This window comes from Malania oleifera, chromosome 3 (genome assembly GCF_029873635.1).
Source record: "Malania oleifera isolate guangnan ecotype guangnan chromosome 3, ASM2987363v1, whole genome shotgun sequence".
Classification (NCBI taxonomy): Eukaryota; Viridiplantae; Streptophyta; class Magnoliopsida; order Santalales; family Ximeniaceae; genus Malania; species Malania oleifera.
In genome coordinates, this window is record NC_080419.1 from 122,359,729 (window position 1) to 122,503,907 (window position 144,179).

The following is a 144,179-nucleotide window of genomic DNA, read 5'->3' on the forward strand; positions in this document are numbered from 1 at the left end:
ACTTTTCGAAAATTCAACTTTTAAAGTTAACGGGAAGTTTCCAAGATTGAGTTTTGAAAAAGTATTCATTATGAAAACTTGGAAAACACTCTAATTCACTTGGGGAACACCAAATTAACCTTTTTACATCTATATATACCCCATAAGACAAAGTTTTTGAACACACCAAGCAATACACAACAATCAAAGCTTTCTTGCTTACAATCCTTTCAAAGCTATTTTGCTCACATACTTGTTGAAGTTCTCTACTAAGTTTTGCTGTGAAATTCTCACAAATCTCTGAGCATATACTGAATTATTTCCATCAAGAAAGAAGCTCACGGTGATATACTTATAAAACTTCAAATTTTCTCTATTGTTATTTTGAATTGAAGTATATAGTCGTGCCTTGTTGTTTTACTAATCAGCTTTCGTAGAGAGTGTTTGAATTTGTTTATGTTTTTGTAGATGATTAAGGTTTTTGAATCGTTGTCGGACCGAGCATGGGGTATCGCTTGGAGAGGAGGACTCTATCCTATTGAATGAGGGATTGTAAAATGTTGCTTCTACTCGTAAATGAGTGGAATAGTGAATCCTTGGGAGTATTGCCTAAGGAGATGATGTAGGTGGGGTTAGCCGAACCTCGTAAAATATTGGTGTCACTCTCTTCCCTACTTTCTTTAATTTTATGCACATATATATGTACTGCGTGGTTGTGAATTTAATATTTTGCAAATCTATAAACTGTGTGTATTGGTTATTGCTAAAAATTAATTTGACGTTGGGATTGCGGAAACTGAATGAGAGTATGTTGGTTGATCAATCCATATTACGGAAACCGTCAGGGAGTACGCTGATTGGTTAACACCCAAGACTCATTAATTCATTAAATAACAAAACTTTTTAATATTAACAGTGATTTGTTTAAATTCTGAGTTTTGGAAGCTTGGTTGGATTTTCTATCTTGAATCATATTGAGTAATCAAGCTTATATTGTTGATTGGATTAACATACTTAAAAAGCTGAATCTTGGAAGCAATTGCTGAAATTGTTATATTGTTTCATATTGTGAAACTTATCTTGGCTAATTGAATCAAGTTAATTGAGTGTTGGTTTAAATTGCTGAAATAAGTATTCAAATTGGAATTCTCATTCATAAAGGTTTATAACTAAATTAATTTTTCGTTGAACTTGTGATTGTAAATCAACTTTGCACGTGTGATTGTTGAAACAAAGAAAAGTTGAGAAAGAACAAATTAAAGAGGGTATAAATTAAATTTTAAAAATCCTAATTCACCCCTCTTTTGGGAGTACACCTTCCTTTTCAGTTGCATTGTGCCACTAGTCTACTATTCAATTTGTTTTTGTTGTTATTGTGTAAAAACTTTGAAATATATATCGTTGTTTGAGGAAAAGGGAAAAAATAAACAAAAACAAAAAAAATCTATAAATGTGGAAAATATATGAAAATCATGACAAACACGAATAAGTAAATTCAGATTTTCAATCACAAACTCAAATGCTCATTTTCAAACTTAAGCTTCATTGTTGAACTCTATTATGAAAATTGTGACTCTAGCTATATTAGCACAAAGTTTGCTAGATAAGAAATGTTCCTCCAACCACAATACAATAAACATTCCTCCATCAAATCCTCAAACTTCGGTCTTACATTGTATTCCCACAATCGTCTAAATAGTCATTGAATGTCTGGTATATTGGAATGAGATATAATGAGGTTGAATGAAATAAAAGAAAATTTACATTCCACTTCGCAACAATGTACCAAACAAATTATTGAAGAAAACATAAGACTCTTGCAACTGTAAGCAACAACATATGTGAATCTTATAGTTCGAAGCTTAAAAGATTTTACTTGGTAGCACGATTACAATCTTTGACCCTCTTATTCGGTTCAAGATTAATGAATAGCATCATATGCAAGTGTTTTTGTAAATTTCTACATTTTATGCATGCATTAATTTCATATGAGTATGAAATATAGGTGCTCTTGAGTAATGAAAACATATTTGGAAAATGGTTCCATGTGTATCCATTCTCGTAATTTCAATAATTTCAATGACTCAAAAAATGGATGTTGTAGTAATTTTCTTCAATTACGTATTAAAGCTTAAATGTTGATTGAATATAACAAAAAAATTTATAATGTTGCTTCTTATTGGTATCTATAGCGTATGATTTCACAATCCCATGTCAAATGTGTACTATGGAGATCTTATACTTAGAATGATGGTCTAGGCTCTAGGTATGTACAATAATTTTTGTAAGACAAATTTGTGAGACCAGTAGACTAAAACAGACAATGCCTCGCAAGTGTTGAGCCTAAGATTGTTACGTTTGATATCAAAGCCACCATGGAGATACTATAATGTGGGTGGATCCTGCAGAGGTGTAAATCACTTTGACGAGAGCATCAGAGATTAAAATGGGGGAGCATGTGACATTACCACGTCATATGTGTACTAAAGAGGTCTTTGACTTATAATAATGGTTTGAACTCTAAACATGTGAAGTGTCTTTTATAAAACAAACCTATAAGGTCAGTGTATCGAAGCGGAGAATACTCACTGTTAGCGAGTCCAACACCGTTACATGTGCATTTTAGTATCATTATATCCTCAAAGTTGTATCATATGTGTGTGTGTGTGTGTGTGTATATATAGCCAAATTGTAGGAATGTGCAACCATTTGATACACGCTATAGCATATCGATTATCCACATCCAGTGCCATCTTTGAGCTCCAATGTTAGAATTGATGTTGATGCACTCATACCATTACTATTGTTACATTTACTGCTAAAACGTCAAACTTATACAAGCTAATGCTTTGTATGTATAATAACATGCATGCAATACATTGACATGATGCAGTGCATAAATATAAGTATTTATGAGGTAAACATAATACATTTTATATGAGGTTAGTCAATAAATGAGCGACCCACTATGGTACTAACTATTAGCGGATGATAAATTTGTAATGCAATAAATGTCAAGATGATATTGAGAACGAAGATAATTTAAACCCCGATTTAGAGTTTGGAAAATTCATTATGAAGCTATTGAGTCAAATTGAGACCATCATCAAGGGAGAAAGTGTTAGTTCTATTAGAGCAAATTCACATGCCATTAAGAGTTTAAACAAATAATTATAGCTGAAAACATATTAGACATGTCGAATCTCTGTATAGAGGTTATTAAATGCAAACAAGTAGTCTTTTAACCTCTTAGCTAGACACACTAACTAGGTATTTTATTTTTTTTATAAGACAAGAGTATTAGAGTGACATTATTTTCCATTGAGCACGTTAAGAGTCTAATATTTATCTAGATGTTATTAAGTGCAAACAAACGCCCTTAAGCTTTCCAGCCCACAAATAACATGGTTTTATCATTTATATGAAACAAATGGATGAAAGTGACGTCGTTTTTGCGGGGGCTTATTTTTGAAAATTTAATCCGCTGCGCGCATTACAGGCACTCCGCAAGTCCGCCCCAATCCGTTCTCTCCGAAGAGGGTCAGCAGCATAATTTTACAGGGAAGCTGTTATGAGTTCATGGCACTGACATTCTACAGTTCAGCCTTTCACAGCATTTGCTCTATGTGGAGGCGGCTTCGTTGCTTCGGTACTCACTTATCGATGACTCACTGGGCTGCGAGCAGCTTGGGTGTGCTACAGAAACCGAGCGTCGCATGTTCTTCTTCCATTTTTTCTAGAAAGGTAAGCTCAAAAGACATGTTGCACAAACACCAAAACCCAGTTCATTATTTCTCTAGAAGGGGCTAAAATTTCACATACAAGTGATTAAGTGAATGGGAAGCTAGAGTTCCAGCCCTAAAAAATTTGCCAGTCTTCCGTTGTTTATGTAGTTAATTATTTTGCTTCAGTAATTAAATCAGGCCTAGGATTATCTTTCTTGTACACTAGAGTGATGGGGATTTTACAGGTAGGTGTTAAGGAAAGATGTTGAAATTGGGACTGTCAGGGGTTGTTGATGAATTTGAGTACCATCTTGAATTGTCAGTGCCAAGAGTTTAGAAATCTTCATACGAGAAATTTGTTATTTTCCGGTTACCCGTTGAAGCACTTTTGCATTTTCTTTTACCCCTTTTCCCCGTATGTGCGTGCTCATAGAACTTTTAAAAGAAGCTAAGAAATGAAGGTGACCGCATCAAATTTTAAGTTGGCAAGAGTTCATCATAAGAAGCTTCCGAAGATTTGGTTGAGTCCAAACGAGCTCTTATGTAGAATAATTAAATATTGTGCCATTTATAGTATGCATTAGCAGCATTATCCAACTATTATATTGGGATGAATTCTACCTCTTGCCCCCTAATGAATTTCCTTTCTTCTCAGTTAATAGTTGACAAGCTTCATGATCAAGACCCCCTGGTTTAACTTGACATTTACAACAAAATAGGACATGAAAGATGTATTCCTTAATGGTTGCAAATTGATATACAACCTATGAAATTTATGCCTTTAATTCAGTTTTCATGCAGGTGTTGCAGTGATGATTAGAAATAATTTGGATGAAGAAAATGCGGTTATAAATAAAAAATGGGATGAATTATGCTGAACAATAAGTGCCCGTTTGGAACTCGAAAAATCTTTGGAAAAAGAAATGAAAATATGAAGGGATCCATTTTTTCATATTTGGTTATCAAGGAAAGTAAGAAAGAAAGCAAAAATTATGTCCAATTAATCAATAAAAATATGATTTTACACACCATTTACATTTTTTTTTTCTTAACTTTTAGCCATATTAAGACAAATTTTCATTTTTAGTAGTATTTGGTCTTGAGGGAAAATATAGTGGAAAATGAATTTCCTTCTTATTTTCCTTTCCTTTTCTTGTTCCAACTAAAATCCTTGATCCAAATAGGTCCAAAGGAAAATGAAATTTCTAGCATGGGATCTTAAACTGATAAATAAAAGAGTTAAGATTAGTATCTAATCTGCTGCATAAAATAGCAATATATTACACATGTTTTCTTGTGCATTTGAGAAGAAAGTGGTGCTTACAAGTGTTACAAAATAAAATAAGGTGTCATTTTTTTTGGGGGGTGCTTGATACTTGTAATAAGGTGTTTTTATTTATTTATTTATTAATTTTAATGTACTTCATTTATTTTTTATTTTTTTTTCAAAAACCTTTTCAATCAAACACATCTCGTTTAAATGTTAGAATATTTTTTTGATCATCAAGAAGTAAAATTCTCATTAGAAGACTCAAGAAGGGAGTTATCCATGTACACAAGGTGCATACAAAATAAAAACTCCTAAATTTACAAAAGAATTATGATCAATGTTGGAACCTTCCCTGGTGCATGAGTGCAAAGTACAAAACTATTTTTATTTCAACTTCTCATAATAAGTTTATGCTACTTTAAAAACAATAGTATTCTTCTATGTTCACATGACCTAGATCAATACCAAGGGATGGCATCCTACACCTTGTGTTTCCTGCTTTACAACAAACATCTCTCCACACACTTTATCTCCAAATATCTGTTTACAAAACAATTCTATCTCCTTATTAAACTCTCAATGGTTAATAGTTTGATACTCTCTCCTAAGTTGCCTCCTAAGCTAAACAAGGAAGCTAAACAAGGTGACTTTGGAAGGGCTCCTGCTCTTCTGGATTGCTAATGAGAATAAGAGCTACTTGCACTCCATTTACCATGAGGCAGTCCCTCATCAGATTGCTTGCCTTTACGAGCCAATTGGAAAAGCAAAGTGAACTGTACCTTTAGAGAGCAATTTTGCATTAAACGTCATGCCAGCACTCACCTACCACAACAAAATCTATTTATGACCTCCTTCATGCTCTCCTAATTTGGTTCGGTGATTGTACTGTGGAAGTTAGCTGTTTTGTCGAAGCCCACCTATGAGTGCTTCACAGCATACCCAGCTTCCATCATAACCCTTGAAAAATTTTCCTTGTAGAAAACCTCTAGATAAATTTCCCACACAACACTTTATTCAAAAGGCAGAAGCCTTTTTTAAATACAAACTGCCCCTTTGGAAAGTGTTGGGTAGCTTGATATACTATCAGCTTAAATTCTTGAGATACTTGGCAATCAAAATGGTATCGTAGCTCTCGTTCGAGGAGGTCCTAGGTTCAAATCTCCTTATCAATGTTTGTTCCTCTCTTATGGCTGTTAATTTGCATCATTTGTGCATTGGTGCATTTGTTCAAGTTCAACATGTTCACCATAGCGGTGCGTATGCATTGTTGGCCATGACTCCTAGCAACTTTAGCTGTTGTCATAATTGATGATCTAATTTCAAGTTTAATCTCATTGCATCTTCATGTGCAAGAGAGGGTCACATGTGAGGGGATTGTTGGATAATCTGATGTACATTTTTGGCCCACCACCTAATAGTTCAAGCCTTTGGGACTGAAGTGGTTTTCTAGCAGTATGCATGTCCAGTTGTTTTGGCCCATCGATATCATTATCATGTTTTTGCATGCGAATGCACACAAAAAATGGAATATAGACTGTAAAACATTCTGAATTTTTAAAGAAAGTAATTTTGTTTGTGATGAAATATAAGACTTAATGCTTGCATTGTTCTTGTAGATTGTAGTTATTTGTGAAAATTGAGAGTAAAATGACATAGGCGTGTGCTGCACAATATGGCAAATGCAAATGCAAGAAAGTTATCACCACTAGGCAAAATGGGAAATATCAATAAAGTATCAATAGAATTTTTCATGTGAAATTTTGCCTGTGTCTTCTCTGTGCAGAATGCATGCATGGGTTATCAATAGATTTCATTTTGACTGAATGGCATGCTTACCATTGATTGACAAATGTGGTTAACCTGTGCTGCTTTGGTAGGGCTACTGTAAGCAATCTAGAAGTTTGGATTCAGTATTGCTTGGAGTTTCTCATTCAACTTCTCATGGTAATGTTTTCCTTTCTTCTGAGACTGAACAAGCACTACGCCAAGAAACACCCTCTGTTTCAGTCAAATGGAAGCAAAAAGCAGTGAATCTTAATCATTCAGGCAGAGTGATGCTTATTGATGGCACATCAATCATTTATAGAGCTTACTTCAAGCTTCTATGTATGTTATATAGTCTGTTTTTTTTTGCTAATTAACAGTAATATTGTTTTGGGTGTGGTTGAAATCTTTGTTTCTTGTCTTCTTTGAGCTATATTTTTTGGTATTTTGCTATTCCTATTCTTTGATTTCAACATGTGAAGTTTTGGCATGTAAATAGTTTTATTTGTCTAAATAATATGTTAACAGGTCTAAGGAAAAAGTTTCTATTGCTTGATTGATAAGCATGGGATTTCCAATAGATAACTATGTAGTTTTATACTATAATAGCATAAATACATAATTTATTGTCCTATAGGGATGATATCTTAATGTGTGTTTGGTGGTCATTTAAATGAAGTTCTTACTTTTGTTAACATTCAATAAATTTTGGTGCTTTCACTTTGCAAAAGTTTCCTAAAAAAAAGTAGATTTCATCCACTTGAGAAATTACTAATATTATTTTTTTAGTTGAAAGAAAGATCCAGAGTTCCCTTAGATCATGCATGATTTGGTTGTTGTTGTGTTGGCTGTACTTGTAGTGCTGCAAATTAACAAAGCCACTCAAGAGCAGCTTGGGAGCTTGGTTTGATAAGAGCTCGTTCAAGTTCATTCATTATATAAAATGAACATTTCCCAAGTCCAATTTTGGGGCTCATTTATAAATGAGTCGAACCTGAACATGAATAGGCTTGGCTTGTTGCAGCTAGTGAGTGGCTCGGTTACAAGTTTGGTTGGGTTTGCTCCGAAGATTGGATTAGGATCATTATGGTCTTGTTTATTAAGGTTGTATTAGGCTTGATTGGCTTAATGGCCTTAAACGTAGTGCTTATTTGGGTAGGCTTGTGTAGCCCAAACTCCATAATCTAAATTTAGTGATAGGGCCATACCTCACACCTCTCGTCTAAGAACACCTTAAGAGCCTCTCACCTTTCATAGTGAGAGGGTCCAAAATAGCCAAACTATTTGTGAGCTTTAGTTTGGCTTAGTAAGGGCTTGTGAGCTCGTTAATTATATAATGAACAAGCTTGAGCAAAAATATTTAAGCTTGGTTTGAGCTTGAGCTTGATTAAAAATTTAAGAAACTAACTTGAGCATGGTGTGGCTCTGTTCAGCTTAGCTCTTTTGGAGCCCTAGTTGGCTGAAAGAAAAAGTGCTATTCTTAAGTACTTGATCATTCAATGTGTTTTTCCACATCATTTTTCTTTAGGTTGGTACGGGTATTCTATTATGAGCATGAAGGGTAGGCCTGGCTCCCAAGAATAGTGCTGCCCATAAAGTAAGTGAGCCTGGGCAAACGTATAAGATGCATGGTTTTGCCTAAGTACATTATGATACAGTAAATGATTTTCTATTATATATTTTATTTATGTGTTTTTAATATTTATATTATTATATTTAAAATTCTTTTATATATTTTAAAGTCTAAATGAGCGTGGTGAGATCTTTAGGCTTTGCCCGAACTTGGCCTGCCACAGCCCTTGTTAATCATCATATAATGTCAAGAGGGCACAACTAATGTATACTTGGGATAAACTAGCATAAATAAAAACACCTTCAAGGAGTATCTGCAAAATCCAGAAAGATTTAGGAATTAGAAACTGAAAAACATCACCATTTGTCAAAAAATATGAAGTCTTGAATATTCTGATCCAATCCCTGTTAAGCATGGACAGGGATATGGAACATGGGTATGACATAATATGAATACTTAGAAAGATCATTTTTAGGTTCAACATATGTTTAGACATATTTAATGATTTCCAAGTATCAGATGCTCGTTGAAAGTTTAAAATTTTATTTTTTAGTCTTGGATATGTATCTAGAAGTATCGGATGAACAAGATAATGATAAGTATATGATATGGGGATAGGGATGCCTTTCTAGAATGTCCATGCTACTCTATTTAAACTTCAAAAAGAATACTTTATCCCTTTAAATGCTCATTATATACCTTAAAATCTGCACTCTGCACAATGACATCTCTTCTTTCCCTGTTAGTGACATTTCCATACTAGAGAATAATATGGTACTCACTTGTTCTTCCTTGAGGTTGCTTTTCTAACTGATTGAGAATTGCTAAAAATCAGGGAACAGTAGTTAGTTCTCTTAATCAATTTACAATATATCCAATGTTAGTAAATGGCAGTAATACCTTTAGTAATGTGCTAACATGTAAGATTTCCCCTCAAGCTTGAGAATATATATCATATGCTCTTAGTTTGTTACCATAGAGCTTAACCCCCCAAGGACTTAGTAAAAAATTAAGCATTTGGTATTCACACTTCATGAGTGATCATGATGAACTTTTGCACAAGTTTTCTTGAACAAAAATAGCACTCAACTTCAATATGTTTCATCATCTCTTGAAAAATTGAAATTGAAGTAATATGAATAGGCATTTGATTCTCACATCAATTCCATAGGTTTGTGGATGCTGAAACCCAAGCTCTTCCAACATATTCTTTAGCAAAATTAGCTCACTAGCAATGCATGCCATGGCTCTATACTCAGTAGTTGCACTTGACCTTGCAGCAATGGTTTGCTTCATGTTCTTCCAGGACACCAAGGTGCCACCAACAATTGCTCAGTATAGAATTGTTGAAAAGTTCTTGCACCTTTAGTTTGCCAAAGATACTATATTTTTTCTTATTCTTGTTTTGAGACTCCATTTCTTCTTGTATTGTAAGAATCCATTTCTCAGCCTCTTTACTATCCATGGCCTCTCTAAAAGTCCTAGGCTCCACCTCAATTTCTGTTTCAGCAATAGAAAGAGCAAAAGCTGTCATATCAGCTTCCCCATACCTTTGAGGAGGCTATATGGATAAAAGGACCATGTCTAGAGTTAGGAATGTATAGTGGAACCGTCATAGTTTATAGTGACAATCAAAGCACTATTCATTTGGCTAGGAATCATGTTTATCATGATAGGTCCAAACATATAGATGTTAGGCTACATTTTGTGAGGGATATTATTTCTAGTGGTGAAATAGAAGTAAGGAAAATTCCAACAGAGGATAATCCTTCTGATATAATGACTAAGGCAGTACCAAAATCCAAGTTTGAACATTGTTCAAACTTGGTTAACTTGGGAAGTTGCTAGTGTTTGTTTTGCAGGAACAACCATAGGAGATGCAAGGAGGAGCAAGGGTCACAAGCTTGCCAAGGTGGAGAATTGTTGGAGTGTCAAGCTTGGTGGAAAGAAATCTAGATCGTCCATTTGCAGCAGAGATCCAACGGCTGCTGTTTTTAATTAAGGGCATTGATGTAATTTTAAATTTGGCTTGTATTTTATTTGTCAAAAGAACCAGCAGTGCAGGGGCGCGGAGAAAAAAAATCTAGAACCTTCAGTCGAGAGCCTTCAGCGGAAAGGATAGCCTTCAGTGCGAGAGAGAGCTTGCAGCCGATTAGAGAGAGCACGCAGCAAAGGGAAAAATTCAGATTTGGGGTTCTTGTGGCCAGTGCTGGTTCGAGCCTGGGTAAGCTGAAATAGGGAGGACAGATCTCAGGTTTTTTTGGGGGGGGGGGGGGGGTTGGTTTATTTCAGGAAAGTTAGGAAGATAGGAAGAAGCTTAGGGTTCTTTGCGAGTGCGAAGAGGGGTTTTCTTGGGTCGTTTTTGAGCTGATTTTGAAGGAGATCGGTAAGCCCTAGAAAGGTAGATCTGTGTATATGTATTCATTTCCACCATTATTAATAAAGCGTCTCCGAAGGTGAGTTCCTGCCATGGATGTAGGCCAATTTTTGGGCTGAACCACGTAAATGTGTTCTTGTGGTTTTGTGATTTTGCATGTTTATATTTTGTTGCAATTCTTGTGGCTCTGCTGATTGCTGATTGTTGATTGGTGAAGAAATAGTTTCTTGATCATGCTTGGCACACATGCACACGTTGAAATAAACAGGTTTTAGTTTAGGTGTTGTTGGGATTGCTGTAAAAGAAACAAGTAGAGTTGTTTTGTTTGTGGTTTATGAACACTGCCAAGAAGTTTTATATTTGTTTTAAAATTTGAGAACAAAATCAACAGTTAGGATTATAACACAACAAGTGGTATCAGAACCGATGATTCGTGACTCTGGGTGAGTGATATCATAAAAATTCGAGACGTGAAGCTAATTCTCTTGACGTGTTGACAGTTGGAGGACCAAGTGTGTGACCGAGGCCAATAAGGATCATCTAGGTCTGAGATGGATCCGAATAGGGTCAAGACGTGGGAGGTAGGATTGGTTCGGAGGCACGTGGAATGCAATCCGAGGCACGTAAGGCGCCAGTGGTAAGGCCCACTTGAGCAACTGTTGGGGAATTGGACTTACTACCATAAGGGAGATGGTTTCTGTTCAAGGGGGAGCGGTTGGAAATCACAAGTGAGGGGGAGATTGTTGAGAATTCTACTTGTGAGTTTGTCCCACATTGGAAAATTAGAGTGAATGATGGGTGCTTATATACATGGCTGGGCCCAAGACCTAATAGGCTTAGCTTTTGGGTCAAGTTGGTGTTCACCCATGTGTCTCAAGCCCACCCATAGGCTCCTCCGGTCCTAACAAAGATTAATATGAGAAAGAACGGTATTGTGGCTATCAATATGTCTGTTGAGAGTGTTAGGGAGCTATCTACGGAGGTGGGTGTGTAGTGTTTTGGATTGGCCGCTGTCCTATCTTGGGTTTCCTTTGCAGGGTAACCCTAGATCTGCTAGCTTTTGGGATCTTGTTGTGCAAATGCATATCCATGCCTGTCTTTATAGTACCCTTTTATTTTCTTTTCGAGTTTTAAGATTCCAGCAGGGGTTGCTAATAAGATTGAGAAGATAATGAGGGATTTCTTGTGGTTGAGGGTAGGAGGTATTAGGGATCACGTGGTAAGTTGGGGAGTGGTGGGTAGGTCTAAATAGTAGGGTGGTTTGGGTATTGGAATTTTGGTGTCTAAAAACACAGCTCCTTTGGCTAAATGGCTTTGGCAGTTTTTGCTAGAGAATTCCTTCATGTGGCATTTGGTTGTTAAAAGCAAGTACGGATTAGACGAGAATGGCCAAATGGGTGGGATATACTAATTTGAGATTTAGATGTTCTTTGGAGAGTTCGTGGAAAGCTATCTCTTAGGGTTACCCCCTTTTCATTCCCCATATTAAATTCCTGGTGGGAAGAGGTAGTAATATTCGTCTTTGGAAAGATCCTTGGTTGGGGAATGTAGCTTTGTCTACCTCTTTTCCACACCTTGTTTGCATGAGCTCAAGGCAAGACCAAGATGGGTCCATTTCTTCTTTTGTTGTTGATCTTGGTGGTCATTTGCCTTCTTAGGATTTCCACTTTCATAGATCGTTAAATGATAGGGAGATGGGTTGAGCTATCCTCTTTGTGAGTCTTGTTGAACAACTGTCATTTTTCTTTAGAGGAGAATAGGCGGTCTTGGTCTTTAGATCCTTTGGGGGTTTATTCATGCAAATCTTTTTGTGATTTTTTGAATAGGTCTAATTTATCTTTTCCTCTCTATAGTTCCATTTGGAAGGCCAAAGTCTCCTTTAAAATTAAGGCTTTTATCTAGTTGGCTGCGCTTGATAGAATTAATATCAATAGCTTGCTGCAGATTAGGAGACCTTTGAAGGCTATATTTCCAGACATATGCATTCTTTGCTTTGATTGTTAAGAATCATCGTCGCATTTCTTCATTCATTGTGACCATTCGTGGAGTTTTTGGAACACGTTATTTGGTATTTTAGGTGAATGTTTGGGTGAGTTCTGACACAGTGGAGGAATTTTTGGCAGTTTCTTTTGCTGGATTTGGCAGGAAAAAGGAAAGGGTAGCGCTTTGGTAATGTGCTTTTTTTTTGGCAGTCTTTTGGGGGTTGTGGATGGAGCATAATGCGCTCATTTTTCTAGGGAAGAAGTCGTCTCTGTTGCTGGTTTAGAAAAAGATACATTATTTGGCTTCCTTTTAGTGTGTGGGACAAGGGAATTTTAAGGGGGTGAGCTTTCCTAAATATTCAGCACGATTGGCATTATGTGTTGGAGTGTTAGTTCGTGCTGGTTTCTTTCTTTTGTTTTTTAGTCTAGGTTTTTTTCTTTGTGTTTTTTATCTGGATTTTTCAGACTTTGTTAAGGAGATGTCTTATTCTCCTAGCTGTATATTGTTAATCTATTATTGAATTCTTCTTTTATTATAAAAAAAAACTGTTTATGCTGGATACCTGACATAAATAATCACCAGAATCTTGAATATTGAATATACCTGTGACAATATGACAAATCAATCCCCGCTATATTGAATCAACCAAACCATGTTCTGGGATATTGCTTTTAAGCCATATGGAGCTTTATCAGACAACATACCACTCTGACTCCTTCTGAGTAATAGGTCAAGTGGTCGTTCCATATAAACCTCCTTTTGAAGATCACTGTGTATGAAGATATTCCCATCTTATTGGTGTAAAGGACAATGAAATGTAATGGTTAAAGAGATAAGAATACAAATGGAAGTGAGTTTGGCCATAAGAGAGAACATGTTTGAATAATCCAAGCCAGACACTCATGTATAACCTTTAGCTACTAATGTAGCCTTCAAGCTAGTAACAAAACCTTTTGGATTTACTTTTAGAGTAAGCACCTGATATCAACCTACCACTTCCCGTGAACTTGCACAAGTTCCTAAGTGTTATAGGCATTCAAATCATCCATTGCAATGCTCAACCTAGACACAACTTTGCTCACATACTTGAGAACTGGATGATAAAAGAAGCAATAAAACAGTGATTGGAGGGTGACGGTGAATCATTAGATACAAAATTAGAGGTAGGACGCTGGATACATGGATGTTTACCTTTCCGAACAGCAATAATAAGATCAATGTCTTGAGGCACATGATCAGTACACAAAGGAGCTGAAGGCAGAGCATTAGAATCTAGAAAGGTCTCACTTGCATTCTGTGCTGACATGCATATGTGTCACGGGCTAAGCTTGTTCAGGGCATTATGCTTGCCTATGACCGCTTATCTCGTGTGTTTGGGATGGGTTTCCATCATGTAAATACTAGTGTAGGGTTATTTTCTAAGTATTTCTTTCATTGTAAGCCAAATAAGGCAGTATGACTCCTCGGTCACTTTAATGTTTCCTAGTGCTAGAGTGAGAATGGCCTAGAAAGCTCTTTAGGGGAGGGTGAGTGTTCATCAATCATTGTAAAACTCACTAGAAATGGTCAACGTGCTTAGCCTACTTGCCTCCCTCGCTAAGTACAACATGTCAACGGAGGATTTGTTAATGAATTACGTTTGCTTCAATATTTACTGCTTGGTTACCATGGCTTTCATGAATTGATTATTATTTCCGCTGCTATCTGATTGAATGTTAATGAAAGTGCTTCGTGTATGAATGTTGGTAAACAAAAGGCTGGTTAGTTAAGCAAGAGTGCTTTAGCTAGCGCCGCACGGCCCTTCACAATGGTGTGAAAAAGGTGGACCGTGACATTTGGTATCAGAGACCAAGTCGGTGACACTTGGTGAGAGCCCAAGGTTGAGTTGCTACGTGAATTTGATTGCCTTCGTTGTTGGGTTTGGAAAGCTTTGGTAAGTGACCATGGCACCAAACAATGCTGAGAGGATCAGCGTGCTGGAAGCACAGGTTGAAGAGTCAACCAACACTATGGCCGCGGAGGTGGCCCAGATGAGAGAACTTGTTGATGAAGTGAGGGGATCACAAAAACATCAAGCAGGTTTGATAGGCGACATGTCAGAGGACTTTCGCCACACTGTGGAAACTTTGCAAGCCCGGATGGCAGATCTGGATGCAAAGGTAAATGTGATGTTCTTGCTATGGGGAACTCCAACACTCCGGGAGTAAGCAAAACCAAGGTGCCAGAACCGAGGACGTATGGGGGTGCCCGAGATGCCAAGGAGTTAGAGAACTTCTTGTTTGATGTGGAGCAGTACTTTCGCGTTGTGAGGATGGCCTCAGAACAGGCAAAGGTGGATACTGCGACCATGTACTTGGTTGGTGATGCCAAACTGTGGTGGCGTACCAAGTACAGAGAAATTGAAAATGGAAGCTGTGTGATTGATAGTTGGGCAGACTTGAGGAGAGAGCTCAAGGCCCAATTCTTTCCTGAGAACGTTGAGTATAATGCAAGGAGAAAACTGAGAGATCTCAAGCATACGGGGTCAATCAGTGAATATGTGAAACAATTTTCTGCTTTAATGTTGGATATTCGGGATATGTCGGAGAAGGACAAGTTGTTCTATTTTCTAGAGGGGATGAAACCGTGGGCAAGAACTGAACTTCATAGACAAAGGGTTCAAGACTTGTCAACTGCACAAGCGGCTGCAGAACGCTTGACAGACTACGCTGGTGATGAGACCACTTCGTCCAAACTGTTTGGCGGAGAGGGAAACGGTGGAAAGTCTTTCAAGAATGGCAAACCCAAGAGTGGGGGAGCCGACCCTAATTCATCAACCTTACAGGAAGCTTCGTCGTCTCGAGGGTTCAACACACCCAATGGAAAGGGGAAGAGTAAAATTGAGTGTTTCTTGTGTCGAGGTCCTCATAGAGTTTTTGAGTGCCCTCACAAAGCATCACTTAATGCCTTACAGGCTTCCATTGTAGAACAGGCAGTGGAAGACGATGGGGAAGAGGATGAAGCCCCGAGGGTGGGTTCAGTGCGGTTGGTGAACGCATTGGAAAAGCAGGCAAAAACACCGAAAGTTACACGAGCAAAAGGGTTAATGTTTGTGGACTTGAGGATAAATGGGAAGAGTACTCGCGCTATGGTGGATACGGGAGCTACTCATAATTTTGTTTCGCAGTTGGAAGCAGGAAGACTCAACTTATCCTTAGAGAAGGATACAGGACGCGTGAAAGCAGTTAACTCTGTAGCCCAGCCTACTCTGGGAGTAGCCAAGCAAGTGGTGATAAAGCTTGGATAGTGGGAAGGTCATGCGAATTTCACAGCGGTGCCATTGGATGACTATCCAGTCATTCTAGGAATGGAGTTCCTAATGGGGACGAGGGCAGTGCTGATGCCTTCGGCTGGTTCCCTGTGTCTGATGGGAGATCACTCGTGCATGGTGCAAGTCGTTGCAACGAAAGGAGACGAAGGGAAGTCCCTTTCAGCCATACAACTCAATGAAGGATTGGGTCAGGGTGAGCAGACACGTCTAGCCACGGTGGTGGTAGACAAAGAAGTAGGCCAAGTGCTGGAGCCTACGACCATCCAAGCGGTGTTGGATGAGGATAAGGAGGTGTTGCCGGATAAGCTGCCTCAAAATTTGCTTTCACGACGGACTGTGGAGCAAGAGATCAAGTTGTTATCAGGAGTGAAACCACCTGCTAAAAGGCCATGTTGGATTGCGCCTAGAGAGATAGTAGAGTTGGGGAAACAGCTTGATGAAGTGGAAGCGGGATGTGTTCGCCCTTCCAAAACACCGTTGGGAGCATCGGTGTCGTTTCAGAGGAAACATGAAGAGCATCTACAGAAGGTGTTCGACAGGCTGAAGGGAAACAGTCTGAATTTGAAGAAGGAGAATTTCTCTTTCGCTCGGCGGAGCAACAAATTCCTTGGTCAAGTCGTTGAACAAGGTCGTATCTGGAGGGGTATGGAGAAGGTAAGGAGGATTCAAGAACGGAAGATCCCCATAACAGTGAAGGAGTTGCGTTCCTTTCTTGGCCTTACTAGTTACTGCAGGAAGTTCGTTAAGGGGTATTCGCGGAGAATGACTCCAATGACAGGACTACTGGGAAGGTATTATTGGCCGCACACGCGGGATGATGTGGTTAATTATACCAAAACTTGTCTCATTTGCCAACAAGACAAGGGGGAGCGGAAGAAGTATGGTACTTTCATGGCCGCACCAAAGTACTGTTCGGCAGAGGAGATGACACAATTGTTCCTTGTGACTATTGTGAAACATTGGGGTTTTCCCCAAGTTATTATTTGTGACCAAGATTTAATGTTCACTGACAACTTCTTAACAGAGTTTTTCAGGATATTCAGGTCACATCTTGACATCTCTTCGAGTTATCATCAACAGACAAACGGACAGATGAAGAGATTCAGAGAGCTGCTAGATGAGTACTTGTGCCATTTTGTTAACGACAACCAGAAGAATGGCGTGCAACTACTTGATGTGGCTCCATTCTGTGGCAACGCCCAAAGGCGCTCAACTACCAACAAGAGCCCTATTGAGCTTGTTACAGACCAGCTGCCGCTGTTACCTCACACAGTGGGCGAGCCGTACAGACGAAAGAGTCCCAGGGCGTACATCTTCACCAGCGAAGGGAGAAAGAATGCAGAGTTTGCCCAAGCCTATCTGGAGAAAGCTTCTAAGCAGATGAAGAAGTGGGCAGATCAGGAGAGAAAACCGCAATTTCATGTCAATTGCCTCAAGCCATTTAACGCCAACACCAATGACCTGAGCAGAAGTCAGTCAAACAGCGTAGAGTTGAAGACAGTGCCACCTGACAGACATGATGTTGAAGAGATCCTTGCAAACAGAATGTTCCAGTCCTCAAGGAAGAAGCGGCAGAAGTTCCTAGTGAAGTGGAAATGCCTTGATGATACAGAAATCAGCTGGATTTCTGCGGAAGATTTGAAGTCATTCGTGGACAAATTTGAAGTGTACCTATCGCCAAAAGTCTACGAGGACGTCGACCGCATAAGTGGGGGAGAATGTCACGGGCTAAGCTTGTTCAAGGCATTATGCTTGCCTATGACCGCTTATCTCGTGTGTTTGGGATGGGTTTCCATCATGTAAATACTAGTGTAGGGTTATTTTCTAAGTATTTCTTTCATTGTAAGCCAAATAAGGCAGTATGACTCCTCGGTCACTTTAATGTTTCCTAGTGCTAGAGTGAGAATGGCCTAGAAAGCTCTTTAGGGGAGGGTGAGTGTTCATCAATCATTGTAAAACTCACTAGCAATGGTCAACGTGCTTAGCCTACTTGCCTCCCTCGCTAAGTACAACATGTCAACGGAGGATTTGTTAATGAATTACGTTTGCTTCAATATTTACTGCTTGGTTACCACGGCTTTCATGAATTGATTATTATTTCCGCTGCTATCTGATTGAATGTTAATGAAAGTGCTTCGTGGATGAATGTTGGTAAACAAAAGGCTGGTTAGTTAAGCAAGAGTGCTTTAGCTAGCGCCGCACGGCCCTTCACAATGGTGTGAAAAAGGCGGACCGTGACAATATGCCTGCATATTAGGATGACCCATAAAGCTAGAAGGACTTAAATGGAGATGAAGGTGCAAAGGACAAGGAAAAGGCGGAGACAAAAATCCATAGCAGGATGAGAAAGAAGAGTAGGTGATGGAAAGGAATCATCAAGACATTGCCTCAACTTCTTGTTCTGTCTAAGTTTTTTTTTTGTTTTGTTTTTTTCATCTAAACAATCACAAATGGAAAAAAACTGAAAGTAAATAAGGTTTTTTTATCTGATATTATATTATTATTATTATTATTATTATTATTATTATTATTCATTACTTTGTTTTAGGTTTTAGTTATGATACCAAAAAAATTAGGGAGAAAAGCAGAAAATATGGATTAAGTATTTTTTTTGGGGGCTATTGTTATTGTTATTGTTAAGATTGTTGTTGTTGTGTTTTGTTATTATTACAGACGTGTAATTTCTTTCGTACTAGTTTTTAGTTGAGACATTCGAAATGGCCAAAAATAAAAAAAAAATGAAAAAATGAATATAGAGTTTTTGTAGTTGTAGGGTTATTTTTATCATTGGTAATATTAGTATATTGATTTTAATTTTATTATAAAAATCTCAAAATTTCCAAAAGAAAGAGTGGCAAAAATTTCAAAAAATAAAGTGGTTGTAAGGTTTACTTTGCATTTTGGTAACTATGCATGTCTGTCTTAGTTTGTGCGTGTTTAAATTTAAAATTGCTAAAAGTCATAAAAATAAAAAATTCATTTGTCTTGAGTTTTTCATTTAATGGTGTATTGGGTTTAGAGTTTCTTAATTAGTAATTTGTGAATCTTCCAATTGTAAAATAGAATAGTTATAATGTGAATGTTTGTTTTCTTTCATGTCCAGAATAATGTTTCTATTTTGATTTAGTTGCTTCATTAAGTTTATTATCGTACTATCCCAATTAAATCAGTCTACTTGTTAACAAACAATATTGAGAATGAATAAGATGATGGATTCCCCAAATGGGCACAATATAGCTCTTCCAGGGATTCTTAAGGTGAAATGATCCTCATTACTTTAGTCAAAGAAGTTTGGGGATTCAATACTAATAAGAGGAAAGGTAAAATTTGGAGATTGAGTGTACCACTTGCCTATGATGGCATCTTGGTCCCAATTTACTTATTTCAAATTATTTTTCTTGTTGAATTGATTCATGTACTGATAAACAATGATATAAATGATTCTGGGCCTCCCAAACTAGTGGGAGGGCCTTGAGGGGAAGTCAATGATAAATGGAAAGATAAGATTAAATCTGTTAATGATCATACATGGTTCATGGTACCATTACAAACGGAGGTGATGGGGGCGCTAGTAGTATAGTACCTTCCCCATGTTTAACTATGCTAGCATGGGTTAATGATAGCAATTTTGATTGTGCTGGGGGGTTGTTGTTCGATGGGATTTAGGAACAATATGGGTGCATTTCTGTCGCGCCCCGAACCCGCAGATGGGTCCCAGGTGTGAAAACAGTAACCTAACCTGTCTCTGTATCAATTAAACATACATGATACAATATTGAAAGAGAGTCCCATGGGGTATGAAGAAACCCTATACACGTACCCATACACATAAATACTCATCAAGTACACAGCGGAAATCGTTCAGTCTATCCATATAACATACCATACTAGAGTTTATACAACACTAGGATACACGTTCCCATAATTACAAAACATACTTCGGGTGTCTACAAAAACTGTCACGACAACCCGGTTACAAAACTCATACCTATCCAAGCACTAACTGTAGCTAAATGACATCCCCGCTTCCGGATGCTAGAATGTCAGTTTCGGCTACCTGAAAGACCTGAAAACATTTGTATATACATTCGGGGTGAGACACTTCTCAGTAAGGAAGAAAGCAAGTTATATCAGTGTGTGACATACCAGTGTTATTTTACGCAAATCACAACACCATACAATACGATACAGTTTGAAACATTTCCATAGAGTTCCATACAGTTCCAATATTTTTGCAAATTCATTCCAGTACATACGATACCCAAACATACGGTCAGTGTCATCACACTAAGCACAACTACCCTGCAAAGACCGAAGCCTCACTACGATTATGTTGCCAAATACGCTGTAGCTCACACCCTTCGATGACCAGCCGGAACACACTGGTGATATTTCATACCCTCGGATATAGAGCCGGACACTCTCGCCCACGGTAATGAACCGGTACATGGCGTAGCGTACGGTAATTAGCCGCCACATAGCTGATTTCATAAAATCTGAAATCATTTTGGAACTCACGTTCCTATACTCATCAGCGTACGGTAATTATCCGCCACTAGCTGTTTTACAAAATACCTCGAACAATTACATACAACCATACATTCTGCACTTATTTGGTTTACGGTAAATCATATCATTTTCAGTTCAAGAATACAGTTTTATATAAATATGGATTACGATCATCTCAATAATACAATTTAAACATAATCAACGATTTTCCAACAAAGTAGAGATGATACTCGAAATCTCCAATTTTTCTCGAAAACTGTAACCCGAAAATCTCGCATTTTACCCGATAGTTTCCCTAAATAAGTTACCAAAACATACATACGATCGTAACCTACAGGTTTACCGATTCTAATTTAAAAAATAAACCGATATAAACTAAATCCCCTTACCTTAACCCAAAATCCAACTACGAACTCTACAGTCCTTGAAACTATGAACCGAGACTCCAAAACCTATACAACCAAGAACAATACTTCCTTACGATTTCTACTACTACACATATTCTGAAATAGAAACGAAAACTGAGCCTCACCTCGATTTTGGACCAAAACCCGAAATCGCTCGAAATGAGATTCTGATCCACTATTCACAAGGAGAATCTCGCCTTAATCTACGCGGTAACGTCGGATTTACGATTCAGGCGACGAACGGTGAAGAAAACTAGAGAGAGAGAGAGAGAGACCTTCAAGTTCTAGAGAGAGAGGGAGAGGATATTCTTGAGAAAATTTAATGATTAAGCAAAGGAAAGTGATATTTATAGCCCTTGACTTGGTCACCCTCGTCGACGAAACGGCGTCCTCGTCGACGAGTCGCTGAAGACACCTCGTCGACGAGCCGGAGATCCCCGGCTCCCCGAAATCTCTCGGCTTCTCCTAGTTGACGAGCCTTTGAATTTCGTCGCTGAGAACAGAAGGGACTTCGTCGACGAACCCTGGCCTCGTCGACGAACTCTGCTCAGTTTACCATTTACCGTTCTTTCACATATTTAATCCATATATCACGGTTCGGGTTCTTACAATTTCTGACTCCTGCGATGAGTTAGGGGATTTATCTTATGTTCACCCACCCCTATTGGAAAGTCTGGTGGGCGTTTCTGTATTTGATAATGATGGGTTGGCGAATCAGTTTTAGCGTGGGGTGGAATTTTGCCCACACTGGTGGAGGAAAGTTTGAAGGAGATAGAAGCTCAAATTCTTTTGGATAGAATGGATTTAAAGTTGAGCAATATTGGAGGAAATGTAGTAAGTTCGGATGGTGGCAACAGTTGAAGGTGAAGGGTCAAAGGGAATTAGAAAATTTGAAAATTTTAGTAAATTATGATGGACTTGGTTTGGAAAGTGGGTTTCTTGGTTAATTTCGTTTAGATTTTTTGGGATCGAGTGTGTGTGTGTTAGTGTTTTTTTTAAATTTTCTTTATTATTATTTTTTGTTTAGTAGACTCCTTGTCCCCACTTTGTACCTTCTATTCTTTCTAATATTCTTTCTTTTGTTATCAAAAGAAAAAAGGCTATGCTCCTAGACCAAACATAGTATCTTGGACCAAACCCTATTAGTCAAGTGACCTAGTTTTTATTTAGGATTTGATAAATGGTAGTTAATTAGGTGACCTAACCATACCTAGATTATATGGAAGGGTAGTAGTGACACTATTGAGCTTAAAGGGATAGGTAAACCCTAATTTCGTGTATATATTTATCTCTTCACCCAGCATTGGGTGTTCTGAACCACACACTTTGACATCCTTTTTTTAGAAAGCTGGAGTTTATTTAACTTTCGAGCTGGAGTTCAGAAGCTTCTTGCAAAATTGCTAATGGATGTGTTGTATTGCATTGTAATAAATTATTTTCAGAACCCCAAAATCTTGGAGGCAAATAGATATGGTAGCCTTCTGACACTTGAACATGTGTTGTTATCATAAAGATTTTCACTTCTAACTTTAGCATATGATTGTTGTTTTGGCAACATTTTTGAAACTCTACTTGATAATTGGTTCATTTATGCATGTGGCAGTGACAACTTTGTTTTGGTATTCTATCCAAAGTCAACTGAGACAAATGAGCTTTTCCTCCTTGTTTCTCACTTACCTATTTCCTTTAATAATAATATCACTGCTTTTTTTTTTGTTAGCAAAACTGCACCATGGGCAACTATCAAATGCTGATGGCAATGGAGATTGGGTGTTAACCATATTTACAGCTCTATCTCTTGTAAGTGGTGCTGATTTCTAGGTTTTAACCATATTTGCAACTCTCTCTCTTTTGAATCATGCTGATTCTAGGTTCACGAAATCTCCTATTCTTCATTTTTCATCCTCATATTCAAATTATTGTTTCAAGGCATGCAACTGAAATGTTATATTTTTGGCAATTTGTAGAAATCCCGAGTATCTTGGAGTAATTTAGGGAAGTATATATGTAAAGAATTGTATGTTCTTGAGAGAGATTCTTTTAGGAGATTATTTCCATGCTTAGATTTTCCGATTATATTATAAATATTGTGTATTGATTTGCACAAATTTATTCAAGAAATACAGAAATCATTCATTCTAATTTCATGATATCAAAGCTAGGAGATTAAACCTAGCTATCAATGGCGGAAACCGCTGGTCGAAGTAGAGGTTCGATGACCTTTGAATCTCACGGGGTCCTCCAACAGAGTTTCATGAGGTCCTCCAACAGGGTTTTAGTCTGCAATTTACCCTGTCTCTGCATCAGAGGGAAGAATTCTCGAGTTAGGTTTTCCTTTTTAGCTTCACAGGCGGAATCAACTATGTCGGCAGGGAAGATCATGCTAAGGAGCCCCAACGGCGAGACCTTTGAGGTCGACGAGATCATGGCTCTTGATTCTCAGATGATCAAGCACATGATCGAGGACGATTGTGCGGACAATGGAATACCCTTGCCCAACGTCACCAGCCGGATCTTGGCGAAGATCATTGAGTACTGCAAGAAGCACGTCGAGGCTCCCAAGTCCGAGAAGCGAGGCGGCGTCGATGAGGAGCTCAAGTCGTGGGACGCTGAGTTCGTCAAAGTTGACTAGGTGACCCTCTTCGATCTCATCCTGGCTGCAAACTATCTGAACATCAAGACCCTTCTGGACCTTACATGTCAGACTGTAGCAGACATGATCAAGGGAAAAACTCCAGAGGAGATACGCAAGACATTCAACATAAAGAATGACTTCACACCGGAGGAAGAGGAAGAGGAAAGAATGGAGCGAGACTTTGACGTTTTTGGTTCCGACAGAGAGATTGGGATTGATGAGAAAATGTTGAGGCAGGATCTATCTAGGTTGGCGGACTACACCTGGTTTTGTTATTATAGAGCTTTGTCTTCCACAAATATTTCTTCAGGTTCTTTAGCCCAAAGAGGTAATTTTTTGCAAGCCTTGAGCATAACCTCTGGATCCAAAACTCCTTGGATTATTGATTCTGGTGCTTTTCACCACATGACTCATGCCTATCATCTTTTCTCATCATATTCACCTTGTGTTGGAAATTTGAAAGTTAAAATTGCAGATGGATCACTCTCGTTTGTCGCAGGCAAAAGGAATATCTGACTCTCTGACTCCATCACACTAGAGTTCGTTCTACATGTTCCTAATTTATCTTGCAATTTACTATCCATTAGCCAGTTACTAAGGATTCCAGTTGTTCTGCTAAATTTCTTCCCTCTCATTGTGTTTTTCAGGATCTATCATCGGGAAAGACGATTGGCAGTGCTAAGGAGTGTGAGGGACTCTACTTCTCTGAGGAGGCTAATGTGAGTAAACAATGTTAAACTGGTACTTGTGATTCTGCATCTGTTTCTAAGAATAGTGAGATTTTGTTATGGCATTCTAGGATGGGTCATCCAAATTTTCAATACTTAAGATGTTTATTTCCTTCCATTTGTTCAAATAAGACGTCTTCTAATTTTCAGTGTGAGGTTTGTGAACTTGCAAAATACCATCGTAATTTATTTCCAAAATCCACATACAAACCATTTAAACCTTTTACTATGATTCACAGTGATTTATGGGGGTCCTCACGCTCTCTTAATCGCACTCACACGAAATGGTTTGTTACTTTTATTAATGACCACACTTGTATTTGTTGGGTTTACCCGTTGAAAGATAGAACTGAAGTCCGTTCTATTTTTATCAATTTCTTTTCCATGATTCAAACACAATTCCAAACTCACATTCAAATCTTGCGTACTGATAATGGTACAGAATATTTCAATACTATCTTGGAAAATTATCTTCAAGAAAATGGAGTTATTCATTGTAGTTCCTGTGTGGATACCCCTTAACAAAATGGGGTTGTTGAACGTAAAAATAGGCATATTCTTGAAGTAGCTCGGGCATTGATGTTCACTATAAATATGAAAAAATATTTTTGGGGTGATGCCATTTTAACAGCTACACATCTCATTAATCGAATGCCTAGTCGAGTTCTTTCTTTTGCCGCTCCTCTCCAGAAATTCCAAGAATGCTTTCCCAACTCTCGGTTCCACTCCAATCTCTCTCTAAAAATCTTTGGATGTACTGCATTTGTTCATGTTCATGCTCACAATCGGGATGAATTGGAACCTCGTGCCTTTAAGTGGGTTTTTATTGGTTATTCTTCTACTTAGAAAGGCTACAAATGTTATGATCCTGTTACAAAAAAATTGTTTGTTAGCCTTGATGTCACGTTCTTTGAAACCACTCCTTATTTCCAAAAGCCCTCTCTTCAGGGGGAGAAGTGGAGTGAAGTTCGGTTCTTTGATTTCTCTGTTGATGAGTCTGCCATTGCATCATTTTCTGACATGTCATGTGCAAAAGATCACTTAAACTCAGGGGAGATCTAGAAAAACAAAATAACAAGGAAATACTTGTTTTCTCAAGAGAGCTAAAAACAAAGAACAGGGAGAATCTCATACTTGAGACACCAAGAGAGTTGGAATTGGTGATAGCTCTGAGCAACCATGAGTCCACACCCAATCCCGATCAGGTAATAGATGGCCATGAGCTTCCTTCTGATAAGTCTGCACCTAATGACATCAATTTACCCGTTGCAGTCAGAAAACAAACTAGGTCATGTACTCTATATCCCTGGTCAAAATACATGTCTTATAAAACTTTGTCTATAGGGTATCGTGCTTTTACCTCTAACCTTGATAGGATAAAAATTTCAAAGAATATCCAGAAGCCCTGGAGATTCCTGAATGGAGAGAAGCTGTCATGGAGGAAATGTGGGCCCTGGGAAAAAATGAAACGTGAGATGTTATGAATTTGCCGAGAGGGAAGAAGCTTAGTAGGCTGCAAATGGGTCTTCACAGTAAAATATAGAATTGATGGGACAGTTGAACGGTATAAAGCTCGATTTGTTGCAAAAGGGTTTACACAGACCTATGGTATTGAGTACACGGAGACATTTGCACTAGTGGTAAAATTTAATACAGTTCGGGTCCTCCTGTCCTTGGCAGCTAACTTAGATTGGCCACTTCAGCAACTCGACATTAAGAATGCATTTCTAAATGGCGAGTTAGAAGAAGAAGTCTACATGACAATACCACCAGGTTTCAGTCAGAAAGGTGAAGAAAACAGAATATGTAAACTCAAGAAGTCCCTGTATGGACTCAAGCAATCTCCCAGAGCATGGTTCGAAAGGTGAAGAAAACAAAGTATGTAAACTCAAGAAGTCCCTGTATGGACTCAAGCAATCTCCCAGAGCATGGTTCGACAAATTTGCGAAGGTGATAAAGAACCAAGGATATCGACAAGGGCAATCAGATCACACTATGTTCTTCTAGCAGTCTGAAAGTGGTAAGAAAACAATCTTGATAGTGTATGTTGATGATATAATCCTAACTGGAGATGATACAGTGGAGATGGAAAGATTGAAGAAAGTCCCAGCTGTTGAGTTTGAAGTTAAAGATCTGGGACAAATGTAGTACTTCTTTGGAATGGAAGTTGTTAGATCAAAAAAGGGTATCAATGTCTCTTAGCGAAAGTATATCCTTGATCTCCTAACCGAAACTGGCATGCTTGGATGCAAACCTAGTGAACCCCCGATTGAAGCAGTAAAGAGGGTCGAAGACTGCAGAATACTAGTTGAAATGGAGAGGTATCAGAGATTGGTTGGTAAACTAATCTATCTATCACATACCAGACCCGACATTGCATTTGCGGTGAGTGTGGTAAGCCAACACATGCATTCACCGAAAAAGACTCACCTAGATGCTATGTACAAGATCCTTAGGTACCTCAAGGGCTCTCTGGGCAAAGGACTCTTCTTCAAGAAATGTGAAAGCTAGGAAGTAGAAATTTTCACAGATTCGGATTGGGCAGGATTGGTGGAAGATAGAAGGTCTACTACTAGATATTGCACCTTTGTATGGGGTAATTTGGTAACTTGGAGGAGCAAAAAACAAAATGTAGTGGCTCGAAGTAGTGTTGAAGCTGAATTCAGGACAGTTGCACAAGGGATATGTGAGGATTGTGGTTATGGAAACTCTTGGAAAAATTACAGATCCCGGTGAAATTCCCTATCAAACTCTATTATGACAATAAAGTAGCCATCGGTATCTCTCTTAATCTAGTTCAACATGACAGGACTAAGCATGTAGAAGTGGACCAAAATTTTATCAAAGAGAAGGTTGAAGAAGGAACCATCTGTATGACTTATATACCTACCGAGGAACAAACTGCGGACATCTTTACCAAAGGGTTAGCCCAATAGAGCTTTGATGATTTCATTTGCAAGTTGGATATGATCAATCTATGATCCAACTTGAGGGGGAGTGTAGAAAACCCGAGTATCTTGGAGTAATTTAGGGAAGTATATATGTAAAGAATTGTATATTATTGAGAGAGATTCTTTTAGGATATTATTTCCATATTTAGATTTTCCGATTGTATTATAAATATTGTGTATTGATTTGTACAAATTTATTCAAATAATACGGAAATCATTCATTCTGATTTCACAATTATGCAAATATTGGTTCCTTCATATTCTTTCAGTAATTTTTGGAATGGTAGGGGCTGCATGGTTTTCTACAGAAGACATCTATCTACAAAATAACATTATATATGCAATCGCAAATGCTTCATGTTTTTGAGACTTCATCACAAACATTTGAATTTGGTACATTGTAAATGAAAAACATAAAAATGGTGTAGGAATCATTGTAGACAGAGACTTTAAAGGTAGTGTTGTAGATGTGAAAAGAGTAGGGCATAGAATAATGAAAATCCAGATAGCCTTAGGTCAAGAGATAATAAATGTTGTTAGTGCTTATGCTCCTCAAATAGGCTTAGCAAAAAATGTAAGATGGAACCTGACTAAATGAACTTTGTAAATAATGTTGGACTTAGAAAAGACCCACTTTACTAGATCATGATAATGATGATTAATTAACATAGTTAATAACACTTATTGCATCTACCTAGGTAAAGTGTGGACTATCTTCTAGAAACTATTACTTGTCAAAAACAAATGATGAAAACCATGACTATCCATCCACATGTTCTCTAAATGAAGAGTGGGCCCGACTTCACCTTTCTAGACTCCAACCACATAGGAAAATGATCTAACACAGGTCTAGCTCTTTAAAAAAAAAAGAAAAAAAGGGCAGCCCGGTGCAATTAGGAAAGTCATCCTCCTATTCTTCACTAAAAAGAAAATGATCTAGTCTGCCATTCTGCAAAGGAATATCTCTCAGCTCCCTCAGCTTCCCCCACCCCCCCTGCGCACGGGGTGGTGTGTCTGCACTTTTTTTTTTCTTCTTCTGCCAGAAACCTAATAACACTAAAATCACTGCCAACCACTCACCTAGGAGAACATAATCCATAACGAACTCCCAAAACTAGGATCTAACGGTAAGGCTACTGGTGAAACTATTCTCGGTCAAATTTGAAGGATTTCTCGTGATTTCGTAAACGTCAAAGATATGAGTTTGATTCTTATCTTGCGAGGAACTCTCATGAAGATCATTCCAAACAGCCTTGCCCAGTCCTATGAAACATTACACTGGGAACAATTCTTGGTTCTACACTAATCCTGTGAACATTGAAGTAGCATACCGTCCTCCTTCATGCAGTCCTCATAATTTTTGGAGTCAGGAGATAGCAGAGAATGAAATGAGTATTTATACTTTTCTTTTCTCTCTAAATGCCATTGGGACAGCACCCAGAACAACACAAACAACATAAATTAAACTGAAGAAAAACAACTAGAAGCTACTATTCCCAAATGTGAACTTAGCTGGAAACAAATAAATATCAAACTAGTAGGATCAATGCCGGCCAGATCACTAAAACAAATAAACATTAAACACATCAGTTACAGGTCAAACCAGCACAGCACAGCACAGCACAAGCCAGCAGCCACAACAATTTGGGAGGAAGCACATTCATGAGGAAGATCACATCAGCTAGTCAGCAATCATCATATGTCAGTGGATAATGTATCACAAATTGCAATCAGTCTTCTAATAATAAGGAAGAACTGCCTTCATAGTATGATTATGCTGAAAACACCAATGCATCCAACACCGGATGTAGTCAACTGGACAGGAGGGGAAAAAGCACCCAAATGACTCTCAAGCCAGAGAATGGAAAAGAGGAAAAGAATAGGCTAAAGGGCAAGCAGATCAAATCATGTTTAATGTGTTTATTGTTTTGATACATATCGCAAATCGTAGAGACATAAGTTGATCTCGCTAATAAAAGTGAGCTACTAAGTACACGTGAATTTTGTCCTTGATTTTCTGCTTGGTGGAATGTTCACCAACTTCATGGATGAATCCTGCATTACTGGGTGATAGTATCTCCTCTTGTATTATTTATATCACACTATAAAACTTGTACTCTTCTTATGATTTATAAATATATATCTTGCTATGCTAAGAAGCCATTACTTTTAATGGTGTATTGGTTGTACAAAAACTTAACTATGCGATTTGTTTGGACAGCATTTGCATAGGTAGATAATTGATTGCCCTTTCTAACTAATTACTTATTTTATTTATATTATTTTATTTTTTTTCATACGTCTATGCCTGTTGCCCTAAATTTATCTCTTTTCATTCTCTCTAATGAGCAGGTAATTCTGATATCCATTTATCTTGCAGATAATTGATGTTCTGGAATTTATTCCTTCTCATGTGGCGGTATGGTTTTATTTCCATATAATAACATATGCACTTACAAATGTTTAGTCTTGGATTTATTTTTGTTCTCTGTAATATCTATCTTGATCACCCAATGACCAAACTCAAACCTAGGAACAAGTAACAACCACACTTGGAATTACATGTTCACACTTTTTATAAGCACACCATCTGGGATGAAAGGAATACTTTCCTTTTCCATGAAAATTGGACTTTTCTAATCCCCCTGGCTGTAATCCTTGGTTCTACTGTTGCTCTAGAGCTGGGTTCATCACTGAAATGCTAAGGTGTCTGACTTTATTCTTGATGGGAGGTGGAAGTGTTCAAATAGACACTACCAGAATTACTGACCTCATTACTAATATTGATTTTCAGCCCAAGCCTGATATAGAAGATTATATTCATTGGACTAAGCAAATTCTCTTCTATCATTACTTGGGTTCATTTTAGGAGCAAAGCTGATCCTGTGCATCCTTAACAGATTGGGGACCTTGGATAGAATTTCAAAATGGACTCATTCTGTCAACCCCTGTTGAGTTTTCTGCAGTGGTACTGTGGTACTTCTGAGAGCAGGAATCACCTCTTCTTCCATTGTCACTTTTCTTAAGAGTTTCAAAGATTGTTGGCTTCTTTTAACATTCATAGACTCTTCTTAGACTGGAATGCTGATCTGAGATGGGTTTCTGCTCCAACCAATTCACATCACTCTGCTATAAGCCTATCATCAAGCTGGTCTGAGCTGCTGCTATCTACCATCTTTGGAGAGCTAGGAACTCAGTAATTTTTGAGAATACTACTCCAAATTAGATTCTGTTCTGACTTGCATATTACAAGACATCAGATGCAGACATGGTCTGTCCTGAGTTGCTTTGGTTCTGTTATCTTCCTTTCTTGCTGGCTCTCTCTCCAGCCGTTTTGGCTGTTTAGTCTGTTTGTACTATATTCTTTCCCTGTGCTAATACAATCTATTACTTTCTTCTAAAAAAATTATATATCTATCTTTATGGATGATTGAGTGGAGGGACTGACTTCAACTTGAAGGTCACAATGTTTTGCAGTTTGTGGGTTAAACCCAAACACTTAAAACTACCTTAATTAGATAGCTTCAACGTTGTCAAATTATTGAAGTGATCAATATTGAAAGGAATTTGGTTGGACCATAATGCGTGGATTTTTTCCTGAAAGAAGTTGAATTCACATCTGCTGTGGAAAAATATTCAGTTCTTGACTTCTTATGGTGTATCGAGTTTGGAATTTTCAGAAAAGCTAGCTTCCAGGGTTGAAATAGGAATTGGAAGAATTGGTTGGAATGATTTTTTGTTTTTTGGTGTTTTAGTTTTTCTGGTTTGTTCCAGAATTTTTTCAGGAGATGCCTTTTTCTCCCCATTTGTGAATTCTCCTCCTATTAATGAATTTCTTTTGCTATAAGAAAATTAAATGGATCTTTAAGTAACATCTTATTTCAAGATTCTCTGGTTTGGACTCTGTATTTGCTTATAGTATTATTTATATGATATAATATCTAAATGATTATGGCATGGCAATGGCAAGGCTTGGGATGGGTTGTGCTCTCTCTGCCTGATTTTAGACAATCCAATTCACCCCCTCTTGGGTTGCCATCTAGGACAATAGAAGAAAAGTGGTCACCTAAACTTTAGTTATTAACAAAATTAATCTTATTTCCGAGAAAGAAGGCCCTAAAGGCACTTAGTCCAAACAGTTATGTAAATCTTCTAATAAGACATGTGCCCATCATTTTCTTTATTTTCAAAATGCAAAGAAGCTTTTGGTAAGTGTGGGTTTGTCCAGCTGCTGTTGGAGATCTTATGAAACTCAAGCATTGGGTTGGAATAAGCGGTCTGGTGACAATGGTTTCTATTCTTTAGGGATTGTGAAATGTTAGTTCCACCTTAGCTGCTAGAATTTATTGATGATAGTATTTCCAACAAGCCTTTATTTGATCATGTGGAACTTATGGTCTAACAGATGTTCTTTGTTTGTTTTTATGGCGTGGAATTTAAATTCTGAGTGATAGTCTCAACTTAATGATGATTTTTATTGATTTCTATGTTTGTCGTTGATTTGTGTAAAGTATCTACTATTTTTTTTAATGAACTCCCCACTTTACTCGAATGAGTCCCCAGCATGACACCTAGTGCCTCAAGCAATAGAAGTCTTGGCTAAGGGTGCCTTGAGGTTTTGACACACTGATGTGAATTACCAAAAGCATGGATGGTCATAAAGAGCAGAATGATGATAATTTAAGACCAGTTGATTCATTCCTTACCAAAATGTTGGTGTGTTTGCTCATACTTACATAAAGTCGTCATTTTGGTTTTTGTCATTTTTTCCTTTTGTCTTAATGTACCATGCCATAAAAATTAATTCTCATATATTTGTTACTTCAGCTGTTGAATTTTTACTTCTTCTAGACACCTGCTTCTTTCTTCTTCTTAATGTCCTTCTTTTAAGTTGAATATATTGTGTTGATTAAAAGAATTTTTTTTTTTCATGCAGGTGGTATTTGATCATGATGGTAAGCTGCATAATTTGGTAAAGTTTTCTATTTTTTTATTATTGTCATTCTTATCTTTTTTTGTTGCTGATATTTTTAGCTCATTCACGTACGTTGTTTAGTTGTAAATTTGTAATCAATTAAGGGGCTGATTGGCATTACTGTAAAAAGTTGTGAACATGAAAACTAGACATGACAACAAAAAATGAGAAATAGAAAAAAAAAAAAAAATCCAAAATGCAACCTATTTTGTTTATATTCTCAAAATGAAATAAATGTGTTCATTTTTATCATTGGATTGGATCAAACAACTATTAATTATCATGCCATCTTTCAAATACCACAAAAAATTCATGAGTACTAAGCAAGTTAATGATATTGCTATTAAACTTTAATAAATTAAACATTATAAATTGACCTCTTGTTTCTTCACTTTACTCAAAACAAAAACAAAATACAGGAGATGCAAATGATACCAAACAGCCCATAAGCTGTTTGAATGAAAGTGCAAGCCAGTGCATCAGGCTCCTGCCAAAGCAGGATCTTGGTGCGCAGTGTGGCCACTTGTAGAGAGGTTTTTCTATGACTTGGAACTTGTGATACTTAGGTCTCAACGGAGCATCTTACCAATGCACCTAGGCTTGCCTTTTCGATAGTTGGCTGCATTTTATTTTTAAATCTCATATGTGCTTGTTTCCAAGTAGGCTTAGCCGAAATTCTTGAGAGACAATTTTGGGAAGATATGGATAGAGTATCATACAAGGGATATCAGGGACTGAGCAAAATATTCATAGAAGCAAATCTGAGGACATGTTGGAAGGGATGGTTAAGGTTATTAGAGGATACATGGAACATATGGATATGGAGACAAAAATGAGTTTGGGGAGATGATCTTAGACTTCACCATGGCATATGATTTTATTACAATGAATACTTGTTTTAAGAAGAGAGAAGAACAATTAATAACCTTCAGAAGTGGACAAAATAAAAGTCAAATAGATTTTTTCTTAACTAGGAGGGTAGATCGTTTATCATGTAAGGATTGTAAAGTTATCCTAGGTGTTAGCTTAACCATACAACATAGAGTTTTAGTGTTAGATATATATATTAAAAAATGGAAAAGAAAGGATAAAATAAATCATTGCAAGAGAACTAGGTGGTGGAATCTAAAGGAAGAAAATATAATAAAATTTAAAGATAAAATGATCAAAGATGGTGATTGGACTATAGAGGATGGTGTAGACACAGACACTCTTTGGAGTAGGATAGCTAGCTTTATTAAAAAGATACCAAAACAGATTTTAGGTGAATTGAGAGGAAGATTCTTGAATAGCAAAGAAAGTTGGTGGTGGGATCAAGATGTCCAAAAGGCTGTTAAGACAAAAAGAATTTGTTAGAAAACATGACAAAAATGTAGAAATGTGGAAACTTTGAAAAATATACATAGGCGAGAAAAGATGCAAAAAAGACCGTTAGTGTAGCTAAACATAGATCATTAATGATTTGTATGCTAGATTAGATACAAAAGAAGGGGAAAGAGACATATTTAAACTTGCAAGAGCTAAAGAAAGAAAGAGTAAGAACTTAAGTAATGTAAAATGTATAAAAAGTGAGGATGAAGACATAAAAAGAAAATGGTGAAGTTACTTTAGTAAGCTATTTAATAAAAACCAAGTGAAATGCTTAAACTTAGAATTGACAAATGAGGAAAATGTTAAAAATATGAAATTTATTTGTAAAATTAGGGCTAACGAAGTTAAGTTTGCACTAAAAAAGATGAAAAATGGATAAGCTATTGGTCTGGGTAACATTCCAATTGAAGTTAGGTAATGCCTAGGTGATAACGGAATTATATGGTTAACTAAGTTATTTAACACAATTTTAAAAACTAAGGAAATGCCATACGAATGAAGGAAAAACATTTTAATACCTATATACAAAAATAAAGGAGAAATTCAAAATTGTAATAACTATTGTAGTTATTAAACTTATGAGTCATACAAAGAAATTGTGAGAAAGGGTAGTTGAACAAAGATTAAGGCTAGAATTTTGATGGGAGATGTCTTATTCTCCTCTTTGTAAGTTCTTTTCTTTCTAATGAAATGTCTTCTTTTTCTATTAAAAAAAAATGATGGATGATGATATTGATCATAATATGATATGTTGATATTAGTTACAAACTTACAAAGTAGTTTATTTTCATTTCTTTAATTGCTTATTTGATTGATTGATTGTGATTAGAGTGTAATGTATTATTGTATAATATTCTGTGACAATTATGGCTTTAGACAGTTCTTCATCCTCTACTTCTATCACCAGTAAATTTGCAACTGGGGCATTGGATGATATTGCTCATTTTTGGGCTTATGTTATTATGTTACTACATTAGGGAAATTGGGCGAGGGAGGTGGAAACTCCAGTTTTCACTGCAACTACTGCCAGCAATCTTACAAGGGCTCATATTCTCAAGTAAAAGCCCATTGATTGAAAAATTCAGGGGTAGGAATAGAGGCACATCCTAAGGTGACTGTGGAGTATCTTGTTGTTGTGCAGAGTTTGGAAAGTGAAGCAGAAAATAGGAAAAAGCCTAAGCAAGTGTTGTATTCTTGTCCAGCTCCACCATCACTTCCTGATCATTCTTATACCTTGGATTCATCTTTGTTTAAGTGGAAAAAAATGGCTGGAAATCCTCCATTGGAGAAGGCATTTCAAATGGATGCTTGGGAGTGGTACACCTAGAAATTTTCTGAAGTGGGGGCAAAAAATACATAGATAAAAAGTATAAATAAATTTTTTTTCATATTTTCCTAGACAAGTAATTAAAGAACACATATATATTCACATTTAACACATATTTTCCTCCAAGCTATAATGCATTGAGAACAACTCTTTTACAAAAAGAGAAGGCAGACATTGAGAAGATGTCGCAATCAATTTAGGAGACTTGGAAGGAAAAAGGGGTGGGCATTGTGTTTGATGGGTGGACTAATCCACAAAAGGCTGTTGATTAGTTTTATGGCTATATAAGCTGGGGATCCAGTTTTCTTGAAGGCATTGATGGAACGAAAGAGTACAAGAGCAAACATTACATTGCTCGGTTGATGTTGGATGTTGTTAGAGACGCTGGATCAGAAATGTGGTCCAAATTATTATTGATAATGCACTTGTGATGAAGGCTGCGGAATCTGTCGTGGTGTCTAATTATCCACATATTTTTAGGACTACATGTGTGGTGCACACACCTAATCTTGCCTTGAAGAATATATGTGCAGCAAAAAAAACCAAGCAAAAATGAAATTGCTTATCGAGAGTGTAGTTGGATGACTAATGTGGTGGAGGATCCTTCATTCATTCGCACTTTCATCACATATCACTTCGTGAGAGTTTAGTGAATTTTAATGAGCATGTGTCACTCAAATTGCTTGCTATAGCTGATTCTAGGTTTGCTTTGGTAGTAGTTATGCTTAAAAGGATGAAGCTGATTAATAGAAGCCTCAGAACCATGCAATCAGTAATTAGGTTTCTTATGGAGAAGATGATACTGGGGAAATTATGCATGTAAAGGAAATCATTTTAAATGATGTTCGGTGGGGAAAGTTGATTACATTTTATCTTTCACCAATCCTATCTGTGATATGCTTCGAGCAGCTGATACATATAGATCTATTTTGCTCCTGGTATATGAAATGTGGGACGTCATAATAGAAGAAGTGATGAGGCTTGGTAGCAGGGGATTCATCATCCTTTTATGTGGTGGTGTGTAACATATTAGTTGCTCAATGGACAAAAAATTGTACCCTACTTCATTGCTTGGCTCACTCTTCGAATCTGAGGTAATCTATTTATTTTTTGATAATCTTTCAAGTTTCAAGTTCCATAAATTATATGCTTATTACTCCCTTTAACAATTATTATAGGTTTTATAGCCAATAGTGGCTTATAGTGGGTGCAAATCGTGTTGCTCCACACGTAGATAGTGAAATTTATGAGGAAAGGAACAAATGTATTTGAATATATATATATATATATATACCTATGTATATATTTGACTCCGAGGATAGGAAGAAAGAAAGTGTGGACTTTGCTAGATTTTTTGGTTCATGGATCTTTTTGGTGGCCCCCTGAATCCATACAAGATAGATACACTTTGGAACCAAAGCATTGGTGGTATGTCCATGGTGCATCAGCTTGCATGCTTCAATCATTAGCCTTCAAGCTTTTAGGGCAACCTTGCTCATCCTCTTGTTTTGAGAGGATTTGGGGTACTTATTCCTTTATCCACTTATTGAAGAGGAACAATATGGTGGCAAAACTGAAGATTTGGTAAGTGTGCATACTAATCTTCGACTTTTATAAAGAAAAACTAAAGAATACAAGAAAAGGACCAAACAATTGTGTGACATTAGAGGAGATACTTGGGATGAGCCATTTGGAGGTGCTGAGGGGCTTGATATTGCGAGTCTTGACCTTGATGAACCAGATAATGGAGGCTGTATTTTTTTAAGATGGTGATGGTAAAAAAATGATGCATAGTTGATTGATATTGTAGTTGGACAAATATTTCATATTTTGCTTAGAACCTTGGACCACTTTTCGATTGTTGATGAATGATGAATGTATCCTGAGTTCTTTAATGAGTTATTAATGATAATACAATTCATAATATTAGCTCTTTAATATGAGTTTTTTGGGGGTCTTTTGCTGTCTGACTTTCAAAGGGATTTCTTATGCATCTTTGATGTAATTTGTTAGTTTTTCCCCTTTTTTTCTTTTGTGCTTTTTATTAGGGGATTTCTTTTCCTCATTTCATTGTAATTATGTTTTATCTTTAATAGATTTGTTTATTATCTTAAAAAATAATTGAGCATGAATGATGCCTATTACCTTAATATATATTTTTTTATTTGAAAGGAAAAAGATGCCTATATTTTTTTATATATTAATTAACTAATGCATCCTAGGTTGTATCCTTGTTTTTACAAAATCATCAAATCGCCATATCCATTTCGTGTCGTCGCTGCCCGTCAGTATCAATGCTTCCTAGGCATGAATATTGCATATTATTGAAAATTTGTGTTAAATTATTCATTTATGTTCTAGTTTGAGTATTTAATATTTTAAAATACATATATTAGTGCTAATTTTTTTATATTCAAGAATTCAATATACAGAGCATTTTGTTGACAATTTTAATAGATATGCACAATGTGCCTCACCTTCGTGAGGCATGTGCCTTTGCATTTCACATTGTGCCTTGGCTCTAGGTACCCTTTGCGTCTTAGCGTGCCTTGGACCTTTGACCACTATGTTACCAATTTGTTTATACACTTTTTGTTGCCATTGACAATGATACACATTTTACAAGTGTCAAAACATTAAAAGGGAAATTTTACTTTATAAATTATAAACAGTTGCATCCTCTGATATCCCTGTATTTTGTTAGCTTGATCTATCTTTTCTTTGTTTGTGCTTGTTTTATCTTTTCTTACTATTCTCCTATCAAAATTCTGGAAAAAACATGAAAAAAGAATCTAAAATAAAATAAAAATAATTCTAATGAATATACAACAACAGCAACAAAACCAAGCCTTAAGTCCCACTTGGTGGGGTTGGCTATATGAATCCTTTTTCGCCAATTTATGCGATCATGGACCATTTATTTTGACAGATTCAGGATTGTTAAATATTTAAATCCTTACTATCTCATTTCAAGTTATTTTAGGCTTACCCTTACTCCTACTAGCCCTTGTAGTAACTAACTCACTCTTCCTTACTGGCGCACTATGTGGCCTACGTTGCAAATGTTCATACCATTTGGGTCGTCCCTCCTTTATCTTATCTTTTATAGGAGTTACACCTAACTTACCGCAAATATGTTCATTCCTTAATTTATTTTTCAGTGTTATACCACTCATCCATCTAAGCATTCTCTTCTTGACAACTTTTACTTTTTGGATATTCTGTTCCTTCGTCGCCCAACATTCTGATCCATATAACATAGCTGATCTTATAGCCGTCCTATAAAACTTCCCTTTTAATTATTCTACGATTACAAAGCACACTTGAAGCACTTCTCCATTTTTCCCAACCTGCTTTAACTCTATGCATTAAATCATCTTCAATTTCTCCTTCAGCTTGCATAATAGATCCAAGATATCGAATTCTACAAGTGCTATATATTTCTTCATGATGAAGTTTAACTTTGTCTCCAATATTCTTCCTACCATTACTGAAATTACATTTCATATATTTAGTCTTATTTCTACTTATTCTAAAGCCTCTAGATTCCAAAGATTCTCTCCATAATTCTAACTCAGCCTCTACTCCACTCCTAGTTTCATCAATCAATACAATATTATCTGCAAACAACATATATCATGGAACCTCTTTTTTAATACACTTAGTCAGTTGGTCCATCACTAAAGCAAAAAGATAACGGCTCAAAGTATATCCTTGATGTACATCTATGGTGATTGGAAATTCTTTAGTTTCTCCATCTATAGTCCTTACACTAGTCATTACTCCATCGTACATATCCTTAATGACATTGGTATACCTACTAAATACACCCTTTTTTTCTAAAACCCACCATAGAACTTCCCTTGGTATCCTGTCATATGCTATCTCTAGGTCAATAAATACCATATGAAATAATTCTAATGAACATCAGAGCAAAAAATTCCTCCATTCTCATTGAACTTTTGAAGGCTAACTCCCTTAAAGCATCGAAAGTGCAGCCTATCCTTCCTTCCAAACCCTTAAAAAAAAATGCCCAACATTTCTTCCACTAACGTTGGGCAAACCCAAGTTTCTCCCAACATGCCAATAATTTATTCCAGATACTCCAAGCAAAATCACAACTTAAGAACAAATGAGATGCCATTTTAGAATTCAAACAACAAAGCACACAAACATTTGGAGATGAGGCCTTCATAGGTCTCCTGATCTGCATTAGATTAACAGCATTGATTTTATTAAGCCCAATCAGCCAAATGAAAGCTTTAATATTTGAGGGAGAATTGGCTTCCAGATAGATGAATAAAGAGGAAAATAGGAGTTGAAATGGGTCAAAAACTAAACGAAAATATTAACAAGAATACACCCCTGGATAATCCAAAGACCAAGACCGAGCATCCCTAGCTAAAGAAAGATGACAATTGTTCAATAACGACAGTGAGGAATGTTCCATGAACTCTTTTGAAATTAAAGTGCCAAGAAACCAGAAGGCTAACTGAATCAACCACAATGAAAGGAACCATACTATCCTGCCCTGAGCTCAATTGAAAGAGATGAAAAAAATATGTCGACAGAACATCATTCCACAACAATGAGTCTTTCCAAAAACGAATCTAAGAACCCCTCTCACAACAAAATTAATGCGAGAAATGAATAATTGATAAATCTGAGAAATAGATCTCCATGGAATCTCTAATGAACAATTCCAACTACCATTGGTATTCCACCCATTCTCACGCAACCCATTCTCACTTCTAAACACTTTTATAAATTTTTTTTTTTATAAAATACGTAAACGTTTTATCCATGTGCATATGCTTCTACATGTAGTTAATATCATGGTTGAACACATGAGCTGTTGAATGCTGATCGAGGCTCTGTTAAACCATGTGGTCATCTGGTGTGATATACCCTTGTAGGGTGGTCAGGTTCATTAGTATCTGACTGTGCTGCTTGAAGAAAACATTTGATAAAACAACATTTGCTTTTCAGGAACGCCATTTGGTCATACTTCTGTTTCATCCAACCAAGGGTTAATTGCAAAAGGTATGTTTCCCCTCATCCACTATTGTTCTTTTCATGATGAAGTTGAAAAAATGTGGTCATTTCTGTAGCATAGCAAGAACCCATTGATTTGAAAATTATATGGTTATGGTTAACCCTGGGTACGTTTTTATCTATATATTTACTGTAGAAAATTTTGAAGAAGTTTATTCTAATCATAAGGTATCCAAATATTAAATCCTCAGCAAGTGCTATAGTAAACATTCTTCTATTTTGAAAATATAAAACAATAATAAGATTCAATTGATATGTTACATCGTTTGTGCTTAATTATGCAACTTAAAATATTCAGTAGCATGACCACTTATATAACAGGCGCAGTGACATGTTTCATTTTTCTATTTGAGCACTTTTATGGGTATCAAAATATTGTCTTTCTTGTTAATAAAGTGATTTTGTGGAGAAGTTTTTCTCCCTTCTATATTTTCACTGCTCTACCTGTGGGAGCATGTGCAATTCATTTTCATGTACAAATTATTTTATAGTATTCTGCTCTTTCAGAATTACTATGAAAATAATGTATACTTAGTGAGAGGGAAAGTATGAAAGGCAATATCTTTCTACATAAGAAATTCAACATCCTAAAGCTAATATAAATAATCTATATAGCTCTGAAGGTCACTTGCAAACTGTAATTTGCAAGTTGTTGGTTATATGCAAGATCAGGAGGTCAAATACTCTATGTTAGCCTTGTTGAGTAACTGTCGGGTCTCTTGGGAAGCTGATTGCTAATCTTGGTCTTTGGATCCCTTGGGATTTTATTCCTGCAGATACTTTTTATGAGTTCTTGACTAGTACGATTTTTCCTTTCCTCTCTAATTTTCTGTAAAATTATCTGGTAGGCGGCCCAAGTCCCCTATAAAATCAAAGCTTTTCTCTGGTAGGTTTAATCAGATCAAGGCGCTCTATCCAAATGTATGTGTGCTTTGTTTTAATTGTTCAGAAACTGCTCTGCATTTTTCATTCAATGTGATTTTGCCTGGAGGGTATGGAAAAAGTTATTTAATTATTTTGGAGAATGTCGGGTTTTTCCAGAGACTGGAGGAGTTTGTGGCAATTTGTTTTCAGTTTTGGTAGGGGAAAGGAAAGAAAAGCATTATGGAAATGTGCTTCCTTTGCAGTATTTTGGGGCCTGTGGATGGAATGAAATGCACATATTTTCTCAGGGAAGAAGCTGTCATTTCTGTTAGCTTGGGAGAAGATTCACTATTTGGCTTCTCTTTGGTGTGTGGGTAATGGGAACTTCAAGGGGGTGTGTTTTTCAGATATTCAGCACAATTAGCATTCCTTGTTGTCTTGTTAGGGCATGCTGATCATTGAGTTTCTTTTCATGCTTTTTTAGTTTTTGCTTTTTGATTTTTCTGTGGTTACTGAGAGTTTGGTAAGGAGACATCTTCCTCTCCTGTTTGTACATTCTTAATCTACCAATGAATTTCTTTTGTTATACAAAAAAAACTCTAATCTTGCATGATAATTTCTAGGCTCATTTGTAATAGTTAGACGTGGCATTTCTTCCATTTAAGTAGTCCTGCAAGATGTTTCATGCTTGCTTTGATATTTTGCATTAAAAGAAGGCAAGCAAACACCTCCTCATCCTTTAACGTTTCAAGTACCTAGGGTTTCGCATCATCTTTGATTTGGAGGTTTCTAATAGCTTCAGGTTGACCCAGCACCTTGTGCATTTTCCCAAAGCTGACAGTGTGTAAAACACAATATACAAAACATCCTAATGTTGCAGTTAATAGATACCTTGAAAAATGAAATCCAAATCGCCAACCAAATTCGAACAGATGCCATCTTCTCAAATGCTTGATTAAGCTGAAGCCAACGGCTATTCTCAAGTCCTAAGAAACACTTTACTCCACTTTCATAATACCTTTTTAGACCAACGAAGGCAGAACCTTAAGAAACGTTTAGAAAAATGAAACTACCTCAATTTATATAGGAGGAATTAGCTCATGATCGGGGCTTTTCATAATTGTAATAAATTTGTCTTGTGTTTTTAGGAAGCTTGTTTTGCCATTTTTTCTGATAATTTTTTAAATTAGTTATCCATGCTATTTTCGGCGTATGGATTTATCAATTGTTATTTGAACTTTATTCAGTTTGGTGTATTAGTTTTGCACTTGCAGAGATAGTGCACAGGAGACACCTTTTTTTTTTTCACTTTTTATTTTTTAAATAGGCATTTCACTTTATAGTTGGTCTTAGAATCTGAAATTCAAATCAGAATGTGCTAATAAACATGAATACCAATTTAGAGATGTACCCCAAACATATTTGGGTTTATGCATAATATCTTGATGCTATGCAGCATTCTATTATATTCCTGTGAAGACTTGCCAGGAGCTCAAATCAGCATAATGTTCCACTTGTAAAGTTACAGAAATTGTTTTCATTATTTTGCTCTATTGAGGGCAATGTGTTTATTAGCATGGATTTTGCTATGAGAGAGTTTTGCTTTATTTTGTCCTTTTTGGACCACTTTTGTGCCTTTAATGCAATTGTGATCATTCCTTTGGTGCTTAAAAATTTCATTCTTCCAAGAATATCTGAAAAAAATTTATCCATCTGTTGTATATGCAATGCTTTACAGGTTTTCCTTTTCTTCAAAAGTAGTGCTTCTAACTTAATTTGCTCAAGTATTTTGAAGGTTTGAATTTTCGCCACACTCTATACCCTTCGTATAAAAGCAACCGTGCCCCCACTCCTGATACAATTGTCCAAGGACTCCCATATTTTAAAGCATCCATCAAGGCTATGTCAATTAAAGTGATTGAGGTATTAGTTCTATCAGATTATAACACATTTATATGATCAGGTTACCATGGTGATTAGAGGTAATTGTTCATATTCCCTCTGCAGGTGCCGGGTGTTGAAGCTGATGATGCAATTGGAACATTGGCTTTAAGAAGTGTTGATTCTGGCTTCAAGGTAGTTTCCTTAGGCCGTGTTAGTATTTGAGATGGTTTCCTTAAGCTGTTGGTAATTATATGGTGAACATGTGCTTGGTTCTCCCAATTCAATTTGAATGTAATAAATGCAAGACCTAGTGCACATGGTTCTAGGCCTCCAACTGAGTGGTAGTTACGAAGAGGGCATGATGTAGACAATCTAGTCTTCACATTTGGAGAGCTTGTTTCTGTGAGTTGATCTTGTGCGCTTTTAAATTTGATTATAGCAGTCTTATAATTATATCAAGGCTCTACCTCAGAATGTTAGTAGAAGATTTTTTTTTAAATAGATAAAGGAAGGAAATTTCTTAAAAGGGAAGAGAGAAAGGACTAATGAGGGGGACAAGAGTTCCTCCATGGGTAAGAGAACATTATACTGGTATTACTCTATGGTTACATTTGGTTCATGGAATATCTATTCCTTGGAATAAGATGGAATACACTAAAAAGTTCGGGGACAGTGGTAATAGCTATTCCTTTTATATTCTTATTATTTAATCCAACATGTAACAAAAAAAGAATAGATATTCCCATGGTGAAATTAGGGAATAGTTATTCTTTGTCTATTCCTTGTTATGGATTCATAAAAAGTTTCACTTGTTATTTGCTTTATGGTAACAGCATAATTTTTTGTGTAACTCATTATAACTCATCATTTTTTGTGTAACTAATTATAACTAACCTATTGTAACTAATTCCTAGGATTAGACATTCCACAAAGCAAACATAACCTATGATCTATTTGCATGTTTCTTGAGGAAAAACCCATGAATGAGCCTAAAACTGAAGCTGAAACAGAAGCAAGGAAAACAACTCTATGCCCAAGCATTTGTTTTGATTGAAAAAGAAGAAATGTATTGTTGATAGAGAAAGTACAAGACTGAAGAATAAGAAATCCTCCTAAAAATAACAAAAGAACAAAAATAGAAAAACAAAAAAAATTAATACAAAACAGTGCATCAATCACATTGAACATCCTCAAGGGCCAAGAGACAAACCCATGAAACAGCCAGCAACAACAGCCCATAATGAAGCCAAATACTGAATCTTATCCTAAACCAAAGACCAAGAAGTCTTCCTTCCCTTTAAATATGGGCTTTCTTTCCAGCCTAACATCCACGACATAGCGCAGCACCCACATCTCCAAAGTGATATGTCTTTAGTCCCTCCAAAGCCTGTTAAAAAAATGGCCAACATATCCTCCACAGATCCCGAACAAACCTAATTTTCTTCAATGACACTGAAGAGGGGGAAAGCTTTTTGGCTCTCACGATGCCTCCCCAAGCCAACAACTTCCTCCAAGTGAGAGACCATGGTGTTGAGAGAAAGGTCACGATGCCTCCCAAGCCGTCACCTTCCTCCAAGATCGCGACCATGGAGTAACCTCTCTCTGGAACTTCACTCAATCTCTTTTCTTCACCTGCTTCTTCTTTATCCTCTTCTCTTCTTCGATGAAAACCCTAATTCTCCTTTTCCCTCCTTCTGTCCCTCTGATTTCCCCCCATTCACCCTTTGTAGCTTCTGATTTTAGCTCTCCGTAAATAAGGGAGATATCTATCACTCTTCAGCCTTCGATTATGGCTGACCTAATTATCAAAGGCGAGAGAGGTGTTAGGTTATGCTGAAATGATCGGTTCAGATTGAAGGAGAAACCTTCAATTTGCAATTAGAGAAGGTTGGGGAGATCTCCTATTTGCTTGTGGTTGAGAATGATGCCTCCCATGACAGGTGGGTTAGGTTTTATAAAGAAGCGGTGGTCTGCTTTGCTGATGGTTTGTCTTCTTTTGGTCAGATGCAAAGGGGATTTTGGACTTTTTGAATGGGATTCACAAAGTATTGGATGTTGATTAGGTGGACGAAGGTGGGAAAGTATTTTGGGTTAGTGCTGGCATGGAAAGGAAAGAAAATGTCACTGTTTATTGCTGGAGGTGCTTAGGGTGACAGTTGGCAAAGAAGTGACTTGCAAGATGGCAAAGGTTTTTCGTGAGGATTATGAAGGTGTTGGTGCTGATAGTTCTATGCGTGAAAGGAAAACAGAGGGATGGAGAGGGTCGCAGTATCCAAGTTAATTCTTGAAATCCGGGTGTGTTATCCAGGAAAGAAGAATTGTGCTTTCAATGTGGAGGTGTGATGCAACTGAATGAACCTGGGCCATCACAAATCTATACAAATTGGATCAATCTGAATGTAAAGGAATCTAGGGTTCTGGATGGTGTTGCGATCATCTCAGAGGTGGCCAGGGTTGCTTGGGGGAGGAGGCTGCGAAAAGAATTTGGCCAGGTTGTATGTTACTCGTTTTGGACCTGGCCCAAGTTATTGAAAAAGGTGGTATTTCTTTTTCAACTAAATTGGGACAATTATTTGAACAAGCCCGATGTCTAGTAAAGGTCTATTCTTTGGATCCAGAGGAAAGCTCTCTTAGAAGGGGTTTCCAGCCAAAGGTCAAAGTGGTGTTCAGGCCCATGTGTGCGGTAATGGTGACACAAGTACCTCCTTATTGGTGCCGGATAAAGTGCAGGTTCAAAATTTTGCTCTTGGATCTCAGGAAATGAGTATTGGAGAGGAGGACTTTTAACGTTTTGCGCAAATCCCGCATACTGTTTTCTGATATTTGAGTCAGAATGACCAAGTTCAGAATTCTAGCTGCATATTTGATTCAAAACAAGATCACGGGTTGAAAATTGTGTCAAGTATTGAAAAGGTATTAGAAGGCGGTATGGAAAAGAGTAAAAAAGAAGAAGCTGGGTTTGCGGAGAAATCTGACATTCAGAGTCTTAACCACCCCTGGCCCCCAGATAACTATCTAGGTAAACAAACCCCAAAACAGCATATAGATCATCCCCACAAAAAGGCCTAAGCTCTGGCCTAGTAGGACCATAGACGAACGTAATCCAAGATTAACTCTACCTCTAGTATCTAACAAATGGAATGAGTGTCCCAAATAATTAAAATCCCCAAATACCCCTAACCATGCCGCATCCATCTTTTCAAGTTTAATTCTTGAATGAGAACAATCAGGAGCACTTCTAAAAAGTTCCTTACTGAGCACTCTCTTCCTCACATCCCATAAAACTATTATCTTCCAACTAATTGTCTTCATATTTAACTAACTCCCTTACCATACCCTCCTCCCCCCTCAAACGAAAACATCCATCTGCACGAAAGAAGCCTATAATTAATGGAGCTAGCCAACTTATTAATGCCTATAGGTTCTAGGAGTGACAACCACCTTCAAATCCTTCCCTAAAGCACTCACTAACTTTAAACCCATCCCCTCAAGGAGTTTCTTCAAGTCCTAGTCGGCCCTCTCACTCCCCAAAGAGTTAATGGTTAAGATACCTTCTTACTAGATTCCTCTCTTTGGCACAAGTTATTTTCAGTAATTTCAAATATACTAACAAGTAATATACCTTGGAGAATGTGAGTCCACTTTGTATTCCTCATTCAAATCGGTCTGAGCCTTACCCACGTCCATATCGGAGTCTGGGACATTAGAGACATTAAAAGGACAATATTCCCAACTGAAAGATAAAGGCCAAGGAGCCCTCCTCAGGTACATAATCTAATTGGTTTCTATAGTCTGTAACTGGTCAACACCAATCTGTGCTTCTTCAGAGGAGCTTCTACATTGTTCATCCCTCACTTACTCTTGCCCAAAAAACAGAACACCATCTCTTACGGATAAAATGCCATCAGCAGGTCCCTCTATAAATTTATGGGAACTTACATACTCTCATCAACTGAACCATCCTCTGCAATCGATTGGCCCAGTAAGAGACCTGTGTCACTTTCACTTGAGACTCTCCTGTTCATCATCTGAAACCTCCTTGTGAATATATTTTTTCCAAACCCTTATCTGTTTTTCTTCCAAGCAGACAATATTGAGGACATAGCTTGCTGAAAATGAGATGGTAGTCTGTATGCCATATATACTGGAATGTCCTCTTACTATCATTATTTTATTTGAAAGCAAAAGAAGATTTATTAAAAGAGAGAGATAATATAGAGACTAGGCAAGCATATGAAATCCTCAATAAAAAAAGGGAAAAAAAAAGAACAAAATAAAAATTTGAAAGATAAAAAAAACTAAAATTAATCAAGAGAACCCCTCTTCAAGCCCTTCCCATCATAATTCCCCGAGGCACGTCAAATTTGCTAATTCCCTCTGACCTTTCTTTACCTTAACCTTAGATTTCTGGAGTGTCCTCTTGTATAATCAACATCCACAATTTTCATGTAATTAGCAGCGACAGCCTGCTCTGATTCCTTTCTTTGTTGAATATCTTGACTCATTCCTTTGTTAACTACCAGATTTATGTCTTGTTGGTTCTGAATGAGCTTATCTTGGTTCTGCATGTGCTCATCTCCAGAGCTTGAATCAGCACCTCCCAATCCAACCTATCTGCATCTTTAGTTCCTAACACACTATCTCCCTTCAAGCTCAATCTATTTTTATTTGGATCAGGCCCATCCGACCCTTTCCTAGCCCTGATTTTATGAATTGTTGAAATTGGCGCTCTGATACCAATTGTTGATGTGAGTGCGCAGCGGAAGACCTTTGCAAACTCGAATCAAACCGGAACAAGTAATGCAAACACTCAACGATGAATATATGGAACAAACAATCACTCACAAAGAGAATCAATGAAAGCAATAATCAAAGACATAAGATTTACGTGGTTCGGCAATGTGCCTACTTCCACGGGAGCAAGCAGCTGTTTTTTGACTATCTCATGTGAAGCTTACATCAAACTTCTCATCAAGGGTTACAGAATATTGAGTAAATATTAACCCTATGCGTACAGAAGACTTGTACTATAAGTAAAACACTTCTGTAGCAATCCCCAGAGGAAAATCCTCCAAAATCTACCAATCTATTGATCACCAATTCAAAAATCCGTGACTTGTGCCGAACGAAACCGTCAACCGTTTCAGGAAAACCATCAACGGTTTGGTGCCGAGAGCTATTCCTGCTGCAGACTGAAACTGTCAACGGTTTGATACTGAGAGCAAACCATCTCTCATACCGTTGACCAATCCGTTGACAGTTTGATCCTGCAATTAGCCTCCTTGTTCTTTGCATCACTATGTTTTCCCCGGTGCATGCGTTCCACTCAAATATGAGCCACATCTCCAACAATCTCCACCTTAGCGAATAGTCACCAATTAGGAGAAATCCGAAAGCATAACCCCGTTGTTCCTCCCGGGCTAGTAGATTGGGACTGCCTCTAGTCTAGCACCTGGAGACGTAAACTTAGTCCAAGCGACGCTTGAACTTGTCCATGGTAACAGGAACTCCACCTAACTGAATACCCAGCTCCTTGAATGATCCTTTAAATCACAATGCTACCTTGGCAGCCTGTTGGCAGCCTCAGCCACTGGCAAGTACTCCAACTCAAATGTTGAAAGTGCAACCTGAGACTGTACCTTGGACTTCCAACAAATAGGTCCTCCCACAACATACCCTATTGTAGACCTCCTTTCATCCAAGACCCCTACATAGTCTGCATCCACGAATCTCACAACTAACGAATTGCTCTGTTGCCCGCCGAAGTACCCCACTACACTGGCGTAAGAGACCTTTGACATGACCTGAGCATCACCATCCATCCTTGGGTGCTGAGCGGTAGACAGTTTACATTGATTTGCCACCGGTGTACCATCCTGAGATAACCACATTCTCCCTGCGATTATGTCCACAAAGCCACCCTGAGAGAACCCCAATCTCCTTTTTTCTTTATACTTGCGAATCTCCCACCCAAGAATCCTCTTGGCAACATCCAAAACCTTCATGTCAAATTCCTTTCTGACTGACTAACCTCAGTCAAAATCTTCCCAGCAATTGATATGCCATTCACATAAAACAATAGGATGATTACCCACTTGCATCCTATCACCCTCTTCCCCTTTGGAAGCTCCACCAACTCCCACATCTAATTATTATGCAATAACTCCATCTCCTCCACCATAGCACTCGTCCACCTATTTTTCCCTTTGTTGTGCACTGCATCTTGAAAAATAGTAGGAACCCTGCTAGTAGTGATGAATGCATAAGACATTAGGTCATCAAAATTATACTTGGGCGGTGGCCTGATAGTGCACCTGGGCCCATTGTGATCCTGTTGGTCTCCCGAGTTAGAACTCCTTGCAATATGAACGATGTTATCTCTACCCTAAGTCTGTAACTCCACCTGCATCACAATCTCCTTTTCGTTCCTGTTTATATTGTGATACTGCTAGTCTCCTGAGCTCAAGCTCCTTGCACTTCTGCCCCAAGTCTCCAACTCCACCAGCACAATATGCTCGTTGCTGCTGCAGCTTTCTTGCATCTGTTTCTCTTTATCTAGTTGAATACACTGCACCATGGATTTATCATCAAAAACCATGTCTCCACCGATCACCACCTTATTTGCCATTGGATCACATAGCTTGAATCCATCTTTCTTATATCCCAGAAAGATGTACCGTTCGATGTTGCACCAATCTTAGATCTCACCTCACTAGAAACGTGCATGGCTGGACCTCCAAGCTTTCTCAAAGTAGAGAAGACTACCACATAACCTGTCCAAGCTTCTCCTGAAACTCTCCCATCTAGTGATACCTTTGGCGATCGGTTAATCGAGAAACCCGCCATACTCACTAACTTTATTAAGAAGTTCCTTGCAAACCCTGCATACAACCTGCCATGCTCACAAAACTCCTTGAACACCAATGTACTCAGTTCCAATGTTTGACCTGAGGAACTTTCTCTTGGTCTGGTATTCCACCTCAGCCACAAGTTAAACCTAGCAAACATCTCCAACTTGTGCCGCATGAGGTACCCCCAGACCTTTCGTTATAAACTCACGAAGTACCCATGTCCAACCCGTGATGCTACCCTCACTAGACCCCAAACATCCAAAACAATGTAGTTAAGAATATGTTCCGTTTTGTGTGTGGTTGTTTTAGAAAAAACGGTATTATTTGACTTAGAACTTTCAGTTGCAGCTCCAGTTTCAGCCAAACTGCTGTTGGCGATTCCTCATTTATGACGTGATGCAACACGTCATTGGCCAGACAAAGCCTGATAGTAGACATAACTTTTGCTTCCAACTCCTTCCAACTTGTGTTGTCTATGCCTTCCGGCTTCTTTCTGTATAGTGCCTTTACCATATCTTGCTGCACCAACAAGTCCTTAACCCTCCTCTGCCAAAGTTCGAAATTTCCCATTCTATCGAACTTACTAACATCGAATTTCACCGAAGAGATCTTAGCCATTGCAACCAATAGCTCTGATACCAATTGTTGAAATTGGCGCTCTGATATCAATTGTTGATGCGAGTGCGTAGCGGAAGACCTTTGTAAACTTGAATCAAACCGGAACAAGTAATGCAAGCACTTAATGATAAATATACGGAACAAGCAATCACTTTCAAAGAGAATCAACGAAAGCAATAATAAAAAACACAAGATTTACGTGGTTTGACAATGTGCCTATGTCCACGAGAGCAAGCGGCTGTTTTTCACTATCTCATGTGAAGCTTACATAAAGCTTATTATCAAGGGTTACAAAATATTGATTAAATACTAACCCTATGCATACAGAAGACTCATACTATAACTAAAACACTTCTGTTGCTATCCCTGGAAGAAAATCTTCCAAAATCTCCCAATTTACTGATCACTAATTCAAAAATCCATGACTTGCGCTGAACGAAACCGTTGACGGTTTCAAGCAAACCATCGACAGTTTGATGCCGAGAGCTATTCCTACTGCAAACTGAAACCGTTGACGGTTTGATACTGAGTGCTAACCATCTCTCATACCGTCGACCAATCTGTCGACAATTTGATCTTGCAACTAGCCTTCTTGTTCTTTTCATCACTATATTTTCCTTGGCACATGTGTTCCACTCAAATATGAGCCACATCTCCAACAAATATTTTGTCTTGGGTTGACCTAAATAACTCTATTTGGTTTTGCAGTCCAAGACTTAATCCCACTCCCCTTGGACGAACCATATGAAGCCCCAAATCTTCTAAAATTGAAATTTCCACTGTATCCTCCCCTGCCAAGGATCCTTTCCTTAAAATCTGAATTTCTTGGTTTCTCGCCTGTAATCTCGTCACTCCAATGCAACCACCAACTCCAATAGAGCGTTCACAGGAGGTTCCAAATTTTTCACTGGAGAATGGCACAGAGCCTTGGTATAATATGGATGTTGAAAAACCGAGCTTGATTTCTTACAGCTTCTGATGTTCGTCAAACCAAAATCCCAACATAGGAAAGCCTTGTCTTTGACTTCTCCTCAACTCCTCTTTTCTTCCAATCAAAACACCTGAAAAATTTTTCCACAAGCTCTACCAACCTACTGTTTCACTCCTTTCTGGTATTCCAATAGAGTTCATCTTGCCTCTTTCCTTCAATTTTTTCAGGAACAAGAAATTGACCCCGTTGTTTCAAAACCATTTATGACTGAGAAACCTTTTTCAATCCTTACTATAGTTCCCCTTGAACCCTTGTGTAGTTGATAGTGTCCCAACCAGAACTCATCCATCCGATTAATCTACCGTTGAAGTTCCTTTACATCCAGAATCAGGTATGAAGTACATCTCTTTGTGTACTCTGTTGGATGAATAGATCCGTCTTTTAAAGAATCCAGTTTGGAAACCTTTCTTTCAGCTCTAAAATATTTGTTAAGAGACATATTAAATTAATCAAAACAAAATAACTAGGTTCAACCTTTTGCCTCAGTTTCTCCACAATATTTCCACGTCCTCGATTTACTCTGTCAGACAAAATAACTTATTGGAATCTATGGTTACTTGTAACACAATGCATACTCCCTGAAGCAAAATGAAAAATACACTCAATTAACTCAATTGGAAAAATGGCTTGCCAGAAACAATAGTAGTTTTTGTCTATCATGCCCATCTCTCTCAAAACGATTGCCTCTCACCCTCTTAGGCTTGGTTATGAAAATTAATAGTCCAACCGTTGTGCAAGGTATTAGAATGATTGTAGGGGAGCCTTGGCACAATGGTAGGGTTGTCACTGTGTAGCTTGGGCATTATAGGTTTGAGGCATGGAAACAGCCTCTTGCAAAAATGCAAGGCAAGGCTGCGTACTATAGACTCATTAGAATGATGCTACTAATCATATTTCGTAAAGCCAACATAATAACTGATAAAATAGCTAATTATGCCCTTACGGTTCCAAATGTCCAACCATAGACCAAAAAAAGATTATATATATATATATATATATATATATATATATGTATGTATATTCCTTTCATAATCTCTAAAAGAATAGAAAATCACATATATTGTCACTAGACCACTTATTTCACCCCAACACTTGGCTTTCATAAGATCTCCCACAGCAGCTGGACAAACCCACACTTACAAAAAGCTTCTTTGCATTTTGAAAATGAAGAAAAATGGGCACATGTTTTATTATAAGATTTACACATCACACAACTGTTTGGACCAAGTGCCTTTAGGGCCTTCTTCCTTGGAAATAGGATTAATTTTGTTAAGAACTAAGTTTAGGTGACCGCTTGTCTTCTCTTTTTCTAGATGGCAACCCAAGAGGGGGTGAATTGAATTGTTTTAAATCAAGTTTCAATTAAGCCCCCTCCCCCCCCTCCCCCTTCTTTTTTTTTTATAATAATAAAAGATGAATTTCCATTAAAATAGAAAAAATATTTAGCCCAAAGGATAAGACATGTCCTTAATGTGGTCTGGAAAATCTTGATACAAAACACAAAGAAACAACTTGAAAACCAAAAAAAATAAAAAAAAGAAAGAAAAACCAACATGAACCTAACACTTCAACATATAATGCCAATCGCACTGAATATCAGAAAAGTGGTCACCCCTTAAAGTTCCTCAGACCCACACATCAAAGAGAAGCCAATTAACGTATGTTTTCCCAAACCAGCGGATGAGACAATTTCTTCCCCAGAAAAATATGTGTGTTATGCTCCATCCAAGCCCCCAAAAGACTGCAAAAAAGCACATTTCCAGAGCGCTGCCCTTTCTTTTTTCCTGCTAAAACTGGAAAAAGAAATAGCTAGAAGGTCCTCCACTGCCCCCAGAACTCACCCAACATTTGCCTAAAATACCAAATAGCTTATTCCATATCCTCCAAGCATAATCACAATGAGTGAACAAATGCGATGCAGATTCTGAACAACTAAAACAAAGAACACAGATGTCTTGAGATATAGCCTTCAAAGGTCTCCTAACCTGCAGCAAGTTATTAGTATCAATTCTATTAAGTGCAACCAACTAGATGAATCCTTGATTTTAAAGGGGACTTTGTCCTTCCAAATGGATCTATAGATAGGAAAAGGTAAATTAGATCTATTCAGAAAAATCACAAAAAGATTTGCAAGAGTAAACCCCTGAAGGATCCAAAGACCAAGATCGACTATCCTCCTATAAAGAAAAACAACAATTATTCAACAAGACTAATAAAGAGGATAGCTCTTCCATCTCCCTATCGTTTAATGATCTGCGAAAGTGGAAATCCTAGAAGGCAAAGGGCCACCTCGATCAACAACAAAAGAAGAACTGAAATAATCCTGTCCTGAGCTCAAGCTAAAACGTCGTGGAAAAGGGGTGGACAAAACTGCATTCCCCAACTAAGGATCTTTCCAAAAATGGATATTGCTATCTCGTATGGGGAATGAAGAGGGGATAACTTTGAGGGATAGCTTTCCACGGACTCTCCGAAGAACATCTAAATCTGAAATTAGTATCCCACAAATTCTCGTTTAAATTTTAATCCATGCTTGCTTTAACAACTAAATGACGCACGGAAGAATTCTCTAGCAGAAAGTGTCAAAGTCTTTTAGTCGAAAGAGTTGTGTTTTTAGACACCAAATTGCCAATACTGAACCAACCTCCTGTTTAGACCTACCTACCACTCCCCAACTAACCAAATGATCCCTATAACCCCCTACCCTCAACCACAAAAAGTCCCTCATTTTCTTCTCAATCTTACTAGCAACCCCTACCGGAATCTTGAAAATATAAAGAAAATATATAGGGATACTTGAAAGACAAGCCTGCATGAGTGTTATTCTTCCACCAAGAGAAAAAAGAACACCTTTACAATTAAGGGCAAATTAATTATCTGTATGGCTTTTGTTCTCAAAAGACAAAAAAAAGCTTTGTTATGTGTATGGATTTTGTACTTCTAATTGGATTGTGGGAGTTGATTTTAATGTGGTGACTGGTGAGGTTTCCTTAAGAGAAGAAAGGAGGTGATAGAGTTACTATTACTATGCTGAGTTTTGTTTCCTTTATTATTAGGGAGTGTGGCTTGAGAGGCCTTCCTCTTGTTAATGCTAATTTTATGTGGCCGTTGGGAGGGGCTAGAGCGGCAGTGAGTAGTCTTGATAGATTCCTTTTCTGTATAGAGTGGGAGGATGAGTTTCCTAATCTATCTCAATTCATTTTACCTAGACCACTTTTGACCACATTCTGATCTTGTTGGAATTAAGGAAGGTTGCATGGGGACCTACTCCTTTTAGGTTTGAAAATATGTCGTTGGATCATGATTCCTTTTAGCCCTCGGTCATGGATTCTTGGAATGAGGATGTGGAGAGGCATTAGGAAGGCTTTAGATTCATGAAAAAACTAAAGAGGTTAAAAAAGAAGTTGAATGATTGGAATAGAGGTGTTCGAAGACTTATGGTTTAGAAAGGCTAGCATATTAGGAAAATTGGTTGAGTTAGATAGGAAGGAAGAAGATAATATTCTATTGGGGGAGGAAGAGATGAGAAGAGTATCTTTGAAGAATGACTTGTGTGAAAATGAGAAAGAATTTGATAAGCGAGATGGAGGTGGATAGGGAGGTTATTATCACAGACCCCATAGAATAGCTTCGGGGGTCATTGATTTTTATAATTTGTACGTTGAGGAGGATGAGAATAGATCAATGGTGGAAGGATTAGAGTGTTAGAGTGGTATCCTTTGCCTGTTGATAAGATAGTCTAGTTAGAGAGACGTTTTGAGAAAAAGGAAGTTAGGGCTACAATTTTTAGGATGGAGAGGGATAAAGCTCTTGGATAGATGGTTAGTTTTAGCTTTTTATCAAGATTGTTGGACAGTGGTGAAGAATGACCTTATGAAGGTTTTAATGAATTCTATTGGAAGGGGTTTCTTGGTAAGAGTATTAATTCTACTTTTATCGCTTTCGTGCTGTTGAGTAATTGGGTAAAATGGAAGACCCAAACTCAATTATAGGTCTCTCCCTTTAGTTGTAATATATGTAAAGGAATGACCATAATACCCTCACTAACTCACACTTATTACTAACACATAATAAAAATCATGCCAAAAGACTAAATAACCATTAACACTCCCCTACAAGTTGGAGCATACATATCATATGCTCCTAGCTTGTTCCAAATGAATTTCACACGAGCAAGTCCCGAGGCTTTAGTGAACAAATCATCAAGTTGGAACTCAGACTTCACATGAGTGGTCGTAATGAGCTTTTGTATGAGTTTCTCTCAATTAAAATGGCAATCAACTTCAATATGCTTTGTCCGCTCGTGGAAGATAGTGTTGGAGGCAATATGAATAGCAGCTCGATTATCATTCATCAAGCCCATAGGTTGAGAATGTAGAAAACGTAGTTTTTTCAACATGTTTTTCAGCTAAGCAAGTTCACATGTAGTGTGTGCCATAGCCCTATACTCTGACTCAGCACTTGACCTAGCAACCATAGTTTGTTTCTTACTTTTTTAAGACATTAAATTGTTACCGACAAAGATACAATAACCGGTTGTGGATCTTCGATCGGAAGGTGATCCGGCCTAATCTGCATATATATATCCTTGAATAAGTGTGACCCTGATTTTGATATAAGAGACCTCTCCTTGGTGCACAATTGAGATATCTCAAAATGCGAATTTCTGCATCCTAGTGACTTGTTCTCGGGGAATCGAGAAATTGGCTCACAACACTTGTTGCGAAGGATATATTTGGTCGAGTGACTATGAGATAATTCAACTTTCTGACAAGTCTCTAGTACTGACCTGAGTTAGGCAACAAATCACCCATATCTGACATTAACTCGCTAGTGGGATTCATGGTTGTATCAACAGGTTTGGATCCCCACAACTCTGTCTCATCTAAAAGATTAAGAACAAACTTTCTCTGGGACAAGACAGTTTTTGTACGAGATTTCGATACTTCTATACCCAAGAAGTACTTCAATGGTCCCAAGTCTTTGTTTGAAACTTACTCTGTAAAAAAAGCTTTAGGTTCTGGATGCCATAATCATCATCACATGTGATCACAATGTCATCCACATATACAATAAGCAAAATACTGCCCGATGGAGTACGACGATAAAATATAGAGTGATCAATTGCACATCGATGAAGGCCAAACTCAAGTACTACAACACTAAAAAGGCCAAACCATGCTCTTTGAGATTGTTTTAATCTATACAATGACTTATTGTGCCGACATACTAAGCCTGACTCCCCTCTGAGCAATAAACCCAGGGGGTTGCTCCACATATACCTCCTTATGAAGATCACCATGTAGGAAAGCATTCTTCACATCTAATTGATGTAGAGGCCAATGACAAGTGGTGGCTAAAGAAATGAACAAACGTACTGAGGCAAATTTAGCAATTGGGGAGAATGTATCTGAATAATCCAAACCATACACCTGAGTATATCCCTTAGCAACAAGGCGAGCCTTCAGATAAGCCACAGAACCATCAGGATTGACTTACACATTGTACATCCAAAGACAACCAACCATAGACTTATCAGGAGGAAGAGGTACCAAATCCCAATGTATCGTTATCATGTAGTGCAAACATCTCTTCAACCATTGCCGTCCTCCACCCAAAATGGGATCTTGGAAGAACAACAGAAGACAGAGTACTAACAAAACAGTAATAAGAGGGTGACAAGAAATCACAACAAACAAAATTAGAGATTGGATGTTGGGTACAAGTGTGTTTACCTTTTTGAATAGGTATTGGAGGATCAACATCATGAGATATAAGATCATCCGAGGCACAGTAGTAGAAGTTGGAGGAGGCACTTCTCCCTTGAATCGCTGTGTGTATACCTGCAAATTGGGATGAGTCAAGCGGCGAGAAGGACTCAAACAAGATGAAGATGTAGGAGGATTGGGCACAGATACTAGGCTTGGATCTGGAAGGCAAGGTAGAGGAAGGGACTCATCAACGTCAACAGAACTCAAGGAATCATAGTAGTATGGTGTAGACTAAAAAAAGGTGACATTAGCAGAGACAAAGAATCGATGTAAAGTAGGACTATAAAATTGATGTCCCTTTTGAGCATAGGAATAGCCTAGAAAAATACATTTTATAGCACGAGGATCCAACTTATCCATTCTTGGATATAATTGATGGACAAAGGACACAGCCAAATATAAGAGGAGGAGGGGAGAACAAAGGAGCCTTAGGAAAGATAACCGAATATGGGATTTTACCACCAAGAATAGAGGATGGCATTTTATTGATGAGGGAGCAAGCTATGAGCACAACATTACTCCAAAAGAATTTGGGGACATTCATTTGATGCAATACGGTATGAGTGACTTCAAGAATGTCTATTTTTACGCTTGGCAACTCTATTTTAATGTGGAATGTGGGCACAAGAGGACTGATGGATCATACCAGAGTTAGTTGTATAAGTACTGAAGTACTCTGTAGCATTATCACTACGAAGTATCCTGATTGGCATATCAAATTGAGTCTTTATGTCAGAACAGAAAGCACAAAAGATATCAACCAACTCGGAACGATCTTTCATTAAATATAACCAAGTCATCCTAGAATAGTCATCAATAGATGTAACAAAGTATAGAAACGACAACTTTGATGCCACACGACTAGGACCCCAAATATTAGAATGGACAAGCATGGAAGGACTAACCACCTGTTTGTCGACCTAGGGAGCAAAGGGAACACAATGATGCTTGGCCAATTGACAGGACTCACACTCAAGATTAGACACATAACTCAATGTAGCAACTAGCTGCTTCAACTTGTCCAATGACGCATGACTAAGGCGACAATGGATTTGAAGTGGTGTAGTTGCGATTGTGCAGGCAATGGGTGGAGAAGTCGACTCAAAGTAGTAAAGTCGATGAGCCTCACGTCCTGTGCCAATTGTCTTTCCCATCTTCAGATCCTGAATAACCACAGAATCAGAAAGGAATGTGACAAAACAATTTAGTGACTTTGTAAGCTTACTAACTAACATAAGATTGAAAGGAGATTTAGGAATGTATAAAGCAGAAGAAAGAGAGATAGAAGGAGTAGGATTTACTGTTCCTATCCCCTTAACAGCGATAGTGAACCCATCAGCAAGGGTAATTTGAGGGAGATTTTTAGGATATTGGAGATCAGAAAAGAAGTTGGTTGCAGCTGATATATGGTCAGTGGCTGAATTGTTAATCAAAGTCCTAGTAGGAAGGATATCAGATGACATGCAAACTGTAGGACTAGCTTTCTGGGCAAAAGAAGCAATGTGATAAGATGCTTGTTGAGACTATTGATACTGTAGAAACCTTGAACACTCCTCCTCTGAGATAGTCACAGTATGCGGTTCACTCAAACAAGTGACTGACAAAGGAATCATACTTTTGGGATTTGCAAACGCTATCCCAACATTCACAAACTCAGACCAATGATCATAAGATTAATTGTTGGAACAATCGAAACAACCATGAACAAGGTGACCCACAATGACAAGTCACAGATAAATCAGTACAAGGCTGCCATATCACCAAGAAACTCACACACAGCCTCAAGAAAGCAACACTCAGCACTGGAACAATTGGAGAGGTGAACCACCGGAAACACCATGAACAAAGCACCAACAACCTCAGATTGCAGCCCCAAGAAAGAAACACTGCCACAGCCTCACACACACACACACAAAAAAAAAAAAAAAGGCAGCTTACGAGGACTGCCACTGCCCCAAGAAGGTCACCAATGACCGTTACTAACACCGAACAAAAACTAAAGAATTACCATGAGTGCATTGTCACAACAAAGATTGGATCTTGGAGCAAAAACACATGCCCAACAGCTTCATATTTTGGTATATGGAAGGAATTAGAATAGTGAATTAAAAAACACAGCAAATCCCACTGTTTCAGACCCAATAAACTCAATAACAATTGATAAACAGCTTCACGAAGCATCAAACAACCATTCGTTGGGTGCCGCACTGCCATGGACGAGGTGAACAACTCACTGATGGAGATAGCACTGCCACAGCCTCACAACTGAACATATGAATGCTGCCACGACTACTAAAAACTTACAAAGAAGCCTTCACAAGCCTTGAACAGACTTAACGGAATGCCGCGAGTGCATAGTTGGAAAAGGTTGAACTTTTGAGCAAAAAACTGAACTGAAGGCTTGATAATGTAGTCTAGAGAGGGAATCAGAGCATGGTAGAGGAAAAAAAAGAAAAAGGTGGCTGGAAATTCATTCACGTGCCGGCACATGGGAGCACGTGGGGGGTCATCTGGTGATGGGGTTTCATGAGGTGAGGTTTTGGGGGGCTTTGTTTATGGGTGTATGGTTGGTTTTGTGAAATAATATGGGATGGAGGGCAAACTAGGAAGGAGAGCCGCGGGAATGATGTTTTCCGGTGTTGACTGAGGTGAGTATGGTTTAGTTTGGATCATGCTTTGACACCGTGTTGAGTAATTGGGTAAAATGGAAGATCTAAACTGAATGATAGGTCTCTCCCTCTATTTTTAATATATGTAAGTACAATAGGAATGACCATAATACCCTTATTAATAACCATTAATAGGTTCCAAGGAAAAATAGGTCCATCAATATTTTGACTTATAGATCGATTAGCTTAGTTTTTAGTGTTTATAAAATAATCACTAAAGTGCTAGCTAATAGGTTAAGTGTGGTTCTTGATGGGACTATTTCTAGAGTCCAAAGAGCTTTTGTGGGGGTGGAGACAAATTGTAGATGCTATTCTAGTTATGAATGGAACCGTTGAGGATATTAGGAGGATGAAGAAGAAGGGGCTTGTCTTTAAGTTGGATTTTGAAAAAAGCTTATGATAGAGTGAGTTGGAATTTTTTTTTGGATAAGATTTTAGTAAGGAAAGGGTTTGGAGAAAGATGGCATAAATGGATGAAAGGTTTTATGTTTAATGTGAATTTTGCGGTGATAGTGAATGGTGGGCCTAAATCTTGGTTTAGGGCCACAAGGGGGATTAGACAAGAGGATCCTCTCTCTTCACTTTTATTTTTTTGGTGTGTTAGTGGCAGATGTTTTGAGTAGGTTGGTTGTAAAGGCGGTGGATCGAGGTTTAGTGAAAGGTCTTAAAGTGGGCAGGGTATGGTGTCACACCTTCGGCTTGCGGATGGTACTATCTTTTTCTTGGAGGACCATAAGCCTTCTGTTCTAAATAGCTTCTTCAAATGTTTGAAAAGGTCTCAGGGTTGGAGATTAATATGGAAAAGTGGAATCTCGGTTATTAACGTGCTTGTAAAGAGTGTAGAGGAATTAGCCTTGGAAGTTGGGTGTGCTGAGTTGGGGTGGCTAATGTCCTATTTGGGGGTTACTTTGAGGGTAATCCTAGAGGAGCTAGTTTTTGGGATGCGGTGGTGGAGAGAGTGTCCAAGCGTTTAGACGGGTGGAATGGAACTCTTTTTTCTTTAAAGGGGGGGGGGGGGGAATTCCTCTAATTTAGGCTTGTTTGTCTAGTATTCCGTTGTATTTTCTATCAATTTTTAAAATTCCAATGGGAGTGGCTAGTAAGATTGAGAGAATTATGAGAGACTTTTTGGGGTTAGGGGTAGGGGGTTTTAAGGCTCACTTATTGAATTGGGAAGTCGTTTGCAGGATTAAGAGAGAGGGTGGTTTGGGTCTTAGAAATTTGGTGTCTAAAAACACGGTTCCTCTGGCTAAATGGCTTTGGCGGTTCCCGTTAAAGGTTCCCTCCTTGTGGCATAAAGTTATCAAAATAAATTTGGACTTGATGGGGATGGGTGGGATACTAATTTGGGTTCTAGATGTTTTTTGAAGGCTTGTGGAAAGCTATTTCCCAAATTTATCCTCGCTTTATTCCCCATACTAAATTTGCGTTGTGTAAAGGGTTGCAATATTCATTTTTGGAAAGATATTTGGTTGGGGAATGTTGTTTTGGCGACCTATTTCCTCATTTATTTTGTTTGAGCTTAGGGCATAATGATCCCCGTTCTTCTTTTATTGTAGAGTCGGGTGGTCCTCTACCTTCTTGGGATTTTTATTTGAGGAGAGTCGTGAGTGATAGGGAAACTATTGAATTATCTTTTTGTTGGTTATGTTGAATAAGTGTAGGGTATCTTCCGAGGATGATAGTTGGTCTTGGTTGTTGGATTCCTAGAGTGTTTTTTCTTGTAAATCTTTCTATGATTTCTTGGTTGGTACCAATAATTCCTTCCCTCTCTGTATAGCAGTCTGGAAGCTCAAAATCCAATATATAATATTTAAGCATTTCTTTGTTTGATTGTGCTTAATAGGATAAATACTAATGAGGTGCTACAGATGAGAAGACCTTTAAAGGGTTTATCCCCTAATATGTGTGCTTTGTTTTGATCGTTCAGAATTTGTTTCTCATCTTTTCTTGCGTTGTTATTTTGCTTGGAAGGTTTGGAATAAGCTATTAAATTATTTTGGAGAAAGCTATGTTTGTCCGAGAACAGTAGAGGAGTTCTTGGTAATATCTTTCGTGAGGCTTGAGAGGAGGAAGGAAGGTATTGCTTTGTGGAATTGTGCTTTATTTGCAGTGATATAGGGCTTGTAGAAGGAACATAACATGGTATTTATACGAGATTCCTATTTACTTATTCTTAAGCAAGTTTCCAAGAGGGTTTAGATGATTCAGAAAGGGACTAGGTCATAAAGAGAGTACTGGAGTTTTCCCAATAACTAAAAGTGTATCATTCCTAAACCTAGTTGGGTTTCATGATATATGATGGAGGAACTGAATCCAAAAAAAGAAGGAATCTAGTTGTCAGATATCTAATGAAACCCTTGCTCAAATTAATATCTCATTCAAAGAGAAAGATATCAATATATGAGTTATTGAACATCGACTTTAAAGTGTTGAGTTGGATTGCTTAACATACACGCATGCCTTCCCCAATTATATGCTATCAATTTTTGTGATGGGCATTCTGGAAATTCTATGATACACATGATTAAACTGCTAGAGAGAGAGAGAGAGAGAGAGATGTTCAGCAGGGTTGGAAACGTCTTCTCTCCTGATTGTACATTATTTATTTATCTAATGAAATTTTTTCTTTTAAAAAAATTCTTTCTTACAATTAGTATTATCAAATTGGTAATCAATGCATCTCTTGTGAGTATTTAAAAAAATAGTAAATTTTGTATCATTATCATCTTCAGTATAATTTCCCCCCTCTCCCATAGTATATTGGGAATGATTTATGAAAGGAGGGAAAAACAAAAGTGAGAAGAAAAAGTTAAAAATAATTTTTTTTCCCTATAATTGTCCTGTAGTAATTATGGCCATAGCAGCCTTTACATAATGGTCGTGGTCTGTAACGGCCGCTACGGCCGTGATTTTTCTTCCCACTGATTTCTTAGTAATGATACTGAGAACCCAAAAGAAACATACGTGACACTGTTATGTGACGGTCGCAGTTGCTATTTAAAACCGTGCTTCTAAATACATGAAGCCTAATCTACCATCCCTGTCTAAATTAGTTGCATTTGTATAAGAACTAATATTTAGTTACTTTATGAATTACATTTATATTAATTGAAGATGTTCAATATGGTCATCGTTTTACACTTATTTTACCCTGGTGTTATCTTTTAAGGGGGATTTCTTATGCTTCTTTTTGTACTTGTTTTTCTATTCAGTAATCTCTGTGTGTATGTGTGCTTTTTTTTTTGCCCCATAAAAAAACATTTAACATTTGACTATTTGAGTAGATTACACAATATGAGTTCTATCATCATCAAACCATTTCATCTACAGCTTGAATCTAGAGGGAACTTCAGGTAGACAGCATCGTCTTAAGGAAAAGAAGCAGGTGAAGCCTTCAACAACTGTGGCAAAGAAGATTTGCGAGAATTCCCACTAACTACTTTCTAAATTCTAGCATTGTACATAGGAATGGGGGACAAAGAAGGGAAAAACTTGCAGCAAATGAACACGTTATCAGTTCCCTTCTCGTTTTTGCTAATATTAAGAATATACTTCCTTCTTAAAGAGACAAGGGATTGTTCTCATGTTGAGCATCAACACTATTCAATTTTGATAAAACATATTTTTGAAAATCATAACAAAAGTGTACATTTTTCCCGATGTAGCCCAAAAAGTTTGTGTTGCTTTGCAATTGAATCCTTTCTGATTATCTGATTATTTGCGTTAACAGGTACGGGTTGTATCCCCCGACAAAGATTTTTTCCAGATTCTGTCTCCTACATTACGGCTTCTACGAATTGCCCCACGTGGTCCTGAGTTAGTATCACCTTCTGTTTGTGATTTTACTGTGTGCAGTCTCAGGTTTTGGGTGCTGAGACAATTTTCTGCAAATCTGAGTTGGTCTGGGTTCTTATTGAGTCATGACAGGAGTTGTCTTTTATGATTCTCTGAGATGCATCATCTTAACACTTGTTTGGTGCATGGATGAATTAAAAATTTATGAAAAATATATGTAGATACATAAGTTACATGTTTCCCCTTTTAGATAGAAATTTGACGTGAGATTACGTGAACAGACTATTGAAACAACGCACCCATGTGACTAGAAATGTAGAAGTGAATCAAATTGAAATTCAGAGAATATTGTTTATTAAAATTTTAGTAAGAACACAAATGATATACACAATCAAATTTCTCCTTCTACCCTTTTTTTTTAGAAGGAGGGGGGGGGGGGGGGGGGAGGAGGGCGAGAGAGAGGGCAGCTTTGAATAAAATCCCATCACATGGGTTAGGTTATGCATCCTACTCGATTGAAAGTCGAGAGGTTTTGGGCACTAGGGTGCAGTATTCTCGAGTGGATGATGCCAAGGCTTGATTTACATTGTTGGACAACAACCTAGCAGCTTAAACTTTGTATAGTGGTAATCTAACATGGTATCAGAGCTATAATTGCCATGGGTTCTTGAGTTATAGTTTTGTTCTCCGTGTTTATATATGTTTGCTAATAATTATCTTATTCCTTGTAACGGGTGTTGCTTATGGTTTTTTTTTATCTCTCCACTGCAACCAAAGTCCAGACTGCATGTGCGGGGAAGTGTTAAGTCTTGTATATGTTGTTATCTTTGTTAAAGTTATGGAATATGTGATATTTATATCCCTTTCCTTTTGTCGTAGATTGTTAAATTACATTCTAATTGTTAGAACTTAATGAGATAGACTGTTTTAGCAATTATGTGGTGTAAAAGGAAGAGGGGCTATTTTTTCCATTCAAGGTTTTATTTATTTATTTATTTATTTATTTTATTATTTATTTTATTTTTTATAATTATTATTTATGTGTAAGAAGGCAGACCTGGAGTGAAGGTAATGCTGTAGGAAACTGCTGCCTCCTTTTCTTCTCTCTCGCTTTCTTTGTTTTTTTTCTTTTCTTCTTCTCTCCTCCAGCATTAACTTTAAAACACGCTATCGAAGCCATGGTTGCCAGGGGTCTAGGGTTGTAGTCTTGTTGCCCACATTTGATGTAAATTTGTTTAAAAACTCTTGTGTTCCCAAAATGGGTGTTATTCATTACTCTTTTACCTCTCTATGTGCGATAGGCTGTACATGTGAGGGAGTGTTAAGGCTTGATGTACATTGTTGGTCCCTATCTCCAATGGTCCAAAAATTAAAATCTTTGTAACATTCTGAACCATTCATGAACGTCACAGAAAATTGGATTAAAATATTTATGGCCCCCGCATTAAAAAGGAGCTGTGCAGCAGATACAAAATCAAAATGGGTGTTTAATAGAATAGAAATTTTTTCATAAAGATATTGAATTGTTACAAGTAAATGATTCTCTTGGGATAAGGTAATCATGAAACTTTGATTTGAGTATTTGATCAATTTGCCTTGCAGCTTGTACTGTTTATCGACCATAATTTATGAACGTAGTTACAATAGGTAACATATTGTGAATATTTATGAATCATTTTCTATTTGTTTCTTTCTCTTGTTTGAGACAAGTTGTGAATTTAGAATATCATATTTCTTTACAATGAAAGGAGTTATGAGGAAGTTGTTAGTAAGAGATTACCTGGAGAAAATGAAAGAAATAGGTTAGAGAAATTTCCATCCAATATTTATTAATTGGTCCATTCTTGGCCTAGGTAAATCCCATCTTGTTTCCATTAGACTTTCTAATCAAATTCATCATAACACTCATGATGATCAATTTTACGAAGATCCCATTCTGTTTTGGAAGCTTGTACCATTGGTCCTGATAAACCCCAATTTATTGCTTTTCTCTGCCATAGCCCCAAAAATTGAGGCTTTTACTTGGTTGGTTGTTTTTAGTAGTATCAATACTCGTAACTTGTTGCAGATAAGGAGACCATTGAAGGCACTTTCTGCAGATGTTTGTGTCCTTTGCTATAATAAATCAGAGACTGCATCTCATCTTTTCTTGAACTATGATTTTGCATGGAGAATTTAAAAGAAGTTCTTTGGTGTTTTGGGAGAAAGTAGGTTTGTCCATAATTGGTGAAGGAACATTTGGATATTTCATTTATGGGCTTTGGTTGGAGGAAGGATAGGGCTGAGTTATGGAAATGTGGTTTCTTTGCAGTATTATGAGGTTTATGGTTGGAGCATAATGCACTATTTGGCTTGGGGTAGAAGTTGAATGGTTTGTTGGTTTGGGAACAGATTCATTATTTGGCTTTATTGTGGTGCATTGGGTCTGGGTATTTTAATGGTGTGAGCTTTTTGGAAATTCAGGGAGATTGGAGTAATTTGTTGGTTTGATTTTGGGAATTGTGGTTTTGATTATTTTCTTTTCTTCTTTTGTTCTTAGATTTTCCTTCTGGTTTGTTCCAGATTTCTTTGGGAGATGTTTTGTTCTCCTTTATGTAAATTCTTAATCTATTAATGAAGTCTGTTCTTTTGCTATCAAAAAAATAAAAAAAAAGAAGAAGAAAAAGAACAGAAAAATCCCCGCTCTTTCAACTTGTTCTAAAAACAAATAGGATTCTGTATAATAATATTTTGATATTCAATAATTCCTGAAGAAAATGCAGAAATCCAAACATTTATCTATCCAACCATGAGGTAGATCGGTGTCTAATCCTTTGTTATGAAAATGATTATGCACCATTCTCATCCTAGTGGTAACTTTGAATAACAATGTAACAACTTAAGCTTTTAGGTAAGATGGTAATCTAACATGAGACCTTCTCTCTTATTTCTAGACTAAATTTTGTTCATGTATTGATCTCATTGGCAGTAATTTTGATTGATGCTTATACCATTTGAATTTGAAGAATGCCTTCTTATATGGAGAATTGGAGATTTGTAGGAAAAGATATACATGGAGCAACCTCTTGGTTATGTTTCTAAAGGAGAGGATGGTAAGGTATGAAGGTTGCATAAGGCCATTTATGGTCTTAAGCAGTCTCGTCAAGCATGGTTTGACAAATTTAGTTCAGTGGTTTTTGCATTTGGGTTTGTTTAGTGCTACTCTAATCATTCAGTGTTTTTTTTCTAGAACATGAGGTGTGGTACTTCTAGTCGTTTATGATGATGAGATCATCATTAGCAGTGACGAAAAGAGGGATTGCGTATTGCTAATGGTTATTTTGGTCATTCAATTTTTAGTTTGATAGCTATGAGACCTACGTGCTAGCCAACTGCGCCATGGCAAGTGCCTCTGCCTCAGTACGGGTGGTCTCGGGTTCGAGACTTGGGAGCGGCCTCTCCAAAAAATAGGGGTAAGGCTTGCCAACATCCACCTCTCCCAGACCCCACTAAAAGTGGGAGCCTTGTGCACTGGGTACGACCTTTTTTTAATTTTAGTTTGAGCTACAGTTCTGTTAGTGTGAGTTAGAAAGGGTATTATGGTCGTTGGTATGTACTTGACATATATTATGAATAGAGGGAGAAGCCTATCATTTAGGTTAGGTCTTCCATTTTACCAAATTATTCAACATGGTGTCAGAAGCAAGGTCCAATCCTAGGTCCCAATCTCATACTTCAAGGCCTTCTCGTCTACAAGCCCATGACCAAAAATGGCCAAAAGTGGTTTGACGTTGACTATATGTGCGATGAATGTCTTAATGATTCCATCTATGAGCCTGATGAAGAAGAATTTAGTGGAAGGCTGAAAAAGAAGAACAACTTGCAGAGGAAACAACAACTCCTAGAGGAAACTCAATAATAAATACGAAGATGGAGATCCAACAGTTGGCTTGTTAGGAGGGCCATCAGGGAAATTTGACTACTATGTCAAATATGGAGAAAAGAAGGCACAATATAATGATGATCTTCCCCAAGTTAACATGCTAATACCTTCAAGCTATGAAGGTGATTTTCTACCATTAGAGTATGAAAATGTGAGGTCTCGAACAAAACACTCCTGGAAGATCAAAGATCTAATTGTCGTCAACCTAGACGGATCTACTAAGTAGGTGTCTCTAGCAGAGGCAACCCTCAACTGGAGTTAGAGAATGCCCTTGTCCAAAATAGAAATTTACAACAAGTTGTTGATAACCAAAAGGAGCTAGCCAACAAAGTTGAGAACAAGTTTGACATCGCATCCATCCTCATTGATAAATGTCCAAATCACATTCAGAGGTTGCATGAGGAACTTATTCAAATGATCAAGCACATGTCAGCATTCTCTCCTACTTTCAAAATGAAAGAAGCAGAAATGCAACACCTTAAGGCTCAATTGAATTCTCTCAAGCAAAGCCAGCAACAACAGCATAGACAAGCCAGTATAGATCCTCAATATCCGCCATCTACTTTGGTTTTCAGTGACTCCTTTCTTCATCTCAAAAAAGGCAGCATACTCAAAAGTCCAACCCAAACCCAGAGGGTTGAATCAATAGCAACCTTCACTGCTCAAAAGAAGGATAAGCAAAAAATTAGAGAATCAAGCATCCCAGGTCGTGAACCACATATCTAAGTTTTGGAGAAAGAAAACTCTTTTCTCCAAACTTCTAGTTGAGATGGCTGATCCCTTGTAGCAGCATCCTGAAGAAGCAGCAAAAGAAGACGCTCCAAGATCAACACTTCCTGTCATGATAGATGGCGATTCATCTGAGGAAGAGATGCACCTTCTTAGAGCTATGATGATGACCCAACCATCCACTCACAAATCGGAATACCACAATCCCACAGATGCTGAGGGGATAGATGACAACATTAATCTCTCAGAGAATACCTCATCTGCATGTTTGATGCACAGCAGAGCTGATGAAAGAAGGGGTCACACTTAAGGAGGTCATAGGAAGGGCTATTTCCAAGTTCATAGGAAGACTTAGAATTTGGTCGATAAATCTTGGAGATAACAGGCAGCTGCAGATATCACAAGTACCAAATCTTGATGTATTCATATCAACAATCATTGAAGAATTCTGTGGTTAGTGGGAGGACCATGTTACTCAAGCTATAGAAGAGTACATGAAGATTAAATGCTGCTCACTTAAAAGAAAAGATCTAGAGAAGCATTATAATCGTGTCTCTGAAAGATATTAGTCTCTCTGCGGACCAGATGACATCAATCTCAAGCAAGCAAACCTCAACAGCCTGCCTTATCGACTAGGAGAAGTTCTATGAGAACTTCAATGAGTGGAAAAAGATTTGAGAGCACTTAACCCTAAGTGCATCGCAAAACCAAATCCTAATGCTCAAACCAAAATTAAACCCTAGGCCTCAATCCTAAGGAAATTTTTGTTTTTGTTAATTTGCCACAGTAGCACTAATTGTAGACGACTGAGTTTGAAGTTGTTGAACCATGCAAACGAGATTGCTATTCTGCTCTTGGACAGACAAGATGATGTACTCAGCTGCCAAGTGGAATGGCTGGGTACATTTAAAGTGTCAATGGTAGAATCACCCTTGTCAAGAGAATTATTAGCCCAAATCGGTTTCCCATGTTGATCCAACAGTGATGAACAGTATGTTTGTCTTTGCCACAATGTGTGCAAACACAAGAATTTCCACGATGAACTCCTCTTGATATGCTACATATGCCATGATCATCATCAAACCTTGTTCTAGTCCTCTAGATTATCTCCTGCCATGGCCAGGGGCGGTGTTAGCCATGGCTAAGTTATCAAAAGACAAAGCATGATAGGAAGACTAAAGCCTTCAACCATCTTTGGTGATCCATTGGATTTTAGCATTTGCTTCATTCATGAATGGTATGAATTCACTAGCAAGAGTCTGAATGTGGATGGGTTGAAGCTTAGGACTCAAACAAGACAGAAACTTAGAGCCAAGAACTTTGTCCATTGCCTCTTAATCATCTTAATAATGGAACAAAGTGGTTGATAGATGTTAGACTTTGGGGTCTAAATAAGGGCTAGACTCCTAATGGTCTAATATTAAGTGAACCAGTGTTGTTTGTTTGGGCTCTAAATGGGTACTTATGGATGTTGAATGTGGCCTCTGGATGAATCAGCATCTTTCTCCTCACTGATTCAGTCAGCAACTGACACAAGTTTGCAGACAATCAATCATGAACACACACAGTGTCAGAACAGTATTTACATGTGACAAAGCCTGTAGAACAGAGGAACAGCAACAGCAGTGTGCCAGAAACAGATTGCAAATGATTTAACGTCAGTAAACCACCACCAAGGATGCTGCGCAGCCTAACTGAGAGGAAGTATCCCTAAAAGACTCTCAAACCAACCAAAAAAAGAGATTTTAGAACTGATTAGGAAAATATAAGGGGGAAAAAAAAAGAAGAAAAAACAGAGTACCAAAATCAACTCAGATAAAAGGGAAGCTATTGCCTGGTACAAAGTGGCTTGGTTCAAAGGTCATAATGCCAGACATGCTGTTATTCTCTTTCCCTTTTAGCTCTGTTTTCCCCAGACATGCTGTTATTCTTTGGTTAGCTGTCTTTAGAATCTAAACTCTTGACGGATTATCACAGAGGAAAACTCTTTTATCCCAAGATTGCTTTTTATGTCATAATGCAAGGGGATTAGGAATCATCCCTTTTTTTTTCCCTTGCTGTCATACAAGCCAGATTTATATCAGAGTTGCTGAGATTGTGAAAGTCCCAAGTCATAATACTTTCTTGGGGGGGGGGGGTGTGGAGCTGTTAACAAAGCTGGATAATTGTCCCTTTGCTGATCTATGCAGTCTTGCTCTGGCTGCCTGTGTCCACCATATTTGGCAAGTCAGAAACAAAATAGCTTTTGAAGATTTGAATCTCAAGCTTAATGAGATTGTTTGTACTATAGTTGCTGGATTCAATGCTGTATCTCTTTAGGTAAAGAATTTAGCAGATTCAGTGAATTTTGCATATTGTATTTTTATCTGTTTCTCGTTGATCTAATATATGAGCACTTACCTTCTAAAAAGAAATCAGCTCAGATAAATCAGATTTACAGGAGATCAATGCTCTGATACTGTGTTGTAAAGTTAGAGATGGAAGAGGCAAGAAGAAAAGAGGAGAAGAGGAGAATAAGGAAAGATGAGGAAAAATCAGGCGGCAGTTTCCTGGAGCATATGTACAGCTCCAGGTCTGTCCTCTTATACATTAATAATAATAAAAAAGGCACCAAAGACAAAATGCCTCACACAAACCACATAATCACTGAAAATAGCACTCTCTCCTCTAGTATTTTATAATAAAAAAAAATATATAAATTTCAGCTGATCTATCCCAAATTTTGACTGAATTTTCCAAAATTTTAATTTTTTAAGTTGAGTTTCGGCCGAAAAATTGCAGAAATTAGAGGGTAGCCTTTCCATTTGGAACCCTCCTGAAATCTGAAATTTTTGCTGAAATTTCAGAAATTTGACCAAAATTTATTACCATGCAAAAGGAAAGGTATGAGGGATCAAAACAATAAACATTTCTTTTTGCTCAAGCATCTACACCCATCCAAGCCAGTTAATCCTCAACCAACTCTCTGATAAACGGAAAGGCCTGTAATTGAGAGATCAAAATTCCAGAATTGCCTAGTTATGGAAAGTGTTTTGATAAAGCTATCCTTGTTGTAGTTGTACAGTGTTGCTAGGAATTGTCCTCATTATTAGCCATTGGTTCTCACCCATTGTGATTGCAAAATTGGAATACGTCCATCACTTAATTACTTGACTAATTTGTTTTTCTCTTCACAATAATTGAATGTTGAAATGTTTGGTGTGAAGTATGTGATTATTTCAAAACACTATTCTTTATCTATTTTTTTGTTTTTGCAATGGATTACATAGTTGGTGTCCTTATTGATATATAAGTATATGAGAAAGAAAGTTACTTAAAATTTTGGAACTTATACTTTGTCTTCTTATGCTTTTAGTTACTTCACACAATTTATTTTTTGACAATATTTTGCTCACTTTGACTTTGATTTTTAATATTCATGATGTTGCTTGCCTAGGATGGTCTCATTTGGGATGGAAGATTTTGCAAAAAGATATGGAACTCTGAAACCATCTCAGTTTGTTGATGTAGTCTCGCTTGTGGGTGACAGATCCGATAATATTCCAGGTTCTGTTCTGCTTCTTCATATCAGTTGTCCTTGCATAAGCACTTCTTAAACTTCTGTTGTAGCTTCATACTCTAGCTTCAAACTGGAATATGATGGAATAGGAATCAATTTTTCCTATTTTTTTTTTTCTAATGTCTCCAAATCATTTTTTTTAAAGCAAAAGAAGAAATTCATTGATTGATTAAGAATATTCAACTAGGAGAATAAGACATCTTTACAAAATCTAGGATAATCCAGATAAAAAAAAAAAAGAAACAAAGGAGAACAAAACGAAAAACCAGCACACACTGTCAATCCAACAAATATCGCCAAGCAAACTGAATATCTGAAAAGCTCACTCCCTTAAAGTTCCCATGACCCACACGCACCAAAGAGAATCCATGTAATGAATCTTCTCACGAACCAGCAGAGGCAACAAGTTTCTTCCCTGAGAAAATACATGCATTGTGTTCCAGCATTAGCCCCTAAATGACTGCAAAAAAAGAACATCTCCAGAGAACTGCACTGCCCCTTTTCTTAGCAAAAATGACAAAGAAACTGTCAACAAATTCTTCACTGTCTCAGGACAAACCCAATGTTCTCCCAAAAAATGAAATAACTTATTCCATACCTCCAGGAAAAATCACATGGCATAAAAAGATGTGACCAACATCTGGAGAGAGCTTTCAATGGTCTCCTAATCTACAACAAGTTATTGGTATTGATTCTATTAAGTGCAACCAAGCAGATAAGAACCCTTGATTTTAGGGGGGACTTTGACCTTCCAATTGTGAAATTACTGGAGTAGTATTATACTTTGAATTTGAAATTACAGCCTGGAATAAAATTTATTTGGTAACTTACTGTTAGATCTTCCCATCATTCTCTCTTCCCCCCTCCCTTTCTGTCTCTCCTTTTCGTTTACTCCACTTCGTTGCACTGAAGAGTGTAATGTAGGAACCCAATTATATAATTGAAAATTGAAATTTTAAGTTAATTTTGCTTTTAGGTTCCGAGAGGGATATTGCAGACAGAGAAATTCATTGTTAAAGAAGAAGAGTTTGCAACAATATGTTGGTCAAGTTATTTAAGGCTTCTTTTCTGAACAATGTCTGTGCTGTCTTTATAGAACTCTTTGGGCCCACCTGAGAAAGATCAATGTGCTCAGCTTCAGAGCTCTTTGGGCACACTTAACAAAGAACAATGTTCTCAGCTTCATTAAATTTTGTTTTGGAAATGATGTGTCCGAGCCCCTTTGGACACTAGACTAATCCATGGGGATAATCTGCTCAGCTTCATTTTTAGTCCTGCTTTCCTGCAATTGCTTACATTTACATGCTTAAAAGGGTAAAATCTGGTCCCTGATTTGAAGGTGGCTAGGTGTTATTCCACACTAAACATTTTAATGGGTTCATTAGGTTCTCTCAAGATCAATCTGAGGATGTTTGGTTGTGGCCAACTGGTGACCATGCCCTGAGAATATTTTTGAGATTTACTGATTGAAAAATGAAATACAATTTGGATGTGATTCCTTGTTGCTTTAATGAGGAATCCTGGACGATGCATTCAGAGAATTATACAAGGAAACACATCTGAGTTTTGATGAGATGGAACTAAAAAACAACCATATTTATTGAAGAAGCTGTATCGGATTGTGAAACCTTTATATGGTCCTGTTGGTGTTGGTTGGGACTTGGGACGATCATTGAAAGACTGTCGTCGTTGATGATGCTATATGTTGAGATTATATTGTGGCACATTTAATTTTTTAACCTGCAATAAATTTGGATAGGAATTCGAAGGAGAAGTTTAGGCTGTGAAAAGATGAATTTCCAGTGATTCTCTTGGACTTTAATTATGGGTTTTCACTGTTCTTTTATAGCTGAGAGAAAAGTTGTTAAAATTGATCTTCTGGGATATGCTTTAGTTGTATATCTGAGTTCGCTGCTAGACAAAATTCTTTTGTGGTGCTGAATTTTGAGGAAATGAAACAGATGATTGTGTTTTGTTATGATCTTTCTGGACTACATAGGGGTTCAGGGGGTTGTTCTTGAGAATTGGGAGGAGGGTTTATTGGGTTGAGGGCCCGAGGCTTCTCAACAAGGTGAAGTTTGTAATGGCCTTGAAGATGGTTTTGATAACCTGGAAAGATGATGAGGAGATTAGAGAGGGGGAAGGCTGGTACGTTGAGTCTGTGGTTTGTCTGATATTTGTGATTTTTAAGAATAATCAAGAGAAATTTAACCTATAGTCCATTTGAGTTTGATGGTAGTTCAGACCCTCAATTGTTTCTTAGATTGGCTAGTCAACACAGCTATTTTATTGGTATGGATTTTATGATCAACAAGGGATTCACTTTGCTGAATCAAAACTACGTGGATTGGCAAAATAATAGTGGAAAAAGTTTGAAAGGGACATAGGTATGTTGGAGAAGGAGAACCACCAATTTACACTTGTTCTTAGATGAAAAACCTTTAAAACAGATGTCCTAATCAAATCATTCAGCAGACTAATTGTATGACTGCGAACAGTTGTTTGTCTGAATATGGATGATAGTAGAAAGATTGCCTCGGGTTAAAAAAAATCCTTGGCCAAATCCATAGCCAATCTCCTTGGCAAAATCCAAAGACTCCCACCTTTATGTCTTAAGGTTTATGGTTTTCAAATTGCATGAACTCTACATCTCAAGTTATGAAGTTCCATCCCTAGTGCAAGTTATAATTGGTCAAGAGGTAGCCATTATCTTATCCAGGATGTTCAAGAGGACTCGAACTTTTTGAAGATATGCGCACCATTGTTTCAAGTCCTCACGTGAATTATTGTGTAATTATTACAATTACATTAATCATTTTTCAGTTGTTAGTGTGCAATTTCCTGACCTTTCAATGTACATAACTCATGAATCTTCCTATTAAGATGTGCTCCTGCCTCGTAGACTGGTCTTTAGTGATCCTAGACACTGTTGAAGCCTTCCAGGCTAGACAGGGACCCCAGATTATCCCCAAACTTAGTCACTGAGACTTGCAATGAAATCCAAGATAAGTTGCAGCATGGAGACTGAATGCTTGTTAATTGCTCTATTTTTGAAATATAGTTTCCCCCTTCTAAATTAAATAATGAGACACAAATGGTGGTTCTATAATTTATTGGAGATTATTTAGCTATTGAATCCGTCATTAAGGCCTCCCTAGAGATAATTTCCTCTCCATCCATTTATGCTGCTTCTTTTCCCTCCACGTGTTCTTTGACCAAAATTGGTGAAACTTTTCCATTCTTGAATATGGACGGAATGATTTACTTAATTTGCCATTCGATTTGGATATCTAATTATTTTCTTGCTTGGAGGACATCTTAATGATTTACTTAATTTGCTGTTAAATTTGGATATCTAATTAATTTTTTGCTTGGAGGACATCTTACTTTTTCAAAAGGCGTTAGTGACTTGGTGCCTTCTATACTAGTTATAGGTAACTTCACTGGATCAGCTAGTGCTTCTTCAGTTGGAACTTTCAAGTGATAAGTCTTTAGATGAAGGACCTATTTCCTACATTCCTTTGGTGATTGCGATACGATTCAACTAGTTCTTCATTTTGCTGGTTAAATTTGCTCTAGAATGTTATATATTAGGAATTTTAGTTAATTTTAAGATCTTTTTATATTCTAGTTATTTTGGTTTTTATTAGATATTTAATTTTTTAGGGTTGGTTTTAAAAATTTTGATTGTTTAATCATTAGGGTTTCTTAGTTGCCTATAAGAATAGGCTTAAGGATGTAAGCAGTTGATTTTAGAATAATTGATTGCTTAACCTCTTTTCACCAATGTTTGAGTCTGTCTGTCTGTCTGTCTCTCTCTCTCTCTCTCTCTCTCTCTCTCTCTGTCTCTCGTTGCTATCTCTTATCTTCTTCTTTTCTTCTATTTCTGTCTCCTCTTCTATTCTTCACTTATGCTTCTCTCATTTATCTTCTATTTGGCTATATTATTTTCACTTTCTTATATTTAACCTTTCCTGTCCTGCATATTTATGCCTTCTTTTGGTGCCAAATTTTGGGAATACTTTACTTTTCTTGAAGCTAAAGTGTGCGAGGTAACCTTTGTTAACCCTAATTTTCTAAGATGCGTTTAGGAGGAATGGTGAAGAAAATATTTCTGTTAAAGCCTGGTATACATTGTGATATGGGACAAGGAGCTGGACCATGGTTTGACCCTTGGAGATTAATGGAGAAGAATTGGTGAGGGTTGTTATATTTAATTAATTAGTTTATTATGTGTGTTTCGGATTATGTGTATTTTTTGGGGGCTTGTATGTGTATTTTATGGGCGTGTTTGTAGTTTAATGTTGTTTTAGGGGTATTTGTGTAATTTCATGTGTTATTGGCTTTCTTAAAACTAGTGTGAAAGCCATGTAGAAGGTTATCTGTTGATGAATTTTTGATTTGCAAGAGAACGTGCGGTTTTCCCCTTGTATTTTCCTTCTTCCTTCTTCCTCTTCTTCCCTTCTCTTCTCTGTCTCTCTCCAATTATGTGTTGACAGTAGTTCCATGATGCTGTCCTGCATCATTTGTTATCAGAACTGGCCACAATCACACCACTTTTCCATTTTCAATCTTCCATTTCCTCCTGCACTCTTCTTCTCTTTTCTTACTCTTCCTCCTATCTTCTTCTTTCTTCTCTTCCTGTTCTTCTCTAATTCTCTGTTCTGCCTTCAATTTGTCTTGCACGGATATTTTCTTCTCCTCCTTTCTTCTTCCCCTTCTTCTCTGTTCTGTATCTAATTCTCTTTCTGTCTCTGTTCTTCCTTCTCTTCTGTTCTGTTCTGTCCCAATCTCTCTGCTGCCTTCTAATTCTATTCTGTAATTCTGCTTCTGTTTCTCTCTGCCTAGTTCTCTAATTCTCCTTTTTTTCAAATTCTCTCCCATAACTCTCTCAATTTTCTATCTGATCTCTGATTTCTTTTGCTGTCACTTTTACTTGCAGCAGTTTCTGTCGTACAGAAATTCCTCACTTCAACCATTCTTCTTCTTCTTCTTCCCTAGCCATTCGCCCCTTTGAAATCCCAAGTTCCTATAATTATTTCTGCACACCACTACCACCACCATTGCAGTGCTCAACCCCATGATCTACCTTCGCCTGAATACCATTGGCAGAGGGCCGTTGCCATTAGCGCACAAGCCCCACGTGCCAGCAACATGTGTGAGGAAACCTGCCTGTCTCTCCTTTATTCTCCAGTTCTGCAGAAATTGCTCCAACTGTGAGAGTTTGGGTATTTCCCAGATAATTTGATCTGCAGCAAGATATTTTGGTTGGGAGCATGATATTTTGTGAACAAGTGCAACATTTTGATAAGAAAGACTGGAAATTGAAAAAATCACCCCCTGTTTGGTTTGTAGAATCAGGCTTGGAATGGAATCAAATTTTAGGAATGAAATCGTATTCTTGCGTTTGGTTTGCAGAGTCATGGTTGGAATCATGTTCTGACTGAAGTACAATTCGTTAAAGTGGCGGAATCATGATTTTGGTCCAAATGTGCTACAAATTCATTATTGATGGAAGATTTCCTAGGAAGGTGGTTTCAAATGGAGTCACTCATATGCAACTTCATTTGGGCCCCTTGCAAAATATTATGACATATCTTGGATAGATAACACTACTTTTTACATGTTTGTGAAAGATGTTTGGCTCCTATTAAATGGGCGACTATTTTGATAATGTCTGGTGTGATATATACCCATGAATATTGGCTATGTACCCCCTGGTTCTTTGGATGATTTGAGTGTGACTCAAGGACGTGATAACACATATGTCTTTCATTATAATGATAAGGATCATTTTGAAGCCCGCTTTACCAAGCAACCAACCAAGACAAAGTATTTGTGAGAGTTACCCAACTTGAAGACACAACAAGCAAGGAAATGGAAATGCATGTGTTTGAAGACATTCAAAGTCTTTCAAACATTCTTATTATTGAGTTTGTCATTCCTGATGTGTTCAATGATGCCAATTCTCAATTCAAGTCTATGGTGTTGCAAACAGAATGTGGTTTCTTGCATCCACCCAAGCATTGGATTTCGAAGAGTCCAATTTTGTTTCTTGCTTCTGATCGTGCAACGTCCCGAAATTTGAGGCCGAATTTTTTCTAACTAGGGGAGATTTGATGTAAGACAAGAAGCCGGACCATGGAGAAGAAGCCGGACCCTTGTGGGAGATTTGATGTAGGACAAGAAGTCGGACTCCTGTGGGAGATTAATGGAGAAGAGTTGGACAAGGATTGTATCAAATAGTTTATTATTTGTTCTTACTTAATTGGTATAGGATTATGTGTATTTGGTGGTTTGTTTGTAATATTTGTGTATTTGAAGGGTGTGTTTGTAATTTCATGTAGTTTTGGGGTATAATTTCTTGTGTTATTGGCTTTCTAATAAATAGTGAGTGAAAGCCATGTAGAAGGTTGATTGTTTATGAATTTAAATTAAAAGTGAACGTGTGATTTTCCCTTTCTATGCCGTTTCTTCTCTCTTCTTCTTCTTCTTCTTCTTCCCTTCTCTCCTCTATATCTCCCCAAATGTATGTTGGCTGTAGTTCCATGATGCTGTCCTGCATCACATTGTTAGCCCACAACCTAACAACTTAAGCTTTTAGGTGAAATGGTAATCTAGTTTGGCATTTGAGCCATCGTTGCTAGGAGGTCCTGCGTTCTAGTATTGTTGCCAGCATTTATTCTTTAGTTAAAAATTATCATCTTCCCTGCAGTGGGTGTTACTTACCCCTTCTGTATCTATCCATATGCAGTTGCAATCTGACTGCATATGCGAGGTAGCTTAAAGCTTGATATACATTGTTGGCCTCTTACCTAACAGCTGGAGCGTTTAGATAAAATGGAAATCTAATATGGTAGTAGAGCCATGGTTTCTAGGAGGTCCTAGGTTCTAGTCTTGTTGTCTATGTTTACTGCCTGGTGGTTAAAAATTATCGTGTTTCTTGTAACAAGTGTTATTTATTGATTGCTTATCTTGCCTTGTGCAATTAAGATGCCATGTGAAGGAGTGTTAAAGCTTGACATATATTGTTGACCCACAACCAAAATGCTTAATATTTTTGGTAAAGTGGTAATCTAACATGTGACTAGAACTCTATGGTTTCAAGGAGGTCCTAGGTTCTCGTCTTGTTACCTGCATTTATTGTTTAGTTGCTAAAAATTGTAACCTAAAAGTTTCTTTGCATTATATTTGGTTGTCATATTTGGAAAGGTGCAATATGTCTGTATGATGTGTAACTTGTTGCAATTTGTGAGATTGAACTCTGCCCAATATTTCCAACATTGTTACTTTCACGTGGACTTCTTTGTTATTTTATTCACATGAGCTGGTTCCCCTCACATTGAACTACAAAAGCAAGGAAATTTACTTAGCAGCAGAATTATAAGAGGAGGAAGCAAGAAAATCTATTTAATGATTTGCATGCATGCTTTTCACTGAATTGATGACCGTGGGAAAACACCTAAAAAATGCATAAGCTTCAGATATTTTCTGTTGAGGAAAGTTATGTTATTTACAGAGATTGAAAAAAAACATGAGTGGGGGAGGCAGAAATGACTTTCTAAAATAAAGAGCAGGGGAGACATGTATTCCACCTATTCACTTTAGGGCAGTACATATTGTCCTCAATTGTCATGATCTTCTGAATGACCTGGTTTTTCCAGGTGTATGAATTACTGATGAGTTTATTTGAGATTCCCGCTTCCTTTATAATGCTTGCTTGATCCTTTGCCATGCATCATTTAGGGGTCTAGCTATAACATTTATCCATAGGACAGAAGTAATTCAGATAAATTATCAAAGTTGTAAAGGTAGCTAACATATTATTTCAGATTTATTTCTTCCCATGCTTCTCCAATCTATATTCAACAATGCAAGTCTTCAACAAGATAACAGTTGATGCGCCTCATTTTTTTTTTTCTAAGCAATATTTGATATGTCATTGTTTTTGTTGAACTTTTACTCCAGGAGTTGATGGAATTGGAGATGTGCGTGCTGTGCAGTTAATCACTAAATTTGGTATGTTATATCTCATACTTTCTCTTGAATTGCAAGTTGTAACTAGGGCGTGGATGCAGTTTCAGTCTATTTATTAACACAAGGCATGTTTTAAAATAGGAAAATTCAAAAATGAGAAGAAAGAAAAGTTTCCTATCCTTATTTATACAAACAAAAGGGTAGCCAACTGATTTGATGCAAGCTAAATGATTTAATGCCCTAAGGAACACATGAGAAAAGAAAAGGATGATTAGAATCCTCAAGCAGTCAGGGTTAGAGTCTGGTAGAAAATTATCAAAAGCTGTTGGCCCAAATAAAATCTTTTGATATTTTAAAGTATATTAATTGAGAAAGAATCTAAAAAACTGGAGAATAAGGTATCCTCCAAAAAAGCAGAAAAATTAAACTAGTAAAAAAAAAAAAAAAACAAACAATTAACACAAAAAGCAAATCAATAGCTTCAAAACACGTTCCCTGGAAAAACCAGCAACAACAGCTCATAAAGAAGCCAAATACTGAATTTGTCCACACCATAACCCAAGCAGTCTCTCTTTTCCCCTAAAAAATGTTGTTCCTACTCCTATCTAATACCCCACAACACAGAAAACAAACACATCTGAATAGAGCATATTTCACATACATCCTGAGGTAATGCCTTAGATAGCCTCCTACTCTACAAAAGATTGTTAGTGTTAACTCTATTAAGAACAACCAACCAAATAAAATCCTTTTAGAGGGAACTTTGGCCTTCCAAATTATATGATTGAAAGAAAAGGACATGTTCTCTTGGTTCAAGAACAAAGAGAAAGAATTGCTAAAAATTTCTCTTGAAGACTCCAGCACCAAATTCCTCACATCCTCCCTATTGGAAGGACAGCAATGCTCCAACAAACTCAATGAACGCACAAGCTCCTCCACTTCTTTATCTCAAATATATATGGAAATGAAAATCCCACAAAATTCCCCTTATAAGAAAGCAAAAATGAATAACGGCATTCTGCAATGAAGAAAGATGATACAAATGAGGAAATGACATGAAAAAATCGTATCCTCCACCAAAGGTCTTCCTAGAAGCAAATGTGCATCCCGTTGCCCACCACAAAGTATTAGGTGGAAAACGTGGATAAAGTTGAGAAATAAATCTCCAAGGACTCCCAAAAGAAGATGTAAAACCCAAATTTAGTATCCCACCTTTTTTTTTGTACGCCAAATTTACTTTTAATTACTTTATGCCAAAGTGAGTTCTCCTTTAAAGGGAACTTTCACAACCATTCACTCATCAAGGTAACGTTTGTAGACATGAATCCGAAGAACCAAACCCCATCTTCTTTTAACCCACTCACTACTTCCCTTCTAACCAACTGATCCTTTCTTCTCTCCAACCCCCAAACCAAAGACATTCACTCATGATTCTCTCAATAGTCCTTGCCACCCCAATAGGAACTTAAAAAATGGGCTCAGGATATAGAGTTATACTAGAAAGATAAAGACTAAATAAGAGTTACCAAAACACCTGAATAAAAAGAGCACCTGTCCACCCATCTAGATGCTAAACCACCTTCTCTCCAAGACCTAGGATTGCCACTGAAAGGACTCCATAAGTGCATTAGAGGCTAGTCTAGGGTAGCACACTTCGCTATATAAGTCAACTCCAAAGATCTAGCATGTCGTAGATTAATACTCACAATCCCACTTTTTCCTTAATTCACCTTTTGCCCAGAAACAAGCTAAAAAGTTGTAAAGAGCATATTAAAAGAGGACTCCCTGTGATTGTCTAAAAAGAAGATAGTATCATCATGACCATCTCACTACTCACCTCAACACCTCTAAGATCCTCTATCAACCACCCTCTCTAACAATGTACTTAAACAACCAATAACCAAGACAAAAACAAAAATATGGTGAAAGGATCTCCTTCCCTAATACCCCTCAAAGCTGTAAACCATGTTTTAGGCACCACATTGATACTTAATAGAAAATGAAGCATTAGATAAACGACCCCTCATCCAAATTCTCCTCCTAAACCCAAAACCTGTCCTCTGCAAAACCCTATCAAGGAACTTCCAACTGACTTGATCAGAAGTCTTTCCAAAATCCAATTTAAATATAAATCCCTCCCTTTATTATTCCATAGATCCTCCACACCTTCATTAGCCACTAAAATAGCATCCACAATCTGCCTACCCCCACAAAAGCACTCTGAGCCTAAGAAATTCTACTTCCTATTACTGAACTCATCATATTTGCAGCCTGTTGTGATAATATTACACTCTGGTAACTGGATTAATAGGCTGAAAAGTCAGCGACATGTAAAGATCTACTCTTCTAAGGCACCGAAGAGATGAACGTAGAATTAATGCTCTTGCTCAAAACACCATTAAAGAAAATTGGGGCCTCACAATTACTAGCCAATATAATATGCTTTTCTCTCATGTCTTTCTTTGTTCATGGTTCGATATTTTGGTATCCTAGACGTAGAGGAACCACGCCAATCCATCCCAAACTTGGTTGTTAAACTTTACTGCGGTGACAATACTGTTGGGGGGGGGGGGGGGTTGTCCTGCAGAATAATAGCTCGATGCCAGGATGATAAAAGCTTAACACCTCACATTTTTATTATTTTTTCAATATAAAAAAGAAAAAAAATGAAACGGTCGTCATACTCAAAACCCCAATTAGAATTATGACATCCCTTCTCTCCCACTTCACATCTTGGGGGGCACCGTTCTTATAGAGAGAAACACCTTAACAATCTTCATTCAATCCACTTTTGACCACATCCCAACAATCCTTTAAAAAAAAAAAAAAAAAAAAAAAGGCCATACTAAACCCATCCAGACCTGGAGCCTTATCCCTATCCATCTCAAACAAAGATTGCCTAACCTCACTTTCCTCAAAAGGTCTCTCCAACCAAGACTGTTGATCCAAAGAAATGGGGTTCCACTCAAAGGTCCTCAATTATTGGCCTTCTTCCATCCTTCTTAGAAAAAAGATCTGCAAAAGCATATGTAACTCACTTGCTGTCAACCAAGATTAGAAATAATCTCTCCCTCCCTCACTTCCAGCTCCCTAATAACACTCCTCTTACCATTAGAAAAACTATGAAAGAATTTAGTATTACAATCACCCTGCCCAACCCATCTGTACTCTGTCTTTTGCCTCCAACTCCTCAGTTCCCTAAAAGTGACCTCCTCTAACTCATTTATTAAACCCACCACTTGACCTCCTCATCCACAAAAAGCATTGCTTCCTCCTCTTTTCTATCCAACAATCTTCCCAAAATACTGTTTTTCTTAATTCTTCTATCTCCAAAAACCTCGCATTCCACCTCTTAAACACATCCTTATGCCTTTTGAGCTTTCTCCTAAACCTATAACCCTTCCAACCCTTATCGACCTCCTCATTCCAAGAATCCCTCATCAAAGAAAGAAAATATTTATGACCCAACCTAACATTTTTAGACTAATAAAATAGGAAAATTATTAGAGATAGACCTCGACAAATCCAGTTGAAAGATTTTTAAATTCGTCTTGCCACTCACCACAAAATAGAAACCTATCCAAATGACTAGCAACAACCCTCTCCCACTCACCAAGAAAATAAAGCATTATCCATTTGAAAGTCTCTTAACCCACATTCCATAATAAGCCTATCAAAATTACTCATGGTAGAAGTGATTCTCCCTTTTTTTTAATCCCTAGGGAACCTAACCACATCAAAACCGCCCCTACTAATCACCTAGGCAGACAAAGCTCAAAAACTGCATAAAGCTCCTTTGAAAAAAAAAAAAAATCTAAGCACTGACCTAGAAAGATGGTATATAGTTGAAACCCATCACTAACCTCTAATATCTAACAAGTCTGTCGCGGAACTGGACTATTGATCTTACAAATGGAATGAGGGTCCCAAATAATCAAAATCTCCCTTCCAGACATTTAGGTAGGAAGAAGCTCCCATTCCTTAAATCTCCATTCTCGATACTCCTATCCATCCCCGTATCTGCCATTTCAAGTTTGATTTCATGAATAAAAACAAGATTAGGAGAACTTCTACACCGAAATTCCTTAATGAGCTCTCTTCATTACATCCCCTAGTCCTATCACATTCCAACTAATTTTATTCATAAGTTACTAGTTTATCCCTCTTACCAATGCCCTTACCTCCTCCTTAATTAATAGAACTAGATAACTTATTCAACTCCTTTTGCACCTTCTTTCGCTTCCTCTCATAGGTCCTAGGAGAAACTACCACCCTCAAATCCTTCCCTAGAGGATTCACAACCTTAACACCCTCCATTTGGAATACGTTCTTATTAGTAATTTCCAGCATATTATGAATGGCTAGAGCACCTTTTTGAGAATTTAGAACCTTCTTGTTTTCCTTATTTGATTCAAGCACAGCATCATCCACATCATTATGAAAGGCAGGTACATTTCAGACAGCAGTAGGATAACAAACCAAGTGACATGGGACGGCAGTAGGACCACAATGCTAGTGAGAAAAAAATCCAATGATCCCTCCTCAATTACGTCTTCTACTTGATCCTCTTTGTTCTTTAAATGGTGAATCTCAACCTTTACTTCTTCAGAGGAATTCCTAGGCCCATCTCTAACAATCATGGGCCCAAATAAATATTTATATCCACAGGTTAATTGTTTTGTAAATAAAGGTGCTTAAAATATGGAGATTATTATAAGGAATCCATGAGGAATTTCAGTACAAAATCCATTTTCCGATTGTGCTTTATATACTCAAGCAAAATCATTTGATTTGCATGAGAACTCCATTTTTTCTGGATGTCAAAGAGCTGGGGTGGCTCATAAACTCTTGGTTTAAATTCTAGAGCAAAAGAGGGTTGAATCCCTGGTCCATATAATGGTGGAAAATTTCACTAAGAAGGTTGAGTGGCAGTTGGCCGAGACAAACCTCACAACTGCTCTTACTGGGTTCTCAGAGTTTGGATGTAACCTTGGTGGTAGAGGCAGTGGAGGATGTTATAAGAAGGGGAAGGAAAGGCTTTGCTTTTGAGTGATTTTAAAATAGCTCTTGAGAAGGCTTAAGAGTTTGTTGGGGTTTTCTAGATAAGATTTTAGAGAGCAAAGGGTTTGAGCTGAGGAGGTAATGGATTAGACGCTGCCCTCACCTCAATATACCATTCTTTGTTATTGTTAAAGAGGAATCTATGTGATGCAGCGAGCGTGGTTGAAAAAGCGATTAGGCTCCATATTTCTAATTTGGAGTAAGATTAGTCCTAATGATGTTCAAGGGAAAGAGAGAAATTTGTGGCAAAGGAGATCCTTTTGCATGGGCATGCAGTGGTGGAGGATATGGAAGGTGCCATTGGAGTTACAGATGATCATGAATGGGTATATGGCTGACTAATAATTGTATAATTTGCAAAAAGTCATATTTGTTTATTGACTTATTTGTTCTATCTTATTTTTGTTATTCGTCCTAGTTGCTTACATTTTGGTACTGGTTCTCACATTGTGATAATTTGCTTTCTGGTGAATTTCCCAACTTCTCTTATAGGAACAGTAGAGAGCTTGTTAAAGCAAGTTGATCAAGTTGAAGAGGAACGGATCAGGAAGGTATGACTAATCACTAGTTTTGTAAATCAGTCCATTTTGTTTGATTTTTGGCTACACCAAACTCTGAACCAGTGACTGACATATTTTCATTGAACTGGCAGGTTCATTTGTTCAGTTTGGTTTCTTAACCAGTTCATGACTGTTTAAAAAATGTTGAACTTCAGTGATATATATATATTTTTAAATATTTTATTTAAATATATCAGAAGTCCTACTACAGGATTCTTTTAGAGAATGAAAAAGGCCCAAATTTGGAATCCATGGAAATTTAGGTAGCCTCCCTGAGATGGAGGGGTGTGCTGGGGTGGTGGTGGTGGCTGTTTGTAGTTGGGAAGATGCCCTCAATCTTTCTACAAGCCGAAGTGGGACAATTGAGTGAAAGCACCTGCTCGCTTGCTTATGCACAAACAATGTAAGGGAGGATGTTTAGGGCTTTACCCTCCATTGTCACAAATTGTTTGGGGATGAGGCGGTTAAGCTTTTTGTTCCCTTAAAAAAGGAACCCCTCCCTTCTTCATCGTATAGTATTTTGTACTTGCATGACTTTGTGCTCTTAAAAGAAAATTCAAAATTTTAAATTAAAAATAAAATAGAAGCTGAACACAAAATTAATAAATTGTAAATAAAATTAAAAATACTTATATATTTATAATTTAATTTTTTTCGGTTCAATTTTCATTGAAACTGAAACTTAAGTTGAAAACCAACAACAAGAAGAAGAAGCCTCAAGTCCTTCTAGGTGGGGCTACCTACATGAATTCTTTTCCGCCATTTTACTTGATTGAGAGCATTTTATTATGATAGATTAAAAGCTATTAAATCCTTCCTCACTACCTCATCTCAAGTTATTTTAGGCCTATTTTTATCCCTTCTCATGTCATAAACAATAACTAATTCACTCCTCACATTGCCTTCAACCGATTCTATGCCTAGTTTATTGCATATATGCTAGTTCCGTAATTTATCTTCTATGTTATACCACTCATCAAGCTTACATTCGCATTTAGACAACTTTTACTTTATATATATTTTGTTTCTTAGTTGCCCAACATTCTGAACTATAAAGCATAGCTGGCTTTATAGCCGTATTATAGAACTTTTCTTTTAATTTTAAGAGTATTCTATGATCACACAACACATCTGACGCACTCCTCCATTTTACCCAACCCACTTCAACTCTATGTATGGCATCCTTGTCAATTTCCCCTTCCGCTTGCATAATAGATCTAAGTTATTGAAATCTACTAGTGCTATTAGTTTCTTGATTACTAAGTTTAATCTTCTCTCCAATACTCTCCCTTTACTAAAATTATATTTCATATACTCTATCTTATTCTTATCATAAAACATTTGGACTCTTGAGCTGTTCTCCAAACTGAAACTGAAAACCAATTTTATTAAAATTGAAAGATTGAATAAAAACTGGAATTAATGAAGAATGGAATGAAGAACAGTTTGGCTTTGATTCAGTTTCAGGTTTTTGGTAATTCTCTTAAACCTGGACTAGATGGTCATAATCCATAGCAAATGTTTCATACTTGCATTGCCCTTCATATTGTTGCTAGAAAGGAATAATTTCAGCTATTAGGTGGTGTGTGTGTGGGGGTATTTTTTTCCCTTCCTATCTTTTTGTTATTAATATCAGGAGGGGGGCTGATCTGGAGCAGTATGTAACTCCTAGGACTGACAACTGCTGTTTCTCCCCTTATTCCCTTTTGTTCATCTTCTTGTCTCCTTTTCTTCTCTAATCCTAATTGCTTTATTTTCTTCATTAAATATTCAATTTATTTCACTTTTTTTACATGTTACCAGAGCTAGAAGCTCCTCAAAATATTGGCATAGGCTAGGTAATTAGCTCCTCTTTTTCTCCCTTCTATTTTACCCTAGTTGACTCTTAAACCAAATGGCTTATTTTGTTTAAGACTCAATTGGGGCTTCTTAATTATTAGACTAGAAATTCAACAGGTTAGGGATAGGAATAGTGGCAAAAGATTCTCTCACGCGAAGCAGTGGAGGCATAGAAGGTGCTGCTGGTGGAATCCTCAACCCACACTTCCAAGTTCTCAAGAAAAGTCTGAATAGATAGAATTGATAACCAAAGTGGAAATGGAAAATTTTGTACTCCATTATTTGGAGTAACATAAATATAAGTACATGATAGCCTTGCATATTAAATATGCATAGGGAAATGACTTCTTAACGACAACTATTTTGACTTTTCTAGATTCAAAGACCTTGTAAATACACTTTGGAACTCGACTCATACATAATGACATTGGACTTGGGAAATGACACGCTTTGACCAGAACCATAATAATATCTGGATAATAATTTATAGCCATTATTGCAGCTAACAAGGCATAGAGTGACTGTCCTCCAGAAAATATTAATTAATGCTCCACTAGTTCAGCATACCATCAAATTGATATCTGAGCAGGCTCTTCTTTGATAGTTTTTAGATGGCTGCTAGGTGCGGAAGAAACCTTGGGTGAAGAGCAGGAGTTATGCAACTGTTGAGATCTTTCATGATCTACAATAGCAAATTTGAAACCTTAACGAGCTGTTATTCATGCAAATAATCAGGGAAATGAAAGGAGGTAGGATCATTAACATGTAAGAGAAATTGAAGTTGAAACCAATCAATTTTTAGATTATAAAGTTGAATATTCCAGCAATGGAAGTAGTTCTGGACTCAGAAAGCATGTTCACCACAATGGAAGGCCTGGACGGTGGGAGGTTCATATTGGACGAACTCTTCAAAACTCTAAAAGAATATGGTGTTCAGGTCCATACCGCAAAATATGATGGTGACATGGAACCTAATAAATTTTTTGGCTGGATGGGCAGCATAGAGAGCTGCTTTTAGTACAGAGATATTCCTGAAGATGGGAGAGTCAAGCTGGTGGCTTCAATTTTGAGGGGAGCTGGACCCTTAGTTAATATTTTCCAGAGGATAGTTCACCCTTTACCTTGTTAGTTGCAATAATAGTTATTAATTATTATAATCTATGGCATTATTATGGTCTAGTCGATCAAAGTTCATTATGAGTCTAGTTCCAAAGTATGAGGTCTTTTGAGTCTAGAAAGGTCAGAACAGTTGTAATCGAGAATAGTCATTTTCCTAGGCATGTATAATGTTCTAGGATGTCATGTATTTATTGTTACTGGTTACTTCAGTTATTTAGTATTATTGCTCTGTTATTGCCATGTTAGTAAGGGCGAGTTAATGTGTTAATAAGGGTGTTATGTTCATAGTTTTGTAGGTGGCATATATTATGTATAAAGAGAGAGAGACTTACTGCTGTTCCAATTTACACAATAATCCTGATATGGTTCTAAAGCTTGGTCTCCAGATCTAAATCCTAAGTGCTGCCCCCATTGTAACCGAAGCCTAAAACCCTTAGTCTTATGTATGTCTACCATTCTAGGAGAATTGCTAGCACCACCATAAGCCTGAAAACCATGTGGCACTCCCAGAAGATACAGAAGTTGCAGAAATGTCCCTGGACAACACTTCCAGTTTATGAACACCAAAACCCTTTTAGATCCTGCAAAACCAACATGATAGTACCCCACAACACTGACTGAAATCCCATTATCGGAGTTATCCTCACGTGCCATGGTGTGAAGCCTCATACGGCCATGTTTTGGGTTGGATTGATCTTATATTGTTTAAATCCCTCTATAGACCATATTATTGAGTTTTTGGTGATGGAATTTTGTCTAAAAAATTCTCACTTTTTAGTCGTGCATGTGCAGCACTCCGGGAATGATTGTGTAGTAAAGGCTGTTTGTCAATGCTTCCTGAGGTCATGGGCTTGAAACAGTGTTTTCTTGCTTCATGATCCTATTTCCCAAGCTGTTAATCTTTCTATTGCCATTTGGAAACATAAATGCACCTGTACCCAAAATCCAATCTCTAATTTCCCTTGCTAATTTCTTGCCACCCTTGCATTATTATTTTGTTAGTACTTCCTAATTTTTCCTCTGAGGCCTTGTCCCATTCATAGTGGAGGACCTTAATGATTGAAAAATGTGTGCATTATAGGATAATGACACTTGAGAATTGGTATCATTTCTTGTTGACAAGTCAGTGGTTGTTTGTTGGTGAGCGTATGTTGTGAACATCAATGCTTGTGGCTCATTTGAGGGCCCACCTTGTTGCTAAAGGATATACTTAGGTGCGGTTTGGACATTCTGACACATTCTCCTTGGTTGCCAAAATTGCCTTAGTTTGTTTGTTTGTCTCCTTAGCCACATTGGCCTGTACATTAGTTACGAAGATGTAAGGAATGGCTTCATACATGGTGATCTTTAAGAGCTCTATCTGAAGCAACCACTTGGATTTGTTGCTCAAGGGGAGTGAGGATTAGTGTGTCATCCAAAGAAATTTGTAGACACCTTATTTGGCCCTGTCATTATATAGCAAAATTTGGGTGTTTTCATTTTCTTTTTAAATTTCAATTTTAGGCATAGTTAGTTGGTTTTTGCTTTGGGCAAGCTTCACAATTCCATGCACCTGCACACACAAAACAAACAGGTTAGCAGCAGCCCATCAAGAGGCCCAAACTTTGGGCTTGTTTTGTAAATTGAGTCCCACTGTGGGCCTGTGCCAACATTCAGCCCATGCTGGGCTGGTTTGCAATTGAAGGCTCATGATGGGCTTTCCTTGGACTAAGGCCCAGCCTGGGCAAGTTACATAAATATATATATAATGGAAAATAAGAAATCAAATCAGATTTCTGATTAGAGTAGCTCACCATTGTCTACCCCCTATTTCCCTCTGTTTTAAGGCAAGCCTTAATTTTACCCACCCACTTCCCCTCTGCAGCTGTAGAAAGGAGCAGGCTTTGAGGAGTCTTCTTTCCTTATTGGCCCCTACCCTTTTCTCAATAATTGAAGGGCCAATTGAGGCCCTTCCCTCCCATTTCTGCCTATAAATAGCCATCCCCATGGAAGAGAGGTGGGAGGGGGAGGGGCTGAAGATTGAATTCTGATAGTGAGAGAGAAACATAATAAAGTGAATTAAGGAAAAGGCAGAACTATGTCAAAGGGAAGAGAAGGTAGAACTCTGCTAAGGTAGAGAAGATGAAGCCAGAAAGAAGAGGAGGCTGAGAAGCAGAAACGAGGAAGAAGCTGAGGTGGAAGGTCAGGCAACATCGAACGAGGAAGAGAGAGAGACTAGAGGTTGGTCCCCCACCCCACCACCCCCCCCCACCCCCCGGGCGGGGAAAAAACCAATAACTTTGTTTCTTTATTTGGTTGGGTTTTTGTGGGTATGTTCAGTAGTATTTTGAATGGGACGTTCGATTTTTTGGGTTGTTAACTTGTTGGATTTAATTTAATTTCTCCAAACAGAACCCCCTCAAATCTTAATTTCAAAACCCCTTAAATCCCCAAGTAGAGCCCCTAAAGTCCCCTAACAAAACCCCTTGCAATTTGGGCCCAAACACAACCTCTTTCCCCAATTTTTTTTAAAAAAAAAATCCTAGGCAGACTCAGATTTTTGGCCGGGAACCAAGATGTCCAAACCCGAAAACCTAGGTCAACATACCCGGATCTAGGTCCAAGTCAACATACCCGAGAACCCCCTCAGGTCCAATGACCAAGGTTCGACCCAACCATCTTGACCCAGGTCAACATTGACCTAGGTTAACTGACCCATCCCCAGCCCAATCAATTGACTCGCCTAGACCTAGACCTAGTAGCCCACTAAGCCCAACACTTAACCAAACCCTCCCACAACCCAACCTATAGCAACCCAAACCCAATTCCTAACAAACCAAACCAGCCACACAGGCCCATTGGGCTTGTCCTAACCAAAGCCCCACGCAACTAGCCTACGCCAGTGCTGGCCCAAACCAACTAGGCCCATCCCAGTCAACCTAGACCTAAGCCCACAAGACTTGTAACCCAATCACCCCATCCTAGGCCCAAACTAATTAAACCAAACCAAACCTCCCAGTTGGACCAAGCCCAAAGCCCTAGCCCAAACTAAAACCAACCTAAAACTCCAAAGCCCAATTCAGCCCTAGGCCCAATTTGACCTAACCCTAACCCTAAACCAACCCCAACCTTAACGGCTTAACCTAGCCCTAACCCAACTCAACCCTAACAAGATCCCCACCTAACTCTAAACTAGGTTAGAACGTAGGTCAACCAACCCCAACCCTGTTTGGTTCTCGGGAAAATAGCCAAGAAACACCCAAAAAAAAAATAGCGGATCAAGTAGAAAGTAGAAATAAAAACTCCAAAGCAACCAAAAAAAGAAAAATGATAAATATATAAAAATAGGGGAGAGGGGGTATACCTTCGAATTTAGCTCTGATTTGGTGTTGGTGAGTCCTGGCAGAGAGCTCAAAGCTCTTTGCCTTCATAGATTTGTGCTCATCCGACAAGAAAAAGAAGAGAAAGGGGGTTAGAGAAATGAGAAGAAAGAGAGAGTTTGAGATGAGAACAGAAAGAGAGAGAGAGGTAAGGATAGGTTTACCGTAAGGGGCCTACGAGCAGTGGTGGCCGGAGTTGGCAATGGCCATTGCGGCCAAGGCTGGTAGAGCAGTGGCTGAGAGAGAGGGGATTTAGAGAGACAAGGGAGCAAAGAGTGAGAGAGAGGGGATTGAGAGAGATGAGGGGGCTGAGAGATAAAGAGAAGAGGGAGCAGAGAGAGAGAGAGAGAGAGAGAGAGAGAGAGAGAGAGAGAGAGGAGAGGGTTTGATATGCTTTTGGGAGAAGTTAGAAAGAAAAGAAAAGAAAAAACAGAAAATAAATGGAAAAGAGGAAAAAGAAAAAAAAAAAAATATATTATTAAAAAAAATTTTAAAGTTGGAGACATGTCACTATCTGCGGTGACACAGTACCACCACATCCGTGTATTTGGGGGTGATGTGATGTGATCTTGGCCGCCCCTTTTGTGTTTTCTCTAGACAACCAGATTGCTATCATGTTAGTGATCCGCTCCTTTTCACTTCAGCCAATCACCTTCTGCCACGTGGAGGCGATGTTACCTGCCATGTGTCACCCCTTGACTTTTCAAAAAAAAAAAAAAAACTAGGATCATCCTTTGCCACCATGTGTCACAAGATATGGCTGACATGTGGCAGCCCATTAGCCCAGTTTGACTCAGGTCAACGCAAACGGATTCATTGACCTGGTTCAAATAAGTTGAATCGGTTTGACCCCAATAAAATTGCATTTTTAATTCATTTTTACTTCATGCAAAAAATAGCAAAAAAATCATAAAAAATTAGGGAAGATCAGAAAGAATCTGGAAAAATAATAAAAAATTCTGAGAGCGACTTTTGACTTGAAGGATTGAAAAAAATAAAAATAAAAAGTAAAATCCAAAAAATAAATACAAATTGAGAAAATTCCTTTAAAGTCTTGAAAAAGTGCAGAAAAAAAGCTAAAAAATAGAGAAAAGTTCGAGAAAATTTTTGGAACCATTTTTGCTTAGTTTAGTATGGTTTCCCTTGTGGGGTTTGCTTGTACTGTGCTCTGTTTGCTGCATGAATGAATGTTTTGCCTGTGCTTTGATGTGTGTGTGTCTGCATGATTGTGTGTGTGCGCACACCTCCATGAGGAGGAGCGTGATGAATTGGGGTTATGTAATCCCTGGTTGTTACTTGAGGGGCAAGGAGTCTAACAGAATCACTTCGGGTTTGCACGATTGTGATTCTATTGGACCCCTTGATTTATGTGCATTTTTGGCTTGCTTTGTGAGTTACATGCTTTGAATAAATGCCTGCTCTATGGATTGCATGTTTTGTTGAAATAAAATTTCCATAATAAATCTCCCTCTAAACTTAGAGGTTATGACTTCACATACCCTTGAGAAATTAGAGGTGTGAGACTTTTGTCTTTCGCAAGGCCTCCCAATCTTTAAAGGTTAGGTAAAAGGAACCCCCTAATAAAAAACTCAATAAGCAATTAATCCTCATTGGAATTGATGGAGGTTGTGTTTTCGCACACCTTTGGGGATCTTGAGGTGAGGGCAGCTTCTGTTTTTGCAGAGTTGCCCAATATATTTGCAGATTGGTAACTAAGGTAAAAAGGGAAGGATGTGAATCTTGATCATTTAATTTCGAAAGTGATCATAGGCTTATCAGGTACCATCCTTTGGACGAGTGTTAAGGGGTGCTAATACCTTCCCTTTGCATAACCGTACTTCTGGATCCGGCTTGGTAACGCAGACTATGGACTATAAGTTTCTTTGGACCTTGGAGTAGCTTAGAAACCAATAAACTGGTAGCATATTAAATAGGTGTTCTAACCTCACCTAGAGTTAAATAGGTTAGTGGAGACTCCCTTGGACCATATTTTGACCGATTTCTCACCACTTGCATTTCCCCTTATTTTAATTGAGTCCCATTTGGTTGAGGCGACACAGAGATTCGACCCCCATTTTTCGGGTTTTGACACCCTTTGGGACGTCACAACAAAATCCTTGGGAGGTCTAAAGCAGTCTCCTAGAACATCATTTGGTCCATTAGAGCCATAGTACTTGAGTTTGTGTGTGATAGATCACTTTGTATTTTATTGCCACTTCTAGTAGGGTTTCGCTTGTGTATGTGGATGACTTATGATTGCTGGCAATGATAGTCAAGGCTAAAGCATTTTTTATTGATTAAATTTCAAACCAAAGATTTAGGGCTGTTGAAATACATTATAGGAGTATTCAGATCTCATATCAGGATCATTTTGTCACAAAGGAACTGTCAAAAGAGTGAACATGCTTTACTGCCCAGTTCCTTGGTTCTATATTTGTTTCCTGTGTCTAATTTGGGTTTGTCAAAAAATTATTGTGTTCCCAATACAGGAATGTTGGACTGGATTTTGGAGAAAAATGTAATGTAGGTAGTTGGTTGGATACCTGATTGTCACTAGCCCTGTCATGTCATTTTTTTTTTATGGGGGTGTTTGTGTCAGTTTATGGAGAATCCCAGGCAGCTGTGCTGCTACTCTATTGGCAGGATTCTTTGGTATCTCAAGTACTTTTGTGGTAGGAGGCTTTATATTTAACTAAATCAGAAACTGTGAGCCTTTGACGTTGTGGGATACTGTGATGCAGATTGGGTTGGCTCGATTGAAGATACTGGATTTTGGTACCTGACACAACAAGAAACAAACTACAACAACGAGATACATCGTTAAAGCAGAATAATAAGTATGGCTCATACTACAAGTGATCTTTATGGATGAAATATCTTATGTTAGAGATATGTTTCTTGATATGGAAGCCTGTAAATATTTTTCTGTGATTTTCAAGCTGCTGTTTATATTACTAGCAACCAAGTGTTTCATGAGTGGACAAAGCATATTGAAGTTGATTGTTGTTTTGTGAGAGTATCATGATGAAGATGGCTGTTAGGACCCCATATGTGAATCTGTGGATCATTTAAGAGATGTTTTCACAATGCTTTATTTAACAAGTTGGGGCTTAGTAATAATGATATTCATACAACTACAGCTTGAGGGTGAGTGGTAAAATGGAGTATATAATTAGTAATTAGGTGGTGTATATGAGGGTATTTAAGCCCTTATCTTTTTATTATTAACATAAGGATGGCTGACTGGGAGCTAATTCCCAGGAATGCTGACTGCTATTTCGCCTTCTGATTGTCATTCTTGTGAGGGTGTTGTGATGAAGAAGATTGTTAGATTTGTGAAATCTTTGGATCATTTAAGAGCTATTTTTACAAGGCTTTATTTAACAATTTGGGACTAGGTGATAATGATATTCATACAACTACAGCTTGAGGGTGAGTGGTAAAAAATGGAGTATATTATTTGTAATTAGGTGGTGTATATTGGGGTATTTACACCCTTATCGTTTTATTATTAATATAAGGATGGCTGACCTGGAGCTGTATGTAATTCCCAGGAATGCTGACTGCCATGTCTCCTTCTGTCTTCTTGGTTTCTCTTCTTTTCTCCTTTTTCTTCCCTAATGGTAAGTTCTATATTTTCTTCATTAAATAGTCAATTTAATTCAGAGTTGTAACAATTGGTAAATCTATGATGAAATTGGGTCTTCAATGGGAACCTGTCAATATTTAATTGATTTTGTTTGCATATGGATGACTTAAAAGACATGAGGTTCGGGATGGATGTATATCCCCTTGATGACTTGTATTGGATCTGCGATGATTCATTTCTGGATTTTATGCAATTGGTATGGATTGCATGGAGTCTTGCTTCATGTCCTAGGCCGAGGTCAATATCCTATGGCTCTACATTATTTTAGAAATTGTTGCATGAAGAATTGACCCGGTTCCAGTTCATCCTTCCCTAGTTTTTGTTTCTATTTCTCAATTGTGATTAGTTGAGATTGGTTGTGATGGGTTGGAAAAATTTCAGAGATGTTCCTTGGTTGTGAAAATCTGATAGATTTTTGGCCCTGATCATCATAGGTCTGCATGTACACTTCTAAATGTGTGGAGTACCATGTTACATGGCTGAGAGACTCACTTGGAAACAAGTGCAATGGCAGTATAAACAAGGAAAATAATTATCTTTTTGCAATTTTTTTTCAGTTCCCTATAATACTTCTTTAATTTCCTCTATTATGTAGCCTCAAAATGAGTGATGGTGCCCATTGTACACACTGTGAAATAGATGCATCAGCTCATGCAGGTTATAATAGAACCGAAGTTAATGCTTTGATAATTCAGTCTTGTTCATGTGGCACGCATAGTAGTGCCCAGCACATGTACCCCAGCTCATGTGCCATATCAGTATCTGCTTCTTATCTCATTTGGAAACCATTTGTATGACATTGTCTTCATTTGTTCTTTAAACAAAAATGGATTGACAAAAGGAAAGGAAAATAAATGAAAAGTAAAAACAATTCCTTTCTCCTGTCTGGTGAAGGAAAGAGAAAATAGAGGAACTTCAAATGATTCAGGGATGTTTCATAGTCGAATAACATTATGTTATCCAGATATTGATAAGCAAAATATAGGAGAAACCCGTAATATGTGTTGCTTGTATCTCTTCTGTTCTTCCCTGAATATGCAGGTCAAGGTTCCATAAAGAATTTTTTTTAGCCTGAATTTGTAACAATTCTGCAACATGATTTATGTTTTATATCTAATTGGCTAATCGCTTTTATAAAAAAAAAGAAGAAGTAATTAGCTGATGGCTGGGCCATCTTTTTTTTTTTTTTCTGCATTGACTAGGATTTCACCTACTACATATTCATGCATGGCTGCGCCCATTGTAGTAGATATCATCACTCATTAATAATCCATTTTCTTCTGCATGCATGCTTGGATCCAATGGTCAAAAACTTATCTGTCATGTTCTTGAAAAGATAAATTGATTAGAAGCAGACTAGATGAAGCGCTGCTCTTACATATTTTTTAAGTAACACCGACAGCTGTGCATTTATCAAAGTCTCTGAATGTGTATCTCCTTCCCCTTTTTGTTGTTTGTGTGAGTATGTAGAGAGGAAATTTTAGTTTTTTTTCCCTTGCCTTTCTGCCTAGCATTGCATGCATGTGAGTGTCTATATATATATATATATATATATCATTTTTTGTTGACCACATGCCATTCGGATGTTGTATAATTTGGCAGTATTATTTTCTCAAAAATGAAATTTTTTTGCAGGCCTTGATCTCAAATGCTGATCAAGCTTTGCTGAGCAAGAACTTGGTAATTATGATCACCCCTTTTCCATTAGTTGCTCCTCCTTTAACTTCAAAGCGGGGTTCAGCTTTGTTCAAGTATGAACTTCAACAGAACTTTTTGGTGGGAAGTTTGGGGATTAGCTCAAATTATTGTTGTTGTTATTGTTAATATTTGAGAAAGAAGCTTTATTGAAACTAGCAAGGAGAATGGAATACAATAAAGGAGAATAGAGTTCCTCAAACATAACAAGAGGGAAAAAAATCTAGCATCATCTTAATAATGCACCCGGTCTCAGCTACATGCCTGCCCTTGAAACAGTCTGCAATAGAAGCTCAGAGAGAAACCAAATACTGCACTCTATTCGCAAAGATCTGTTGACAGTTTCTCTAAAAGAATTATAGCATTCCTTTCCAACCAAATTCCTCATAAAACAGCACGAAGTGCACACTCTACAGCCTCACACGATCCTTACCCTTTCCAAAACCAACAAAAGAAATATTCAAAGAGCTACTCCATTGACTTAAGGCAAACCACACTTCACCAAGAACTCCACCAAATAGCGTGTTCTACAATCCCCATGCAAAAGAACATTGAAGAAATGAATTAGAAGCATTGACTGAGCTACTCCCACACATGAGATACATATGTGGAGACTAAGCTTTAGGAAGCCTTCTTCTCTGCAGTGGACCATATCCAAGAAACTCTATTATAAGCCTTGTTAGGATCTAATTTGAACATACTACCCTTCCTATTTATTTAGTTAATATTTTTTTATGACGAACATTGTGCACCACGTTATCTGCAACTGAAATAGAATCCACCATCTCTAACTCTAGACTACTTTATGTTGAGATGCATAGGAGTATCAATTGGTTTTGATTTGAGCAAACTAAAAGCACCAAAGCTATCTCTTTTTTTCTCATAAAGACCAAATAATTAGAGTAGCATTGGGTAAAGCCAGATACAGAGACCACCGTACTAAATTTGTTGAACAAGGCTCGAGGAGATTGCTTAAGACCATAAATGGCCTTATGCAACTTGCAACTTTACCATTCTTCCTCTTAAGCAACATGTTAGGAGGTTGCTCCATGTATACCTCTTCCTGTAAATATTCATGCAAGAAAAGCATTCTTCCGATCCAAATGGTATAAGCACAAATCAAAATTAACAACCAATGAGATAAATACACGAACAGAATTTAGTCGATCATAGGAGAGAATGTTTCAAAAAAATCAATACCATGTGTTTGGTTGTACCCTTAGGCAAACAATTGAGTTGAGTAATAGGGAGAGAAAGTCTCAAAAAATTCAAAACGATATGTTTAGGTGTGCCTCTAGGCAAACAATTGAACCAAGCAATGGGAGAAAAAGTCTAAAAAAATTCAATACCATATGTTTGGTCGTGCCCTTAGGCAAACAATTGAGCCTTAAGTCATTTGATTGAGTTGTCAGGAAGATATTTGAAAGTTGTATGCCTAACAAAACCTAGCCAACCTCTTATCCTCCTAGTCCTATGTTCCTTTTACTGGTCAAGGCATCCATTTTTACATTCATTGCATGCTTCCACTAAGGGTTAGTAGATGCTTCAACATGTGAGGAAGAGATATAAACAATGGAAGTAAACAAAGCAAAAGAATGCATAGGACTAGGAAGGTAGAGAACTTAAACATAATGAGCGATAGAATGAGCAACTAAAGACTTATGAGAACATGCTCACATACCCTTTCTTTGAGCAATGGGCAAATCCAAGTCACATTGGGAAGCTGAAATAGTGATCGATATAAGAGGTGGCTACAGGATGGTAGCAATGTTTGTGTTTGCTTTCCATTTTTCATAAACCTTGAATTGTTTCTCTATGGATTTGGGGGAGGAGTAAAAATTTTTTGAGAGGGATAACGGTAGGAATATGATGATCGACATTGGGGGGGGGGGGGGGACCATAAATTGTTGACGAACTCAAAAGAAATTCTTCCAAGGATGACACAACACTAGAAATTAAATGTCCCCTAAAGAAGGTAACATCATATGCTGATCATAACATATATATCCTTTCTAAGTTCTCGAGTACCCAACAAAGACACATATAACAACATGAGGAAAAAACTTGCCCTAACTAGTATGAGGAACATGAACAAAACAAGTGCACCCAATGAAATGAGGCACAATAAAGAACATGGATATTTCTGGGTACACAATGGAGAAGGGAATTTGCCCCCCTAGAACACTAGAGGGCAGCCTTCTGGCAATAATCAAGTTGTGAGAGATGCATGAGCCCAAAAGGTTTTAGGAACAAGCATATGAAGGAGTACAGACCGTGCTGCTCCATTTGGAGGGGTATGTGTACATGATGTTTTATGAATAGTCACTTTTGCCAAGCAAAAAGAATAAAGCTCATTTTGAAAAAATTCATGTGCATTATTAGATCAAAAAATTGAACACCAATGCCAAATTGAGTTTTCATTTCCCTGTAGAATTGAGTAAGTACATTCACAAATTCAAACCTGTGTTTTAACAGATAGATTTAGGTCATACATAAAAAATCATCAACAAAGGACACAAACTATTGATGACCAGTCAAATTCTTGACTTTACACAAATCCCAAGTATCTGAATGAGTAAGAAAAATGATGACTTACTGTAAGACTCAACTTTACACGAAATGATGTCCTAATAAGTGTTGCCAACTAACATGCAGAATACTTAAAATGAGAAACAACTTTGGACATAGAAATTTTGTTGTTTTTGAAGGGATGGATGACCTAAACGAGCGTGCAATTGATCAAGAGAAACACAATGAATATAACTTGAGGAAGATGTATGACAAGAACTAGATCCATCACAACCACCGTTGAAATAGTACAGGCGTTCCTTCCTAAGCCCCCTGCCAATCTTGTTCTTCGTTTGATGATCATAAATACAACAATGAGAAGTGAAGAAGGTCAGAATAGTTATGAGATTTAGTTAATTGACAAACTGATAGCAGATTCAAGGGAAACGTAGGCACATATAACATGGAGGAAAGACAATAGAAGGACTTAAGAGAATATAGCGACAGTGAGGAATCGGCCTAGCTAAACCATTTGCAAGAGTACCTTGGAGGCTTAGGAAGAAAAGGGGGGACTACATATCATATGGGAGGAGGCATGAGAATCTATAGTTCAAGATGAGGAAGTTAAAGGGGCAAGAAGCCCAGCTCTACCTGAATGGGCCGCAGTAGCACTAGATGTAGAACACTGAGTTTGGAGTTGTTGAACCATGCAAACAAGATTGTTGAACCATGCAAACAAGATTGTTATACTCTTTTCAGGATACAGTAGATGATGTACTCAGCTCCATAGTGGAGTGGCTAGGTGCATTTTAAGTGTCAATAGTGGAATCACCCTTGGCAAGAGACTTATTGGCCCAAGCCGATTTCTCAAGGAGATCTCAATTGCGACTAGTAGTATGATTGTCCTTGTCACAATGTGTGCAAATGTGAGAGTTGTAATGATGAACCCATCATCCTAATACCCTGCTGCTGCCGCAATCACAACCGAGACCTGTTCCTCATCCTCCAAAACTTCCTCACCATAGTTAGAGACAGTAACTATGGGTGAATTAACATGGGGAGATGGTTGGAGAAGAACTCAGGCACTAGCACAAAACACTTCAAATATACAGAACTTAAAGCATTTCAGAACTTCAAGAGGCAGCTATGACCACAGAACTGAGGTAACGATATCTGAGGGAGAATTACTTAACCATGAAGAACAGGGTAGACCACAACAAAGCACTGCAGGCACTTAAACAACCTGCAGCAGCTATAGGCATTTTGGCTGGCACCAACTGGAAGTGAAGGCAGGCAAAAACAGTAGATGAGTAATCAAACACCAATTGAATCAAACCAGCAATTAATACAATATTGCGAGCAATCATTCACGAACGCACACGGCATCAAAACAGCATCATCAGCAAACCACATTCAAATTGCAACTGATACTAGCCTCTGGAATAGAGGAATAGCAACATCAGTACACTAGAAATAGAGTATAACTGACTTCATATCAGCAAACAACCATGAAAACACACAGCTTCCCACCAATAGTGCTGCACAACCTTACCAAGAAGAAGAGTGTCCCAATACGACTCTCAAACTAGCCAGAAAATCAGATTTGAAAACTGATTAGGGGAGGATAAGAAGAAAAACAAAAGATTATCAAAATCAGTTCAGATAAATCAGACTTAGAGGAGACCAACGCTCTAATACCATGTTGTAAAGTAAGAGGTGGAGGAGAGAAGAAGAGCAGAGAAGAAGAAGTGAAGAAGAGGAAAAATTAGGTGGCCCTGGAACCTATGTTACTGCTTGAGATCTTCCCTCTTATATATTAATAATAGAAAAAGGACTTAGGGACAAAAGTACTTTCACTCAAACAACCTAATCTCTAAAATAACATATTATTTTCTAACATAAGACCATAGATCGTCATACATCATTACTAAAATAACAAATTCTCTGCTATCGTATTCGATTATATATTAATAACAATAATGAAGAATTTAAGGACAAAAATACCCCCACTAAGACAACCTGATTACTAATCTAACATGGGACCACAGGTCTTCATACTCATTACAGTGATAGACATAGGCCATTTGACACAGAACTACAAGTTCCACCAAAAACTCCCATAAACCTTACATCTTCTTTTGAAGAAGACAAGAAGATGGTTTTCCATAAAATCCCATCCAAAAGCAAAATACTAAGCCAAAAGAATTTGACATTTAGAACTAGAGATCCAACTGAAGACTCCTCTGTGACCCTTTTATCTTCTTTACAATAACTCAACGGAGCTGGTTTTTCATATAAACGAATCTGCATATAATTAATTGCAAGCCAAATATCAACCCAACCTAATTTGTTTCATTTTGTGAAATAAAAAATTCAGAAGAAATAGCTAGGAGCTTGCAAAAGTTTTAGAAAAACACAATAATATTCATCTAGGGCTGCAAATGAACGATCTGTTCACAAACAGATCAAGTTGAGCTCATTAAGGTTTTGGTTTGAGCTCCAATTATAGCATGCTTGAAACCAGGCTCAAGCATAAATTTAGGCTCACTAGACTTGATGAGCTTAAACTAACTAGTTAAGATTCGTTTTGCTACACTCATGAACATATATTGTGCATTTATGTGCGAGCGTCTTTCTCACTCTCTCTCTCTCTACGTACATATATATATATATATATATATATATATATAACATTTATATAATATTACATTATTATTTTTTGTATAATATGCTCCATATATGAAACTCAATTTGAGCTTAAAAAACTCAACTCTTATGAGTCAAACCAAAACGAACTTGCATTTCTCAAGCTCAGACACCCAACAGTTCAGTTAGCTACTTTGCAGTCATATCTCAAAGAAATTCCACATGAAACAGAAGGTTGCTAGATGTCCAGACAGTTATTAGATGCTGAACTCAGAATTTGCACATGCTGACATGAACCTGCTATCCAATAAGGTTTTTCTATAAGAGGGGTTTGATCTTCTAGGGATACTTTGGTACCAAACTGATTGCATTGTTCTTAATAAAAATGGGCAGTGCAATGCACTGGGCTTGCATGAATTCAGGTTCTAGAGAGGTTGGGCTGCTATATGCAGCCTTAAAAAGTGTGAAAGGGTTCTTGAAAAAAAAAGGAGTGAAAAGGTTGCTGCTTTTTCTCTTATGCATACAAGGGCATCCTTCTGTTCGAAACTATTTCTGGTTCAGAGTTAATCTTATTAACATTTCCTGTCATTCAAGTTTGTACATTTCTCACCATTGTTGCTGTTGTTTATGTAGCAAGAAATAGAATGAACATGCTTGTACAATCTTATGATAAACTTTGTCTTGCTTTACATTTTTACAGGCACTGCTACGTTGTGATCTTCCACCATACATGGTCCCATTCACCACTGAAGATCTGATTTTTAAGAAACCAGAGGTTTGTATAGCACTGCGATGTACATGTTGTTTATGAGCACCACTCTTTCTGAATCTTTTCTGACACAGTTCTTGAAAGTTTATTGTTTTTGACCAAGCAATTATCTGTACAAATTTCTGCATCCCCAAATTATGACGTTTGGAGTTATCCAGTTTCAGTGTGAGCAATTGCCCCTTAATCAGGGTTTCTACATTAGTGGCTAGGTTTGGCAACAGACTAATTTCTGGGCTGTAAATGCTGGAATAAAGCTTGAAGATGTAACATGCTGTGAACTACTGTTTTTTTTTTTCAGTGCTGGTCGTGTCATGTGTCCTGAAAGGTATTCCACATATATGATAGACACATGACAAGCACATTTTGATATGGGGTCTATCACGTCATAATTTGGATGGGGATTAACTTGCAGCCTCTCTCTCTCTCTCTCTCTCTCTCTCTCTCTCTCGTTGCTGTGTACCCAAAATTCCTATTATTTTTTTTTCACCTTCTATAACTCCTAGAGTTGATTTCTTCTGGATAACCCCATTAAAGAGTTGTACAAATTGGACCCAGCAATAGGTATTTCCCTCTATTTATAATATAGCCAGGTGCATCATAATGATCACAATATTCTCACTTTGTTACTAATGTGGGTAATAGCACTGGATAACCAGTGTTACTTCAAGCTGGAGCATGGATATCATATGCTCCCATCTTGTTATTAATCAATTTAATCCAAGCACTCCCTAAAGCTTTTGTGAGTACATTAGCAAGTTGGTGTGCAGGACTTCACATGAGTGGTTTCTCCCTAACAAAATGACATTCAACTTTGATATGCTTTGTAGACACCCCATTTTTACCCAGGCCCAATATATGTATTACTATTATTATTATTATTATTGTTATTTTATTATTATTATTATTATTATTATTTTATTTATTCTTATTATTATTATTATTATTATTAATTTTCACTAATCTTCTTATTATTATTATTATTATTATTTTCTTTATTATTATTATTATTTTTCATTAGTATTATTAATATTACTTTTATTTTTATTTTTTACGTCTATTTTATTATTATTATTATTTATTATTTTCATTATTATTTTTATTATTTTTATTATCATTATTATTAGTATTTTTATTACTATTATTACTATTATCTTATTTATTATTATTATTATTATTTTTCATTAGTATTATTATTATTACTTTTTATTTTTATTTCATTTATATTGTTTATTATTTTCATTATTATTGACATTATTTTTAATTATTATTATTATTAGTATTTTTACCTTTATTATTACTATTATTATTATTATTTTATTTATTTATCTTTGTTATTACTATTATTATTATTATTATTTTATTATTATTTTTACCTTATTATTATTATTATTATTATTATTATTATTATTTCCTTATAACCATAATAGTAGTATATATTATTTCCAAAAAAAGAAAAATACCAAAAACCGAAAAAGGAAATGATTTTAGGGTTTTTTTTCAGAAATTATTTTTATAAGAGGGGGGGCGCCGCACAGCAAAAAAAAAAGAACCAAAGTAAAAAAAAAACTCCTTTTCTTCTCCTTCTTCTTCTTCGTCTTCTTCCCCGAACCCTTTGCCTCCGGGCAGCGCACACACACACAGCCGGGGTGGCGCTGCGCACAGCTCTGCAACTCCTCTACAACCTCCTCCATATCTTTCTCCACGACCACTCAACCCCACAGTGAGGTGCAACCATCCGCAAAGACTCTCTGCAACTCTCCTGCCGCCGCTGTCCAGCCATCCTCCGGGTCCTCCGCAACTCCGGCCGGCCACTACAGCCGAGAACTCCCTCAGTAAATCCCCCATCATCTGCAACCTCTCCAGTCTCTGGCAACACCATCACAACCCAGCTCCGGCAGCACCATCCGCTAACCCGAGCTCTGCTCCATCACACCGGCAGCAGGCCAGCAAACCCCGGCAACCCCCCTCTTGGCCAACACCAGCCAGACCTGCAGCCTTGCTGCAACCAGATCCCCCCTTTGCAACTGCTGCCGCTGCAACTATCCGAGAACTACACAGCAGCAGCAGCGTTCGTCTCCACTGGCAACACGAGCAGCCTCCCGGCAACCCCCCTTGGTGAGTTCCCAGCTTTACCCACAGCAGACCACCCGAGAGCATCACCACGCACAGCCGTGAACAAGACCTCCCTCAACACCACATCCTCATCGTCTCCCGGCTGTACCCCCCCCTCTGTAAGTCCCTGCACACGTACACATAACACACACACACTGAACACCCACACACACACACATACACGGAACCCCTACCCAGATTCCTGCACACAGCAGGCACTGCACATATAAGTTATTTACTATTATTATAGTAAGCCTTTTTTTTCTTTATGTTGTAATATTATTTATGTGTTTTAATGTTGTAATACTTTTTGTAATAGGTCTGTATTTATTTATGTTTTATTGTTAATATTTGAACGCAATTATTGCCTTGAATATTTATTTATGGTTTTTGTCGTGTTAATATTATAATATCTTAAGTGCAATGTATTTAGTTGGTTTGTATATTTATTCATGATTTCTTTGTTGATTTTGTAACATTGAATATGTAGTAGTCATTCTATTTGCTTGTATTATATTTAGGGTTTTTATCATTATTGTTAATTTCAATATGTAATATGTTAGTGTTTTAGGGTTTATTTTGTTGTCATTATAATATTCAATGTGTAATATATTTATCTTATTGGCTTATATGCTTATTTTCGGTTCTTTGTTTTTATTGTAATATTTAATGGGTAATATGTGCACCTTATTTGCTTGTATAATTATTTCGGGTTTTTATTTATTTATTGATATTGTGACATTTAATGGGTAATATATTTATCTTATTTGATTGTGTAATTATTTAGGGTTTTTTTTTTATTATTATTATTGTATTATTTAATGTGTAATGTGATTATTTCATTTATTTGCATAATTATTTAGGTTATTCTTGATCATTATTTTATTATTGCTCCCATCTTTATCATTTTATATTATTGCTTAAGCTTATTTGTTCCCATATTTATCCTTGCATATCTACATATTGATTTTAGAATTGATTGTTTCCATAATTTCATTACTTTGTTGTTATACTCATAATTGTGTAATTACATACTAATTTTAGAATTGATTTGTTTCCATATTGTATAGTTTACATTTTAATTGTAGGATTGATTTGTTTCTTTAATTATTTCCATATTGTATATATTTATATATATTGTTGTATTGTTATATTATTGTCGTATTGTTATATTGTTATTGTTGTAGTGAATATTCCTATAGTGTACATTGTTATATTGTTATATGGTGTATATGAGTGTAATGTTATATTAAGTATGTTGTTATATTTAGTATTCTTAGATCACACGTTCATATTAAGAATATTGGCATATTTCAGTACTATATTAAGTTTAGTATCTTATTCTATATTATTATTATTATTATTATGTTTTGTATTATTATTAGTGTATATTTTTTTTTAGTGTTCTAATATATATGGTATTGTTTTAGTATCTTTAGTATCTTCATATATATAGTATATGGTGTTTTATTGCTAATTATATGTATTGTGGTAGTTTAATATCTTAGTTTATTATCCTATTATCATATATTGAAACCTCCCAAAGAATTTGGTAAATATTTTGAATTATTTATGAAAAATCTATAAATTTTGAAAATAAATCTGGGAGCTATTTTTGTAAATTATTTTCGATTTTCTTTATCCCTATGATTTTATTGCGAGGGTATGAGCCTTCGGGCATCACGTACCCTAAGTTCTGAGGGAATATCTATATATATATATATATATTATCTTTATTTATTTATTATTTATTTATTTATTTATTTTTTACATGTACTTATAAATTCATAAAAAAAGGAGTAATTTAAAGAATTATTAGATTAACTTAGGGATAATTTTAAATTAATTAGGTACCGTTCGTAAGAACGGGCGCGTAGGGGGTGCTCGTACCTTCCCCTCACGTAACCGAACTCCCGAGCCTAATTCTGGTAATGTAGACCGATTCTACCCCTAACGGGGTAGTAATCATGTGTTCTAACCGCACTAAAGGTTAGTGGCGACTCCTACACCATATTTTTCTATGAAAATATTAAACTGATTTTAATTTCGCCGCCCGGGGCACACGCGCTCCCGGGACGCCGCGACATGCTTAATTGTCTCATGGATGACTAAATTGGAAGCAATCTGAATAGCAGCCTCATTATCACACATCAATTCCATAGGCTAAGATTGTCAAAACTCATGTTCTTCCAACATGTTCTTTAACCAAACCAATTCACGTGAGTGTGAGCCATGACCCTATGTTCAGACTTGGCACTTGAGGGCGACAATAGTTTGATTTTTTTTAGTCTTCTAGGATACCAACAAATACACAGTACCCAGTGTGGATTTCATGGTGGAGGGTGACCTGGCCTAATCTACATGGTGTGATCTTGATACTAATGATAGAGGCCTCTGCTTGGTGCACCTTTAAGGCGTCACCAGATAAGAATGATAGCATCTCAGTGGCACGTTTGAGAAATCGAGGAATTGGCTCACTACACTTGTTAAAAAAGAAATTTTTGGTTGTGTGATTGTAAGATGATTTAACTTCTCAACAAGTCTCCAATATCATCCCAGGTGAGCCAACAAATCACCCTTGGCGAGTTTGGGTCTCAACAGCCTAGTCTTACAAAAAAATCTAGGGTGTACCTCCTTCGTAAGAATACATTCCTGTATTAGATCGAGCTACTTCTATACCCAAGAAGTATTTTATCGGACCTAAATCTTTACTCTGAAACTTTGTAGTAACTGCTTAACTCTTTGAATACCCATACCATCATTACCAACAATTAGAATGCCTTTGTGTACATAGTCAACAAAATCTTACAGGCGACAATGTGGTGATAGAATATAGAGTGATCTACCACACATTGTTATCAAGAATGATCGCATTGTACCTATCAAACCATGCTTTGGAGCTTGCTTTAGACCATATAATGAATTCTTTAGATGACACTAATGCTCATGGTTTTAAATAACAGCCGCGACCGTTACGTATCGGTTTTTTGGGTTACCGATACTATTACACACTGTGAAATCGGTAGGAAGAAAAATCATGGCTGTAGCGGCTGTTATTGACCGCGACCGTTACGTAAAGGTTGCTACGGCCGTTACGTAACTGCTACAGGACTGTTACACCAAAAAAAATTTTATTTTTAACTTTTTCTTCTCACGTCTTCCCTCTTTTTCATAAATCATTCTCAATATACCATGTGGTGTGAGGGGGAAAAGATTATAATGAGGATGACAATGATACAAAATTTACTATTTCTTTAAATACTCACAAGAGATGCATTAATTAACAATTTGAAAATACTAACTTGTTTGGAAAATATTTTATTTTGATAATATTAGTAATGTGATATTTATGTTCTATATTTTTCCACTTCAACCTTCTTTCTTTTCTAGGTATTTTATATATGTATTATTTGTATGTCTTATGTGTCTAATAGATTAATGGAGTGTATAATGTATTTTGTTTTATTAATTAATTTAGCACACACAAGAATTTATCACAAATAAGAACAATGAGAAGTATAAATATGCACACACACGTAATTTTTCTATCAATGGTGGTTTAAAACAAATGTAAACTTGTTGCCCTTACCAAATAACTTAGTTACTCGAACTAAAAGATCCAAAATACACTAATTGTCTTTCTAAGAAGGGCGAAAAACTTAAAACATGCAAGTATGCTGATATGCACAAGGTTGTGCATGCTTCAAAACAATTCGCGGCCATTACACCCGCTTCCCATTATGTAAAATCCACTACTCCCGCTTCCCATTACACCTGTTACCGTTACGTTATGCTACCCTCTACCGCGATTTAAAACCATGCTAATGCTTCACCTCAACAACAAACCGAGGTGGTGATTTTCTTCATGAGTTATATGCAGTGTATGTTTTTTCTAATCCTAGGTGGTTTTAGGGGAGATTTTAATGTGGTAAGACTCCCTGAGGAAAACGGAGGGGGGGGGGGTATTTTTCTTCTAGTATGAAGAATTTTGATAGCTTTATTATTGATTGTGGGTTGAGGGATTTTCTTTTCGGGTAATGCTTTATTTTCTTGGGTGGGGATAAAGAGATAGCTGGTTGTTTAGGTTGGTTCTTGTTTTCTAGCAAGTGGGAGGATGAGTTTCCTAATCTTTCTTAGTCAATTTTATCTAGGCAAGTGTCAGATCATTTCTTTATTCGACTAGATTTAGCAAGTTCAAGTTGGGGGCCAACTTTGTTTAGATTTGAAAACATGTGGCTTGGTCATAAGTTTTTCATCTTTGGCTAAGAATGTTTGGAGTGAGAAAGTTGAGAAGGGTTGGGAAGGATTTAGGTTTATGAAAAAATTAAATAGCCTAAAAGAAGAGTTGAAAGTATGGATATTGAAGGTTTTGTGGTCTTTAGGGTGAAGAAAGACAATATTTTAGGTGAGGTTAATTTGTTGGATAGGAAAGAGGAAGAGCGAGTGATGTAGGACAAGAAGCAGGACCTCAGGAAGATCCTTGCTGGAGAATATAGGGTTAAGGAATTGTTGGGTTAAGTTAGCAGTTTATTGTATATTTAATTTAAATAGTATAGTATGATGTATATTTTGGGGGCTTGTTTGTAGTATTTGTGTATTCTAGGATATGCTAGTAACATAATTTAATTTTAGGAGTTTATGTGTAATTTTCATAGGAAGAGGCTTTCGTACAAATAGTGTGTGAAAGCCATGTTATAGCAGTTGTTGATGAATTTGAATTGAAAGTGAACGTGTGTTTCCCCCTTCCTTCTTCTCTTCCAATTTCTCTCTGGCTGAAGAACCTTGATGCTGCCCCTGCATCAAGTAATCTTTTTGGAATGTGTTAAGGTGAAGAGGCTACAAAAAGTGATTAATGGTTAAAGGAGGTGATTTTTAGGGAATTAAGGAGTTGGAGGCAAAAATGAAGTTTAAGTGGGTGAAGGAAGGTTGCTGCAATTCTAATTTTTTTTCCATAATTTTGCTTCTGGTAGGAGGAGAAATATGATTACAAGGTTGGAATTGAAGGGATGAGAGGTCATTACTGATTCTTCTTTGATCATTGAGGAGATTATTGACGTTTTTTTTTTTTGCTAATTTTTTTATTAAGGGGGATCTTTGTAGGCTTGTGTGTGAGATGCTGGATCAGAGCCCTATTTGTAGTGACCAGATGAGGTGGTTGGAGTGGCCTTTTGAGGAAAGTGAGGTTAAGGCAATTGTGTTTGAGATGGAAAGGGATAAGGTGTTGGGTTAAGATGGGTTTAGTATGGGTTTCTTCCAACATTTTTGGGATATTGTTAAGGGGATTCAACGAATTTCCTTTTTAATGGGATTTTAGGAAAATTATTAATTCAACTTTTATCGCTTTTGTTCTTAAGAAGAGTAGGTCAAAGTTGAAGATTTTTAGGCATGTCAATTTTGTGACTAGTGTATATATGATTATACCTAAGGCTTTATCTGAGAAGCTAAGTTTTGAAATACGTGATACTATTTCAGAGTCTCAAAGTGCTCTTGTGGGGAATAGGCAGATTTTGGATGCTATTTTAGTGAGTATTATATATATGATCATTGCTAAGATTTTATCTAAGAGGCTAAGTTTTGTGATAGGTGATACTATTTTGGAGTCTCAAAGTGCTCTTGTGGGGAATAGGCAGATTTTGGATGCTCTTTTAGTAGCAAATGAGGTTGTTAAGGATGTTCGTAGAATGAGAAATTAAGGGGTGGTTTTGAAGGTAGACTTTGAAAAGGCTTGTGATCAAGTAAGTTGGAACTTCCTTGATGATATTTTTTCAGAGAGGGGTTTAGTCTAAGATAGTAAGATGGAGATCTTGGATCAGGGAGGCGTTTATCTAATGCTTTTTTTTTCCCCGTCTATTATTAATGGAGAGCCTGAATCTTGGTTTAGGGCTTCCAGTGGGGTGGCAGGGTTAGCCAAGGAGATTCCCTCTCCTTTTTTGTTTGTTTTTGTTGTAGATGTTCTGGGTAGATTGGTTTGTAGAGCTATAAATAGAGGTTTTGTGAGAGGGATTAAGGTGGGAAGTGAGGGGGTTGTGGTTTCTTATTTTCAGTTGCTGATGATACTATTTTCTTTTTATAATATCATAGGGAGTCTCTTTTAGATGTGTTACTATTTTTTAACTGTTTAAGAAGATTTCTAGTTTAAAAATTAATTTGAGGAAGAGTGGGTTAGCCTGTATTAATTTGGATATCTCTAGATCTTTGGAATTGTTCTCTTTAGTTGGGTGTGGTATTCTCGATTGGCCTTTGATTTATTTACGTGTGCCTCTAGGTGATAATCCTAGATCAATTGGGTTTTGGAACCCTATGGTGGACATGGTGTCTAAAATGTTTGATGGGAAAGGTGCTTTATTTTCTTTAGGTGGGCTTATTACACTCAGCTTGTCTTGCTAGTATTCCTCTTTACTTCTTGTCTACCTTTAGAATACCTATGAGAGTAGCTAGTGGTATTGAGAAGATATGAAGTATTTTCTTTGGTCCGGAGTGGGGGAGAATAAAGTTCATTTGGTTAGTTGGAAGCTTGTCTATAGGTCTAAAAAGGAGGGGGGTTTGGGTCTTGGTAAGTTGGTATCTAAGAACATTGCTTTAATGGGTAAATGGTTGTGGCATTTTCCCTTTAGGAATCTTCCCTTTTGCAAAAGTTATTAAGAGTAAATTTGGTTTGCAGGGTGATGGGTGGGATGCTAATTTGGGGTTGAGATGCTCTTGTGGAAGTCCTCGGAAGGATATTTTACAATTATATTCTATTTTTATTCCTTGCACAATTTTTATTGTTGGTAATGGGTGTCATGTTTGTTTTTTGGGAATCATCTGGTTGGAGGTTTCTTCACTTTGCTCATCTCTTCCCCGTTTGTTTAGATTGTCCTCTTTGCGCAATGATTCTATTTATTCATTCTTTATTTTTAATGGGGCTGGTTTCTACTAGGATTTCCATTTAGGTAGGGCTCTTCGTGGTAGGGAGGTTTTGGAGCTTGCCTCCTTTTTGAGTTTGTTGGATGGTTGACTCCTTTTTGAGAAGAGAGACTATCGTCCTTGGTTCTTGATTTTCCTGGGGAGTACTCTTGTAATTCTTTCTTTGAGTACTTAACCAAAAATAACTAGTCTTTCCTGCTTCAGAGATCCATTTGGAAGGTTAAAGTCCTCTCCCCTGTGAGACAAAGGCTTTTATGTGGTTGGTTGTTCTTGATAGTGAACACGAACAATCTATTTCAAAATCTGCTCCTTTTCTTGGGGGTTTAGAATAATATTTTAGGCTTATTTTGAGAGAATTTGACGTGTCCGGAATTGGCGGAGGATTTGTTGGCTCTCTATTTTACAGGTTTTGGAAGGGGTAAAAATGCTCCGGCATTATGGAGGTGTGCACTTTTTCAGTTTGGAGTTTTGCGGGGCAGTTGGTTGGAAAGGAATGCTCGTGTTTTTACGAGGAATAGTATGTCTTTGATTATGCTTTGGGATAGAATTAAGTGTTTGGCTTGTGGGTTTTTTTGCAGCTGGATGTTTCAAAGGGTTTTCATTTTCTTTTCTACAGCAACTGGTTGGCTCTGGCTGTGCTGTTTTTTATTTTTTATTTTTATTTTTTCATTTTTTTGTATCTTTTAAGCGGATTTCTTTTGCTTCTTCTTGTACTTCTTCTTCTTAATTAATTATTCTTTTCTATCAAAAAAATTCTGTGGATAAATCTCAAATTTGTTACCTTTTTCTTATTTTTCACTTCTATGTTAAAGCCTTCTTGGTTTTCATTGAATAGCTTACTAGAGTAACCTCACCGTCTTTGTTTATGTTGTGTTCTTTAAATAAAACACTATCATCCTCATTTTCAATACATCTGATATTACCCAAGTCATTGCTCTTTCTTTCTCTAGCTTTGGCAAATTTAAACATCTTTTTCCCATTCTTTTGTATTTAGTCTAGTATATAAATGATTACATGCTTTATGTTTACCTTGCTAATGACTTTTTTTTTTTTTTAAATCTTTTCTTGCCTCTTCATACTTTTCAAAGTTTTTCGTATTTCTTTACACTTGTCCTGTCTTAAATTGCATCCTTTTTGTCTTGAATGTGATTCTTTTTGTCTTTATGATTTTTGGGCATCTTGATCTCGCACCGGCTCTGTTTACTAGTTGATTTGCCTAAAGCCTCTTTTGTTATCTTCCTAATAGAACTTGCTGTCCAAAGGACATTATGTGTAGTTTTAAGCCTAATAATTATAATGAAACATATATCATAATACAGTAGTCTAAGAGAAGGCACCACACTATCACCAACATAAGAGTACAATGCATCAAGAACCATTAGGTCAACTTGAACTAGTTGGAATTGCTATTGTATTTCATGGTTCTCGCTATCAGCTGTTAAAATGCATTTTGGAAAAGGGAATTGAAAAAAAAAAAAAAAATTGTTCTTAGGCCACAGATTTACTTCTTTGCAATGGTAGGGGAAGGGTTAGCCTCACCTTGCTTTTATACGGAGAGGCTGTTTCCTTGGACTCAAACCAATGACCTCAGTCACTAAGGAGCAACCTTACCGATTGATTGATGTAAGGCCCACCGTCTTGGGAAAGGAATAAAATAAATTCAAATTATTCATAACCAATATTAACCATGGGTACGTGTTTTCAATGTGCTAGTGCAGCTTCTAGTTTGAAATAGGACTTGATTTTCATTGTGATGAAATTGGATTGAGAAATGTTGCATATATTTATTTGAAGGCTAAAATCTTGAACTTGATTTGGATGGATATAGGACAACGGAGAAAAGTTTATGAGCCTCTTGACAGCCATCGGTGCTTATGCTGAAGGATTTTCAGCGGATCCGATCATCAGAAGGGCTTTGTATTTATGGAAGAAGGTTGGAACGCAGTGATTCTAGTGGAAGAAGCAATCCCTCCAGCATTGAGCACAGCACCTTCAATTTGGTGTATTCTTCTTTCTCCTAGTCTTGTTCTGCAGTATGGCTCCAACGATTGCTGGAGTACTGTTCAAGTTCAAACTGGCTAGCAAATGGATGCAAGTTTGTTAGTGTGCTGCCTTTTCTTTTTATTGTTTTTTGTCCAGAACATTGAAAAAAAAAAAAAAAAAATCATGGTGAAACTTGTATAGTTTGTAGATAGTAACCTTCAGACTTGCATTCTAATTATGATTATCCTTGTGTTTTTCACCCTTCTTGGCCATGCTTGTGGTTTCTTAAGGTTCTTTTTCGAAGGTAGAAAAAGTGTGCAAAAGAATAAAAATGGAGGAATTTATTTTTTTTCTCATTTACTTATTAGAAAAGAAAATGATATTTATATGTATGTATATGTGTATATATGTTTTACATGTTATTAACTTTTTTCCCTGAAATTTTAAATCATATTTAAACAATTGCTTATCACATTATTTGATATGGGGAGAAAATTTAATCAGAATTAGACTTTTATCCTTTTCATCTCACAAATTTCTTAATATAATTGAATTCTAATTGAAAAAAACAAAATAAGAAAAAAACATTTTTCCAATCGAATGGTTCGCTGTGTTGGTTAAGGGAGTGAGAGGGCTTTACATCCTTCTGCAGTTAAACCATATGCTTAGTTTAATCGCAGATGCAGTATAATAATAATAATAATGATTATGATAACAATTTGTTATTGAAAAACAATTTGTAAATCCATTGAAAGAGTTGAGTGGGTATACATGGGAGATAGGAAGGATGGTATAATCACGTTAACAATTAAAGGGGAAAAAAAATAAAATGACCACAAAAATTATGAAAGAGTTTGATAAAATATAATGTAATATTTACATTACCTAAGCAATTTCAATTTTGTATTAGTTTCATTCCTCTCTTGATTTCTTTACTGCTTTAATTTTATTCTGCAAATCAAATGGGAGATGAGAATCTGATCATGAATATCAATGCCTGTGGCTATAAGTGATCATGAAAATTGATGCTCATAACAAAAAATTCTAAGCATAACTCAAAAACAACCAACATGATTGATTCATCATCAAAACAAATAACTGCAATCTACCCTTCTCTAGCTATTGATCTAGGAACTCTGAATTTGTTTTGTTTCGTAAAAATGATTCGACTCTATAGCACAAGTGATTTGAGTTGCAATATGTTTAGAATGATTGTTTCTACCTCCAAATATAAAGATCATTCCTTACTCTCCATGCATGGTATAGAGCAACAGACCGCATAAGCTTGTATTCTTTTTTTTTTTTTAAATCTCATACTTATTGTTTCCCATAATGGCTAGTTTGTCCATGCTTCTTGAAGATTTAAATTTGAGCAAGTTGCTAAGTAGCCTTGTTTTAGAGGTAGACACAAAAATAAATGATCACTAGTTTTAGGGAGAATAGAAAATCTTGAAAAATATAAAGGAGGAAAAGACATTTATAAACTTGTTAGAGTTAGGAAAAAAATGCAAAGATTTAGGTGATGTAAAATGTATAAAGGATGAGAATGATAATGTTTTAATTAGAGTAGAAGACATGAAAATGGTGAAGATATTTTGATAAGTTATTTAATGAAAATCAAAATGAAAGATTGAATTTGGAAGTGAAAAATGAGGAGAAGACTAAAAATAAGAGATTTATTCATAAAATTTGAGTCCTTGAAGTTAAGATGACATTAAAAAAAGATGAAAGGTGAGAAATCTATTGGACCGAATAAAATACCAATTGAAGTTTGAAATATTCAGGGGATAAAGGAAATACTTGGTTAACTATTTTATTCAACACTATTATAAAAACTAAGAAAATGATAGAAGAATGGAGGAAAAGTACGTTAGTACCTTTGTACAAAAATAAAGGTGATATTTAAAACTGTAATAACTATTGTAGAATTAAGAATACGAGTTATAAGATAAAATTATGGGAAAAGGGCAATTGAGCGTAGAATAAGACTAGAAATGAAGGTTTCAGAAAATTAATTTGGTTTTATACTTGGAAGATCAACAACAGAATCTATTTATCTTTTAAGAAGTTTAATGGAAAAGTTTATGAAAAAGAAGAGGGACCTACATATGATTTTATTATCCTAGAAAAAGTATATGATATAATACTTAGGGAAGTTCTTTGGTTGGTCTTAGAAAAGAATGGGATTTGCAGTTGATATACTGAAATCATTAAGGATATGTCATTAAGTACATATATGATAGAATAGTGACTAGTGTTAAGACTCTAGGAGGGGAATTTAAATATTTTCCAATCACAATGGGGTGTACAGTAAGGTTCTAGTTTGAGTCCTTGTCTTTTTTACTTTAGTAATTGATGAACTCACTAGAAATATCCAAAATTAGATATCTTGATGTGTGTCATTTGCAGATGATCGTCTTGATTGATAATAGTAAGAGCTTAGTGGAATCTAAGTTAGAACTTTAGAGAACCATATTAGAGTCTAAAGGGTTTAGGATAAGTAGGAATAAAACATAATATATGAAATGTGATTTCAGTAATGTAAGGAGTAGAAATGAAGAGAAGATTAAAATTGATAATCAAGAGATTAGTAGCACTAACAGATTTAGATATTTTGTATCTATTATGCAAGCTAAAGAGGAAATCGAAAAAGATGTAGTACATAGAATTATAATAGGTTAGGTAAAATAGAAGAATGCGTCAAGTGTGTTGTGTCACTGTAGAATATCCTTAAAATAAAAAAAAAAAAGTTTTATAAGATGGCTATAAAACTAACTATATGGTATGGTTTAGAATGTTGGAAAACTAAGAAACAACATTTACAAAAACTAAAAGTTACTAAAATGCAAATGTTAAGGTGAATGAGTGATTTTACATTAAAAGATAAAGTAAAAAACGAGCATATACACAATAATTTAGGCATAACACCAATTGAAAACAAGATAAGGGAGGAGCAACTTAGATTGTTTGAGCATTTGAAACGTAAATCTAGTAGAGCACTTGTGAGAAGAAGTGAGTTAATTATTTGTTTTTGACATGATTAGAGGTGGGGATAGACCTAAAATAACTTGAAATAAGATAATGAGAAAGGATTTAATAGCCTTTAATATAATAGAGAAAAACGTTCTCAATCAAGTGAATTTGTAAAAAAGGATTCATGTAACTAACTCCACCTAGTGGGACTTAAGGCTTGTTGTTGTTGTTATTTAGTTTCAAGGAATAGTCCATAAAGTATGTAGTTGTTATTAGTACTTTTCCCCATTTGACAAGCCTCACCAAAGTGCTAAGTTTATTAGCCATGCCACAAAGTTGTGTTTAGGAATATTTTGCTCGAATAATAGAATATTAAACCATGGCACAATTTTTTTTTTTTCCTCTTATACTTTCCCAAGTAGGAATAAAGGTAAAAGACACAAAAGAAGTCAATTTCCAAATGATCTTATCCTCCACTTCAATTTTAGGATAGAAATTTAATCAATCTTTAAACTAAGGAAGATATGCTTATTGTTTCTATTCTAGGTAATTCCCAAGAACTTGCATTAGTAATGGACTTAATTGTTGAATTTATTTGAACTTCCAAGGGACCATAATGATGTATTAGTGGGATTTTTTTTATGCCAATTATCATCAGAGAGAGAGAGAGAGAGAGAGATTTTACCATTTCAAATCTTGCATATTATATTTGGATATGAAAATTGTAATGCCCCGAACCTGAAACTAGGGTCCAGAGTGTTATTTGAAATATACCTCTCATACCATTTGACAATGCCCCGAACCCACCTAGTGGGGCCCGGGTGCCACGTGTTCCATTTACCTTAACTTGGCTCTATATTAGTTACATAGCAGAAATAATAACAATTCCTCAATAAATTATACCAGAGTTTCTACATCTAGATACATCTCAAAACATAACCCAGCATCCAGTATTAACAAACATCCATATACATCTTTGAAAATATAAACAAACCCAAAAGAGAATATACATATCCAACAGTCCATACCCTCTCTCTCTCACTAAAAAATGCTACAACAGCCCGAGCTCTCTAAGTTCGATCCCGCGAAGGTCCTGAAAAGATGAAATTCAACTATCGTGTAAGACACATCTAAGTAAGGATGGACTACATTAAATCTGTGTGTGATAATCATGAGGTTTAAGTACAACATATGTATATATTCATTATTTTCAAATGAAACCACAATTATGAAATCATTCTCTATTCCTAGCCAAACACAAGTAAGGTATTTTCCCAATGAAAGTTCCCAAGGATAGGGGTGATTACCCACTCATACAAGTAGCACTCCTCTGTTCTGATACCTGAAGCAACCTACGGTCACAACTGAAGTATATCAGGGCACTTACTTTACTCAGTAAGCCCTCAGGTGATTAGTTTATTTCATACTCACATATTCACACAAAGGTTTACTGGTAGAAGTTTTCGAGAATAGGGAAGATTACTTGCCCATACAAGTAGCTTCCTTTTACCCTAATATGCTATGTAGCCTAACTAATATAGTTACATCTGATACCTATCAAGGTATTCGCCTTTCTCAACAAGCTCTTAGGTGGAGTGTATATTTCGCCTCAAATAGACATAATACTACTATATTTAATATTGATAATACCTTACCACATTACTCTTTATGCTGTTATCACTGTGTCATTCATTACATTCACATTCATATTCTGCATTTCTCATTTCTGTATTCATGTCTGCTTTCACATATTCCATTTTCATATAATTCTCATTTGTGGTTCTTATATCCGTTGTTCCCATATCTACCATTTCCCTATCCGTTGTACTCATATTATCCATGGTTAAAATTACAATTATGCGTTTAGAATCCTTTATACCAGTGATAAATCATAGTTATGCTTCCTCCCCACGACGTGTTGTGCGGCCTGAAGGCTAGACTTAACCCTGGTTGGCCCTCTAGAGTTAAATCAATCACATTCTACAGTCTGTAGGTCCGATTGGTTGTTCTCACACTAGTCTAGACTCCAGGGGGACACTACCCTTCCCCAGCACAATCGACCATCCCATCTCCACACTCTATCTAAGACGTGTGGGTGCACTAGTGCTATCATACATATCCGCAACAGTACTGTGCCCTTTTCTGGTCCACCGAAGTTCTCAAACCATACATTGTAATTTAATATTATCAAACACATGCAAAATAAATCAAATCACATTTAAATTCTCAATGTTTTTCCAGTATTTTCTGCATCTCATATACATATCATATTTTGACACAAAAACTTCATTTTACTCATGCCACACAATTTAACAACATATTTCATATGTTTACTGTAAAATAAGCCAAACCACATTCATCATTCATATACTGAAAGTATACATTTAATTTTTTACACAATTATCCAGAAAATCTGTCATTTTAACTTTCCATTTTCGCAAATAATATCTAGTAGCACAGCCCTAAGCTTAGAAATTTATAATTCAAACGGTCGGCTTTTCAGAATTCACGTGAAAATCATATACATATATACATAAAATTTTTATTTTTCACCGGTTATTTCCTCAAAAATCCTAATTTAATATATTACCCTTACTTGATTTCCTAAACTACGCTAGCAAGGACCCTAAAACGATGCCTGTGGCGCTCACCCAAACTATAACGCCCCAAAAATAATTATTATAGGAGGATGTAGTGATTATAAAAATAAAAATAAAATAAATAAATAAATAAAAAATTAAAATAATTAACTTATTAATTAAATTATTATTAATATGAATTAAATAATATAATATAATATTAATATATGTAAATATATTCTGTTCCTTCCTGAAGCAACATGAAGAGGGAGATAGTCTAGTATGTGGATCAGTGTTTAACATGCCAGTAGGTGAAAGTTGAGCATCAAAGACCGGCGAGATCATTGCAACCACTCCACATTCTTGAGTGGAATTGGGAGCATATAGCAATGAATTTCGTCATAGGATTACCGCCAGCGTTGCATGGACAGAACGTTATTTGGGTAGTTGTGGATCGACTAACGAAGACTGCACACTTTTTGTCGATCAAAGTTAACTACTCTATGGACAGATTGACTGACTTATATATCCAAGAGATAGTTAGACTCCGTGGCGTCCCACTGTCCATAGTTTCAGATAGAGACCCACGGTTCACATCTTGTTTCTAGAGGAGTTTGTAAGGGGCCATGGGTTCTCAATTGTCGTTCAGCATGACTATTCATCCCTAGACAGATGGGCAGACGGAGAGGATGATATAGATTTGGGAGGATATGCTATGAGCATGTATGTTGGATTTTGGAGGTCATTGGATGCTGTATTTTCCACCGGTCGAGTTTGCGTATAACAATAGCTACCGGACCAACATTGGGATGGTGCTGTATGAGGCATTATATGGCAGGAGGTGCTGATCCCCGTTATATTGGGAGGAGATTGGGGAAAAACATATTTTGGGGCCAGAGTTGATACAACAAACTCAGGTTAAAGTCAAACTCATTAGAGACAGGATTAGAACAACACAGAGCCAGCACAAGAGTTATGCAAATACTCGCCGACGAGAGTTGGAGTTTGACACAGGAGATCGCGTATTTTTGAAAGTGACACCACTGAAAAGGGTTATGAGGTTCGGGAGGAAGGGTAAGCTGAGCCTTAGGTATATTGGACCATTTGAGATTCTTGAAGAATGGGTCCCGTTGCCTATAGGTTGGCATTACCACTAGTCCTATTTAGGATCCATGACGTATTCCACATTTCTATGCTGAGGAAATACGTCCTAGACCTCTCTCATGTGATCAGTTATGAATCACTGGAGCAGTGATACCTTGACTTATGAAAAGATGTCAGTGCAGATTAGACTAGAAGGAATAAAAGTTACACAAGAAGAAGATTCCACTGGTAAAGGTACTATGGCGCAATCATGGAGTAGAAGAAGTTTCGTGGGAATTAGAAGAATAGATGCGCCAGAGGTACCCACATCTATTCAATGGAGGTTAGAGTTGAACAAGTCAGAATAAGAGTGTGACGTAGGATAGATAGAGTTTTTTATTTTGAGATGTGAATGACTTTGGGAGAATTTTGAATATTTGCAATCTCCCAAAACCCTCTTTGTAATCACGGTGTTCCCCCGCCATAAGTAAGGGTAATTAATAAAATTGGTGTGTTTTTATTTAAGGATGAAAAGGTGATGAATATCAAATTTCAAGGACGAAGTTTTATAAGACGGGGAGAATATAACACCCCAAAAATAATTATTATAGGAGGATGAAATGATTATAAAAATAAATAAATAAAAAAGTAAAAATAAATAAATAAATAAAATAATTTATTTATTTATTAAATTATTATTAATATTAATTAAATAATATAATATAATATAATATTAATATATGTAAATATATACTAACCATCCTAAAGTCTTTGCTTTAGGAAGGAATTGAATTTTTTTTTAAAAGAAGAAGTAGAACGCCCCCTTGAGCTCCATCCCTCTCTTTGTTCTCTCTCCCACTCTCCTAAATTTCTCAGTTGATATTCGGCCGATCGAAAATCAGAAAATATCGCTGGGCTCCATTTTTCGCCACCGACATTTCTATTGGAGTTAATTTGTTGTAGGAGTAACGTAGGCATATTCCCTGGGGTAAAGTAAATTCTCACTTTTACCTCAATTTTTCTTAAATCTTAAGTCAAATGGATGATCAGACACCACAACGAGAATTTAGGGATGATTCTCTATAAGTCTAGTAGAGCGAATTTCTCATGGGATCGTCGTAGGCATAATCCCAAAATTAGGATAAGGAGGTTATTTAGAGATTAGTTTTTATTTAATTATTGTAGATTTGAAATTGTTAAATATTGTATATTTTGTTATTGAACTAGGGTTATCGAATTCAAGATTCAGGTGAGTGCCCGCAGGTATGATTTCAGGATTCCTGCAAGCGTAGTCTAGAAAACCAGGTAAGGGGAATAAATTATAGCAGTTATTTTGGAATACTGAATGAATTATTTTATGAAAATGGAAAATGATGAGTTACTTGAAAAATTAGTATATTGTGAGTATTAGACAAAAGTTGTGTGACATATGACGTATATTGAAAATGTGAAATATAGTGATGGCTAATTTCTAAGAAAATAATGAAATGGGAATTATTGATATGTTAATGGAAAATAATGAAATGTGGAATTTATATGTGAATAGAATTGATTTTTATGAAAATGAGAATTTGTGAACTACTAATATGGGCATTTTGAGAAATATTGAAACAAGTGAATTATGATATATGTTAGTATGTGAATGAAATGAAGATATGTTTTATTGAGAAACATTGAAATAAGGATATATATATATTGAAAAGTATTTTCTGAAAAAATGATGAAATATGCAGTATAGAAATGTTTTATTGGGAAATGTTGAATAATGTGAAATGAGATATATATATATATATATATATATATATATATGTGTGTGTGTGTGTGTGTGTGTGTGTGTGTGTGTGTGTGTGTGTGTGTGAAATGAATTTTGAAATGTGAATATTAAAAATGAGAATATTGCAATGTAAATTTTGCAATATAAATATTGAAATGTGGAAATTGAAATGTGAATATTGCAAAGTAGGAAAGCAGCAATGGGATCATTAAAATATGATTGATGAAATGTCAATACCGCATAATGATTGTGGGTATGCGGTAATGATAACCTTGACGGATGGTTATGAAAACCCTAATGATGGGTTGTGAGATTGAGCATGGTACCATTACTAGAGGTGTTAGTGCAACTGCACGATCTTATGGAGAGTGTGGTCTGGGCAATCGACTGAGCCGTTTATTAGAGTTGTTGTACCCCCTGAATTCGGATTAGGGCTATAGGCTGAACAGTCATACTAGAGATGCATGGATGAATTTCCATTTTGATCTAACCAGGTAGGCCAACCGTGGTTAGATCTAGCTTTTGGGCCGCGCAACCCTATTCATGGGGGGAAACATGACGTGGAAAAGAGATCCTCATGTTAGCCATGAGTTATAGACGCGATGTTGGTATTGAATACCAAGGATACCCATGTGCTAGATAATGAAATTGAAAAATGGATATGTGTGAGTTAATAACATAAATAATTGAAGCGAAGTAAAACTCTCCGCCTGAAGGCTTACCGAGTAAGGTGAGTGTTCTGATAGGTATCAAATGTAACCATACCTGGCTGTATATCGTATTTGAGTAGAGGGAAGCTACTTATATGAGCAGGTAATCTTTCCTATTCTCGGGAACTTTGCTTATAAACTTGGGTTGTGTGTGAATGATTTGAAAATGGAATCAAAAGCTTATGAAAGCTTGTGTTTTATATCTATATGATTATGAGCATATATTAGTTATTTTATCAGATAATATGATAATTTAAAAGAGTATATTATGATATGATGAAACTCATATTGCCACAAACTGTAAATAATTTATTCCATCTTACTTAGATGTGTTTCACCCAAATATCTAAATATTTTAGGAAGCTGTGACAGAGAAGATGATAAAGCTTCAAGATAGTGGGAAGTTGGTACCCTGATATACAGGGCGAGTACTTGACCCAGGATTGTGTGTGCTTCCCTAGGATGTTTTGTTTTTGGGGAATGTGTCAAACATATATGTCGATATGGATGATTTAGTACTCTAAGTAATTTTATTTTGAATGGTATGTATATTATGTCTTCCGCTGTTAGGTTAACATAAATAAAATGTTTGTTTACCTAGTACCCAATGTGGGTTAGGTCATGTGAGTGGTATCATAATTGTTGACGTGGCTGAGGTGATGTTTGATGTGTATGATTTAATTATTATTGATGATTTTATTTTATTTTTTAAAAATGGTATGAAAATCGGGACGTCACACGAACCTTGATTCAATAACCTCAATTTAATCAAATCGATCCTAAATAAAATACTATTTTAACATTTCTTAAGCCCATAAATTTCAAATAACAATTATACTCTCGAAAATAATCAATTTTCTTAATTCCCTAAATCCTACTGTCACTTTGGAGTAGTGCTTAGGACCCCCAAATTGAAAATTTGTTTCGGTCAAAATGACAACGCCGACCATCATTGTCTTCCATCAAACTAAATTAAAAAAAAATTGGAAGAAAAAGTCACAATCATACAATATATATATATATATATATATATATATATATGTGTGGACACAAAGTAACATAAAGGCTGATGATAGGCACATTTATTTATTTTATAGTGGAATACGTCTTAATTCAAAAGATAAAGCCTTGATTCAAAATCTAGAGAGAGAGAGAGAGAGAGAGAGAGAGATCTAGAATAGCTCATGTAAATGAATTAGGAATTCAAAAATTAATAAATGATAGAATGTACTAATTGTAATGATCCCAAAAATAATACACATGTAAGTGTTAAAAAAATTAAAATTAAAATTAAAAAGTAAAAATTAAAAATTGAAAAATAAATATTAAAAATTAAATTAATTAAATTACATTTATAAATTATTATTATTATTTAAATAATATAATATAATATAATAATATATTAATATAATATTATAATATTTATACACTTGATGCATTAGGAACTTTCCTATTGCATTTCAAAATTGAAATGCCAGAGAACCCCCTATCTCTCATTTCTCTCTCCCCCATTTCTCTCTCCCCCTCAAAATCATATCTCTCTCTCTCTCTCTCTCTCTCTCTTAATTCCTCCTTCATTTCTCAGCTAAACTGAAATATCGTATCCGAATCCTAGTTCTGCTCCTCAACATTTTAACCGAAGAGATTTCGTCGTTTGGACGTCGTAGGCACTACTCCAAGTTTAGGGTAAGTGGATAAGATTATGTCAGAGTTTATTTTAAAATATTTTCAATTAAATTTGAGTACATGAATTTAATTATATTTATGATGTTTAAATAGATGCCTAGGTTAGATTAAATGGCGTGAATTTGATTATATCAATTTTTCTGATTATATGGGTATTGAATTAATTAAGTGGATTACTATATATTTTCTTAGGTAATTTGTTAAAATTGTAGTTATTAGACAAATCGCGTGACATGAGTTTATTTTATATTATTATATAATGGAACAAATTTGGGATTTTTGCGGTGTTATGTTTATTATGTGATTTATTGAAAATGTTTATGTAATTTGCCTATAAATTTGATGTTGGGAAAATGTACAGATTATTATACGGTTTAATCGTTGAAGTTGTATTATATATTTTAAGAACACTAATGGTCGCACTTACAAATGCTATTTTTATTAAAATAGAATTATTGAATGTATTTTTATATTACAGCTCATTTTAGCCACACACTGATAATAATTTAGTCCATACTTACTGAGAGGTGTCTCACCCAATTTTTATCAAACATTTCAGATACCTTGAGAAGCATAACTGAAATCAGAGTGGTGTAGCGGAAGCGTAGGTGGGGGTTAGAAAGCGCAATTTAGATTTAATATTAACTTTATTGTTATTTTTGGTTTATCTTAGAATGTTTAAAGATGTATTAAATTTGATATTGGAGATATTGTTGTTATATTGAGGTTTTTAATACTCTGGTATAAATGAATTTGAGGTCTTCCGTTGTATAAAATTTGGGTCACTATAGATGGTATCAAAGCACCAAGATATAGATCCTCTAGACTTTAGGAATGATTTTTAACAAAGTTTAGGTATGAATTAGGATGAGGGTAGGAATAGGTAGGTTGGGATAATTTGAAACTTAGGGTTACGTTAGATTTCAATTAGAGTTATATCTACCAAAAAATTTCGAGGATGAAATTTTTATAAGAAGGAGAGAATATAATGATTCCAAAAATAAAATACATGTAAGTGTAAAAAAAAATTAAAAATTAAAAATTAAAAATTAAATAAATTAAATAAATAATATTTTTTAATTTAATAATATAATATAATAATATATTAATATAATATTAGAATATATATATATATATATACTTGATGCATCATAAACGATTTTGATGCATTTCAAAATTGAAATGCCAGAGAACCCCCTCTCATTTCTCTCTCCCCCTCAAAATCATCTCTGTCTCTCTCATCAATCTCTCTCTTAATTTCTCCTTCATTTCTCGGCCAAATTGAAAAACGAACATCATATATGGATCCTAACTCCGCTCCTCAACATTTTAATCAGAGAGATTTCGTTGTTTGTACGTCGTAGGCACCACTCTAGGGTGAGGATAAGTGGACTAGATTATGTTAGGGTTTATTTTAAAATATTCCCGATTAAATTTGAGTACATTAATTTAATTATATTTATGTTGTTTAAATAGATGTCTGGGTTGGATTAAATTGCGTGGATTTGATTATATCAGGTTTTCTGATTATATGGGTACTAGATTAAATAGGTGAATTATTATACATTTTCTCAGGTAATTTGTTAAAATTGTAATTATTAGACAAATCGTGTGGCATGAGTTTATTTTATATTATTGTAAAATTGAGCAAATTTGGTATTTTGCGGTGTTATGCTTATTATGTAATTTATTGAAAATTTTTATTCAATTTGACTATAAATTCGATTTTGGGAAAATGTACAGATTATTATACGGTTTAATTGCATTGATTATATTATATGTTTTAAGAACCCCGATGGCCGCAGTTATAGATAAATATTAGTGCAACCATACTGTTGTGGAAGTGTTGGCTGTGGATAGTCAGTTTGGTCTGAGTATGAGAATGAGTGTAAAGATGTGACAGACAAACTGATCTTATAAATAGAAACTTTTGATTTAATCTGGTTGGTTGGTGGCAAACCAGTTAAGTTCAGTGTTCAAACTGCACAATTCGATCATGGGGGTTAAACATGACATGGCCAAAACGGATTTATTTATACATATTTGTGTATTTATGTGATTATGATCATATGATAGACTTAAATTATGATTTAAAGGAAATCATGTATATTTGTTTATATGTGGTATACTGTTTTACAAATGCGGGTTTAAGAGTTAAATTATTAAATTAAATATTTACAAATGCTATTTTTATTAAAACGAAATTATTGAATGTATTTTTATACTGCAACTCATTTTAGCCACACATTGATAATAATTTAGTCCATACTTATTGAGAGGTGTCAAACCCCAACTTTTATCAAACATTTCAGATACCTTGAGGAGTATAGCCGAAATCAGAGTAGCGTAGTGGAAGCGTAGGTGGGGTTAGAAAGTGCAATTTAGATTTAATATTAACTTTATTATTATTTTTGGTTTATCTTAGAATTTCTAAGGATGTATTAAATTTGATAATGAAGATATTGTTGTTATGATGAAGTTCTTAGTACTCTGGTATAAATGAATTTGAGGTCTCCCGCTGTATAAAATTTGGATCACTACACTAGTTATGTATGTAGACAGACAGTAGACAAGCATGTATGTATATGTATGTAGTATCACTCTATGTGTTAGAACCGGAGGAGCCTATGAGTGGACTTGATACAAATAGGTGAATACCAACTTGATCAAAAAGTTTAAGCCTATTGGGTCTTGCGCCCAACCATGTATATAAGCACCCATGATCCACTCTAATTTTTCAATGTGGGACAAGCAACCACGTGGAATTCTCAACAATCTCCCCCTCACTTGTAAGTTCCAACAGTTCCCTCTTGAACGAAAACCATCTCCTTTATGGGAGTAAGCCCAATTTCCCAACAATTGCTCAAGTGGGCCTTACCACTGGCGCCTTACGTGCCTCAGATTGCATTTCACGTACCACCGAACCAATCCTACCTCCCACTTCTTAACCCTATTTGAATCCATCCTAGGGATATATTATGACAACCCGAATAAAAAGGAATTTAAATAATAAAGAGGACTCGTCGACAAAAGCAGGATTCGTCGACGAGGTCATAAGAGAATTCATCGACGAAGACTAAATTTCGTGGACGAAGAAATATCGAGAGAGGTTTTGTGTCGATTGAACTTCATCGAAGAGGACTGAATTTCGTTGACGAAATTATTAAAGGATTCTTCGACGAATGACGTGGCTCGTCGACGAATCCAGTTCTATAAATATAGAAAAATTCGGATTTTACTTCATTGTTAAGCAAACATTTCTCTTTTCTCTCTTCCCTTCGTCTCTCTCTCTCTCTCTCTCTCTCTCTCTCTCTCTCTCTCTCTCTCTCTCTTTCATTGATTTTGGGCCAGATTTATGCCACATCGACAATCTGAAGTCACCACGACGCTTCTGAGGAAGTTCTCTCCAAATCTGTCAGAGCGGATCGTTGGTGAAAGCAAGTTGGAAATCATCCCTGAGTTGAGGTAAGGCTTTTTAAGCCAAATTTGGTCTTACGACAATTATAGGAAATGATATACACATAGAAATATTGAAGTTTAATACTGGGAGTTTTCAGTTTCAGGGTATTGATCAAGAAATCCTATGGGGGTTAGACCAGGATATTTTAGGGGCTTTCTCAATAGTCAGGTAAGGGAATAAACTGAAGTAGTTACTTTCTTGTAAATTATTGTTATTTATGAAAAAAGTTATTTTCAGGAAAAGCATATATTATATCTGTATATTATGAAGGAAATGTACATTTGAGAAAAATATAGTTACTATGTTGAAATGTATATATATGTATGAGATGCCAGCAACTATGATTTCGGAATACAATGTATGGTTTTTATATAGCAAATGTGTGGTATGAATATTATTTTACATGGAAGAATATCATGATATGACAAATATACGAATGGAATATGTTTTGAGAAATCACGAAAGAGTACAGTACATTACAATGTTGAAATACATGATAAATGATTTATTTTCGGAATGATATGTATGACATGTTCGACGCAAGGCCGTAATTTATGAAATGTTCAGCGCAATGCCGTAATTTATGAAATGTTTGGCGCAAGGACATAATTTATGAAATGTTCGGCGCAAGGCCGTGATATATGAAAAGTTCGGCGCAAGGCCGTGATATATGAAATATTTGGCGCAAGGCCATATTTATGTAATTATGAAAGATGCTATACAATTATGTATTATATGTTATCAGAATCCAAATGTTTTTTTAGTTCAGTTCAGGAGTTCGGTACCGTAACTATATAAATCTGATATCTATATTCAGACTTGTGCTAACCATCCCACAAGGGACTGGGAGATGGATAGTCGGTGTGGCTTTTAGTGTAGAGTTGTAGACGTCCACCTGGAATTCCAGACCAGGGTGTGGCGGGCCCGTTGTACTTACAGACATATTTGATTCAGCAGTGGTTGACCAGCCATTGTCGGGTCCTGCCTTCGGGTTGCACAACCTGTCATGGGGGATAATACATGACATTAGCTAGCTATTCATCATGAGTATGTTTTCAGTATTATCAATTATAACAGATGTTTTATGTACCATATGACTTATTAGAAAATATGAAAGCATGTGATTATTCAGTATGATATAATGTACGTTTAAGAAAATATGGAATGTACTATATATGTATAATTGCATTAAATATTCATGTTGCCACACAACTGTATTTAGTTTCTCTTCCCTTACTGAGATGTGTCTCACCCCTAACATTAATTAATTTTCAGGAGACCCTGAGTGACCGGCGGGTTGTGGCTGCCGTTGAGTTTACTAAGCTACCCCGTTAGGAGGGTAATTAATGTACTAGGATCAGAATTGTTTTGGTTATAGGTTCCTAGATGTATTTTGAAATATTTTGGAAGAATGTAAATAAATACAGTATTTTGGGAATGTAGATAACTTTGGTATTATGTTTTATGGTTGGATGATTGAGATTTTGTACTGGCTGCTGATTAGGTTTCCACTATGATTGACAAACTGTTCCTGCTACCCATGGGTTCGGGTCGACTTTTTCATTTATTTTTCTACATTTTATATTAAGAAATTGAGGTCGTTACATTTGGTATCAGAGCCTAGGATACTAGGTTCTGTAGACTCTAGAGTGCAGCAGTAATAATACCAGAGTATAGGATAAGAGGGTTTGAGGTCTAGTTTTGTGGTCTAGATGCAGAACTTCCGTGGTGGTTTGTGTGATTTTCCGTGGGTGACGATTTCAAGAAAGTCATTGTAAACTATTGTCGGGTTGGGTATCTAAGTTGCAGGATAGAGCCTTGAAGTAAGATTAGGAGTGACGAGTTAATTAGGAGAATATAATATATGAGTTGAGTGACATGTGTGCTGAAGGGGTTCTGAGTTAAGTTATTTGTTTTTAGGATGGATCTTGGTGGCAATAGTGCCCACGCCAGTGGGAATGAGGGTGCTGGACCCTCAAGCGCTGCGGATGTGATTCAGATGTCGTCTTACATAGCGTGGCACAACAGGTTATGGCAGAAATTTCCAAGAGTTCAAAGGAACCGGGAGGTCCATCGGCAGGCCATGGTAGTTCGATTGAAAAGTTTATTAAGATGAGTGCTCCGAATTTCTTACGAGGGACAGATCCTGCAGTTGCTGAAAAATGGGTGCAGCAGATAGAGAAAATATTTGCGATGCTGTAGTGTTCTGAGGAGCAGAAGGTGCTGTTTGCCACCTATAGACTGACTGGGGAGGCTAAGAGATGGTGGTTAGCAGTGAGACTTTTATTGCAGTAGAGGACTATACCTGTGGAGATGTCGTGGGAGTGGTTTAAAGAAATATTCTTTGACAGGTATTTTCCAGCCTCTTCCAAGTAGGCTAAGATTGAGGAGTTCCTAAATCTGAAGCAAGGACAATTGTTAGTACAGCAGTACGCGGCGAGGTTCATTGAGCTATCTCGCTTCGCCCTGTACATCATTCCAAATGAAGCAAAGAAGGTACGGCAATTTGAGAGAGGCCTGAGGAGAGAAATTTATAAGCAAGTATAGATTCTGAAGTTGTAGGATTTTGCTGAACTAGTAGATAGAGCCACTATAGTAGAGATTGGTGAGTGATTGGAGGTCGAGGAGTAGAGGCAGAAGAAGAGATCCACACCTTCTGGTCCCCAGCAGGGGATTGGATGTGGTTTGTGGAAAAGAGGTGGCTACTACAAGGACCAGAGACAGGAGACCGGCAATCGCGGTTTCCAGGGTATACAACCATCTCCAGGTTGTTCGACTTGAAATAGGCACCCAGGAGAGTGTCGTGCCGGGTGAGGTGTCTGTTACAAGTGCGGGGAGCCAGGACATATAATGAGGGAGTGTCCAACACAGATTGGAGCTGCTTCTGCTCCTAGACCTACTCGAACAGGTTACCAAGCACCATGTGGAGGCTAGCAGAGGAATATGGCCCTAGCTAGGGTTTTCTCTTTGACGCCGGGTGATGCTGAGGCGGCCGACGACGTGGTGACAGGTACTATTAGTATGTTTTCATTTAAAGTTATTGCACTTTTTGATTCTGGTGCCACACACTCGTTTGTGTCCTTGGGATGTGTTAAATTATGTGGGGCGGAAAAGCAATCATTAGATGTTGAACTGTTAGTGGTGACGTCGACCGGGTTAGCAGTGAGATGTAGTAGGATGCTCCGTGGTTGCCCAGTTGATGTTCAGGGGAGAATTTTATCTGCTGATTTGGTGGTGCTGGATATGCACGGGTTTGACGTTATCTTTGGCATGGATTGGCTAGCAGCTAATTCTGCTATTATAGACTGTCGTGCAAGGGAAGTGATATTCAGACGTCCAGGGAAATCAGAATTTAGATTTACAGGGTCATGAGTGCAATCCTTACCTCAGATGGTCTCAACTGTTCAAGCGAGGAGACTGTTTCAGAATGACTGTCTGGGATTCATGGCTTTTGTGAAAGAAATGTTAGAAAATGAATTGAAGCTTATTAATACGCCTGTGGTGAAAGAATTTATAGGCGTGTTCCAGAATGAATTACCAGGTTTGCCACCTGATCAAGAGGTAGATTTTCCCATAGATCTACTTCTAGGTACAACGCCTACCTCTAAAGCACCGTATCGAATGACACCAACAGAGTTAGCAGAACTGAAAAATCAGTTGCAGGATTTGCTTAATAAGGGCTTCATACAACCTAGTGTATCGCCATAGGGAGCTCCAGTGTTGTTTGTAAAGAAGAAGGACGAGTCTATGAGGGTGTGCAAAGATTATAGAGAGATTAATAAAGTGACAATTAAGAATAAGTATCCTCTACCTTGTATCGATGATTTGTTTGACCAGCTCCAGGGTACACGGGTATACTCTAAAATTGATCTCAGGTCAGGTTACCATCAGATAAAGGTGAGAGCAGAAGATGTATCGAAGACGGCTTTTAGGACCAGGTATGGGTATTACGAGTTTCTTGTTATACCATTTGGTCTGACGAATGCTCTTGCGATATTTATGGACTTGATGAATAGAGTCTTCCACCAATACCTAGATCAGTTAGTTGTTGTTTTTATTGATAATGTACTGGTCTATTCGATGAGCTATGAGGAGCACGAGATACATTTGAGGCAGGTTTTACGGATGCTCAGGGAGAAGAAGTTGTATGCCAAGTTCAGCAAATGTGACTTCTGGATCGAGAAAGTTGTGTTTTTGGGGCATGTTATCTCAAGAGACGAAATTTTTGTAGATCCCAGTATGATTGAGGCGGTGGTGAACTGGGCTAAACCGAGGAACGTCCAAGAGATTAGGAGTTTCTTAGGGTTAGCTGGTTATTATCATCGTTTTGTCGAGGGGTTCTCAACTTTGTCAGGACCTTTGACATGACTGACGAAGAAGAATGCTAGATTTGAATGGAACGACAACTGTGAATAGAGTTTTCAGGAGCTGAAGCAGAGGTTAGTCACTGCCCTAGTATTATATTGATCATCCCGTATGGGGGTGAGGGTTATACTATCTACAGTGATGCGTCCTTGAAGGGACTTGGCTGTGTGTTGATGCAGCATGACAGGGTGGTGGCGTATGCGTCTAGACAGTTGAAAGAGTACGAAAAGAACTACCCTACCCACGATCTTGAGTTGGCTGCAGTGGTACACGCGTTAAAAATTTAGAGGCATTATTTGTACGGTGAGTAGTGCGAGATTTTCTCCGACCACAAGAGCTTAAAGTATTTCTTCACCCAAAAGGAATTGAATATGATACAGAGAAGGTGGTTAAAGTTGATTAAAGATTTTGACCGTACTATCAGTTACCACCCAGGGAAAGCAAACGTGGTAGCTAATGCACTGAGTAGGAAGTCTGGAGTATCAGCGTTGGAAACTATGGAGATCTAGTGCCCAATCATGATGGATCGAGAGAGACTCGACATTGAATTGATAGAGAGTAATACTCCATTATGTATCGCCAGCCTAGTGGTACAACCTACTCCGTAGGAAATAATTAAAGCTGCCCAGAAAGAAGATCCAGAATTGGTAGTGGTAATGGATAGAGTGCAGAATGGTTAAGGAGAGAAATTTTTCATTTCAGATGACGGAGCTTTATGGTTACGTTCTAGATTGTGTGTTCCTGCTGATGCTGACATTAGGAGGAGTATTTTAGATGAGGCTCATAGATCTTTGTGTACGATTCATCCTGACAGTAAAAAAATGTCAGGGATCTACGAGAATTTTACTAGTGGATTGGAATAAAGAGGGAGATTACCGAGTATGTAGCCTAGTGTTTAACATACCAGCACATAAAAGCTGAGCACAGAGACCAGCGGGTCAGTTGCAACCACTATTTATCCTAGAGTGGAAGTGTGATCATATTTCCATAGATTTCGTTTCAGGGCTGCCATCGACATTGCATGTTCAAAATGCGATTTGGGTGATAGTAAATCGGTTGACTAAGTCCGCCCATTTTCTCCCTATCAAGATCAGCCATTCCCTCAGCCGATTGGAAGAGATTTACGTTCAAGAGATAGTTCGTTCTCATGGGGTGTCTGTATCTATTGTGTCAGATCGAGACCCGCGATTCACGTCACGATTTTGGAAGAGTTTCCAGGAGGCTCTGGGGTCTTAGTTATCGTTTAGCACGACATTCCATCCTTAGTCAGACGGACAGACTGAGAGGACGATACAGATACTAGAAGATATGCTCCAAGCGTGCGTGTTAGATTTTGGAGGTGGTAGGACTCAGTTCATGCCACTGGTAGAGTTCACATATAATAACAGTTACCAGTCCAGTACTGGCATGACACCGTTTGAGGCACTATACAGTAGGATATGTCGATCTCTTTTGTATTGGGATGAGATAGGTGAGCGGCGAGTTATGGGACCAGAGTTGGTACAGTAGGCGTACGATAAGGTTCGGCTTATCAGGGAAAGAATCAGTGCAGTTCAAAGCCGACAAAAGAGTTATGCCGACCATCGCCTCAGGAATTTAGAGTTTGACGTGAGTGATTATGTATTTTTGAAGATAGCTCAATTGAAAGGAATTATGAGGTTTGGTAGAAAGGGTAAATTTAGCCCTAAGTTTATCGGTCCATTTGAGATTTTGGAGAAAGTGGGGCCGGTAGCCTATAGGTTAGCTTTACTGCCTTCATTATCCAAAATACACAACGTATTCCATATTTCTATGTTAAGGAAATACATCCCAGACCCTTCTCATATTATTAGCTATGGGGAGTTAGAGTTCAGTGATTCACTAGTTTATGAGGAGGTATTAGTGCAGATTCTGGACAGAAAGGAACAAGAACTATGTAGTAAGAAGACTCCTCTGGTAAAAGTTCTATGGAGGAATCATGCGATAGAAGAGGCTTCTTGGGAGCCTGAGGAACAGATCAGACGGAAATATCCGCAACTATTCCCAGAATTTTAAATGTAAATAAGAAATGTAAGTAAATAGGTAATGATTCTTATACAGGTACATGTAATATTATAGGTAGTATGAGATATTTAGTTTTGAAAGAATTTTATTTTAGTGTATTTAATCTCCCAGAACTTGAGTTGTAACCACGGTATTCCTCCGCCATAAGTGAGGGTAAGTAATAAGGTAAGTAGACCATTTTACCTAAGAGATGATAAATTATGTGAATAGTAAATTTCGAGGATGAAATTTTATAAGGAGGGGAGAATGTCACAACCCGAATAAAAAGGAATTTAAATAATAAAGAGGACTTGTTGACAAAGGCAAGATTCGTCGACGAGGTCATAAGAGAATTCATCGACGAAGACTGAATTTCATCGACGAAGAAATATTGAGAGAGGTTTTGAGCCGACTAAACTTCGTCGACGATGATTGAATTTTATCGACGAAATTATTAAAGGATTCATCGACGAATGATGTGGCTCATCGACGAATCCAGTTCTATAAATATAGAAAAATGTGGATTTTACTTCATTATTAAGCAAGCATTTCTCTTTTCTCTCTTCCCTTCGGCTCTTTCTCTCTCTCTCTCTCTCTCTCTCTCTCTCTCTCTCTCTCTCTCTCTCTCTCTCTCTCTCTCTCTCTCTTTCATTGATTTTGGGCCAGAGTTACGCCGGATCGACAACCCAAAGTCACCATGACGCTCCTGGGGAAGTTCTCTCCAAATCTGCCAGAGCAGATCGTTGGTGAAAGTAAGTTGGAAATCATCCCTGAGTTGAGGTAAAGTTTTTTAAGCCAAATTTGGTTTTATGACAGTTATAGGAAATTATATACACGTAGAAATACTGAAATTTAATACTGGGAGTTTTCAGTTTCAGGGTATTGATCAGGAAATCCTACGGGGGTTAGACCAGGATATTTTAGGGGTTTTCTTAGTAGTCAGGTAAGGGAATAAACTAAAGCAGTTACTTTCTTGCAAATTATTGTTATTTATGAGAAAAGTTATTTTTAGGAAAAGCATATATTATATTTATATATTACGAAGGAAATATACGTTTGAGGAAAATACTGTTACTATGTTGAAATGTATATATATGTATGAGATGCTAGCAACTGTGATTTCGGAATACAATGTATGGTTTTTGTACAGCAAATGTGTGGCATGAATATTATTTTACATGGAAGAATATCATGATATGACAAATATACGAATGGAATATGTTTTGAGAAATCATGAAAGAGTACAGTACATTACAATGTTGAAATACATGATAAATGATTTATTTTCAAAATGATATGTATGATATGTTCGGCGCAAGATTGTAATTTATGAAATGTTCGGTGCAAGGCCGTAATTTATGAAATGTTCGGCGCAAGGCCGTGATATATGAAAAGTTCGGCGCAAGGCCGTGATATATGAAATATTTGGCGTAAGGCCATATTTATGTAATTATGAAAGATGCTATACAATTATGTATTATATGTTATCAAAACCCGAATGTTAGTTTAGTTCAGTTCAGGAGCTCAGTACTGTAATTATATAGATTAGATATCTATGTTCAAACTTGTGCTAACCACCCCACAAGGGGGTGGGAGATGGATAGTCGGTGTAACTTTCAGTGTAGAGTTGTAGACGTCCACCTGGCAGTCCAGACAAGGGTGTGGTAGGCCCATCGTACTTGCAGAAATTTTTGATTCAACAGTGGTCGACCAGCCATTGTTGGGTCCTGCCTTCGGGATGCACAACCCGTCATGGGGGGTAATACATGACATTAGCTAGCTATTCATCCTGGGTATGTTTTTAGTATTATCAGTTATAATAGATGTTTTATGTACGATATGACTTATTAGAAAATATGAAAGCATGTGATTATTCAGTATGATATAATGTACGTTTAAGAAAAAGAAAATATGAAATGTATCGTATATGTATAATTGCATTAAATATTCATATTACCACACAACTGTATTTAGTTTCTCTTCCCTTACTGAAATGTATATCACCCCCAACATTAATTAATTTTTAGGAGACCCTGAGTGACCGGCAGGTTGTGGCCTCCGTTGAGTTTACTAAGCTACCCCGTTAGGAGGGTAAGCAATGTACTAGGATCAGAATTGTTTTGGTTATAGGTTCCTAGATGTATTTTGAAATATTTTGGAAGAATGTAAATAAATACAATATTTTGGGAATGTAGATAACTTTGGTATTATGTTTTATGGTTGGATGATTGAGATTTTGTACTGGCTGCTGATTAGGTTTCCGCTATGATTGACAAAGTGTTCCCGCTACCCATAGGTTCGGGTCGACTTTTTCATTTATTATGCTACATTTTATATTAACAAATTGACGTTGTTACATTTGGTATCAGAGCCTAGGATACTAGGTTTTCTAGACTCTAGAGTGCAGCTGTAATAATACCAGAGTATAGGATAAGAGGGTTTGAGGTCTAATTTTGTGGTCTAGATGCAAGACTTCCGTGGTGGTTTGTGTGATTTTCCTGGGGTGATAATGTAACGTCCTCAAATTTCTTGATATAAAATGTAACATAATCAATGGAAATTGGTCAACTTGAACCCGTGGGTAACGGGAACACTTGTCATACACAGCGGAAACCTAAGCAGCAGCAAGCATAAAATCTAAATTCATCCATCCATAAATATAGTACTAGAGTTTACTACAACATCATATAACTATATTTATATACATCCTCATAAACATCAAAATGACTCTAGGGTCAAACACAAAATGATACTGGCCCTAGTACAAAATCTCACCCTCCTAGTGGGGTAATATCACTGATTCCATGGAGGCTACGACCCGCTGTTCACTCAGGATCTCTTGAAAAATATATTTAGTTTGGGGGTGAGACACTTCTCAGTAAGGAAAAATAAACTAAATACAGCTGTGTGACAACATGAATATTTAATACAATTATATATATACAGTACATTTCATATATCGGTAAACATTCATCATAACATACTAAATTCTCATATACTTTCATATATATATATATATATATATATATATGATTTATTAATATATATATATATATGTATATATATATATATATTAATAAATCATAACGTACATAAAAAATCTGTTATAATTGATAATACTGAAAACATATCCAGGATGTATAGCTAACTAATGTCATGTATTACCCCTCATGACGGGTTGTGCAGCTCGAAAGCGGGACCTAACAATGGCTGGTCGACCACTACCGAGTCAAATATGTTTGTAAGTATGATGACCCCGTCACACCCTGGTCCAGACTGCTAGGTGGACATCCACACTCTACTGAAAGCCACATCGACTATCCATCTCCCACCCCCTCATGGGCTGGTTAGCACTAATCTGAACATAAATATCTGATCTATATAGCTACGGTACCGAGCTCTTGAACTGAACTAAACTAACATTCGGGTTCTGATAACATATAGTACAAGATTATATAGCATCTTTCATAATTACAGCCTCGTGCCGAACATATCATAATTATGGCCTCATGCCGAACATATTATAATTACGGCCTCGTGCCGAACATATCATAATTATAGCCTCGCACCGAACACATCATAATTAATATATATATAAACAAGAGAAAGTAAAGAAATATTATTATAAAATCGGTCAGCATGATCGGACAGATAACCTAACAAATAACCTTTTTCTCTTTAGGCATAAACTAGACTTTTCAAACATATATATTTTAATGAATAGATAACAGTTATACACGTAAGAACAATTTTTTTATGGGTTTTGGGTCCATAATTTTTTTGGCTTAACCTCACGAAATCCACTTCATAAATATCTGGATCAACTTGTTGTGGTTTTTATTGATGATATCTTGATTTATTCGAAGAGTCCTGATGAACATGAAAACCATTTGAGGCTAGTACTCCAAGTTCTAAGAGAAAAGAGACTCTATACCAAACCTAAGAAATGTGAGTTCTGGTTGGAGAGAGTTATATTCTTAAGACACGTGGTATCTAGGGATGACATTTTCATAGACCTAAATAAAATAGAGGCAGTAGTAGATTGGGCGAGACCAAAGAATATTCACATGATTGAGAGTTTCTTAAGTCTTGTCGGATATTATCGTCGATTTGTAGAAGGGTTCTCCAAAAAATCGATTCCTATAACGGTGTTGACAAAAAAGAATGCAAAGCTGGGCTACGATGGCGACGGTGAGCCAATGGCAACGGCGACGGGCGAGGGAACGGGGAACGGCGGCAAAGAGAGGAGGATCGGGAGGGGGGGAGGGAGGGGCTGCGACAGAATGGAGGGAATGAAAAAAATTGAGGGAAAAAATGGGGAAATAGAGATCGGGAGGAAAAGGCCAATAGTGACAAATTTGTAAATTCATCACTAATAGTTTTAGGTAAACAATTTTTATTTTTTTTAAAAAGGGAAGTATTAGTGACGGTTCCCAAATCCGTCACTAATAAGGGGCCAATAGTGACGAATTTACAAATTCGTCACTAATAGTTTAAAAAAAAAATTTACTTTTTTTAAAAAAAAAAAGTATTAGTGACGGTTCTCAAATCCGTCACTAATAATGGGCTAATAGTGACGAATTTACAAATTCGTCACTAATATTCTAAAGTAAAAATTTTTATTTTTTTTAAAAAGAAAGTATTAGTGACTGTTCTCAAATCCATCACTAATAATGAGCCAATAGTGACGAATATACATATTCGCCACTAATACTCTGAAGTAAAAAATTTTCTTTTTTTTAAAAAGAGAAGTATTAGTGACAGTTCTCAAATCAATCACTAATAATTAACCAATAGTGACGAATTTACATATTCGCCACTAATACTCTGAAGTAAACATTTTTTTAAAAATAATATTAGTGACGGTTATTTAATCGTCACTAATGTTATTCTTTTAGTGATGAATTTAATACGTCACTAATACCACATAAATCGTCGCTAATATTTTACCTATATAATTTCTACGTGGAAAATTTTTTGCGTGATATTTTCCAATTTTTAGTGACGAAAGTATTAGTGACAGATTAAATTTCGTCACTAATAGTACCGTATTAGTAACGGTTACTAAAACCCTCACAAATACCCTACTATTAGTGACACTAATAATTTCGTCACTAAAAAATAGTTTTTTTGTAGTGTAGTCTTGTAATCCAACTGGCTTTATTGGAAAAGATTCAAGCTACTCAGATGAAAGATGTAGAGTTGGTAACGATTATGGGTATGGTACAGAGTGGACTGAAGGTGGATTTCAACCTCTCAGATGATGAGGTTTTGAGATTCCAAACCAAATTTTGTGTACCCAATGACGGAGAGATTAAAAGAACAATTCTAGAAGAAGCTTACCGATCTCTTCATACGGTGCATCTAAGAAGTACAAAAATGTACCGAGACTTGCGAGAATCTTTTTGGTGGAATAAAATGAAGAGAGAAATTGTCCAATTCGTAGAATAGTGCCTTACATGTTAGCAAGTGAGGGTTGAACATCATAGACTAGTAGAGTCACTGCAACCACTCCACATTCTTGAGTAGAATTGGCAACGCATTTTTATAAATTTTGTGTCAGGGTTGCCACTAACACTCCATGGGCAAAACACCATTTGAATATTTATTGATCGTCTAACAAAAACTGCCCATTTTATTCCAATCAAAGTTAATTTCTCGTGTATTTGACACTTCATAATTATTAAAGATGCACTTTTTTATTTTTATTTTTTTAATAACCTGAGTACTCCAATCACCATCGCGCCACTTTGGACACTATGGTACGACACCAAGCTCGACGGTGAAAGCTGCTTGCCCATTGATGCACTGTTGGTAATTCACCAAGATAAACCCTCAAGGGGAAATCGAGCCCGTGATCTTTGGGGTTATCAAAGTTACAAGTCACCATTACCATTTGAACCAACCATAAGTACTTTAATTACATTTATTTTTATTATATATTAAGTGTGAAAATAATATTTGTTTTAAAAAAAATATCATTTGTAAGTTAACATTAATTTTTCTTATTTTTAAAATTATATTAGACTAAAATTTTAAGAACTAATCCGCCATTTCCCTATCTCAATCTCATTATCATTTCAAAAGGTGAAGGACTTTTTATCGAACATGATGATATCTTATTTCTATCATTAAGTTTGATTGGGGCTAAAATTTGACCTAACAATAATATTATATTATCTAATGACTAAAAAATTCTACAAAACATAATATTCCCATTACTGCACGCCACTATAGTTAAGTTATGGGCTTTGGCTTACCTACTACCAACGCTAACTAGGTAGATTTAGTATTAAAGTCCAACAACACAAATTGCATAGATGATACTCTTAGAATCTAATAAGGAGTAAAGGGGCATCTAGTGAGTGCAACATGGATGCTTGTCCTATGAGCTAGTGAGAAACCATAAAAGGCATCCTAAAACTCATAATTAACTACAATTCATATTGGAAAGGTAATCTCCCTGTCAACATAAGATATTATGGTCTAACCCTTTTCATAATCCCATTGTAGGGACCCCGAAACTAAGAAATAAAGGTAAATAAATAAAAGAAAAGGAAAATAAATGGAAAGAAATGAAATGAAAAAGAAAAGGAAGAGAAAAAGAATAGAGATGGTTTGGTTCTGTAACGCCCCGAACCCGCCAAGCGGGGCCTGGAGGTCACGTGTTACATTCACCTGTTCCAGATACCCATACTCCATAATCATACAGCGGAATTAAAACATATTACCTTAGTTCAAATACCAGAGTCTATTTATAAATATTTTTATCTCATAAACTACTACCACCATTTATTTATATCACATACCAGTGTTTCAAAACATGAACTATACATTAGCTATTTATACAAACTTCCCAAAATTACCAAAAATGCTACCTTGCTAGAGCCCTAAGCCCGATTTCCTGAAGGATCTGAAAATATAATCATCCACTAGGGTGAGACACATCTGAGTAAGGAAGAACAAATCATAGCAGTGTGTGATAGAGTGTTTAAATATTACAAATATATATTCTTTTTCCAATCATCATCAATCGTAGCTGAGGACACACATCATTAATATCAACATAAATTTTTGATACCATACTCACATTCAACATGTATAAACTCTGACCTCTAGTTCCATGTCCACATTCATAATTATTTTTTTATAATAATACCAGAGAATAGGGAAGATTACCCGCTCATACAAGTAGCTTTCCTCTACTGTAATGCCAGTATCAGGGCAGTCACCTTACTTAGTAAGTCCTTGAGGTTATGTATATAGGCAAAGTCTCCAAGAATAGGGAAGATTACCCGTCCATACAAGTAACTTCCCTCTGCTCTGGCATCAAGCAAAAAATACCAAGGCACTTGCCTTTCTCAACAAGCTTTTGGCAGAAAGTTTTATCTTGCCACATGTATATACATATAATTAAGTTATTATATAGTTCATCTTATGAGATCACATTCCACATAAGCAATTCAAATAAACAATATTGTCCATACAGGATTGACATCATCACATGGTCAACACAGGACTTGTCCACACATAACAATCGTCATCACATGGTCCACATAGGACAAACATCATCACACAGTCCACACAGGATAAACATCATCACACGGTCCACACAGGATAAACATAAGCATATTTAGTAAAACTATTATTTAGTAAAACTATCTATTTCATTTCTAGGAAAAACTTGTATATTCATAACATAGCAAAATGTATTGAATTTCTATAAACATGATTCATCTCATATGATAATAATACTAAAAACAACACTGGTAGGTTAGCTGTCTAGTGTCATGTCTTACCCCCACATGACTGGGTTGTGTGGTCCGAAGGCGAGACCTGATAATGGTTGGCTGACCATTGCCAAGTCAAAAGTATAGTCTGTAAGTATGATGGGTCTGTCAAACCTGGTCCGTACACTAGGGGTGCCAACACTTCAATAAACCACATCGACTTTCCATCCTCACGCTGCCCCGTACGACAACAATAACATAATATCATGATGATCATGAACACATAGCTACGGTACCGTGTCTAGTGTAAGCTTAAACCAAGTCAACCAGGTTTTGATAACATATAACATATTCCAAATTGTGATACATTGCTATTCCATAATAATAATTTTCAATTCAATATCATCATATCACATTTCATATATATATATATAACATGAAAATCATCGGCCCGTACGCTGATATTTCATATTTTATCAATCACGGTCCGTACTTTCGTATCACAAATCAATAAGAGGCTCGGCCAGTACGCCGGCATATCATATCAATGGCTCGGCCTATATCCCAACATATCATATAAAAACATCCTCGACCCGTATGCCGGTATATCATATAAAACTCTTGGCCCATACGCCGATTTTTCAATAGTAAAACTCTATATCATTTAACATTTTCAAAGAAAACGGTATTTCATAATAAATTCTACTCATACCACACAAAATGGATATTATGTATATTTAAAACATTTTGTCATTTACAAAAGTATTTCCCAACATAATGTATACATATATATATTTATTTTCCTGAAACCAAATACTGTAAGATTATACATATATTTTCGTAAAACAACTAGCTTAGTTTATTCCTTTACCTATTTCCCACTCTTCATTCCCTATTTTCTCTCTTACGCTCTCCCTTGATCCTCTCTGTCTCTCATCTTTCTTTTAGTTTCTTGCCTCTCCCACTTTGCTTCTCTTTCTTTTCTCTCCTATGTTTTTCTCTGTTCTTCTTTACATAGATGAAAACCCTAGCCTCTAGTTTTTTTCCCTTATTGAAGCTGAAACCCCTGAGCCTTAATCCTTCCGCTTTCTCTAAGTTTAAATCACTCCCTGACCTCCCTCTCTCTCTCAATTTCTATGGTCATATCTGGATCCATCCCAGGTGCTCGAGGGACCCGCAGCGAACACACTTTGAGGATGTTGAGGGGGATGGCTTGGGTTTCGGTGAGATTCACTCGTAGTCCGAAGAAGATATGTTCCCTGTCCTTTATTACGTCTTTGTGTCATTGTTTTTTTTTTTTTTTCTTTTTTTATTATTTCCCGTGTGAACTATTGGCTGAATGCTAGATTCAGTTTGGTGCTTCTGTGATTGGGATGCTAATTGTTTTTGAGGTGCCCCTCGTGTGAACCCATTAGGACTAGGGTTCAGATTTGGATTTGGGTTGAAGACGAAGCAACTCATCTCGTCCCGATGAGTAGGACAGGGTTGACTCGCTTGAGTCAACTTAGTTGAGTTATGTGGACTTAGGTGACCCCGAGTGAGTTGGGTCAAAGATGGGCTTTGGGTCACATATGGGTTTTGAAAATGGGCCTGGGGATTAGAATTTTAGGGTCGGCCCACTTCCATTTTTTAGAACAGGGCCCGGGGGTCTTTTAAAATTAGGGCCAACCCACTTGGAGAATACTTAATAGGTAATGGGTCCAAACCAGGGTTCAAACTTGGGAGGTGTTGAAGGATTTGAACCCGAGTTCGGATTCGGATCAAGTCAATGGTCTGAATTTGGCTAGGGAATGGGGAGTCTGATCTAGTTCGCAGTTATCTCAAGTTCGAGCTCGAACTTGAGACTCAAGGGATAACCCCTACATTCAAACTCTACATTCACATTCACTTTCACATACTCACAGTTGTCACTAGAAATGGTTAAAACTAGAGATATGGTTTTAAGATTGTTACCCTTATCCTCTTTCTCCCCCGGTCTTCCTCCTTGCCTCTTGTCTGAGTATCCGGTTGGTCTGGCCT

At 36.8% G+C, this 144,179-nt stretch overlaps 1 protein-coding gene, 1 long non-coding RNA gene and 1 pseudogene across 6 annotated transcripts; all 3 read left to right on the top strand.

Annotated features, from left to right (window-relative positions):
* Window positions 1-3,368: 3,368 nt before the first annotated feature.
* On the top strand, window positions 3,369-114,034 carry LOC131150521 (uncharacterized). Of its 5 annotated transcripts, XR_009135552.1 has the most exons (16): window positions 3,457-3,723; window positions 6,852-7,080; window positions 22,618-22,697; window positions 29,592-29,630; window positions 32,148-32,166; window positions 39,874-39,927; window positions 42,599-42,726; window positions 42,811-42,879; window positions 63,321-63,406; window positions 71,473-71,582; window positions 79,564-79,614; window positions 85,126-85,184; window positions 94,252-94,347; window positions 96,795-96,839; window positions 102,709-102,783; window positions 113,624-113,633. XR_009135552.1 is itself a non-coding variant. In XM_058101281.1 (15 exons), exons 1-15 carry the CDS (start codon window positions 3,559-3,561, stop codon window positions 113,741-113,743), a joined length of 1,329 nt encoding a protein of 442 aa, XP_057957264.1. In that variant the 5' UTR covers window positions 3,369-3,558; the 3' UTR covers window positions 113,744-114,034. The 5 variants fall into 5 exon arrangements, 4 of the variants coding, with proteins under 4 accessions (XP_057957264.1, XP_057957266.1, XP_057957267.1 ...); XM_058101281.1 differs by lacking the exon at window positions 94,252-94,347 and having other exon boundaries at window positions 3,369-3,723; window positions 113,624-114,034; XM_058101283.1 differs by lacking the exon at window positions 94,252-94,347 and having other exon boundaries at window positions 3,454-3,723; window positions 85,132-85,184; window positions 113,624-114,034.
* On the top strand, window positions 23,254-23,739 carry LOC131150314 (SKP1-like protein 1A; annotated as a pseudogene).
* LOC131150522 (uncharacterized) lies at window positions 23,753-24,197 on the top strand. Its single transcript, XR_009135553.1, has 3 exons — window positions 23,753-23,860; window positions 24,008-24,071; window positions 24,180-24,197. It is a non-coding gene; the product is annotated as an uncharacterized LOC131150522 (long non-coding RNA).
* Window positions 114,035-144,179: the final 30,145 nt, after the last annotated feature.

Excerpts from the sequence above, each read along its gene's own strand:
- LOC131150521 (XM_058101281.1), top strand. The coding sequence starts at position 3,559 with ATGGCACTGACATTCTACAGTTCAGCCTTTCACAGCATTTGCTCTATG. Across the intron at positions 42,727-42,810 it reads TGTCAATTAAAGTGATTGAG|GTGCCGGGTGTTGAAGCTGA; the intron begins GTATTAGTTCTA and ends TTCCCTCTGCAG. Across the intron at positions 79,615-85,125 it reads GCAGTTAATCACTAAATTTG|GAACAGTAGAGAGCTTGTTA; the intron begins GTATGTTATATC and ends CTTCTCTTATAG.